The 144,179-nt window shown below is 46.1% G+C and overlaps 2 protein-coding genes across 2 annotated transcripts; both read right to left on the bottom strand.

Moving 5' to 3' along the window:
- Nucleotides 1–23,349: 23,349 nt before the first annotated feature.
- On the bottom strand, nucleotides 23,350–24,693 carry LOC141075909 (gastrula zinc finger protein XlCGF66.1-like). Its single transcript, XM_073563117.1, has 5 exons — nucleotides 24,343–24,693; nucleotides 24,034–24,213; nucleotides 23,828–23,951; nucleotides 23,647–23,744; nucleotides 23,350–23,448 (listed from the first exon to the last, which is right to left on the bottom strand). Exons 1-5 carry the CDS (start codon nucleotides 24,418–24,420, stop codon nucleotides 23,350–23,352), a joined length of 579 nt encoding a protein of 192 aa, XP_073419218.1. The 5' UTR covers nucleotides 24,421–24,693.
- A 12,042-nt stretch (nucleotides 24,694–36,735) lies between these two features.
- LOC141075937 (uncharacterized) lies at nucleotides 36,736–90,814 on the bottom strand. The gene is given in 12 exon segments (XM_073563137.1): nucleotides 36,736–38,087; nucleotides 38,090–38,216; nucleotides 38,218–39,833; nucleotides 70,537–70,627; nucleotides 70,826–70,923; nucleotides 71,007–71,130; nucleotides 71,213–71,392; nucleotides 71,522–71,671; nucleotides 79,296–79,393; nucleotides 79,477–79,600; nucleotides 90,284–90,463; nucleotides 90,593–90,814. Coding segments are annotated over 12 exon segments (2,994 nt in total). The 5' UTR covers nucleotides 90,671–90,814; the 3' UTR covers nucleotides 36,736–37,959.
- Nucleotides 90,815–144,179: the final 53,365 nt, after the last annotated feature.

Here is a 144,179-nt window from a genome sequence, read left to right as displayed (position 1 = left end):
GGCCTTAGACAATTGGTATTGTTTACAACCGGAGAAGATGTGGCGCCCGTGGGGCTTCAGTCGCCACAGAGGTACTGCACCTTCTCCTAAGGTGTAGTGCCCCACCATCCAGGTAAGGTGGGAGCTCCTGACCACACTCCACACCTGCATTCCACAACCACACTCCACACCTGCATTCCACACACAGGATAGTTCAGTGGGGCCACCTAACAGCTTCAGGCTGGGGGTTAGCAGAGCACCCCTCGTGGAACCCTGCTTCGTAACACGAGATGTGCTGGGAGGCGGGTGGAGTGAGATGATGCAAAAGAGTGGGAAGAGTGAGAGTTAGTGAGCAGTTGGTTAGAGGAGAGAGAAGATAGGTGTCTGAGGGACGTGCTGCAGCAGGTCCCAGTGATCTGGGCTGCTGGCACGAGAAAGACCAGAGAAAGAGACTAATAAGATTGATAACCTAACCTTCCATAAGAGAGATAGAACAGATCGGAACGAAGGAGAATAGAAGAACGGTGGGAAGCTGGTTGAAGAAAGACAGAGAACCATTCCTGTTATGAATGAGTCACCGTAGGAGGCAAAAGCAGAAATACAAGCTAAGTCCAGAAAACCAGAGAAGTTGGCAACTATCAGATTGCAGACCCCTGAACCTATCAACACAACTAGCAGTAGCCATGGGGGGTTCCTACGATGCCCTAGACCCCTCGATCACAGCCGGAGAAATACATAGGCCTAAAGAAAGAAAGGGGAAATCTAAACTGCCCCAGAGCAGACCCCAAAGCAATAGGCAGCCCCCAACATATAATGACGGTGAAGCAAGATGAAAATACTAACACAGACAGAAAGATAGACTGAGCAAAGACGGAGCCCAAAACTACCTAGATAGGAAAGGACAGGAAGGCTGCTGTCTGCAATCTGCCAAAACCCTATCAAAGACATAAGCCAACAAGCTGATATGAAAAAGGCCCTGAAGCAGCTAGGCTTCAAAAACTAAATCAGCACTCAGGTATTTTCAGAAGACAGAGCTAAATGAATTCAGCACACCCCAGCAGGGAATGGCAGAAATCCAGAAAAACAAAGCAAAACAAAGTCTAAGCACAAAAGCAAAAGGCCGAGCAGCAAACTTAGCTTTAGAGGAGCAGGAATTCAGACTGGTCTCCAAGGATCCCACAGAGAAAACACCCACAGGGCAGAAGGGCGTCGGCAGCCTTATATCCAGTCAGTAACTCCACTCAGCCAGTCATCAGCAGCCTGATGTGTTTGATAATCAGGCTCACTACCTTTCTTTACCAGAAGAGGGAGTTCCTCGGGCCTCAGTAATGAAGGGGAAAATGAACTCACAACAGTACCTCCCCCTTGAGGAGGGTTCACCGAACCCTCAACTACGCCACCAGGGCGATCAGGGTGAGCCCGATGAAAGGCACGCACCAATCTTTTGGCATGAATATCAGAGGCAGAGACCCAGGAATTATCCTCCTGACCATAACCCTTCCACTTAACCAAATACTGGAGTCTCCGTCTAGCCAGACGGGAATCCAGTACTTTCTCTACGTCATATTCCATGTTACCTTCAACCAATACAGGGTCTGGAGGTGCCACCCCCGGAACAACAGGTTCAACAAACCTATTCAACAAAGATTTATGGAACACATTATGGATTTTAAATGTGACAGGAAGAGCCAAACGAAAAGAGACCGGATTAATAATCTCCACAATCTTGTAAGGTCCAATAAATCTAGGCTTAAACTTAGGAGAAGCCACCTTCATAGCAATATTTTTTGATGATAACTACACCATATCACCAACCTTAAACTGGGGACCAATGGTCCTATGTCGGTTGGAAAACCGCTGGGCCTTTTCCTGGGAGAGAGATAACTTATCCACCACTTGGTCCCAGATCTGGTGCATTCTCTCCACCACAGTGTCAACACCTGGGCAGGCAGAGGGCTCCACCTGCCCTGAAGAAAATCGAGGATGAAACCCAAAGTTACAAAAAAAAGGTGACATCAAAGTGGCAGAACTAGCTCTATTATTTAAAGAAAATTCGGCCAAGGGCAAAAATGAAACCCAATCATCCTGATCAGCGGAAATAAAACATCTCAAATATGACTCCAAGGTCTGGTTTGTTCTCTCTGTCTGCCCATTGGTCTGAGGGTGAAAAGCAGAGGAGAAGGACAACTGAATTCCCAGCTTGGAACAGAAAGTCCTCCAAAATCTAGACACAAACTGAACTCTTCTGTCAGATACAATGTTCTCAGGAATCCCGTGCAAGCGAACGACCTGTTGTAAAAACAGGGGCACCAACTCAGAGGAAGACGGCAACTTAGGGAGTGGTACAAGATGAACCATCTTAGAGAACCTATCACAAATCACCCAAATAACAGTCATGCTTTGAGAGACAGGCATATCAGAGATGAAATCCATTGAAATATGGGTCCATGGCATCTTGGGGACAGGCAAAGGCATCAACAACCCACTAGAGCGAGAACACGATTTGGACCGGGAGCACGTCCCACAGGACTGCACAAAATTCCTGACATCACGAGACAAGGAGGGCCACCAAAAAGACTGACTCACCAAATCTCTAGTACCAAAAATACCTGGATGACCAGCCAAAGCAGAGCAATGAACTTCAGACATCACTCTCTTCTTCCACTGGTCAGGAACATACAACTTTCCACTGGGACAACGCTCAGGTTTGTCCTCCTGGAACTCTTCCAGAGCACGTCTCAAATCGGGCGAGATGGCAGAAAGAACTACCCCTTCGCCTAAGATGGTAGCAGGCTTGGTCACCACAGGAGAATCAGCAAAGAAGCTCCTAGAGAGGGCGTCTGCCTTGACATTCTTTGTTCCAGGAAGAAAAGAAACCACAAAATCAAAACGTGTAAAAAACAAGGCCCACCTAGCCTGTCTAGGGTTCAAGCGCTTAGCCGACTCTAGGTAAATCAAATTCTTGTGGTCAGTGAGGACCACGACTTGATGCTTAGCTCCCTCCAACCAATGTCTCCACTCCTCAAATGCCCATTTCATGGCCAACAGTTCCCTATTCCCCACATCATAGTTACGTTCAGGTGGAGAAAACTTTCGGGAAACAAAAGCACAGGGATTCATTTTAGATGTTACAGGATCCTTTTGGGACAAAACAGCTCCTGCACCAATCTCAGAAGCATCCACCTCTACCTGGAATGGAAGTGAGACATCAGGTTGCCGCAAAACCGGGGCGGAGGTGAATCTTCGCTTCAGCTCCTGAAAGGAAGAAACAGCTTCCGGAGACCATTTCAACACATCAGCACCCTTTTTAGTCAAATCAGTCAATGGCTTGGCAATACTAGAAAATTTAGCTATAAATTTCTGATAAAAATTAGCAAAACCCAAAAACTTCTGGAGGGCCTTCAAAGAAGTGGGCTGAACCCAATCGTGAATGGCATGTACCTTGGCCGGGTCCATTTCAATAGTTGACGGGGACAAAATAAATCCCAAAAAAGAAATCCTCTGTACTCCAAAAAGGCATTTAGATCCTTTGACATACAGGGAATTCTCCCTCAAGATCCGGAACACAGTCCGAATATGTTCCACATGAGAATCCCAATCCTTGGAGAAGATCAAAATATCATCCAGATAGATAATCAAAAATTTATCGACAAAATCTCAGAAAATATCGTTCATGAAGCACTGGAAGACAGAAGGGGCATTAGTGAGCCCAAAAGGCATCACCAGGTACTCAAAATGTCCCTCCGGAGTATTAAACGCCGTCTTCCATTCATCCCCATGCTTAATGCGAATAAGATTATACGCCCCCCTGAGGTCAAGCTTGGTAAACCAGCAAGCACCTTTAACTCTGGAGAATAGATCAGAAATCAGAGGTAACGGATACTGATATTTAACAGTAATTTTGTTGAGGGCACGATAATCAATACAAGGTCTTAATGATCCATCCTTTTTGGCTACAAAAAAAAAACCGGCACCTAAGGGTGACGAGGATGGTCTAATATGACCCTTCTCCAACGCCTCCTTAATATAGGATCGCATAGCCTCGTGCTCGGGTACAGATAAATTGAAGAGCCGACCCTTGGGAAATTTACACCCCAGGCTCAGTTCAATTGCACAGTCATAACTCCTATGAGGAGGCAGAGACGCAGACTCATTCTCACTAAATACATCATAAAAGTCCGCCAAATAATCAGGAACATCATGCGACTGAGGAGAGGTGGAAAACACCGGAGCCTCACTAAAGGCACACCGACAACCCCAACTCACCACAGACACAGATTTCCAATCCAAAACTGGATTATGAATCTGTAACCAGGGAAACCCCAGAACAATAGTATCATGCAGATTATGCAACACCAAAAATCTGCAATTTTCTTGATGGTCTGGGGCGACCCGCATTACCACCTGGGTCCAAAACTGGGGTTTATTTTTAGCCAAAGGAGTAGCATCAATCCCCCTCAAAGGGATAGGCGTCTGCAGAGGTGTCATCGGAAATCCACAACGTTTAGCAAAATCCAAGTCCATTAGGTTTAGGGCTGCTCCCGAATCCACAAAAGCCTTGGCGGAAAATGTGGACAGGGAGCAGATCAGAGTAATAGCCAGAAGAAACTTAGGTTGAACACCCCCAACAGAAAACGTGTGTGCAAAGCGTTTCTCTCGTTTAGGACAGACAGAAATAATATGCGAGGCATCTCCACAGAAAAAACACAACTTATTACGCCTTCTGAACTCCTGACGCTGCTCTCTGGAAAAAACTCTATCACATTGCATAGGTTCAGACATTTGTTCAACAGGTGTCAACACCTCTCGTGCAGCTTTGCGTTCGCGCAAACGCCGATCAACCTGAATGGCTAATGACATAGAATCGTCAAGACCAGAGGGAACAGGAAATCCCACCATAGTATCTTTTACGGCTTCTGACAACCCCTTCCGAAAGAGAGCAGCCAAGGCATTATCATTCCAGGTAGTAAGTACTGCCCACTTTCGGAATTTTTGACAGTACAATTCTGCAGAATCACGACCCTGGCTCAATGCCAGCAGGGTCTTTTCAGCCTGATCAATGGCATTAGGTTCGTCATACAACAACCCCAAAGCTTGAAAGAATGCGTTCACATTAGTCAGAATAGGATCATCTGGTTTCAAAGAAAACGCCCAATCCTGGGGATCGCCACGCAGCAAAGAGATGACAATTTTAACCTGCTGCGTGGAGCTCCCTGACGAGTTAGGCTTCAAGGCAAAAAATAATTTACAATTATTTTTGAAATTCAAAAATTTAGACCGATCCCCAAAAAATACATCAGGTTTAGGAATCTTAGGTTCAGCAGCATGTGAATGAGCAAGGTAGGCGGAAATTCCCCACACTTCCGCAGCGAGCTGCTCCACACGATCAGACAATTGATTTATCTCCATTGAGAGAAAAAAAAAAAAATTCCCCCTACGGCCTCAGAGATATAGAGGAAAAAATATACACTTTTTTTTTTTTTTTTTTAACAATTCTTTCCTGCTATTGAGTTCCCTAGAATCTGCGGTATGGCGGGTGATTCTGTTATGAATGAGTCACCATAGGAGGCAAAAGCAGAAATACAAGCTAAGTCCAGAAAACCAGAGAAGTTGGCAACTATCAGATTGCAGACCCCTGAACCTATCAACACAACTAGCAGCAGCCGTGGGGGGTTCCTACAATGCCCTAGACCCCTCGATCACAGCCGGAGAAATACATAGGCCTAAAGAAAGAAAGGGGAAATCTAAACTGCCCCAGAGCAGACCCCAAAGCAATAGGCAGCCCCCAACATATAATGACGGTGAAGCAAGATGAAAATACTAACACAGACAGAAAGATAGACTGAGCAAAGACGGGGCCCAAAACTACCTAGATAGGAAAGGACAGGAAGGCTGCTGTCTGCAATCTGCCAAAACCCTATCAAAGACATAAGCCAACAAGCTGATATGAAAAAGGCCCTGAAGCAGCTAGGCTTCAAAAACTAAATCAGCACTCAGGTATTTTCAGAAGACAGAGCTAAATGAATTCAGCACACCCCAGCAGGGAATGGCAGAAATCCAGAAAAACAAAGCAAAACAAAGTCTAAGCACAAAAGCAAAAGGCTGAGCAGCAAACTTAGCTTTAGAGCAGGAATTCAGACTGGTCTCCAAGGATCCCACAGAGAAATCACCCGCAGGGCAGAAGGGCGTCGGCAGCCTTATATCCAGTCAGTAACTCCACTCAGCCAGTCATCATCATCAGCCTCAGGTGTTTGATAATCAGGCTCACTACCTTTCTTTACCAGAAGAGGGAGTTCCTCGGGCCTCAGTAATGAAGGGGAAAATGAACTCACAACACCTTCCAGTCCAGAGAGCGCAAAGGCCGGGGCCCAGTCCCCGAGGTTGATTGGATCTTTATGTCCGGCAACAGACACCGGAGGAGTAGTGAGCCGCTAACGCCTTGCTCCCATCATAGACTTGGGACACAACAGCAACTGAATAGAGAGCTGGGATGCAGTGAGGAGTCCCCAAAGCAAGCTACAGCTGTCTGTCATACAAGTAAAGACTAGGAACACCTAGGGAGAGGCATTCCAGGGTAACTAAGTACTGGAGTGCTTCGCACCTAAAGGCGCATTGGAGGAGTCGTTCAGTGAAGGTACATATTGGCGGAGTGTGGAATGGAGAATCCTATCCTGCCTGGAGGTTGGCTGGAGTCCTGACCTGGAGAACACAGTACGGAGGCAGGCAGTTGTGTGAACTGCAAACAGTGAGTAAAGCTTTGGAACTGAATACTCTGGTGTCCTCCAGTTATTCCAGCACCGCTACACCTGAGTAACAACATCTATACCATTCTTCGCCTCTCCTCATCCATTGCACCTACACTGCCCTGGGACTACAGCTCCACCTGTGGAGAGCTATACCATCTCTGCTGCACCACACCATCAGTCCCAGTGGATCTGCATGCAGCGTTGGCTCAACACCTTACTTGCCAAACACCACGGGTGGCGTCACAAACTATTCTACCATTAACTACATCACCGCCATTGATATTGGGCACCCAGGGCCACGGACCGGGTCACCGCTGCTGTGACACATTCCCGCCTGACACCGGCCCGGTACCGAGTACCCCGCTGCCCTGGGTGTGCAAGGGCGACCCAATTTTGGTGTCACGAACAGGATGACGAGACCCGATGCCATCGGGTTCTGTGTGCCTTGGATTTACAACTTTTGAAAATGTGCAGAAGACCAAATTTAATAGACTCTAAAATGGACATTAGAAATGGCCGCTGGTGCGGAGAAGAAGGGCGTGAAGAGATGGGAGGTCCTAAGAAAAGACCGCGAAGAGTATTGGGCCGTCCCTGCCTGAATTACTATGTGACAGATGCATGGCCCACCCCCGAGGGGTTCGTATACTGGCTTGGTATGGAGGCGCTGGAAGAAGACGCCGCCCCGGAAGGAGGGGCAGAGGAAGCCAGTGGCGAGCAGAAGGGTGGAGCAAGGAGAAGAACGCCAGAACGCCATTTTGGAGAGTGAGGGAAAGAGGCCTGCGGAGCGCGGGCAAGTGCAAACCCTTGGCGCCATGGCTGATGGCTCCAACCCGAACTCCGGAATGAACCGCCAGCAATTAGAAGATGAAATCGCTGAACTGACTACCCGTCTGCAGCTACGAAGAGAAGCGCTGGAGAAACTGAGACGGCAGCGCGCCCCGGCGGGGCCTACACCAGCGGTACCACCCTCTCCATCGGTACCCGTGGCTACCTCACTGGACTGTCCCCAGGCGGCGCTGACCTACACATCTACTTTGACCGTGCGGTTGAGCACCACCGGCCCGGAGAAGTTACCGGAGGACCCGGGAGTGGAAGCAGAGCTCCCGCCTGGACCTGGCGCGGCTGCGCCGGTCCCCACAGAGACCCCTGCGGATCCAGAACCCGCAACTGCTCCTTCATCATCTGCACTGGAGCCGAGGCCGCACTGCCGGGAGACCTCAGGTATGTCTGATGTTCCTTCCCCTGAGAAGACCCGGGGTTGCCCCACCGTTGCAACGGCCGGCCAGGTTGTGTTAGACCTGGTCTGGGACCGGGAAGCCAGTCCCTGGGAGGAGATACCGGAACCCCCAACGGTGGCACTGCAGGCCCCAGTAGGCCAAAGCAGGCCCCGGGAGGAGCAGAATGAGGCCTATTGTCGAGCCACCATTAAAAAGCTGGCAGATGAGTACCGGGAGAGGGAGCAGAGGAGTTTGGCTGTACTGGGCCCGGATCTGAAGAGAAAAGTGAGGACCCGTGCTGGGCATTATGGTTCCCAGGATGCAGCTGGTTAGGGGCAGGTGCTTAATGTGAATAAGGAGAGGTTTTGGATTCATCACGGACCCCAAAGCATTGGTGACCTGTTCTTCAACCGGCGGGATGTGGAGCCCCATCTGAGGAGAGGGCATCCAGATGGAGACCTGCAGCCTGGGGAATATGTGACGTTTACCCTGCCTCATGACTCAGGGGATGGTACACCCTGAATGTACGACGTATCCCTGCAGAGTTCATCGAGAGGTACCTGCCATCAAGACCAGTCAATGCTCCATCCACCGGTACCCCACAGACTGCTCAGGTACCTGTTTCCAAGAACAAGGCTGCTATTGCATCACCTCCAGTTCGGCGGCCCAAACCAAAGATCTTTGGTTTGACACCGTGGGAAGAGGAGTACCTGCGGATTGCTAATGACTACTTGGAATCTGGTAGCCGTTAAAATAATTTACAAAATCTCGTTACCCAGGAGGGTTTTCTTTGCACCAGTTGTGCCTTGTTTGCTATCATGTTTTTACGGTAGCACTTTTGTTGCCTGCTTTTGATTGGCAGTGTTTTTCTACAAATGGAACTGTGGAGATCATGAACGCTGTGTGATCCAAAACTTTCTTGTAAATAGTTTGCACCCCTTTGGGTGCTCTCTCTTGGTTTTACATATAAAGACTTTAATAATAATAATAATAATAATAAATTTTATTTTTATAGCGCCGACATATTCCGCAGCACTTTACATTTCAGAGGGGATTTGTACAGACAATAGACATTACAGCATAACAATAATCACATACAGTAGATTATAACAAATACCAAGAGGAGTGAGGGCCCTGCTCGCAAGCTTACAGTCTATGAGGAAAGAGGTAGACACGAAAGGTGGGTGGTAACAGTTGCCCTGATTGTATGGACCAGCCATAATGTTAAGTGTGTAACAGTACAGACACAGAGGGCTAATGGATGCATAAAGCATGTGGGAACATGATGCTGGGAACCTGGTTATGGTAAAACTTTTGGCTCTGCCACACAGGGATAGGTTAGGTTAATGTGTTGAGGCGATAGGCCAGTCTGAATAAATGCGTTTTCAGGACACGCTTAAAATTGTGGGGATTGGGGACTAATCGTATTGACCTGGGAAGTGCATTCCAAAGAATTGGTGCGGCACGTGTAAAGTCTTGGAGACGGGAGTGGGAGGTTCTGACTATTGAGGATACTAACCTCAGGTCATCAGCAGAACGGAGGGCGCGGGTAGGGTGGTATACTGAAACAAGGGAGGAGATGTAGGGTGGTGCTGAGCCATGGAGGGCTTTGTGGGTGAGGGTAATAAGTTTATACTGAATTCTGGAGTGGATGGGTAGCCAGTGTAATGACTGGCACAAGGTAGAGGCATCGGTGTAACGATTGGTGAGGAATATGATCCTGGCTGCAGCATTCAAGACAGATTGGAGAGGGGAGAGTTTGGTAAGAGGGAGACCGATTAGAAGAGAGTTACAATAGTCGAGACTAGAATGAATAAGAGAAACAGTAAGAGTTTTTGCAGAGTCAAAAGTAAGAAAAGGTCGAATTCTAGAAATGTTTTTGAGGTGCAGATGACAAGAGCGAGCCAGTGATCGAATGTGGGGGGCAAAGGAAAGCTCGGAATCAAGTATGACCCCAAGACAGCGGGCATGTTGCTGGGGAGTAATAGTGGAACCACACACGGAAATGGCAATGTCGGGTGTAGGTACATTAGTAGCGGGAGGAAACACAAGGAGTTCAGTCTTTGACAGGTTCAGTTTCAGATATAGTGAGGACATGATATTAGACACAGCGTTTAGACAATCGCCAGTGTTTTCTAGAAAGGCTGGCGTGATGTCAGGAGAAGAAGCGTATAATTGGGTGTCATCAGCATAGAGATGGTACTGGAAACCAAATCTACTGGTTGTTTGACCAATAGGGGCAGTGTACAAGGAGAAGAGGAGGGGGCCTAGAACCGATCCTTGAGGAACCCCAACAGTAAGGGGAAGGTGAGAGGAGGAGGAACCGGCAAAAGAAACAGTAAAGGAGCGGTCGGAGAGATAGGAGGAGAACCAGGAGAGAACGGTGTCCTTGAGGCCAATGGAATGGAGCATAGTGAGGAGGAGCTGATGATCCACAGTGTCGAATGCTGCAGAGAGATCCAAGAGAATTAGCATGGAGTAATGACCATTTGATTTAGCTGTTAGCAGATCATTAGAGACTTTAGTGAGGGCAGTTTCAGTGGAGTGTAAAGAGCGGAAACCGGATTGGAGAGGGTCGAGAACAGAGTTTTCTGAGAGATAGCGGATAAGACGGGAGTGGACCAGGCGTTCCAGGAGTTTAGAGATGAAGGGAAGATTAGAGACAGGTCTATAGTTAGCTGCACAGTTTTGGTCGAGGGATGGTTTTTTAAGTAGTGGATGTATGATGGCATGCTTAAATGAGGAGGGAAAAATACCAGAAGAGAGAGAGAGGTTAAATATTTTAGTTAGGTGAGGGGTGACAGCAGGGGAAAGGGACTGGAGGAGATGTGACGGAAATGGGTCACTGGTGCAAGTAGTTGGGCGAGAAGATGCAAGGAGCCTGCTTACTTCTTCTTCTGTGACTGGTTCAAAATCAGAGAGTGAGTTAGATGCAGTGGGGGAGGGAGGACAGTGCATGGTATGAGGGGATTTGGAGATAATTTCCTGTCGAATCAGGTCAATTTTTTCTTTGAAGTAATTGGCCAGATCGTCAGCTCGGAGCTCCGTGGTTGGGGCCTGTACTCTTGGATTGAGTAGAGAATGAAAAGTGTCAAAGAGACGTTTCGGGTTATTGGACAGTGAGATGATGAGGGTGTTGAAATAGGTTTGTTTGGAGAGGTGAAGGGCAGTGTTGTATGTTCTAAGCATAAACTTAAAATGGATGAAATCTTCGTGTAGATTGGATTTTCTCCACAGACGTTCGGCGCACCTGGAGCACCGCTGCAGGAAACGTGTTTGCACCGTGTGCCAGGGTTGTCGCCGTCTGCGTTGTGGTGTTCTATTTATAGGGGGTGCAAATTCATCCAGGGCACTTTGAAGTGTTTCATTGTAATGCTTCAATGCAGAATCAGGACATGAGAGGGAGGAGATAGGGGCCAATGAAGACTGCAAGTTCTTCAGAAGTTTCTGGGTGTTAATGGCCTGTATGTTTCTATAAGTCTGGACAGTGGGGGTGACCTGAGCAGCCTGGCAGTTCTTTATAGAGAATGAAAGAAGATTGTGGTCAGAGAGCGGGAGAGGGGAGTTTGCAAAATCATCCACTGCACAAAGCCGAGAGAAGACCAAGTCGAGGGAGTTTCCGTCTTCATGCGTTGGAGAATTAGTAAGCTGCGAAAGGCCAAATGAGGAGGTTAGAGATAAAAGGTGAGTAGCAGATGGGGAGAGGGGAAGAGCAATGGGGATGTTGAAATCTCCCATGATGAGGGTAGGGATGTCACAGGAGAGAAAATGTGGAAGCCAAGTGGCAAAATGATCCAGGAACTGATGGGAGGGGCCGGGAGGACGATACACCACCGCCACTCGCATGGAGAAGGGGGTGTAGAGTCTGACTGCATGGACCTCAAAAGAAGGGAAGACAAGTGAGGGTACTTGAGGGATAACCTGAAAGGTACATTTTGGTGATAGGAGCAGTCCAACGCCTCCACCAGCTCTATTGTCTGATCTTGGGGTATGAGAGAAGTGTAGCCCCCCGTATGAAAGAGCAGCAGCAGCGGTAGTATCTGACTGCTGGATCCAGGTTTCAGTAAGAGCCAGGAGGTTAAGAGAATTAGAAAGGAAGAAGTCATGAATGAAGGAGAGTTTGTTACACACTGAGCGAGAATTCCAAAGTGCACAATTAAGAGAGACAGATGGCATGCAGGGAATATTAATAAGATTAGAGGGGTTTCTGAGTGTAGCAGTGGGGGGGTTTGACTTTCTATAACATGGGGGACCAGGGTTGGGAGCAATGTCTCCTGCAACTAGGAGAAGGAGGATAGAAAGAGTGAGCAGATGGTTAAGTGATTTGTGAGAGCGTCTCTGGTGTTGAATGGTGGGACTGGCTGGATCTGTGCAATTTAACAATGTGAAAAGAGCATGAGTGCTATACATAGGAGAGGAAAGAAGCGAGGGGCCAATATGGATGGAGTGTGGAGAGTTAATGCCAGGGCGGTGGATGTGTGTGAATGCAGCGGCCAGGATAAAAATTACACAAATGCATATGGTATATATTTGTTGTACTCCAAATGTACAGAGAGTAGATGTATATAAATGTCTTACCTGTCTCCTGCCCTGTCTAACTGCCATGTTATAACTGCCAGAAGTACTTTGATACATGTACTTAGATTACATGTGCATAAATGCCACCCCTGCATAAATGCTCCCCCTAGCTAGGTCTGAATATATAGGAGGTTAAGGCTAAGTTTTTTTTTTTTTTTTTTTTGTGGCTCTCTCTGCTCGTTAATCAATCACACTAAATTGAGACACCAGGACCCAATAAAATGTTGTGGTCAAATAAACACATGTCCAGCACTACATGGATCATAAAGCACTTTGAAAAGTTTGAAAAGACTTTGCGAAGATGATGTTTTTGAATGGACACTTTTCGAAGAATGATGTCTACCTCAAGGGACACTGAAAGAAATCCCGGCTGGGAGCAGTGTTCAGCACTTTGCAAGAATTTTGAATGTTTTATGATAACGTATTTGATAATGTTGTGTCTTATGAAAAGTAAATGTCTTTTATAGAGTTAGAAAAGTTTTGAGATAGAATGTGAGAATTGAATAAAGACTGAAGAATTGAAAGTGACAGGTGACAGGCCAAGAGTAGATGGTCAGTGTCTTGCGTCCAGTAGAGAAAGAGAAAAAGAGAATAATTGATAGCAAATGTAATAAAGAAAATGTGTTGAGTATAGCACTTTGAATTAAGAATTGCACTTAAGTAAATTTTTGATACTAAGATAGGAAGTTAGCCTGTTTGTAACGTTTAAGAAATGTGCCTCCTACATTAGGAAGATTAGATAATTATTGTTAAACAGCATTTACAAATTTTTGTGTGTTCCTGTATTGTACCTTTTGTTGTCTTGCAGCCCGCGGACATGCTGTGATTAACGGGGGGGTATGTGGCGCCCCTGAGGCTTCAGTTGCCACAGAGGTACTGCACCTTCTCCTAAGGTGTAGTTCCCCACCATCCAGGTAAGGTGGGAGCTCCTGACCACACTCCACACCTGCATTCCACACACAGGATAGTTCAGTGGGGCCACCTAACAGCTTCAGGCTGGGGGTTAGCAGAGCACCCCTCGTGGAACCCTGCTTCGTAACACGAGATGTGCTGGGAGGCGGGTGGAGTGAGATGATGCAAAAGAGTGGGAAGAGTGAGAGTTAGTGAGCAGTTGGTTAGAGAGAGAAGATAGGTGTCTGAGGGACGTGCTGCAGCAGGTCCCAGTGATCTGGGCTGCTGGCATGAGAAAGACCAGAGAAAGAGACTGATAAGATTGATAACCTAACCTTCCATAAGAGAGATAGAACAGATCGGAACGAAGGAGAATAGAAGGATGGTGGGAAGCTGGTTGAAGAAAGACAGAGAACCCTTCCAGTCCAGAGAACGCAAAGGCCGGGGCCCAGTCCCCGAGGTTGATTGGATCTTTATGTCCGGCAACAGACACCGGAGGAGTAGTGAGCCGCTAACGCCTTGCTCCCATCATAGACTTGGGACACAACAGCAACTGAATAGAGAGTCAGGACGCAGTGAGGAGTCCCCGAAGCAGGCTACAGCTGTCTGTCATACAAGTAAAGACTAGGAACACCTAGAGAGAGGTATTCCAGGGTAATTAAGTACTGGAGTGCTTCGCACCTAAAGGCGCATTGGAGTAGTCGTTCAGTGAAGGTACATATTGGCGGAGTGTGGAATGGAGAATCCTATCCTGCCTGGAGGTTGGCTGGAGCCCTGACCTGGAGAACACAGTACGGAGGCAGGCAGTTGTGTGAACTGCAAACAGTGAGTAAAGCTTTGGAACCGCATACTCTGGTGTCCTCCAGTTATTCCAGCACCACTACACCTGGGCACCAGCCTCAATATCATTCTGTGCCTCTCCTCATCCATTGCACCTACACTGCCCTGGGACTACAGCTCCACCTGTGGGGAGCTATACCATCTCTGCTGCACCACACCATCAGTCCCAGCAGATCTGTATGCAGCGTTGGCTCAACACCTTACTTGCCAAACACCACGGGTGGCGTCACAAACTATTCTACCATTAACTACATCACCACCACTGATATTGGGCGCCCAGGGCCACGGACCAGGTCACTGCTGCTGTGACACATTCCCGCCTGACATCGGCCCGGTACCGAGTACCCCGCTGCCCTGGGTGTGCGAGGGCGACCCAAAGACATGCCTACAGTTGATATTTTAGGGAATTTACAAACAAATATTTCCGATGATCCATTCTCTTTTTTGGTAAAATTTGAGCAGGCCTATAGAATGGTAATGGACCTTAGACCTCACGAAGAGGTCGGCCAGGTATCTATCACATAGATAGTATGTGAAAATACAGTATATACTGCTCAGGGAACACTTAACTTTCAGAGATAATTTCCAATTTGTCTGCACTATTAATTAACAGCTGTTACAATACCAAACTAGGGCAGTCCCTATAGGAGAAAAATCACAAGAATAAAACTGTATTTTCACATACTATCTATTCCTGACACTGGAGGGGCTTATAAACTTACACAGTATATAGTCTGAGGTCTGGGATCTGCCAATATGTGGCTAGTTTTCTGACTGTTTCGGATAACATGATACATGATTTTAGTTTTTTTTGTCTAGTCTCGCTTGAATATAAGTCAATATTAAATGGTCTCCTGATGAGTCGTCATTGGTGAGGATGATGAAACACATAGAAATTAGAGGCTTGGAGAGTGAGTGTGTATACGTCACCTCACCCTATATACTGAGATGTGGGATATATGTTTTTTCTATTAGTCACCTTCTGATTAACCTTCAGGGGGTGAATTATGGGTATAGATTTACATTTGGAAGTAATAAACTTTAGTTTTATCCTTTTGTCAGCAAACATGAGGAATGACAAGAGACAACCCCTTTAAGAAGATCCAATTTTGGTTAAAATGATTCCAACAAAGGCTTCTCCCCTATGTGTCGTCTCTGATGTTTATTAACAGTTGATTTCCAAGTAAAATATTTCCCACATTAAGAAAATGAAAAAGGCTTCTCCTCTGTGTGACTGCTCTGATGTCTAACAAGATGCTCTTTCCGGATAAAATATTTCCCTATTTCCCACATTCTGAACAGGAAAAAGGCTTCTTCTCTGTGTGGGTTCTCTGGAGCCTAACCAAACTTGAGTTAAGATTAAAACATTTCCCACATTCTGAACAGGAAAAAGGCTTTTCCCCTGTGTGAGTTCTCTCGTGCCTAACCAAATTTGAGTTAAGATTAAAACATTTCCCACATTCTGAACAAGAAAAAGGTTTCTCCCCTGTGTGAGTTCTCTGGTGCATAACACAATTTGATTTTTTGCTAAAACATTTCCTACATTCTGAACAGGAAAAAGGCTTCTCCCCTGTGTGAGTTCTCTGGTGAGTAATAAAATGTGATTTTTGTTTAAAACATTTCCCACATTCTGAACAGGAAAAAGGCTTCTCCCCTGTGTGAATTCTCCAGTGCCTTATCAAATGTTTGTTAATATTAAAACATTTCCCACATTCTGAACAGGAAAAAGGCTTCTCCCCAGTGTGACTCCTCTGGTGCCTAACCAATTTTGAGTTAAGATTAAAACATTTCCCACATTCTGAACATGAAAAACGCTTCTCCCCTGTGTGAATTCTCTGGTGGTTAACAAAATATGATTTCCGTGTAAAATATTTCCCACATTCTGAACTTGAAAATGACTTCTTTGCTTTAGGAGCAGTTTTTTTTTTATTGCCTCTTTTGTGACTTTGATTTTCCTTAGTAGTCAGTAATGAATCAGAAGATGGGACCTGTTTCATAGGATCAAATGACAGATCTTGGCTGTGAATGGATGATGGTATATCTGGAGTAATGGCAATCACTTCAGTTGTATCTTGTAGGATCTCAAGATCATCAGATTTAAAAGTTGAAGATGTCATCTGTCCCTCTGATCTCCTGATACAGTCCTCTGCTAAGATTAAAAACAATTATTTTAATAAAATATCCTTGAGTTTTATATTTTTGAATGTTTCTACTTAAACTGTAAATAAAAATGGCAAGCTATGTAAAAATCTTTAATTACCAAGACAATGACAGTTCACAGTCTAATAGAAAACCTTGTTGGATGAACCAGTAGTGTGCGGTGTTCAACTGTTTGTTCATTCTGCCTCCCAAATATTGAATAAAAAGAAACCAATCAATGTTATGTAGGCGAAAATAATACCAATTCTCATCTCACAAAAAACAAGTCCCCACTCAGGTCCATCATCTGTCAATGGAAAAACAGAGGTTCCCACACTATTAGTGGCTCAAAGGCTGTTGAAAAGCAACAGGGTTTCTATAACCCAATCTGGCAAAATCCGCTCTCCCTTCGGAGTCTTGCAGTGTGCGCAAACAACATTTAGGATCCCTGTATTTAGCAATATTATAGTGAGAAGAACCCACTTAATTTGCGGTGTCTCCTGGAGCACAATCTGGGCACTATGTGCTGGGTAAGAAAATGGCAAATGTGTAATTTTCACTCTCCAACATCCACTGCGTGTTAATTTCCAGAAAGTGGCTGTGGAGTCAAAATATTCACTCCTCCTAAGGATTATAACCCTCAGTGAATTAATTTATAAAATGGAATCACTTTATGGGGATTTCTACTTTTCTGGTTTTCTGTCATTTAGTTATATTAGGGCTTCTGCATATGGTGTGTCCAATCTCATCTGGGATCTGTTCCTGCTGTCCAGCTGGAGTAATCTGCTCCCTACTTCAGCCAATTGGAAAGTACCACACCCTACTAAAGCGCAAAGCACATGGCCGGAATCTGCCAGATACAGCGTTGTTCTCCTCTGGTTCAGTCCTCTGTGCTCAGCTTGCGGCTTGTGTATTTGTTTCCTGTTGTGACCGTGGCCCGTTTACGGACTACTCTTGTGTCTTCTGATTCTGTCCTTCTGGTTCTGACCCAGCTACCTGACTATTCTTCTTGCCATCTAACACCACAGAAGAGCAGGTAACACCATGGTCCAAGCCTAGGGGTCCCTGTGTAAGTCCAGATTCCATGTAATGGTGTTAAAGGGCGATGAGCAAGGCAATCCTTGGGATATGGAAAGCAGAGAAGATAGAGCCAAGCATGTTCATGGTGGACATCTTTTGAGCTGCCAGGTGACCATGAACAGTGCTCCCAATACATTGTGTCTGCAAACTATTCCAGCTAGATCTGCATTCATATAGCTAAATGGCGCTCCTTCCCTTCTGAACACTGCCATGTGCCCAGACAGTAGTGTACAACCGTATGTAGGGTATAGTGCGAAGCTGGAAAATAATTTGTAAGATCCATTTGTTTTCTATTATCCTCTGTGAATAATTTACCACCACATAAAGTGACACACGTCAGATATTAATAATGGGGCCTGATTAAGAACACAAAACTGGCTGCAGGAAGAGGTTAAATCAGAGGATTTTGGACACTACTGTAATCACACACTGTGACTATAGACAATAACATCTACTGAAATGATCAAACTCCACAGTCTCCATCAGTAATAAATGAGCAGCTAGTGGTGAAACCTCTCTGGGGTAATTAGAGTATGGGGCTCGGTGACGTCACAATCTAAACTATCGTAAGCTCCAATATTTTCTGTCAGATGAGTTTCATGGAGAAATATTACACATTTATAGAGAACTGTGTATAATAGTGCAGAGCTGAGATGTCTTAAAGGGAACCTGTCAGCCGGATTGTGCTCAGTAACCTACAGACAGTGTCAGGTCGGCGCCGTTATACTGATTACAGTGATACCTGGTGATGAAATCCGTCTTGTGGTTGTTGGTAATCTGTATTTGTAGTTTTCAGTAATGAGATTCTCGTGCTCTGGGGCGGGGCTGTGGGCGGGGCTTTATGTGGTGCTCTGATTACATATTCCTCTGTATTGGCCTATGACAGGTCGCTGATCCCTCACTGACCTGCCCCCCATTTTTATGTAATGCATATAATAGTGATGAAAACATAGCTAGAATCAAAGGTAGATATAACAATCATATTTCTTGATTAGAGATACTGTCCATGAATCATGAAAAGCAATAAAGAACCTTTGGGAGCTTAGATCCCTAGAATAGAGTCAAAAGAAGGTGTGTGTATAAGAAAAGTCACAACTTCCATCTTATCCCTGTTTATCAAAAAAAGTATGACAAAGCCTTTATTTAAATCCACCAAAACAGGGCATATAAATATACATATAAAATGCTCCACACCTTATGTACAAAAACTAATAAAATCAGGCGGACAGCAACACAACCATGGTGCGGCCACACAGGCATGAGGTAATTAAGACAGAGAGCAACACGATGTGATAGTAACCTAAGAGGAGTATTACATGTGCGAAGCTCCCTTAGGCTACTTTCACACATCAGTTTTTCGCCGTCAGGCGCAATCCGGCGTCGTGCCAGAGCGCCGGATCCGGCAAATGTTATGTAAAACCGGATGTGTGAAAGATGCCTTAATCACACATGAACATGAAAAGAGGCGTTTAGAAAGACAATCAAACCGCAAATGTACATTCAGCAAATAAACACTGGCAAATATAGGAATACGTATGCACACCACATAATGCCAAAGTGAAAGTATCGTTCCGTATTATATTACCATAGACACATGTATTGTGGAGACAAAAAAAACAGTAACAAAATATGAAAGCCACTGCTCACATGAGATTGAACCAAACCCTCTTACCCATGTTCAAAGATGCCTGTGCGCCACGCCAAGGCCCCGACGCACGTTTCGCTCTCGCTTCCTTATTTTTGATAATCTATAGATGACTATTGTGAGGGTTAGAAAAAGATTAGAGCCAGCAAAACGTCACCAGTGGTGGCGGCGCCTGCGCAGTAGCACCTATAATAAGTAAGAGATAGAAGCTACTGGACAAGCACCGCTGGTGTCATTTTGCTGGATGTAATTTTTTTCTAAGCCTCACAATAGCCACAATATTATAGGCATTATCACCAATAATATCAATGCTATTATATGCATTATGTAATAATGGGGGGCAGGTCAGTGAGGGGTCAGCGACCTGTCATAAGCCAATACAGATGAATATGTAATCAGACCACATAAAGCCCCGCCCACAGCCCCGCCACAGCCCCGCCCCAGAGCACGAGAATCTCGTTCACTGTTAATCTAATGTATAAAGCTCAAAGTGTGTATGTATGTGTGTATGTATGTGTGTGTGTATATGTGTGTATGTCCGGGATAGGCATCCGCACCGTCGCAGCTACAGCCACAAAATTTGGCACAGTCACATTTCTGGACTCCAAGAGCGTCCTAAGCTATGTTGTGAGGGGAAATTTTAACCCCGCACGTTCCAATTCACCAAACAATTTTGCCCCTATCTACATACTGGGGGAAAAAGTGTGTGTGCGTCAAGCCCCGCCCCTCATTATGATGTCATAATGCCCCTATTTGCATACTGGGGAAGCAGTGTGTGCGTATCAAGCCCCGCCCCTCATTATAATGTCACAATGGTTGCCATGGCGACGCTGATGTCATCATAGGTTGCAAGCCCCGCCGCCGCTCATTATGATGTCATAATAGTTGACTATGGGATGGAGGATGTGTGATGGGTATATGGGCACTGGACTATGGGATGGTGGATATGTGTGATGGGTATATGGGCACTGGACTATGGGATGGAGGATATGTATGATGGGTATATGGGCACGGGACTATGGGATGGTGGATATGTATGATGGGTATATGGGCACTGGACTATGGGATGGAGGATATGTATGACGGGTATATGGGCAAGGGACTATGGGATGGAGGATGTGTGATGGGTATATGGGCACTGGACTATGGGATGGAGGATATGTATGACGGGTATATGGGCAGGGGACTATGGGATGGAGGATATGTATGATGGATATATGGGCAAGGGACTATGGGATGGAGGATGTGTGATGGGTATATGGGCACTGGACTATGGGATGGAGGATATGTATGATGGGTATATGGGCACTGGACTATGGGATGGAGGATATGTATGATGGATATATGGGCAAGGGACTATGGGATGGAGGATGTGTGATGGGTATATGGGCATTGGACTATGGGATGGAGGATATGTATGACGGGTATATGGGAAGGGACTATGGGATGGAGGATGTGTGATGGGTATATGGGCACTGGACTATGGGATGGAGGATATGTATGGCGGGTATATGGGCAAGGGACTATGGGATGGAGGATATGTATGATGGGTATAAAGGCACAGGACTATGGGATGGAGGATGTATGATGGGTATATGGGCACTGGACTATGGGATGGAGGATATGTATGATGGATATATGGGCACGGGACTATGAGATGGTGGATATGTATGATGGGTATATGGGCATGGGACTATGGGATGGAGGATATGTATGATGGGTATATGGGCATGGGACTATGGGATGGAGGATGTGTGATGGGTATATGGGCACTCGACTATGGGATGGAGGATATGTATGATGGGTATATGGGCACGGGCCTATGGGATGGCAGATATGTATGATGGGTATACGGGCACTCGACTATGGGATGGCGAATATGTATGATGGGTATATGGGCATGGGACTATGGGATGGAGGATGTGTGATGGGTATATGGGCATGGGACTATGGGATGGAGGATGTGTGATGGGTATATGGGCACTTGACTATGGGATGGAGGATATGTATGATGGGTATATGGGCACGGAACTATGGGATGGAGGATGTGTGATGGGTATATGGGCATGGGACTATGGGATGGCGAATATGTATGATGGGTGTATGGGCACGGGACTATGGGATGGAGGATGTGTATGATGGGTATATGGGCACGGGACTATGGGATGGTGGATATGTATATGGGCACGGGACTATGGGATGGAGGATATGTATGATGGGTATATGGACACGGGACTATGGGATGGAGGATATGTATGATGGATATATGGGCATGGGACTATGAGATGAAGGATGTGTGATGGGTATATGGGCACTCGACTATGGGATGGCGAATATGTATGATGGGTATATGGGCATGGGACTATGGGATGGAAGATGTGTGATGGGTATATGGGCACTCGACTATGGGATGGAGGATATGTATGATGGGTATATGGGCACGGGCCTATGGGATCGTGGATATGTATGATGGGTATATGGGCATGGGACTATGGGATGGAGGATAATTATAATTTGCTATAACTAACCACAGTTAGTTACTGTGCCCGGGCAGCACCGGGGTCTTCAGCTAGTTACAAATAAAGATTAAACAACAACCACAAGACAGATTTCATCACCAGGTATCACTGTAATCAGTATAACGGCGCTGACCTGACAGTGTCTGTAGGTTACTGAGCACAATCCTGCTGACAGGTTCACCTTAAATTTAGATCTCAGACATTTGGAAGTGGCAATGGAGAGATTTTTTTCAAGACTATCAGGGAGTTACAGACTCACATAAGTGAGGCCGGCCGATCCCGCCACAATCAAACCATCATACAGAATAGAGAGTCAAGGGTTCAGTGCACACTCATAAGATGTATAATGCAGAATTTCATTTATTACAGTCCAAAATACTGGTCTTACAAATGAGCGGTAGTCATAAACATAGCAACCAAGGTTGTAAAAAGGGACAACAGCTACATCAGACATTTCGCCCCTCCCGGGTCTTACTCACTGAATCACTAACAGAAAAGAATAAAATGTAAATACAACGAAACAGACAAAACTGTAAGTACGAACAAAAGAATAAGTAACATAAAAGGTAAGACCCGCTCATTTGTAAGAGCAGCTTTTTTTGGACTGTAATAAATGAAAATCTGCATTATAAATGAGTGCGCGGTGAACCCTTGACTCTCTTTTATTTGGGACTTCTCAGTCCTTACACCAGCACCTCCCCTATTAGACTGTGTGCGCCCCAATACTATACCTCTATCATCATACAGAATGAACAGGTAAAAAAGACATAATTTATTACTCTATGTAACATCCCCAACAACAACGTAAATATGAAGGGAGAACTCCATCACTAAAACAGGGTTGCCCTCATTTATGGTGGATCATTGGAGCCACTGTGAGTCCTGACCAGAAGAGTAGAGAAAGTATTAGCGCCCCCATTTCAGGAGAGACCGTGCAGTAATCTGAATTCATTAGGATCAAAAACAATGTAATGTATGACGAGGAGTGAATCCATGACACCAGGGCTGGAGCCAACACATCTCCTGCAGGCGGGAATAAATGTATATTACAGCCCTCAGCCACGCACAGCTTAGAGATCTATCAGGGCACAGGTGGAATGTTTGTCCTGGAGATTATCACAATCCTCCTGGAAGTTAGTTGGTTTTAATACAAATTGAAAAGTCAGGATAAAGGGAAACTCTGCTGTTATTGTAGAGAAATTCACACTTGGCCTCACTGCACATTTACTGGTGTCACTCATAAAAGGGAAGTTTGGCCATAAAGACTGGACCTGGTCTTGTAGGGAACATGAGACATTCAGCAGCACAGAAGGGAGAGAAGATTCATCCGATAAGATCTCAGGGATCTAGGAAGCCAACAGCATCATTACCCTCCACTTTCTCTTACAGGCCCAGCATAATACTTTTTTACAAGTGATTTTCTATCTTGTCAGCACATTCTACGTACGCTGTCATTTGGCTTTATAGTTACAGATCTGGGCAGGTAACGGTCAGCGTCTCCAAATCCCAGGGGGTAGGTGGATCCTCCAGGTGGGAAGTTCTATAGAAAAGGGCTTTCAATGGCCAAAGTCATTTGAACAGTTTTGGGTGGAGGAGAATGTTGTGATCTAGAGGCAAAATGGTGATCATGGTAATACGGCCGGACTACACCACCGATAAAGCAGCCACAGCCGGTGACTGAGAGGAATCTGTGACTTCTCTGCATTCAGTGGTTACTACTCACCTGGGTAGTCATATGTGGGAATCTCCTCTTTACACCGCTCATCACCCCTCACATATGTCTCTGTAGTATTAATATGGGTCAGATCTTCACCCTGAAACAAATATTGTAAAAGTCACAGACAGATGGAGAAGTTCCATCTATGATCAGCTCTAATCCTGTCATCTCCACCGCTCTCATTACACAAGTATAAAACATATAATACTGGTGGATAAAACAAGACTGAGCACAAGACCTTCACAGCCGTCTACACATCATAGGGGAGATCTCCTGACACCTTCTCTCCATCTACCTGATGATCCTGAGGAGCACTGGGATCTTCTTGGTTACAGTCCTGTGGAAGAAGAGGACGGGGACATCTCTCTGGTGTTGTCCTCTTACTGGATAGATCTGGAGGAAACACATACAGGGACTGAATTCATTCTCTAAATACAGATAATTATAGGCCGTGTGTATTTAGTCCTGTCTATTACCTGGTGATGTGAGGGGCTGGGGAACCTCCATTATGACGTCCTTGTACAGATCTCTGTGTCCTTCTAAATACTCCCACTCCTCCATGGAGAAATAGACAGCGACATCCTGACACCTTATAGGAACCTGACACATACAATGATACCGTCATCCCCCGATCCCTTCATAGTGTTACTGTATAATGTCCCAGCATTCCCAGCAGTGTGACCTCTCCAGTCAGCAGATCAATCATCTTGTAGATGAGTTCTAGGATCTTCTGGTCATTGATGTCCTCATGGATCAGGGGGTGAGGTGGAGGCCCCGAGATTGGGCTCAGGGGTCTTCCCCCTCCCTCGGACACAGGGTCCTGACAGCGATCACTAGAGGTCTTCTTCACCACTGTGTAATCCTGGTTATGGAGAGACACATTAATAAATCTCACTCCAGACATTTCCAGAGTCCTCACCTCTCCAGTTCGGTCCATCTGTTATTCCCATAGATAAGAATGATGTAATGTGACGTCATCAGAATCTCTCACCTCTCCAGTGAGACGGAAGAGGATCTCTAGGGTGAGGTGTAACATCCTCTCCGCCATCTTGTCTCTGTCCATATCCATCCTTGATGGGTAAATCAGGAAAATTCTCTTCTGTAGAAGATCTTCACTGAGAGGATCCGATATTGTAGAGACCTGAATGAGAAGAAGATGAGCCGATGTAACATCATAAGAATCCTGTGTAATAATACAATTACTGGAGATAATAAGGGAAACATATGAGGAGATTTATTATCTTACAGGGTTTAGTTTTCTCCCCTGACATCTACTAATAAAACCTATATATTTAGGCCACAGACAACAAGCAGTTTCCTCCTCGGAGTCGGCAGCTGAACACGTTCCTCATAGACTCATCTTCCATAACGCTAATTCTCGTCTCATTACCGACACTGGAATCGGCATTAGCAATACTGCAGGAGATATTCATTACACGCGACATAAGAAATAACTCCTTCATGATGAGGACGACATCTTCATCTTCTACTGCGGCTCTAGAGACAGATTTGGCCAGAGTCGGTCACTGCCTCCATCCCCACCGGCCGTCTATATGAAGGTTTCCCGTCTTCCCCGCACTGGAATCTTCCATCACGTTAGATCTCAGCTCTGAGTCACACACAGAAGTTTGAGGCTTTTCTGGAAGAACAGGACAGGAGAGATCTGAGGCCGATGTCTCCATGTACAGGGTTTCCCCTCGGGATAAGAGGCTTTTCTATCCCTTTCCCCCAATTAGAGGGGACACCTGTGGATATCGGGGTCTTTACCGGCTGCAGTCCTGGGGGGATTTACTCGGTAACGTGGACGTTGGACAAACGTCACCATCAATTCCCATCAGAGTGAAGGAACATCGCTCCTCTATTCAGCTCTATGGATCCAGGATGAAATCCACTGCGGCCTCTGCAAGAAAAGAGCGAAGTCTGGTGAGACCCCCGAGGCCGGAGATTTCTACAGCTGCTCTGTGCGCACAGGACCTGTGATGAGGTCACAGGAGGGGAGGAGTCAGGGGTCACATGATCAGAGGCCTCAGTGTGTGCAGGACTCTGCTGTGCTGGTTGTCATGGTGCTGGATGAGGGGAAGTTTCTGTGTGGGGTCAGGAGGGGTTTACAGGGTGGATGTAGCAGAGCCGTGTGTGTACGAGGTGTACGGAGCGGAGCCGCGTGTGTACGAGGTGTACGGAGCGGAGCCGTGTGTGTGTACGGAGCGGAGCCGTGTGTGTATGAGGTGTACGGAGCGGAGCCGTGTGTGTACGAGGTGTACGGAGCGGAGCCGTGTGTGTACGAGGTGTACGGAGCGGAGCCGTGTGTGTACGAGGTGTACGGAGCGGAGCCGTGTGTGTACGAGGTGTACGGAGCGGAGCCGTGTGTGTACGAGGTGTACGGAGCGGAGCCGCATGTGTACAAGGTATACGGAGCGGAGCTATGTGTGTACAATATGTACGGAGCAGAGCCACGTGTGTACAGTTGTGGCCAAAAGTATTGACACCCCTGCAATTCTGTCAGATAATACTTAGTTTCTTCCTGAAAACGATTGCAAACACAAATTCTTTGGTGTTATTATCTTCATTTAATTTGTCTTAAATGAAAAAACACAACAGACAATGAAGCAAAAAGCAAAACATTGATCATTTCACATAAAACTCCAAAAATGGGCCAGACAAAAGTATTGGCACCCTCAGCCTAATACTTGGTTGCACAACCTTTAGCCAAAATAACTGCGACCAACCGCTTCCGGTAACCATCAGTGAGTTTCTTACAATGCTCTGCTGGAATTTTAGACCATTCTTCTTTGGCAAACTGCTCCAGGTCCCTGATATTAGAAGGGTGCCTTCTCCAAACTGCCATTTTTAGATCTCTCCACAGGTGTTCTATGGGATTCAGGTCTGGACTCATTGCTGGCCACCTTAGAAGTCTCGAGTGCTTTCTCTCAAACCATTTTCTAGTGCTTTTTGAAGTGTGTTTTGGGTCATTGTCCTGCTGGAAGACCCATGACCTCTGAGGGAGACCCAGCTTTCTCACACTGGGCCCTACATTATGCAGCAAAATTTGTTGGTAGTCTTCAGACTTTATAATGCCATGCACACGGTCAAGCAGTCCAGTGCCAGAGGCAGCAAAGCAACCCCAAAACATCAGGGAACCTCCACCATGTTTGACTGTAGGGACCGTGTTCTTTTCTTTGAATGCCTCTTTTTTCTCCTGTAAACTCTATGTTGATGATTTTGCCCAAAAAGCTCTACTTTTGTCTCATCTGACCAGAGAACATTCTTCCAAGACGTTTTAGGTTTTTTCAGGTAAGTTTGGGCAAACTCCAGCCTGGCTTTTTTATGTCTCGGGGTAAGAAGTGGGGTCTTCCTGGGTCTCCTACCATACAGTCCCTTTTCATTCAGACGCCGATGGATAGTACAGGTTGACACTGTTGTACCCTCGGACTGCAGGGCAGCTTGAACTTGTTTGGATGTTAGTCGAGGTTCTTTATCCAACATCCGCACAATCTTGCGTTGAAATCTCTTGTCAATTTTTCTTTTCCGTCCACATCTAGGGAGGTTAGCCACAGTGCCATGGGCTTTACACTTCTTGATGACACTGCGCACGGTAGACACAAGAACATTCAGGTCTTTGGAGATGGACTTGTAGCCTTGAGATTGCTCATGCTTCCTCACAATTTGGTTTCTCAAGTCCTCAGACAGTTTTTTGGTCTTCTTTCTTTTCTCCATGCTCAATGTGGTACACACAAGGACACAGGACAGAGGTTGAGTCAACTTTAATCCATGTCAACTGGCTGCAAGTGTGATTTAGTTATTGCCAACACCTGTTAGGTGCCACAGGTAAGTTACAGGTGCTGGTAATTACACAAATTAGAGAAGCATCACATGATTTTTCGAACAGTGCCAATACTTTTGTCCACCCTCTTTGTTATGTTTGGTGTGGAATTATATCCAATTTGGCTTTAGGACAATTCTTTTTGTGTTTTTTCATTTAAGACAAATTAAATGAAGATAATAATACCAAAGAATTTGTGTTTGCAATCAGTTTCAGGAAGAAACTGACTATTATCTGACAGAATTGCAGGGGTGTCAATACTTTTGGCCACAACTGTATCTGAGACTAGCAATTAGGCACACAAGTCTGTGGTACGTGCTTTTCACGCATTCATGGGTTCTGTTTCATACAAGGGATGAACTATTCCTCCTGCTCCTAATCCCTGTAACGTTTTCCCTGTCATGAATCGTTGTGGCATATCCTTTTCTTATATATTATAGTACGGCTCACCCCCTATCAATCAGGCATTTTAATTGTTTCCCAGGAGGAAGATTTAATTGTGTGATAGTGATTGGACCGTCCTGTGGGGGAACCGCTATTCTTGTTTCCACTTCTCTGGGTCTGTTCTCCCATCTTTCCTTTTCTTCTCTCCCCCTGTGATGTATACCTGCCGCCTGCACCACAGTTTTCACAGCATTAATAAATACATCCGGAGGTGTATTCACCATAACAGGAGTTGCCTTCTGCTGCTTCTTCACTTTCCTATTGGTAATCTGGTCCTCTATCCCCTAAACATGGGAAGGGATTGTATATACATTCTGGCCGTACTCTCATCACTTCTGTTCTCAGATCTTCCTTCAGTCCTATCAGTAACATATTTTTACAAATCTGGCCTCTCTGGGGTTTTACAAATCATAGTTATGAGGTGTAAGGGTTGTCTGCAAGTGTAATGTAAAATGTTTCCTCATTTCTCCCCTCCGTAGGAATTGCTTGGGGCTGCTCCTTACCGGAGTGGAGAGACTGTCTGTGAACCCCTGTGGCGACCCAAGGGTAATAAGCATAGAGGAGAAGCATCATATACAAGTCAGCTAGTTTGCATCTGCGGAGACATGGGGATCAGTCCTCCCCCGTGTTTGGCACCTATGGGACCCCTGGCTGATGGTATATCACCAGGGTCTACCAGAGATGGGGTGTATAGAATTATACAGATGTTAAGGCTGCAGACAGAAATCTCCTGTCAGCACATAACTTTGCTCTTTGGGCTGATTAAGGGGGGCCGGTCTCATCCCCTCCGCTACTACAGGGGTGGAGGGAGCTGTGGAAACACAGACTGATCTTGGGAAGGGGAGCAGCCTGTGTGTGGAGACGCTGCAGATTGCCTGACATACATTCTCTCATTCTAACTTCATCACACTTAGTAATAACTTCATCATTCATCATAACTTCTTAGTAATAACTTCATCATTCTTAGTAATAAAACACAACATATCATTCAGAGGTTCTGATCCACGCTGCAACTTGCACACCATAATCACATTTTCCAATCCATACAGCATGCTCCTTACTTAAACACTCATCGTATCTCTCAGCATCCAAACATCCATTCCTTGGCACTTCTGCCTTTTCAAGACTTGTCAGCGGTATTGTTAACTGCTCCATAATCCTGCAGGTCCTTTATCTTATATCTCGGATCCGTAGTCTGTCCTGACCTGGTGTGCCCAGCACCATAACAGCTGTCAAGGGTAGCGACCCCTGTCTTCAGCCCTGTTATGTAATAGTGGGATCCCACTGGTCTACCTACAATAGCCAGCAATCCCACTATCAAAGCAATAACCTGAACCGCAGCTCTCTGTTCTGTCCTAATGCTGATACATACTCTCCCAAATAATCAGACAGAATACTGTCAACAACACAGCTCCAAACACAAGCGCTGTATACTCCTCATACCTGGATCTGAGCCCTTACTAGACTCTGAATATGGAAGATCTATTCGTGAATCCGCTCCGGGTTCAATAAGATAATATTCGTGCGTGATATTATCTTGCCACCTTGGCATATACCCTCTAGAGTCCAATACATCTACCCAGCTTTTGAACAATGCATATGACAAGAATATACTCTGCACCTATACTGGTGAACTGAACACAGACCCTTATCACACAGCATATGGCACACACATGGTAAGCATCTGTCTGACACTTCAATCACATCCATACACGCAGTGCTTCTGTACTCTCCCGCTCCCCGCATCTTATCAAAAATGCTCTAGTGCCAATGGACGAAAACATGAATCGCATCTATTTGTAGAAACTCTTGCTTGGTTCACTATATCCTCTAATTAGCGTCCTATCTGAGTACCGGGTTACATACAAAAAACATTTACATTCCCATAGATTGTCTTCACGTGAGTTTCCCTCTTCACTACAAACTCCCACCCGGGACCTTCCTATAAGTTTTTTTTCCAAGTAGCAACTAACCAGAGAGTTTTATCTTACTCACTGCTTTGAGGAATGAAAAGGCTATTTATACACTGAGCACAAATCATTTAGTCTCCATACATCAACAGCGCAGCTTAGTGCCCCACAACACAGATATAACAAAATCAGGACCGCAGTATAATCAGAACAGTCCATCACAGCATTATCAGTACTACTTATCAATTAACATCTGACAAGGCATCAACAAACAAAAGAAGAATAAAAGTTAGAACAAACATAAACCAAGTATAGCAAAGCAGGATTAAGACAATCTGATTGCAATATTTTCAATATTAACAAACACTGACATCATTACAAACAGAAAGACAGGAACCTTTGTTATAGATACAGACAAAACAAATGGGAAATCAGCGCACTTCATCCTGAAACAAAACAATTGTTAACAGCACTTAAACAGACAATCAAGCAAGAGATAACAAATAATATATACCTTTTTACCCGAGGGCTTTTCCCGTTAGAAATCCAAAGACTGACTCCAGAAAGCCTCCTTTCCCGGAGAGAAAACTGTGTGAGTAACAATTCTACTCACTTACCCGGGATCTGGTTTTCTGTTCAGGATAGAGGCGGTCAATTGTTCAGTCTGAGATGAAAGTCAAAGGGGAATATTATATCTCGCTGGGGCCTCCAAGTTGTCGGAGAAGGGATTTCTATGTCTCCTCGGGTATAGCTCAGGTGGAGCTTTTGCCTAGGTACCTAGGATTGGGAGAAATAAAACGAGAGACACAGGTTGCTTGTCTATCAAGTAAATCTCCTTTATTAGGGGGGTCAGGCTGGATCTTTTATAGCCCACTAGAAGAGGAAATGAACAAATATGGACAATTCCGTAACATTGTGTAACAATTGGCAAAAATGGAGGAAAGATTTCACAATAATTGGTAAGAATGATAGTTATATAACGATATGTCAACTATATCATGAGTTATGAGATATTATTTAATTGGAGGTGACGGGTATGTGGGGGTTTTGGCTTTTCCCTTATGTCAATTTAACAATTCATGGAACCATATCCTGTTAGTACATTTTGCCCAGATAGATATTTGGCCTCAACATATTTAGACATTATTCAAGGAAGAAAAGGGGAATTTGGAACTGACCACTGGCAGAATTATCCAACCACATAGGCAGATGATAGCAATAAAAATAGTGTCACGGGTTACAAGTTGTTTTTCAGTTATTTTTCTAGATTTAAGGAAACTAAGATTAACCATTTCTTTGACAAAGTGTACATTCAAGTGGCCTCTCCTCTTCCTCCTCCTCCTACATCACACCCAGTACAGTCCATAGATGTGGCACCAAAATTCCATTTACTTCCAACCGCATCCCAACTATCCAACCGCTCAATTGACTGTACGGAACCACAGATGGGTGAGTCTGAAGAGTTGTTCACACATTCTATCCCGAATTCATCAGAAGTGTACTCAAAAGCTTCACAGAGTCAAGAGGAGGAAATCTGCACCGATGCCCAAAATTTATTTAGCTGGATCCGGGGCAGGACAAAGTAGGGTCTGAACAGCATCCTGACCCTCATCAGCAGACGCTTACCCCTGGGGGAGATGGTCCTGATGAGACTCAGATATCTGAGGCGCATGTGGATTGTACTGTGCTGTCAGGGCAAGAAGAGGAGGAGGGTGACTCCAATGGCGAGGAATGTGATAACATGGAGGATGATGATGAGGTGATAGATCCCAGTTGGTGTGAACATAGAGACACACAGCTGAGTAGGTCATCTGAGAAGGAAAACGAGGTTATGCTGCACTGTTCATCGCAAACACGCAGTGAGGCAGCCACGACGAGCGATGCATCCTCAGCCACAACTGTGCCTCTCACCAGCTTCGTCCATGGGTCTGCAGTTTGCAGAGGTGGCAAGGGTTGCGTAATCTGGGCCTTTTTTGACACTGCAAATTATGAGCCAACTCACATAATCTGTCAACTTTGCAAAAAAAAAACTGAGCTGAGGTAAAAAGTGCAATAATTTGACTACAACATGAACTTTCACATGCACAATCAACACAAGGGCTAGGCCAGTAAGTCTAACCTCTATTGTTGGTAAAATATTTGAAGGGTTTCTAAGGGATGTTATTCTGGATTATCTCAATGAGAATTACTGTGTAACGCCATATCAGCATGGGGTTTTGAGGAATCGCTCATGTCAAACCAATCTAATCAGTTTTATGAAGAGGTAAGCTATAGGCTGGACCAAGGTGAGTCATTGGACATAGTATAGCTTGATTTTTCCAAAGCGTTTGATACCGTGCCACCGTGCCACACAAGAGGTTGGCACACAAAATGAGAATGCTGGGTCTGGGGGAAAATGTGTGTGAATGGGTAAGTAACAGGCTTAGTGATAGAAAGCAGAGGGTAGTTATAAATGGTATATTCTCTAACTGGGTCGCTGTGACCAGTGGGGTACCACAGGGGTTGGTGTGGGACCTATTCTAATCAACATATTTAGTAACAATCTGGTAGAAGGTTTACACAGTAAAATATCGATATTTGCAGATGATGCAAAACTATGTAAAGCAGTCAATACAAGAGAAGATAGTATTCTGCTACAGATGCATCTGGATAGGTTGGAAAGCTGGGCCGAAAGGTGGCAGATGCAGTTTAGCAATGATACATATAAGGTTATACACATGGGAAGAAGGAGTCCATATCACCATTACACACTGAACGGGAAACCACTGTGTAAATCTGACATGGAGAAGGATTTGGGGATCCTAGTTAATGATAAACTTACCTGGAGCAGCCAGTGCTAGGCAGCGGCTTCCAAGGAAAACAGGATCATGGGGTGCATTAAAGAGGTCTGGATACACATGATGAGAGCATTATACTGCCTCTGTACAAATCCCTGGTTACACCACACATGGAGTACTGGTACAGTTTTGGACACCGGTGCTCAGGAAGGATATAATGGAACTAGAGCGAGTACAAAGGAGGGCAGCAAAATTAATAAAGGGGATGGGGGAACTACAATACCCAGAGAGATTAGCAAAATTAGGATTATTTAGTCTAGAAAAAAAACAACTGAGGGGCAATTTAATAACTATGTATAAGTATTTAAGGGGACAATACAATCACTCCGAGCATCTGTTTATACCAAGGAAGGTGACGGTCACAAGGGGGCATTCTCTGCGTCTGGAGGAGAGAAGGTTTTTCCACCAACAGAGAAAAGGATTCTTTACTGTTGGGGCAGGGAGAATTTGGAATTCCTTGCCTGAGGAGGTGGTAAAGGCGAACTCAGCCAAGTGGTTCAAGAGAGGCCTGGATGTCTTCCTGGAGCGCAACAATATTGTATCTTACAGTTATTAGGTTCTTTAGAAGGACGTAGATCTGGGGATTTATTCTGATGGAATATAGGCTGAACTAGATGGACAAATGTCTTCTTTTTAACTATGTTAACATGCTTTACTGTGGGAATTCCACTGCACAAAAATGCGGACCAGCGGACATCAACAACCATCAGCCGCCCCTTCAATCACATCTGCTGCTTCCTCCTCCTTGGTTACTGTATCAACTATTGAGATGCAGATCTTCAACCACAAAACCTCACGTTCTGTACTTGCGCAAATCACGCTGACTGAGATGCCGCCTTCAGCTGTAACGGAACCGGACAAGCCTAGTTTTTGACTGATCAGAGAGAACTATCACACCACAAGTTTCTCAAACCACAGTAACATCTCCGCCTGCAACTCTCACGGTCCAGCAGTTTGTCCGGTTCATCGTTCTCCGCCCTCTCTCAGCACTGCAGCCAGCCCATGGTTCCGCAGTTGTGGTCACGTAAAAGATAGCTTTGTCATGCGTAGGAGGAAGCAAAGAGGTTGAACTCCACCATCTCCAATTTGTTGGCCACGGAAATGCTGCCTTTCTGCCTGATACAGACAGTTTCCGAAATCTGATAGCCGTCACAGTCCCCCAGTACCAATTACCCAGTTGCTATTACTTTTCTAAGAAAGCTGTGCCTGTGCTACACCAGCATGTCGCAGAAATCACCCGTTCCATGACAAAATCGCTGTCTGCTGGAATGCATTTCATCACAGACACTTGGACGAGTAAGCATGGCCAAGGGGGTTACATCTCGCTGACTGGGCACTGGGTGACTCTACTGGCTGTGGGGACAGGTGCTGCTCCACAAGTCTTGGAATCCCCAAGGCTTGCAGGATAAAACTCTACATTTAACACTTCCTCCACTGCTTTTGCCTCCTCTATCACCTCTAGGGCCTCCACCTATGCCCTCAACCTCTGCCCTAATGAGACACGCATTCCAAGTGCGGAGCAGACCCCCACCACCTCCGTACTGCACAGTCAGGGCTCTCTGCAATCAGGCAGTCTTAAAATTGATATGTCTTTGAGATCGCAGTCATACAGCTGAAGAGTTGTGGACAGTTCTCCAGGCTCAGTTTGATCAATGGCTGTCTCCGCTGAACCTGCATGCAGGGAAGGTGTTAAGGGTGCAAACTTGGTGGCGGCCCTACGGCAAGGCAAGCCCACACATGTGCCTTGCATGGCTCATGTTCTCAAATTGGTGGTACAGCGTATTCTCCACCACTATTCTGGCCTGGGTGAACTGCTCAAGAAGGCACGTAAGCTGTGTGCTCATTTTTGCCGTTCACACCCCTCTCCTCATCGACTTGCAGTGGAATTCCACTCTGCACGTTGGAGCGACTGTGGCAGCAGCAACAAGCCCTGACGCAGTATGTCATGTCATATAGCCTGGGCCAATGCAGTATGGACCTGGCGCATGTCACATTTACAGAGTGCGCACAGATTAAGGACTTCTGCACCCTTCTGCACAGTTTCAAAATGGCTACGGAGATAGTTATCACTGATGCCGCCATCATCAGCATCACTATTCCGGTCATCTATATGCTGGAGAAGACATTGAATAGCCTGCAGGAAGAGATGGTGGTCCCAGAAGAAGAGGAGGAAGCAGAGGAGGATGCAGAAGGGATAATACTGTCTCTAAGTTCAAGACTGTCGCTACACAGGTGGGTACCAAGGGAGGGTGGATTACTGTGATCGAGGGGGGTGGTGATAGACAAGCTGTTATGGAAGGTGCAAGATCCGAGGAACAAATGGAGGAGAAAGAGGTGATGGGCGAGCAACTGTAAGATGAAGAGGATAATACTCCCCTCTCTGTTATGCGTGGTTGGAGGGTTGAGATGGAGGAAATGAGCCTCATTGTTACCCAGCCACCAACACAGCATGGGCTTGGACCTCATGGTAGAGCCCGACATATGAGTGCCTTCTTGCTGCACTATCTGCAACATGATCCCCGTATAGTTATGATGAGGAATAATGCTGACCACTGGGTTGCCACTTTATTAGATCCACGTTATAAAACCAAATTTTGCCAGATGATCCCCACCCTAGAAAAGAAACAGCGAATGCAGTAGTATTGAAACACGCTTTTACACAACCTTAAGGCCGGTTTCACATTTGCGTTTCAGGGCGCAGCGACGGCCTGTGCATGGCCGCCGCTAAGCCCCGCCCCCTGCCACGCCTCCTCCGGTAGCTCCACCTACCGGCGCATGACGCTGCATGTGTCCTGCATCCCCTATCTTTATCACTGGGGATGTAGGCCGTGCGCAGTATGCATTTGGCGGCGCATGCGTCCTTTTGACGATGCGCCGAGCGCAGCCAAACGCAACCTGTTGCAATTTGGTTGCGCTCGGCGCACCGTCAAAAGGACGCATGTGCCGCCAAACACATACTGCGCACGGCCTACATCCCCAGTGATAAAGATAGGGGACGCAGGACGCATGCAGCGTCATGCACCGGTAGGCGGAGCTACTGGAGGAGGCGCGGCAGGGGCGGGGCTTAGCGGTGGCCGTGCGCAGGCTGTCGCTGCGCCCTGAAACGCAAATGTGAAACCGGCCTAAGAGAGCTTTTCCCCAATACGGCAGTGAATCACACCGTTCACATCGCAGCTGTAGACTTCCAACCTCTGGACCGTCAATTCTTCAACGCCAAAACATTAGCAGCAGCAGCAGTGGTGGAGGTAGAAGCGATTTCTGTGAGTCCTTTGACACTTTTTTAGGCCAACGCATGACGTGGGTTACTTGCTTACGTTATTTGGCGAAAATATTTACTAATACCTCTCATATTTTTTATATGTGTTTTTTGCACTTTATTTTTCAGGGTGCAGTTGGGCCCATTCGGTCTTGTAAACTGTGGTGTCTGTTCACATGGGATGCATTTGGATAGCGCTAGGCAGCCCGCCTGATCTAATACTATGGGCGTAACTAATAGGCTGTTAGCCTGGATGATGTGCATTACCATTGTGTGAACAGCGGAGCATACAAGTCTTCATTGTGCATTAATATACCAAGCATCCGACCCCTCCATACACTGGTAGGTTGTGAGTGGTTGTCTCATCGGTATTCTTGCACCTGTGTTGCCCCCATCTTAACTATATGGGCCCACTCACCCTGACAGTGCATTTGTTTGGAGGTCTGGGCAGGTCAGCATCTCTGCTTTTTGCTGTGGTTTTGAACATTTGACATTTGCCTGAATTTTTATATTTACACATATATTTTTTGTCTTAACTCTATACTATTTCACATTAGAAGCTGTGTATTTTTGTAATTATTTGTATGTATACATGATTAAATACCACTTCTGTCTGTAAAAACAATCCCTTTTAATCCCTTTCTGACATCGGGTGTAAATGTACGCTGATGTCGGACTCCCTCCTTTTGATGTGGGCTCCAGCGCTGAGCCCACATCTTTTCTCACACATGATGGGCCAGAAATCCCGCACATCGGTGACCCTGTCACGTGATCGCGGTCACCAATAGGTTGGAATGACAACCAGAGGTCTCCAGCAGACCTCTATGGTTGTCACTTCCGGATCCTATGAGCTCTGCCCAGTGGTCGGCGCTCATAGCAAGTGAGCAACTCTGCTACATGCAGGTGATCTGATCATTGCCTGTATGTAGCAGAGCCGATCGGGTTTAGAAAGCTTCTAGCCTCCCATTGAGACTATTGAATCATGCCTGTGGAGACATGGGTTGTCAGCGCGCACCCCGGTCCGCTGGCCGAAACGACATGGATCAGGGATCATTCCACCGAACGCAGGCTCTCCCTTTAACATGGGCATAACGCTACTCAGACAACACACAGTGAGTGTAATGCAGTGTGGCAATGCTTTATTGTACCACAAAACAGGCAGATAACACATAGAACAGTCCCAGCAAAATACCCAACAGAGTGCACATTACAGAGTCTCAGCCTTCCGCTGATTTGCTCCTGGGGTCGCTACCCCACCTGTGGCACGCTCAGAGAGGAGGTAACGACAAGCGTAGGAAGATGACAATCCATTCAGTCCATACAAGCTAAAAAAAGGCCAGTTAATCCGAGGATCACAACCTGGCTTCTCCAAACGTATCCATGGTTCAGCGATGGTGAATGAAGCAGATCTGTATTCTTCCAACCAAGGCTGAAAACCCCTAGGTTGTTTCCTGTAGAATGATAGATCCATGTCCCTCGTGATGTAAAAACTATACGAAGTATAAAGTTTGAAGTCTGGGATCTGCCGATATGTGGCTAGTTTTCTGTTTCAGATAACATGATTTTAATTTTTTTTTGTCCAGTCTCGCTGGAATATAGATCAATATTAAATAGTCACCTGATGACGCCTTTGGTGAGGACAATGAAACCCGTAGAAATGTGAGGCTTGGAGAGTGAGTGTGTATACATCACCTCACCCTATATACTGAGATGTGGGGTACATGTTTTTTTCTATTAGTCACCTTCTGACTAACATTCAGGGGGTGAATTATGGGTATAGTTTTACATTTGGAATTAATAAAGTTTAGTTTTATCCTTTTTTCAGCATACAGGAGGAATGACAAGAGACAACCCATTTAAGAAAATTCAATTTTGGTTAAAACTATTCCAACATTATGAACATAAAAAAGGCTTCTCCCCTATGTGACGTTTCTGATGTTTATTAACAGCTGATTTCCAAGTAAAATATTGACAACATTAAGAAAATCAAAAAGGCTTCTCCCCTGTGTATGTTCTCTGTTGAGGTGGCTCAGTCGTTAGCACTGCAGCCTTGTAGTGCTGTAATCCTGGGTTCAACTCCCATCAAGGACAACATCTGCAAGGAGTTTGTATGTTCTCCCTGTGTTTGCATGGGTTTCCTCCCACATTTGAAAGACATACTGATAGGGAATTTACATTGTGAGCCCCATTGAGGACAGTGATGATAATGTGTGCAAACTGTAAAGGGCTGCGGAATAGGTTAGTGCTATATAAAAAGAAAGATTATTATTAGTAGTAAGATTCCATTTCTGTTAAAACATTTCCCACATTATGAACAGGAAAAATGGCTTCTCTGATGTGATCAAGATTTATTTTCGATTAAGCATGAAGGAAGTTTCTCCCCTGTGTGAGTTATTTGGTGTGGAACAAGACTCCATTTCTGGTTAAAAATTGTTCCACATTCTGAACATGAAAAAGGCTTCTCCCCTGGTGAGTTCTCTGGTGCCTAACACAATGTGATTTAGTGCAAAAACATTTCCCGCATTCTGAACATGAAAAAGGTTTCTCCCCTGTGTGTGTTCTCTGGTGATTAACAAAATGTGATTTATGTGCAGAAACATTTCCCACATTCTGAACAGGAAAAAGGCTTCTCCCCTGTGTGAGTTCTCTGGTGTCTAACAAAATGTGATTTATGTGCAAAACATTTCCCACATTCTGAACATGAAAAAGGCTTCTCCCCTGTGTGAGTTCTATGGTGATTAACCAAATGTGATTTCTGGTTAAAAGATTTCCCACATTCTGAACAGGAAAAACGCTTCTCCCCTGTGTGATTTCTCTGGTGATTAACCAAATCTGATTTCTGGTTAAAACATTTTCCACATTCTGAACATGAAAAAGGCTTCTCCCCTGTGTGAGTTCTATGATGATAAACCAAATGTGATTTCCGGTTAAAACATTTCCCACATTCTGAACAGGAAAAAGGCTTCACCCCTGTGTGAGTTCTCTGGTGAGTAACAAAATGTGATTTCTGTATAAAACATTTCCCACATTCTGAACAGGAAAAAGGCTTCTCCGCTGTGTGAGTTCTATGGTGATTAACCAAATCTGATTTCAGTGTAAAACATTTCCCACATTCTGAACAGGAAAAAGGCTTCTCCCCTGTGTGAGTTCTTTGGTGTGTAACAAAACGTGATTTCCATGTAAAACATTTCCCACATTCTGAACAGGAAAAAGGCTTCTCCCCTGTGTGAGATCGATGGTGCCTAACACATTCTGATTTAGTGCAGAAACATTTCCCACATTCTGAACATGAAAAAGGCTTCTCTCCTGTGTGAATTTTATGGTGATTAGCCAAATCTGATTTCTGGTTAAAACATTTCCCACATTCTGAACAGGAAAAAGGCTTCTCCCCTGTGTGAGTTCTCTGGTGTCTAACAAAATGTGATTTATGTGCAAAACATTTCCCACATTCTGAACATGAAAAAGGCTTCTCCCCTGTGTGAGTTCTATGGTGATTAACCAAATGTGATTTCTGGTTAAAAGATTTCCCACATTCTGAACAGGAAAAACGCTTCTCCCCTGTGTGATTTCTCTGGTGATTAACCAAATCTGATTTCTGGTTAAAACATTTCCCACATTCTGAACATGAAAAAGGCTTCTCCCCTGTGTGAGTTCTATGATGATTAACCAAATGTGATTTCCGGTTAAAACATTTCCCACATTCTGAACAGGAAAAAGGCTTCACCCCTGTGTGAGTTCTCTGGTGAGTAACAAAATGTGATTTCTGTATAAAACATTTCCCACATTCTGAACAGGAAAAAGGCTTCTCCGCTGTGTGAGTTCTATGGTGATTAACCAAATCTGATTTCAGTGTAAAACATTTCCCACATTCTGAACAGGAAAAAGGCTTCTCCCCTGTGTGAGTTCTTTGGTGTGTAACAAAACGTGATTTCCATGTAAAACATTTCCCACATTCTGAACATGAGAATGACTTCTTTGCTTTAGCAGCAGTTTGTTTTTTATTGCCTCTTTTGTGACTTTGATTTTCCTTAGTAGTCAGTAATGAATCAGAAGATGGGACCTGTTTCATAGGATCAGATGACAGATCTTTGCTGTGAATGGATGATGATATATCTGGAGTAATGGCATTCACTTCAATTGTATCTTGTAGGATCTCAAGATCAGATTTAAAAATTGAAGATGTCAGCTGTCCATCTGATCTCCTGGTACAGTCATCTGCTAAGATATAAAACAATTATTATTTATTAATAAAATATCCTTGAGTTTTATATTTTTGAACATTTCTACTTAAACTGTCCATAAAAATGGCAAGCTATGTAAAAAACTTTAATCATTTACTAAGACAATGACTGTTCACAGTCTAGTAGAAAACTTTGTTGGATGAACCAGTAGTGTTTGGTAGAGATGAGCGACACTTCCTTTTTTCGGGTCGAGTCTGGTTTCATGAAACACGACTTTCTTAAAAGTCGGGTCGAACGAAATCGGCCGACTATAGGGAAAAGTCGGGGTCCGACTGAAACACGGAACCCAATGCAAGTCAATAGGGCAGCAAAGTCGGTAGGGAGTGGAGGACAGTAAACACACCTACAGTGCCCATTTTAATGGCAACGACATCAATTCTTATTACTTAAGCTTGTAAACCTTAATTTACTTTATAATAATACTTACGCATTGAAAACTGGGGCTTATTTGGCTAAAGTTGTGGGGGGGGTAGGGCTGACGCCAGGTTTTCATGTGCCCTGGGCCAAAGAGTGTCAGTGCGCCCTTTTAACACATACCACAATTCATAATGCTCCGATACCGCACAGAAATATAGGTATAGTACAATGAAAAATATTTCACTGCTTACATGACATGACTGATATTATCTATTTTAAATTCTACAATAGCTCAAAAAGTACAGTATATTACTTCATACAGTATTATGGCCACCACCTAGTGCACCATACAGAATAATGAGCGCCATATATTTCTCCATACAGAATAATTGGTCCCATATAATGTTCCATACAGTATATGATGAGCTCCACATAATGCTATAGTATATGTTGGTCCCCATGGATGATGCTCCACTGTCTTATGAGCCCAAATAATGCTCTATATATAATGGGCCCCATTTCTAATGCTCCAGTGTATAATGGGCCCCATAAATGCTGCTCCAGTGTCTGATGTAACCCATTTGAAATGCTCCAGTATATGTTGGTCCCCATGGACGATGCTCCAGTGTTATGGGCCCAAATAATGCTCCATATATAATGGGCCCCATTTCTAATGCTCCAGTGTATAATGCTCCCCGTAAATGCTGCTCCAGTGTCTGATGTCCCCCATTTGGAATGCTCCAGTATATGTTGGTCTCCATGGACGATGCTCCAGTGTGTTATGGGCCCAAATAATGCTCCATATATAATGGGCCCTATTTCTAATGCTCCAGTGTATAATGGGCCCCATAAATGCTGCTCCAGTGTCTGATGTGCCCCATTTGGAATACTCCAGTATATGATGGGCCAAATGGATGATGCTCCAGTGTATGATGGGCCCCATATCTCATTCTCCAGTGTATATTGCTCCCCCAAAAATGCTCCCAACATTTAAAAAAATTAAATACCTCTCCTCGCTGGGCACTGCTGTACTCTGGACTCCTCAGCTTTGCCATCTTCAAGTTCTCTGCACTTGTACTGTTTCGGTAGAGGGCATACAGACGTAATGTCAACGCGCTCTCAAACCTGAATGTCACTGTCAGGAAACGCGGAAGATGTCACGGCGGTAGGGAGAGGTAAGTACTGCAAGTGCTGTGGCCCTGAGCAAGCATGGGTGGCCCACTCGTGGGTGATGGCACTGGCACAGGGCCCCTCATATTACGACGGTATGTCTGACGGCGAGTGGGCCCTCCCACCGGCAGAGACACTTTTGCGTGCTATGAGGGGCCCTGTGCCACTGCTGTTGCCCACGATTAGGACCCCCCCACCTGCTCAGGGAACCGGCACTTTTATCTGCACCTTCCTCTGTGTCACCGTGTAAGGTGGTATAGTATGCGGGAAGGGGCACCTGAGTTTCATCAGTGTCACATTCTGGCTCTTTAGAGTGCGAGAGGAATGTAGTGCTGTGGGTGAATGTACCAGCGGAATCATCTAGCAGTGGCTGTGCATCAGTGCACTCAATCTCCGATTCATGTTGGACTGGGGAATTCAGGATTTCACTTGATAAAACAGGCATGGCATGTGAAAAGGGCTCCATGGAGTAATCTGAATTGTGGGCTGCCGCATCCTGCACTTTGGGTGGGGGTGAAGGAGACAAGGAAAGGGGTGGTTCTTGACCAGAAGCCTGCACTGACAACTCAGTGCTTGCATTTTTGTAAACTTCTGAAGAGGAGGTGATAAAGATGGAGGCTGTTTTGGCAATGTAAGGCAGTTCCTGATGCTCTGGCTTTAAAAGCAGTTTACCTACTCCCATAAAAGAGAGCCTTGAAGGGCTTCTTGTGCCAGACGATGACGCAGGCTCAACACCTCCTGCCTTAGCTGCTATTGTGCTTTTGGCCCTACCAGCAGATGCACCACCACCATCAGTACCAGCTGGCCCCCCACACCCACGTCCGCGGCCTCTTCCACCATACTTAATAATTTTTGTGAAAATGAACTCAAAATACAAGCAGATATATGGTACTGTATCAGAAGCAGACAGCTCTATACCGTCTAGGGATAATTGTAAATCTCCGTATATACTTCATGGGTCAGACACAGACGGTCACAGGCTCAGTATGGATTAGACAATAATATAAAAATTTGCAAAAGGGTACAGTATCACTAGATACAAGGTATATATAGTATAGATTAAACATGCTGAATATCCATATACTTTTCAGGAGGCAAACACAGACGCTCTCAGGCCCAGTATGGATCCGACAACAATATAGAAAGTTGAGAAAGGGTACTATGGCGCCCCTTAGGGTATGGTCGCCACAGAGGTACTGCACCTCATCCAAAGGTGTGGTATCCCATCCTCAGGTAAGGAGGGATCACCATTCAGGACTCCTAAACCTGCACTCAACACACACACTAGTTAGTCAGGGCATCTGTGTGTACCCGGCGAGAGGATGGCCTCATCCCAGACTAACTAGGAAAGGGTGTTGGGGGTTAGTGTTGAAGGTAAGTACAGTGGGAGGAGCTTAGGTAGTGGAGTGATTATGGCCATCCAATGAGAGAGAGCAAGGTGACAGTTGGTGGGTGTAGCTAGTCTGAGGTAAATGGATCTTTCTAGAGAGTTGTCAGTTGGTGACAGGACAGAGTAAGAGCAGGATTGCTGTGAGAGGGCTGAGGGTCAGAGAAGATAGAAACACCTTGTCCAAGCTCCTAGACTGGAAGGAAGGCATCTTTGGGGCATGGGAAATGCAATAAGCCACCTGTGAGGCCTGTTTCTGGAGAAGGAAGAACCAGGCCTCGTTCGGGAAGGTGGCTCCTGAAGGTAGTGGAGAAATACAGGGCTCAGCTAGAAAGACGGAGGCTGAGATAACTTTAAGTGCCTCAGTCGCAGCCGCATTCAAAACTCAAAAAGGCAGCAGATGGAATAAAAGACCCCAGGGCCTGACCCACGTAGCCCAGTGTGATCCGTGGCTGCCCGCTTGGGATACTGTTTGCGAAGGCGCACAACAGGAAGGAAGGGAGAGGTCAGCGCAGAGACACGGCCTAGAAAGGATACACAAGGAGGAGTCTTGAACAGGTGTTCCTGATCTACCTTGGAGTTTGCCGGACCCCTCCCTCGGAGGACACAGTACCAAGTGGGTCATCTTGTGCACAAAACTTTTGAGGAAAAACTCAGAAACTGCACCCAACTGTGTCCTTGATGTCTTTTACAACTCGCCTGCTACACACGCTACACTCACCATCATCGTCAACGGCTCACAAGCACCATCTCAACTGCCCTGGGATATAGCTGTGCCCGTGGAGAGCTTCATCATCTTGGATGCTTTAACACCGTCCCAGAGGATATGTATTGCAGCGTTGGCTACCCAAGCTGAGTACCATGGGTGGCGTCACGATCCCCCTTTTTCAAATTAATTATCATACCATCTTCCCCCTCATCTGAACTGTCATGTTCTTTATTGGACACCCAGGGCCACGGACCGTGTAACAATCACCACCGTGACATACTTCCCCCTTAAAAGAGCCTGAAAGGCCCGGTACTGAGTAACCCCCAGCCCTGCGTGGCGTTTAATTTTAACACCAGATACCAGGGATATATAGTATAGTTTCAACATTCTAAATCTACGTTTATATTTTTGGAGGCAGACACAGACGCTGTCATGGCCAGTATGGATTCGACAACAATTAAAAAAGGAGAAAAAGGGTACAGTATCACCAGATACAAGGTATATATAGTATAGTTTAAACATTCAAAATCTCCGTAGACATTTCAGGAGGCAGACACAGACGCTCTCAGTCCCAGTATGCATTAGCCAAGAATATAAAAAGTAGAAAAAGGGTACTGTATCACCAGATACAAGGTAGATATACTGTAGCATTGTTTAAACATTGCAAATCTCCCTATTTATTTCAGGAGGCACACACAAACGCTCTTAGGGTCAGTATGGATTACACAATATAAAAATCAGTAAAAGGGTAAGGGATTAGGGATGGGCGAATCCTGAAATACTCGGAATCGCTAGACTGTAACGAGTCCGAGTCGGAAACTCGCTATTCGTTGCGAGTCTAGCGATTCCAATGTTAATGAATGGGGATGCGAGTATTGCAGCGATTCCAATGTTAATGAATGGGGAATGGCAATCCTAGTTTTTTCAGAGTTTAATACAAGCAATCCTAGTTTCTTAGCGATTTTGTGTCCCCCTGCTGACACAAAATCGCTAAGAAACTAGAATTGCTTGTATTAAACTCTGAAAAAAAAAAAAATAGGAGTCTTAGCGATTTTGTGTCCCCCTGTTGACTAGTGTTGAGCTTTCCGATTGGCTGCCGAAATGACGTCATCATGATGCGCTGTCTGTGCGCATTATGATGCGCCGTCAGTTCGGGCCTTCGGGGGGGCTGTGCCGACTGTCCGGGGGTCTTTACCGGCCTGCCGGTGGTCTGTGCCGGCCTGCCGGTGGTCTGTGCAGGCTCCGGTGGTCTGTGCCGGCCTGCCGGTGGTCTGTGCAGGCTCCGGTGGTCTGTGCCGGCCTGCCGGGGGGTCTGTGCCGGCCTGCCGGTGGTCTGTGCCGGCCTGCCGGTGGTCTGTGCCGGCTCCGGTGGTCTGTGCCGGCCTGCCGGGGGGCTGTGCCGGCCTGCCGGGGGGCTGTGCCGGCCTGCCGGTGGTCTGTGCAGGCTCCGGTGGTCTGTGCAGGCTCCGGTGGTCTGTGCAGGCATCGTCCGATGGGACTACAAGTCCCATCGGGCGATGTCTGCTACCATGACAGTGATTGACAAATTAGCCAATGATGGGACAGTAGTAGTCCCATCATCCGGCTAATGTGTTGAATGTAAAAAAAAAAATAAAAAAATTACATGCTACATACATGCAACATGCATACTACATATATACTACATGCAACATACATACTACATGCATACTACATGCATACTACATACATACTACATACATACTACATATATACTATATATACTACATGTAACATACACCATTGTAGGCATTTACTACAGGCCGCCTGTGCAAGCTGAAGATATGGATGAACTCTTTATGCATCAAATGGCCAAGTTCTCCAAAAAATATGACATAGTTGTCATGGGAGATTTCAACTATCCAGACATTTGTTGGGAATCTCTCTCAGGCAAAACTAACAGGTCAAGGAAATTCTTATCCTCTCTTGCTGACAACTTTATCTTCCAAAAGGTAAGGGAGAAAACAAGGGGAACTGCTACCTTGGATCTAATCCTTATAAACAGGGAGGAAATGGTTGAGGAGGTAAAAGTGGCTGGGACCCTAGGAGGTAGCGACCATGCTATTTTAGAATTTTGGATAACTAGAGGCGGAAGACCTGTGAAGACTCAGACGTCAAGGTTAGATTTCAGAAAGGCAGATTTTAAGGGATTCAGAAAGAGAATTGGAGGGATCCAATGGCTGGATATCCTTAAAGACAAAAATGTCCAGGAAGGATGGGAAATCTTGAAAAATGAAATTCTCAAAGCACAGTTGTTAACAATTCCGAAAAGAGGGAAGAATAGGAAGCAGTTAAGGAAACCAGGATGGATGAACACAGAACTTAAGCACATGCTAAAAAGGAAGAAAAAAATGTTTATAAAATGGAAAGAGGGAGGCATATCTAAAGAAGAATATAATGCTGTCTGCAGAACCTGCAGGGCACAAATCAGATTATCTAAAGCTGAAAATGAATTGAGGCTTGCAAGAGATGTCAAAAGCAATAATAAAGGATTTTGGGGATATGTCAAAAGTAAAAGAAAAGTCAAAGATGCTATAGGATTTTTACAGGATGAAAATGATGAAATGGTAAGACAGGATGTTGAGAAGGCTGAACTTTTAAATTCCTATTTTGCATCTGTTTTCTCTCAGAAAGGAAATGTAACATCAACTGTTATTCACTGTCCTATTAAGGGAATAGAAGAATCCAGGATATCTATAAACAGAAAGATAGTGAGGAAACACTTAGCTAGCCTAAATGAATTCAAGTCTCCAGGTCCAGATGAATTACACCCCAGAGTACTGAAGGAGATAGCAGAAGAAATTTTTGAACCCCTCTCTATAATCTTTGAAAATTCTTGGAGAACAGGAGAAGTGCCAGAAGACTGGAGAAGAGCAAATGTTGTTCCTATCTTCAAAAAGGGGAAGAAGGTGGACCCAGGTAACTATAGGCCGGTGAGTCTGACTTCTATACCAGGAAAGATCTTTGAACAAATTATTAAACAACATGTATGTCAATACCTGGATAAGAATGAAGTGATTAAACAGAGTCAGCATGGGTTTGTAACTAATAAGTCATGTCAGACTAACTTAATTTCCTTCTATGACGGTATCACTGATTGGGTGGATCAAGGAAATGCTGTAGATATAGTATATCTTGACTTCAGCAAAGCATTTGACAAAGTCTCTCATACAATCCTTATTGAAAAAATGATTAAGTATGGAATGGACAAGGCAACTGTTAGGTGGATTCATAACTGGCTTAGTGATCGGACCCAAAGAGTGGTCGTAAATGGCTGCACATCCAGTTGGAAGAATGTCTCAAGTGGGGTACCACAGGGCTCTGTCCTGGGCCCTGTATTGTTCAACATCTTTATCAACGATTTAGATGAAGGAATTGAGGGTAAACTGATTAAATTTGCTGATGACACAAAGCTAGGAGGGATAGCTAATACTAGAGAAGAGAGAGAGAGGATTCAAAAAGATTTAAATAAACTGGAGAAGTGGGCAGCAACTAACAGAATGGTTTTTAACAGGGAGAAATGCAAAGTACTACATCTGGGCAATAAAAATGGAAAAAGCATATATAGAATGGGAGGAATAGGGCTAAGTGACAGCACATGTGAAAAAGACTTGGGTATACTAATAGATCACAGACTGAATATGAGTCAACAGTGTGATGCAGCAGCAAAAAAGGCAAATGCAATTCTAGGATGTATTAACAGAAGCATACAGTCTAGATCACGTGAAGTCATTATTTCCCTCTACTCCTCTTTGGTCAGACCTCATCTGGAATATTGTGTCCAGTTTTGGGCACCACATTTTAAAAAAGACATCAACAAACTGGAGCAAGTTCAGAAAAGAGCGACCAGAATGGTGACCGGTCTGCAAACCCTGTCTTATGAAGAAAGGTTGCAGGATTTGGGAATGTTTAGTTTGCAAAAGAGAAGACTGAGAGGAGACTTAATAGCTGTCTACAAATATCTAAAGGGCTGTCACATTGTAGAAGGATCAACTTTATTCTCATTTGCACAAGGAAAGACTAGAAGCAATGGGATGAAACTGAATGGGAGGAGACACAGATTAGATATTAGAAAAAACTTTTTGACAGTTAGAGTGATCAATGAGTGGAACAGGCTGCCACGAGAAGTGGTGAGTTCTCCTTCAATGGAAGTCTTCAAACAGAGGCTGGACAGACATCTGACTGGGATGATTTAGCGAATCCTGCTTTGAGCAGGGGGTTGGACCAGATGGCCCAGGAGGTCCCTTCCAACTCTACAATTCTATGATTCTATGATTCTACTACATATATACTACATGCTACATACATGCAACATACATACTACATACATGCTACATACTACATACATACTACATACATACTACATACATACAACATATATACTATATATACTACATGTAACATACATACTACATATATGCTACATGCTACATACATGCAACATACATACTACATACATGCTACATGCATACTACATACATACACTACATGCATGCAACATGCATACTACATATATACTGCATATATACTACATGCATGCAACATACATATATACTACATACAATACATACATATAGACATACAGTACATATAACATAGAGTACATACTTACCGTCACTTGTCACTTTGATCCCCGAAGCCATTGTCGTCTGAGGAATAAATATCAAAATAAAAAAACACCAATATACTTACCCCGATCCGCAGAAGTCCACGAGGGTCCCACGTCCATCTTGCGTGGAGAACAGCAGCATCAGCTGATGCTACCGTTCTCTACCAGCTCCAGGAATACAATGACGGAAGGTAGGTATCCTTCCGCACTGTATTCCTCCACCACTTTAAAAAAAAAAAAAAAGTCCCTAGTCTCACTTTATGCCATTGCTGCATGGGAAATTCCCACGCAGCAATGGCATAAAGTGAGACTAGGGACTTTTTTTTTTTACAGTGGTGGAGGAATACAGTGCGGAAGGATACCTACCTTCCGTCATTGTATTCCTGGAGCTGGTAGAGAACGGTAGCATCAGCTGATGCTGCTGTTCTCCTCGCAAGATGGACGTGGGACCCTCGTGGACTTCTGCGGATCGGGGTAAGTATATTGGTGTTTTTTTATTTTGATATTTATCCCTCAGGTGACAATGGCTTCGGGGATCAAAGTGACAAGTGACGGTAAGTATGTACTCTATGTTATATGTACTGTATGTCTATATGTATGTATTGTATGTAGTATATATGTATGTTGCATGCATGCAGTATATATGCAGTATATATGTAGTATGCATGTTGCATGCATGTAGTGTATGTATGTAGTATGCATGTAGCATGTATGTAGTATGTATGTTGCATGTATGTAGCATGTAGTATATATGTAGTATGTATGTTACATGTAGTATATATAGTATATATGTTGTATGTATGTAGTATGTATGTAGTATGCATGTAGTATGTAGCATGTATGTAGTATGTATGTTGCATGTATGTAGCATGTAGTATATATGTAGTATGTATGTTACATGTAGTATATATAGTATATATGTAGTATATATGTTGTATGTATGTAGTATGTATGTAGTATGCATGTAGTATGTAGCATGTATGTAGTATGTATGTTGCATGTATGTAGCATGTAGTATATATGTAGTATGTATGTTACATATAGTATATATAGTATATATGTAGTATGTATGTAGTATGCATGTAGTATGTATGTAGTATGCATGTAGTATGTATGTTGCATGTAGTATATATGTAGTATGCATGTTGTATGTATGTAGCATGTAATTTTTTTTTTTTATTTTTTTTTTTTACATTCAACACATTAGCCGGATGATGGGACTACTACTGTCCCATCATTGGCTAATGTGTCAATCACTGTCATGGTAGCAGGCATCGCCCGATGGGACTTGTAGTCCCATCGGACGATGCCTGCACAGACCACCGGAGCCTGCACAGACCACCGGAGCCTGCACAGACCACCGGCAGGCCGGCACAGCCCCCCGGCAGGCCGGCACAGACCACCGGAGCCTGCACAGGCCACCGGCAGGCCGGCACAGACCACCGGCAGGCCGGTACAGACCCCCGGACAGTCAGCATAGCCCCCCCGAAGGCCCGAACTGACGGCGCATCATGATGACGTCATTTCGGCAGCCAATCGGAAAGCTCAACACTAGTCAGCAGGGGGACACAAAATCGCTAAGACTCCTATTTTTTTTTTCAGAGTTTAATACAAGCAATTCTAGTTTCTTATCGATTTTGTGTCAGCAGGGGGACACAAAATCGCTAAGAAACTAGGATTGCTTGTATTAAACTCTGAAAAAACTAGGATTGCCATTGATTTGTATTGGACTCGTTACTGTGCGAGTAATCGCTTGGAAACTCGCAGAGTACTGACTCCTGCGAGTCCCCTACTACTCGCAGAGTAACGAGTCCTAACGAGTAGATTCGCCCATCCCTATAAGGGATCTGAAGCGTACAGCTGTATACAGTGTAGGGGGCATTGTAAATCTCAGTATATATTTCCAGAGTCAGAAACAGACTGTCACTGGCTCAGTATGGATTAGACCACAATATAAAAAGCATTAAATGGGTAAGGTGTCACAAGCGTACAGCTGTATACAGTGTTGGGGTAATCTTAAATGTACAAATATATTTCTGGAGTTACAGACAGATGTTCACAGGCTCAGTATGGATTACACAAGAATATAAAAATGAGAAAAAGGGAAATGTATTCGAAACGTACACCATTATACAGTGTTGGGGTACTTTGAAATCTTCGTATATATTTCAGTCTCAATAAGCCAGTCCAGACTCTCCGCTACAAGAAGCTAGATGGATAAAAGTACAGATGGAAAGTCGAGTGATTTCAGAAAAGTTTGAATTACTACCGTATATACTCGAATATAAGTCGAGATTTTCAGCCCATTTTTTTGGCTGAAAGTCCCCCCTCTCGGCTTATATTCGAGTCATATACACCAGGGAGTCAGAGGGGGGCGGGGGTGTCAGGTCATACTTACCCATTCTGACGCTGTCTCTTGAGCCCCCAGCTTCTCCGCGCTCTCCCTTCCTGCCTTCAGCGGTCACGTGGTACCGCTCATTAAAAATATGCGCATATTCATGAGTCTTAATGAGCGGTACCACGTGACCACTGAAGGCAGGAAGGGAGAGCGCGGAGAAGCTGAGGGCTGAAGAGACAGCATCAGGACGGGTAAGTATAGCGATACTCACCTGTCCTGCATCCATGGCTGCTTGCTGCTGTCTGGCACATCATCTGTCAGTGACTTCAGACAGCAGAGGGCGCGGTGACGTGGTTAGTGCGCACCACACCCCCTGCAGTCTGAACGTCACTGACCGATGACGTACCAGACAGCAGCAAGCAGCCATGGACGCAGGACAGGTGAGTATCTCAGGTGCCAGCAGTGACACCGGCACCTGACACCCAGCGACGGAGAGGTGAGTATGTCTTTTTTTTATTTTTACATGCAGCAGCAGCAGCAGCAGCACATGGGGCCATAATCTATTTAGCATCTTATGGGGCAGCATATGGGGGAATAATCTATGGAGCTTCTTATGGGGGCAGCATATGGGGGAATAATATATGGAGCATCTTATGGGGGTAGCATTTGGGGGAACAATCTATGGAGCATCTTATGGGGGCAGCATATGGGGGAATAATCTATGGAGCTTCTTATGGGGGCAGCATATGGGAGAATAATCTATGGAGCTTCGTATGGGGGCAGCATATGGGAGAATAATCTATGGAGCTTCTTATGGGGGCAGCATATGGGGAATAATCTATGGAGCATTTTCCACCCTAGGCTTATACTCGAGTCAATACGTTTTCTGAGTTTTTGTGGCAAAATTTGGGGGATCGGCTTATACTCGGGTCGGCTTATACTCAAGTATATACGGTAATCGCGGGAAAACCTCCCGGGAGAATTAGCAGAGGCGATGGTGACCCTCAATTACTTTTACTGTGGATACAGCTAAAACAGAAATTAGTGAAGAAAGGGTTGCTGTATCGCAGCAGCGTCGATCCCATCACCGTTACTCACCTCCATCACATTGTGATCGCAGGGAGAGCTGTAGACATGGTCCTCACTGCCTATCATGATCTGTCTGGTCACTTTGGAGTGCAAAACACAGAAGCCACAGGCGTAGGGGATTCTGTTGGATTGCCATGAGAGGAGACATTGAAAAATAGTGGCAGGAAGGTCACACATCTATGACTATGAAAAATGTGAAAGGTGATCATAAAGCACCACTGCATCTGATTGTGAGTTGACGTCCATTACAAATGGTAGCCATTGATCATCTGAAGGTAGAGGCCAGCAGGACAGGCCATAGCTACATCTTAACCATCATCGATCAGTACACCAAATTTGTAGTGGCCGTCCCTGTGAAGGATTTAACTGGCCAGACTACACAGTGGTGGAGCAGGGAGAAGTAAGTATTGCAAGTGCTGTTTCCCTGAGCAAGCAGGGTGGTGCCAGTCGTGGGTGCCGGTACTGGCAAAGGGCCCTTCATCAGGCCTGGCGTCAGCACCCAGCGTACCCGGGCAAGTGCCGGGGCCCTGGCACGACGGAAGGGCCCACACACGCTGTCTGGCTGCTGGGGAATGCGACCTAATCTGATTCAGTGGCTCCGGCAGGAGACGCGCGCCTTAGCCAATCACAGTCCAGCAGCCCAGGAGTGTCTTCCTTTGATTGGTGGGAGAGCTCCCCTCCCCTGTCTCTTGTCACGTGTGCCGCGGCCCGCAGGGAGGAAGTGACGAGGCAGAAACAGGACAGGGCGGACGGAGGACGCAGGGCAGGAGCTCTGTGAAGCGCGCTGCGCGCCTCTCTCTGGAAATAGAGGGACCGGGCGGCGACCGGACACTGGCGACGGCAAGAGTCGAGACACATCTCCTGACCTGCCTACCACCCGCCAGGCTGCAGTGTGGTTCGGAGCCGCCGGTGTCAGGGAGGCACTGCAGGTATGTGACGGGCCCACCACAACAAGGGTGTCTCCCCCACGCCTCACAAATATCAGGCCCGAGCAGCCATGTTAGTGGTGGCAAACTCCTCAGAGTTCCCTGCATTCCTCACTTTCCCACTACCAGAGAACACACTGATGCTGTTCATGCTCTGTGGAGCCTTTATTTCAGCCTGGCAGCATGCCCGCCACACTAAGCTTGTGGGAGATTTGTTGGGACTGGCAGAGGATTTTCCACGACGTATCTGCAGTAAAATCCATTCCCAGTGTGTCACATGCGGATTTTATCAGGGATTTTCTCCTATATCCGCACAAATCTGCCTCACAGGTCAATTACCCTACAGTTTGAATATACACCATTAGACATTAGTCACAAGCACCTCACTGTGGTACGTGCAGTCGATGCCACGTTCACTGATGGAGACGCGCCTATGCTAGGAAGCTGCCGAAACAGATGTTATCAACCTTCCATACTGGCGGAAATATGATGAAAGCAAACCCGCTAAAGGTTAAGCAGAAAGTGGACACAATTGCAGAACCGTGTACACTGCCAATATTCAGCACAGAAACCCATAAGGGAAATCTGCACCAAGTGCGCATCGACTATAATAAAAATATTGCACGTGACCATTCCCATATTCCAGGGCAGCCCAGATGTGTGGTCACTGCTTTCTGGTAGTTGGCACCTGATGTGTGGTCACTGCTTTCTGGTAGTTGGCACCTGATGTGTGGTCACTGCTTTCTGGCAGTTGGCACCTGATGTGTGGTCACTGCTTTCTGGCAGTTGGCACCTGATGTGTGGTCACTGCTTTCTGGTAGTTGGCACCTGATGTGTGGTCACTGCTTTCTGGTAGTTGGCACCTGATGTGTGGTCACTGCTTTCTGGTAGTTGGCACCTGATGTGTGGTCATTGCTTTCTGGCAGTTGGCACCTGATGTGTAGCCACTGGCGGCTGACCTATATTTCTCTGCTGTATCTGTGCATCATGAATCGTGGTATGTGTTCAAGGGGGGGCCCACTGAGACTGTTTCGCCCGGGGCCCTCAAAAACCTGGAGCTGGCCCTGCCCCTCATAGCACGGCAGTGTGTCTGACGGCGAGTGGGCCCCCCCACCATCAGAGACACTTTACTGTACTATGAGAGGCCCTGTGCCAGTGCCGTCACCCAAGGGTGGGCACACACACCTGTTCAGGGCAACAGCACTTGCCCGGGGGCGGCAGGTGGTGACCCCGGTCCTGGGGGGGAGCACAGTTAGGGAGATTTAAAAAATTGCATATGTTTATGTGTAGGCTGGACTTTCAGCAGCTGCAAATGGAGGAATTGGAGAAGTCCGAGGAATAGGAGGACAAAAGCAAGCCATTTTTCTGCCAATCTATGTGCTATCAGGGGAAGGTGGGACAAAATCCTTGGAAACCCATGCGTGGTTCATTTTAATGAAGGTTAGATCATCCACATTTTGGGTTGACAGACGGGTCCTTTTTTCTGTCAGGATTGATCCAGCTGCACTGAAGACTCTTTCCGATAGCACACTTGCAGCTGGGCAAGCGAGCTCCTGTAAGGCATATTGGGCCAATTCAGGCCAGGTGTCCAGTTTAGCGGCCCAATAGTCAAAGGGGAATGACCTGTGTGGGAGAACATCGATATGGGAGGAGAAGTAGTTTGTAACCATAGTTGACAACTGCTGTCTCCTGTCACTTTCCATCGATTCTGTATTAGCTGTCGTCTGCACGGGACTTGAGAAAGAAACAAGAGAATGCTGGAGTCCAGATCTAAAGCAGTGCAAAATGTTATTGACAAACAACAGGCACATATAGAGTAACAGAACAATCATGATAGGATAATAAGAAGGCAATAAATGACTGCCCGGAGCCCACTGAGACAGACAAATCAGCAACAAGTAAATGTGTTATCATGTGAAAAGCACTCAGGCCCTTTGTAAGGGAAATGAATTAGTGCAGGTAAAAAGTGCTGGGGAGTCTGCACTGAAAAGAGTTAATCCACAGAAGTCTATGGCACTAGACCCTGGCAGTATGAATCTATAATGCTGCGGCAATGAGTATGACCCCCACTGATATCTAATTCGCTGTGGGCAATATAATCTGAAAATGCAGCATATCATAAGGGGGGCAGTAAGACATCACCACCGCACCAGTGTCCCCGCAGTAGCGAGTGCAGTACAATCCAGGCAGAAAAACGATCAGCACTGTGTATTATATCTATTGCACAGATGCCCAAACGAAGGGGAAGAAAAATATCATTGTATGGACATACCCATCATGTCCTGGTGCAAAGAGACCGCTGATCTGTGCACCCCAACACGTGTTTCGCGGTGAAAATACCGCTTCCTCGGGGGTAGTGCTGATCTTTTTTCTGCCTGGATTGTACTGCACTCGCTACTGCGGGGACGCTGGTCCACTGGTGATGTCTTACTGCCCCCCTTATGATATGCTGCATTTTCAGATTATATTGTCCACAGCGAATTAGATATCAGTGGGGGTCATACTCATTGCCACAGCACTATAGATTCATACTGCCAGGGTCTAGTGCCATAGACTTCTGTGGATTAACTCTTTTCAGTGCAGACTCCCCAGCACTTTTTACCTGCACTAATCCATTTCCCTTACAAAGGGCCTGAGTGCTTTTCACATGATAACAAATTTATTTGTTGCTGATTTGTCTGTCTCAGTGGGCTCCGGGCAGTCATTTATTGCCTTTTTATTATCCTATCATGATTGTTCTGTTACTCTATATGTGCCTGTTGTTTGTCAATAAAAGTTTGCACTGCTTTAGATAGATCTGGACTCCAGCATTCTCTTGTTTCTTTCCAATTTAGTGGGAGCCGTCTTTGTCGATTGAGACTACATGAGACACAATTCTTGTATTTACAGTAATGGACTAAAATGCTTCTTTGGAGAATTTTCTTTTTATACGGTACTTGAGAAATCAGACCACAACATGGTCTGGAACCCCGTCTCCAACGCCAGTTCGGCTGTGTGCACCACGAACACCTCTTCCATTTTGCCCACTACGGCTCGTGGGAGAACCATCACCGCTGCTGTGTGCTGGGAATGCCTCAAACAAATGGTTTACCAGAGTTGCTTGTTTATTAGCCAATATTAGCTCTAGGTTCTCCTGTGGCATGATGTTGTGTAGTTTGCATTTATAGCGTGGATCGAGGATGCTGGCCAACCTGTAGTCGTCATCCCTCATCATTTTGGCAATGCGGTGGTCCCTTTTTAGGATCCGCAAGGCATAATCTGACATGTGGGCCAATGTTCCAGGTGTCAATGCTGCACTGACAGTGATGTGTGGAGGAGCACTTTCTGGCAAATCCACATCCCTCCAGCCTTGTTGTGCCAGACGATGACGCAGGTTCAACACCTCCTGCCTTAGCTGCTATTGTGCTTTTCCCAGAACCAGCCGATGCACCACCACCACCATCAGTACCAGCTGCACCCCCCCCGCCCACGTCCGTGGCCTCTTCCATCATACTTCCTCATTTTTGGGAAAATGTACCAAAAAGACCAGCAGAGAAATGGTACTGTACGAGGAGCGTACAGCTATGTAAGGTGTGTGTAAAAAGTGAAATCTCCGTATATATTTTGTGAGTCACAGACGTTCACCCAGTATGTATTTCACAGTAATCTAACAAGCAGATATACAGTACTGTATCAGAAGTGTACAGCTGTATACGTTGTTGGTGAAAATGTCAATCTCCGTATATGTATTTACGGAGTATCACACACACACACGCTGACTCTGTGTAGATATGACCATAATAAGAACACCAGATATCCGATACTGTTTTATAATCAGACAGCAGTCAATACGGTGTATGGAGAAATGGAAATGTCCGTATATGTATTTACGGAGTGTCACACGCACACACGCTGACTCTGTAGATGTGCACTGACTGTAATAAGAACGCCAGATATCCGACACTGTTTGATAATCGGACAGCAGTCAATATGGTGTATGGAGAAATGGAAATGTCCGTATATGTATTTACGAAGTGTCACACACACGCTGACTCTGTGTAGATGTGACCGTAATAAGAACACCAGATATCCGATAGTGTTTGAATCGGACAGCAGTCAATACCGTGTATGGAGAAATGGAAATGTCCGTATATGTATTTACGGAATGTCACACACAAACGCTGACTCTGTGTAGATGTGACCGTAATAAGAACACCAGATATCCAATACTGTTTGAGAATCGGACACCTCTATACGGTGTATGTATGGAAAAATGTTAATCTCCGTGTATTTTTTTACGGAGTCACACACATATAGCATGTATTTGTCCGTGATACCAGCCAGTACACGGTGGTGTGTGAGGAGCGTACACCTCTATACGGTGTGTGAAAAAATTTACGCTCAGTATCTACTGTGCAGAAAAAAAGGAATAAAAGGATTTTTGCTTTTAAAAAATCAGTCTGCACAGCAGTGTGCAAACAGCAATGCAGCTATCAGGGAGCCTGTGGAGGAACGCACACATGGACCCGTTCCTCCCACGTCACCACGTGACGTAACTACACAGGCACAGCTCTCCGGCGCCCCCTTTGTCTCTCAGGTCAGTAAGGGAACTGCACCTAGAGCAAATGGTCGCCGGGGAGGAGGTCCTGTTACCCGCTGGGGGTTCTAAGATTCGTGATCAGAGTAAAAGCATCAGCCCAAGATTAAGTTTATAGTTTAATTGTCTTAAGAGCACACTAGATAATTACAGAAATATACAGTAAATTTGCAGTCAGAGAAAAGATATAACAATAAGGGTACAAGACTTAAGATATTAAGCTGGATGTCAATTTACCAGATTGTAGGGTCATGTGGGTGCTGGGGAGCTCTGCAGTCCACAGGTACAAGAATCTTAGTTGCCGGACAGACCCCCAAAGCATGGGCCGCTGCTCCCCTCGGCAGGTCTGTCCCCAGGTCCTTCTTAGATAGTCATTGTCCGGATCTTCTGTGTGAAGGAATGAATGTCTGCCAGGGGCTGCGAGTCCTTAAACATGCTAGGTTCCTCCCCCTGTGTCAGAGGGTGGGCTAATAATCCATGCTCCTAGGATGGAGCCAAAGCGTCTGGGACACACAAAGGACGTATATTCCTGCGTCTGCTAACAGGTACATTCTAATTGAAGCCCTAGGTTTTTTCCGGCCCCCTGCTGGCACGGCTCCGTACCTGAGCTTTGAAGCTCTGTTTTGGGCCTATTCTCATTATCACACCAATGGCCCTGCCTATTTAGCATTGGAACACCAAATCCTGCTTGTATTCACTAAGTACACAGCACCTGGGGGTATAGAAGCTGCCTGTAATTTCTGAACTTAGACCAAAATGCTTGCCGAGCTCAGACATGTGGCCCCATCTCTAAGATGGCGGCTGCTCCTTCATCACACCTCCCTGCTTTAGAGGGCGCTAGGGGGTATCACATTCCTGTGATCCCCATGCGCCCTTCCGCACCCTCTCCTTGCCGGGAAGGTTGCACACTGGGTGGGCACAAGCCTCCCGCTCATGATGGGCCTTCATCATGTTCACGTGGAAGGCCTTCCTCCTTCCACCGGCGTGGTCCAGGGTGACCAAATAGGTGACAGCGTTGAGCCGCTGGTGCACGAGGTATGGACGAAGCTTGTTTTGAGGTACGGGGACCAGTACCCACACCTTTTGACCCACCTCGTAGGTCCGCTCACAAGCATTCTGGTCGTACCACCGCTTCTGGTCAGCCTGGGCTTGGGCCATATTGTCATGCACCAGCCGTGTCAAGGCCGTCATTCTGTCTCGGAAGCGCACGACATACTCAATGACCGACACTCCAGGGTTAGCCAAATCCCCTTCCCATGCTTCCTTCACCAGAGCAAGGGGCCCCCGTACATGTCGCCCGTACAGGAGCTCAAAGGGGGAGAACCCTGTTGAGGCCTGTGGGACCTCTCGGTAGGCAAACAGCAGGTGTGGGAGATACCGCTCCCAGTCTCTCCCGTGGGAGTCGACCAACATCTTCAGCATCTGCTTTAAGGTGCCATTGAACTGCTCACACAGGCCATTAGTCTGTGGGTGGTACGGGCTGGCTACCAGATGTTGCACCTGTAACTGCTTACAGAGAGACTCCATCAGCTGCGACATGAACTGGGTCCCTCGGTCGGTGAGCATTTCCTGGGGAAACCCCACTCTGGAGAAAATCTCCAGTAAGGCAGTGGCCACTTTGTCGGCCCGAATGGACGACAAAGCTACCGCCTCCGGGTACCGGGTGGCATAGTCCACTACCGTTAGTATGAAGCATTTCCCGAAGCAGCTGGGAGTGGACAGAGGTCCAATGAGATCCACAGCCACCCTCGAGAAAGGCTCTTCGATGATGGGCAGAGTTACTAGTGGGGCTTTGGGGCGCCGCCCTGTTTTCCCCACCCTCTGACAGGTGTCACACGAACGGCAGTAGGCAATCACCTCGGTCCTCATTCCTGGCCAGTAGAAATGCTGAGCTAGCCTGCCCCTGGTTTTAGCAATCCCTAGGTGTCCAGCCATGGGAATCTCGTGTGCGATCCGCAACAATTCTGCCCTGAACGGATAGGGTACCACTAACTGTCGGTCCCTGGGCCACGCCTCCGGTGAACCCTGCTGGACCGTTACCCGGTACAGCCATCCCTGGTCCCAGACCACTCGCTCGCGGTGGGACTCCATGGGAGGCTGTGCCGCCTGCTCCTTGAGAGCTTTCAGGCTAGCGTCAGCTTCCAACGCTGCCTGAAATCCCTGACTCGATGTGGCAAGAATTGACGAAACTGCCACCTCCTCTGTCAGCTCCCCGGGACCTGTCTCCTGGCCGCTGTCTGACTCGGCAGCCACTTGGTCGGAGAGAGGGGAACCGTCGGACCTCCATGAGGCTCCTTGGGCTCCAGCGCTCCTACTCCTGGTAACAGCGGCCACGACCGCTGAGACCACAGGTAGCGCCTGCTTCCCCTCGGCCCCCGACCAAGTCGCTGGGTCAGGCAGACTTCCCTGGCCTCCTGACATCCCGGATGTGGGGAACTCCTGCTCTGGGGTCTTACCTGGTGGCTCCTCTCCCGGGACGCCCCCTCCCCCCATGGCCTGTTCCTCTTTCTGCAGAGGCCCTCGACTCAGCAGGCTGGATTCACTTAGGGGCCCTACACTGCCCATTGCAGCCCCTCCCTCCACCTCTGAGCTCTCCCCTGCAGGCTTCTCACCTGTCCTCACTGTGAGCCCTGTGTGTGTAGTGTCAGTGCATGGCTTACCATCAGGTTTCAGTCCCTCCCCCACTGTTGGAGGCACATTCAACACATTAACATTAGCATTCACAGTAGAGTCATGATATTCTTGGGGAGCCGGACTTGGGGGTTCAGTGGTTACCCACTGAGTCACTAGCCGCCCCAAATCGGTCCCAAGCAACACATTGGCAGGAAAATTTGGCATTACTCCCACCTCCATTGTTGGAGGCACATTCAATACATTAGCATTTGCAGTCACAGTAGGGTCATGACATTCTTGGGGAGCCGGACTTGGGGGTTCAGTGGCCACATACTGAGACACTAGCTGCCCCAAATCGGTCCCAAGCAACACATTGGCAGGAAGATTTGGCGTTACTCCCACCTCCCGCATTCCCCTCCCGGCACCCCAGTCCAAAAACACCTTGGCAACGGGCAGCGCCGGTTCAACACCTCCAATTCCGGAGATGGAAAGGGTTTTCCCAGGCACCAAGTCTTGAGGGGACACCACCTCAGGAAGTACCAGGGTCCGTTCAGCGCCTGTGTCTCGCAGTCCCATGACCGCTGAGCGGCCGATGGTGACGGGTTGGTAATTGTCCAGGGACCTCTCTCCACCCCCCCCACACACAAAACAGTGGACGGTTTCTGGGACAGGGATGGGGCCTTATGGCGCTGGGGACACGCAGCCTTAAAGTGTCCCGGCTGGTTGCAATGATGAAGTCTGGGTTCTGCTCCTGGCCTGGAGAGGGCAGCAGGGGGGTACACCCATTGCACTCTGGGGGCTGGGGGGACAGGGGCGGGACTGGGCTTACCCCCTCTCCAGGTGCTGCTGGCAGGCTTCTTCGGCTCAGGGGCCCTGTTGTTGGCATACTCGTCTGCCAGGGCGGCTGTAGCAGAAGCCCCCTTTGGTTCCCGGTCACGGAGGAACTGCTGGAGGTCCTCTGGGCAGTTCCACAAGAACTGCTCCGTGACAAACAGTTCCTGGACCTCCTGGCGGGTGGTGAGCTCTAGACGCGAGGTCAATTGCTCCGCAGCTCTCAGCAGTGCCCGCATGTGGTCGGTCCAGGTGTCCTTTGAGCCCCGCTGCAGGCTCCGGAACTTCCTGCGGTACGACTCCGGGGTGAGGTTGTAGTGCTGGATCAGGGCCCGCTTGATGCTGTTGTAGTTCTGCTCCTCCCCGGCAGGTAAGTCCCCCAAAACTTCCAGGGATTTACCCCTCAAACGGGGGGTCAGGTACCTTGCCCACTGATCCAGGGCCAGATGGTGTTGGAGGCAGGTTCTTTCAAAGGCCAGCAGAAAGGAATCCAGGTCTCCATCCTTTTCAAGCAAGGGGAAGTCCTCCGCCCGCACCTTGGAAGCCTTGGTCCCTGGTGGGGCTGGAGCGTCCAGCGGGAGCCCGTGCTGAGCCATCTCCAGTCGATGCCGGCGATCCGCCGCTTCACGGCGTTCAGTATACTCACGCTCCGCTGCTCTCGCGGCCGCTGCTTGCTCACGCTCCGCTGCTTTCTCTGCTGCCGCTAGGAGTCTGTCATGGGCGGCGTCATTACCAGCCTCGAGCTGTGCCATAGCCGCTTGGAAAAGGGCCTCCGATCTGGACAGGCTGGGGTGGGCATGTGGTGGGCAGTCCATTGCGGGACTGAGCACGGGGGTCTGGCTCCTTGGGGAGCCCTGGCTGAGCTCCCCCTCGCCTTCATTGGTATTGTCCTCCACCACCTCCACATAGACCATAGCATTGGCCTCCCCCTTTGTCCTACTCCTGGTGCCTTCCACCATCTTGGGAACCTTTGGTTACTGACACAGCTGCAACCCTGGCCTCGCACACAATTTATTATATTTGCCCTCTGACCGTCTAGTGCTGGGCTGACCTTAAGACCCCAGCAGTGAAAGTTACCGCTGGTAGTCTCTAGTGTCTGGGAGTAGGGGTCCCACGCACACTATTACTCTGATCCCACCGCTTGCCACCAAGTGTGGAGGAACGCACACACGGACCCGTTCCTCCCACGTCACCACGTGACGTAACTACACAGGCACAGCTCTCCGGCGCCCCCTTTGTCTCTCAGGTCAGTAAGGGAACTGCACCTAGAGAAAATGGTCGCCGGGGAGGAGGTCCTGTTACCCGCTGGGGGTTCTAAGATTCGTGATCAGAGTAAAAGCATCAGCCCAAGATTAAGTTTATAGTTTAATTGCCTTAAGGGCGCACTAGATAATTACAGAACTATACAGTAAATTTGGAGTCAGAGAAAAGATATAACAATAAGGGTACAAGACTTAAGATATTAAGCTGGACGTCAATTTACAAGATTGTAGGGTCATGTGGGTGCTGGGGAGCTCTGCAGTCCACAGGTACAAGAATCTTAGTTGCCGGACAGACCCCCAAAGCATGGGCCGCTGCTCCCCTCGGCAGGTCTGTCCCCAGGTCCTTCTTAGATCGTCATTGTCCGGATCTTCTGTGTGAAGGAATGAATGTCTGCCAGGGGCTGCGAGTCCTTAAACATGCTAGGTTCCTCCTCCTGTGTCAGAGGGTGGGCTAATAATCCATGCTCCTAGGATGGAGCCAAAGCGTCTGGGACACACAAAGGATGTACACTCACTGGCCACTTTATTAGGTACACCATGCTAGTAACGGGTTGGACCCCCTTTTGCCTTCAGAACTGCCTCAATTCTTCGTGGCAGAGATTCAACAAGGTGCTGGAAGCATTCCTCAGAGATTTTGGACCATATTGACATGATGGCATCACACAGTTGGCGCAGATTTGTCGGCTGCACATACCTGATGCGAATCTCCCGTTCCACCACATCCCAAAGATGCTCTATTGGATTGAGATCTGGTGACTGAGGAGGCCATTTGAGTACAGTGAACTCATTGTCATGTTCAAGAAACCAATCTGAGATGATTCGAGCTTTATGACATGGCGCATTATCCTGCTGAAAGTAGCCATCAGATGTTGGGTACATTGTGGTCATAAAGGGATGGACATGGTCAGCAACAATACTCAGGTAGGCTGTGGCGTTGCAACGATGCTCAATTGGTACCAAGGGGCCCAAAGAGTGCCAAGAAAAAATTCCCCACACCATGACACCACCACCACCAGCCTGAACCGTTGATACAAGGCAGGATGGATCCATGCTTTCATGTTGTTTACGCCAAATTCTGACCCTACCATCCGAATGTCGCAGCAGAAATCGAGACTCATCAGACCAGGCAACGTTTTTCCAATCTTCTACTGTCCAATTTCGATGAGCTTGTGCAAATTGTAGCCTCAGTTTCCTGTTCTTAGCTGAGAGGAGTGGTACCCAGTGTGGTCTTCTGCTGCTGTAGCCCATCTGCCTCAAAGTTCGACGCACTGTGCGTTCAGAGATGCTCTTCTGCCTACCTTGGTTGTAACGGGTGGCAATTTGAGTCACTGTTGCCTTTCTATCAGCTCGAACCAGTCTGCCCATTCTCCTCTGACCTCTGGCATCAACAAGGCATTTCCGGCCACAGAACTGCCGCTCACTGGATTTTTTTTCTTTTTCGGACCATTCTCTGTAAACCCTAGAGATGGTTGTGCGTGAAAATCCCAGTAGATCAGCAGTTTCTGAAATACTCAGACCAGCCCTTCTGGCACCAACAATCATGCCACGTTCAAAGGCACTCAAATCACCTTTCTTCCCCATACTGATGCTCGGTTTGAACTGCAGGAGATTGTCTTGACCATGTCTACATGCCTAAATGCACTGAGTTGCCGCCATGTGATTGGCTGATTAGAAATTAAGTCTTAACACACAGTTGGACAGGTGTACCTAATAAAGTGGCCAGTGAGTGTATATTCCTGTGTCTGCTAGCAGGTACATTCTAATTGAAGCCCTAGGCTTTTTTCCGGCCCCCTGCTGGCACGGCTCCGTACCTGAGCTTTGAAGCTCTGTTTTGGGCCTATTCTCATTATCACACCAATGGCCCTGCCTATTTAGCATTGGAACACTAAATCCTGCTTGTATTCACTAAGTACACAGCACCTGGGGGTATAGAAGCTGCCTGTAATTCCTGAACTTAGACCAAAATGGATGCCGAGCTCAGACATGTGGCCCCATCTCTAAGATGGCGGCTGCTCCTTCATCACAGAGCCTTATAAGGCAGTCTAATCACCAACAGAGCTGCTGCACACAAATATATCCTCCCCTGTCACTGCACACTGTACTGTTGTGTTTTACAGTGACATTCGCTATCAGCAGAAGGAACTTTTTTTGTTTTTGCCTGCCTAAACACTCTCCCTATTGAGAACGATCAGCAGCAACCTCTCCCTATGCTAAGATTGGCAGAAGTAAGATGGCGGTCGGCGGTCACGGCCTTTTATAGGCACTGTAACGTCACACAAAGCCAGACAATCACTTGAATGCCCTTCTGTAATATGGTGGGGGCCGCTGCCTACGTAATCCCGTTGCCCACAGTGTGCGTCCTTGATGATTGGCTGAGAAAAGGCGCTGGAAGGATTGTGGGAAATGCGACTTTGGCGCTCAAGTCGGTGACCTCACGCTATGGTCGGGTTTCGATCGGCGAAACCCGACTTTAAGCCAAAGTCGTCGGATTCTGAATTTGGCTGACCCGTTTCGCTCAACTCTAGTTTGTGGTGTTCATTCTGCCTCCCAAATATCGAATAAAAAGAAACCAATCAATGTTATGTATGCGAAAATAATACCAATTCTCATCTCACAAAAACAAGTCCCCACTCAGGTCCATCATCTGTCAATGGAAAAACAGAGGTTCCCACACTATTAGTGGCCCAAAGGCTGCTGAAAAGCAACAAGGTTTCTATAAACCAATCCAGCAAAATCCGCTCTCACTTCGGAGTCTTGCAGTGTGCGCAAACAACATTTAGGATCCCTGTATTGAGCAATATTATAGTGAGAAGAACCCACTTAATTTGCGGTGTGTGTCTCCTGGAGCACAATCTGGGCACTATGTGCTGGGGAATAAAATGGCAAATGTGTAATTTTCACTCTCCAACATCCACTGCGTGTTAATTTCAGGAAAGTGGCTGTGGAGTCAAAATATTCACTCCACCTACACACGTGGTCAAAATTGTTGGTGCCCCTCGTTTAATGACAGAAAAACCCACAATGGTCACAGAAATAACTTGAATCTCACAAAAGTAATAATAAATCAAAAATCTATAAAAATTAACAAATGAAAGTTAGACATTGCTTTTCAACCATGCTTCCACAGAATTTAAAAAAGTAAAACTCATGAAATAGGCCTGGACAGAAATGATGGTTCCCTTAACTAACATATTTTGTTGCACAACCTTTTGAGGCAATCACTACAATCAAACGATTCTTGTAACTGTCAATGAGACTTCTGCTCCTCTCGACAGATATTTTGGCCCACTCTTCAAGAGCAAACTGCTCCAGTTCTCGTGTTTGAAGGTTGCCTTTTCCAGACGGCATGTTTCAGCTCTTTCAAAAGATGCTCATTAGGATTTAGGTCAGGGCTCATAGAAGGCCACTTCAGAATAGTCCAATATTTTCCTCTTAGCCATTCTTGCGTGTTTTTAGCTGTGTATAGCGTCATTATCCTGCAAGACCCATGACCTGCGACTGAGACCAAGTTTTCTGACATTGGGCAGCACATTTCTCTCTAGAATCCCTTGATAGTCTTGAGATTTCATTGTACCCTGCACAGATTCTAGACACCCTGTGCCAGATGCAGCAAAGCAGCCCCAGAATGCAACAGAGTCTCCTCCATGTTTCACAGTAGGGACAGCATTCTTTTTGTGATATGCTTCATTTTTCCGTCTGAGAACATAGAGCTGATGTGCCTTGCCATAAAGTTCCATTTTTGTCTCATCTGTCCATAGGACATTCTTCCAGAAGCTTTGTAGCTTGTCAACATGTAGTTTGGCAAATTCCAGTCTGTTTTTTTGTTTTTTTTTCAACAATGGTGTCCTCCTTGGTCGTCTCCCATGAAGTCCACTTTGGCTCATACGACAGATGGTGGGATCTGACACTGATGTTCCTTGAGCTTGAAGTTCACCTTTAATATGTTTAGAAGTTTTTCTGGGCTCTGTTACCATTCATATTATCTGTCTCTTTGATTTGTCATCAATTTTCCTCATATGGTCATGTCCAGGGAGGTTGGCTACAGTCCCATGGATATTAAATTTCTCAATAATATGTGCAACTTTAGTCACAAGAACATGAAGCTGCTTGGAGATGGTCTTATAATTTTTACCTGTAACATGTTAGTCTATAATTTTCTTTCTAATTTCGTGAGACAACTCTTTCCTTCGCTTCCTCTGGTCCATGTTGAGTGTGATACACACCATGTCACCAAACAGCACAGTGAGGATCTGTAGCCTCTATACAGGCCACTCACTGATTCCAGGATTGTAGACACCGGTGATGCTAATTAGTGGACACACCGCAATTTCACATTCTGTGGAAGCATGGTTGAAAAGCAATGTCTGACTTTCATTTGTTTATTTTCATAGATTTTTTATTTATTATTACTTTTGTCAAATTTAAGTTATTTCTGTGACCATTGTGGATTTTTCTGTCATTAAACGATGGGTACCAACAATTTTGACCACGTGTGTATAGATTATAACCTTCAGTGAATTAATTAATAACATGGAATTACTTTATGGGGATTTCGACTATTCTGGTTTTCTGTCATTTAGTTATATTAGGGCTTCTGCATATGGTGTGTCCAATCTCATCTGGGATCTGTTCCTGCTGTCCAGCTGGAGTAATCTGCTCCCTACTTCAGCCAATTGGAAAGTACCACACCCTACTAAAGCGCAAAGCACATGGCCGGAATCTGCCAGATACAGCGCTGTTCTCCTCTGGTTCAGTCCTCTGTGCTCAGCTTGCGGCTTGTGTATTTGTTTGCGGTTGTGACCGTGGCCCATTTACTGACTACTCTTGTGTCTTCTGATTCTGTATTCTGTCCTTCTGGTTCTGACCCAGCTACCTGTCTATTCTTCTTGCCATCTAACACCACAGAATAGCAGGTAACACCATGGTACAAGCCTAGGGGTCCCTGTGTAAGGTCAGATCCATGTAAGGGTGTTAAAGGGCGATGAGCAAGGCAATCCTTGGGATATGGAAAGCAGAGAAGATAGAGCCAAGCATGTTCATGGTGGACATCTTTTGAGCTGCCAGGTGACCATGAACAGAGCTCCCAATACATTGTGTCTGCAAACTATTCCAGCTAGATCTGCATTCAAATAGCTAAATGGCGCTCCTTCCCTACTGAACACTGCCATGTGCCCAGACGGTAGTGTACAACCGTATATAGGGTATTTGTAAGATCCATTTGTTTTCTATTATCCTTTGTGAATAATTTACCACCACATAAAGTGACACACGTCAGATATTAATAATGGGGCCTGATTAGGAACACAAAACTGACTGCAGGAAGAGGTTAAATCAGAGGATTTTGGACACTACTGTAATCTAAAACTGTGACTATAGACAATAATATCTACTGAAATGATCAAACTCCACAGTCTCCATCAGTAAAAAATGAGTAGCTAGTGGTAAAACCTCTCTGGTGTAATTAGAGTATGGGGCTCGGTGACGTCACAATCTAAACTATCGTAAGGGCCAATATTTTCTGTCAGATAGAATCATAGAATCGTAGAGTTGGAAGGGACCTCCTGGGCCATCTGGTCCAACCCCCTGCTCAAAGCAGGATTTGCTAAATCATCCCTGTCAGATGTCTGTCCAGCCTCTGTTTGAAGACTTCCATTGAAGGAGAACTCACCACTTCTCGTGGCAGCATGTTCCACTCACTGATCACTCTAACTGTCAAAAAGTTTTTTCTAATATCTAATCTGTGTCTCCTCCCATTCAGTTTCATCCCATTGCTTCTAGTCTTTCCTTGTGCAAATGAGAATAAAGTTGATCCTTCTACAATGTGACAGCCCTTTAGATATTTGTAGACAGCTATTAAGTCTCCTCTCAGTCTTCTCTTTTGCAAACTAAACATTCCCAAATCCTGCAACCTTTCCTCATAAGACAGGGTTTGCAGACCGGTCACCATTCTGGTCGCTCTTTTCTGAACTTGCTCCAGTTTGTTGATGTCTTTTTTAAAATGTGGTGCCCAAAACTGGACACAATATTCCAGATGAGGTCTGACCAAAGAGGAGTAGAGGGAAATAATGACTTCACGTGATCTAGACTGTATGCTTCTGCTAATACATCCTAGAATTGCATTTGCCTTTTTGCTGCTGCATCACACTGTTGACTCATATTCAGTCTGTGATCTATTAGTATACCCAAGTCTATTTCACATGTGCTGTCACTTAGCCCTATTCCTCCCATTCTATATATGCTTTTTTCATTTTTATTGCCCAGATGTAGTACTTTGCATTTCTCCCTGTTAAAAACCATTCATGAAGAAATATTACACATTTATAGAGAACTGTGTATAAAAGTGCAGAGCTGAGAGGTCTTAAAGGGAACCTGTCAGCAGGATTGTGCTCAGTAACCTGCCTGCCCACCATGTACATACACACACACGTACTCACACACACATCTCCAGCACAGGCCACAAACCACCCTCTTTCCTGCCTGCTGTGACTGCACGGAGGTGGGTGCACAGGCAGCTGCGGGACACACACACACGTACACACACACATACACTTCCCTCTCGATGCGATAACGTCGGGCACACCTCTAGTCAACAATAATATCAATGCTATTATATGCATTATGTAAATATGGGGGGCAGGTCAGTGAGGGATCAGCGACCTGTCATAAGCCAGTACAGATGAATATGTAATCAGCGCACCACATAAAGCCCCGCCCACAGCCCCACCCACAGCCCCGCCCCAGAGTACGAGAATCTCATTAACTGAAAGCTACAAATACAGAATAAACAACAGTAAATCAGAGTCGCCCTCATTTATGGTGGACCATTGGAGCTACTATGGATCCTGAGCAGAAGATTAGAGAAAATAATATTGCTCCCCATTTCAGGAGAGATTGTGCAGTAATCTGAATTCCTTAGGATCAAAAACAATGTAATTTATGACGTGGAGGGAATCCATGACACCAGGGCTGGAGCCAACACATCTCCTGCAGGCGGGAATAAATGTATATTACAGCTATTAGCCACGCACAGCTTAGAGATCTATCATGGCACAGGTGGAATGTTTGTCCTGGAGATTATCACAATCCTCCTGGAAGTTAGTTGGTTTTAATACAAATTGAAAAGTCAGGATAAAGGGAAACTCTGCTGTTATTGTACAAAAATTCACACTTAGCCTAAATGTGCAGTGAGGTTATGTGCACACGTTGCGGAACTCCCGTGGAAGTTACCGAGAGAATTCCATTCCGTGGGAAAATCGCATTTTAAATTCCCGCGATTTTCCCGCGGAAAAACTAGCGTTTTGCAAGCGCAATTAGCTTGCAGAATGCTAGCGTTTTCCAAGCGATCTGTAGCATCGCTTGGAGAACTGATTGACAGGTTGGTCACACTCGTCAAACATAGTGTTTGACAAGTGTGACCAACGTTTTACTATTGAGGCTGCCTATGCGGCATCAATAGTAAAAGAGCTAATGTTAAAAATAGTAAAAAAATAAATAAAAAAATCGGGCCATATTCACCTTCCGGCGTCCCGCGCAGTGTCCCCAGGCCTCCACGATCCTCCGGCAGGTCCCGTTCCCAGTGATGCATTGCGGCAATGACCTTTGACGTCGCTACATGATCACGACACACGACGTCAGCAAATGCATCGCAATGCATTACTGGAAACGGTAGCTGCCGCTTGTATCGCTGAGGCCTGGGGACGCTACGCGGGACGCCGGAAGGTGAATATAACCTGATTTTTTAATTTTAATTCTATTTTTTACAGGGATATGGTACCCAGAGCCTGGAGGACAGTCTCCTCTCCTCCGGACCGTGGGTACCATCCGCAAATGTTCTGCTTACTTTTCGCATGGTGTGCACAGCCACATGCGGAAAGTAAGCAGAACAATGCATCCCTATGTGGGCGGATGTGAACGCAGCCTTACTGTTGTTAATTATAAAAGGAAAGTTTGGCCAGAAAGACTGGACCTGGTCTTGTAGGGACCATGAGACATTCAGCAGCACAGAAGGGAGAGAAGATTCATCCGATAACATCTCAGGGATCTAGGAAGCCAACAGAATCATTACCCTCCGCTTTCTCTTACATGCCCAGCAGAAGATTTTTCTTCAAAGTGATTTTCTATCTTGTCAGCACATTCTACGTACGCTGTCATTTGGCTTTATAGTTACAGATCTGGGAAGGTAACGGTCAGCGTCTCCTAATGTGAAGGAGAGAATGGCTAATTCCTGTCTCTTTGTCTTGAGAATAAACTTCAGTTGTGTGCAAGCCTTTACTGAGAAAGGAGTAGACATGTAAGGCCGGTATCACACTACTGTGTGTGATGCGAGAAACTCGCACGAGTCTGTCGCATCAACAGCCATGTATTTCTATGCAGCCGCAGCTCCGGTCCTGAGTACAGGCAGCAGCGCCGGATGTTGATGTGAGAGACTCATGTGTTTCTTGCATCACACACGGTAGTTTGATTCCGGCCTAACTCTGTATTCGGTGTGACTCTTTAAGCGCGCACTCGGCCTATATTGGGTCAGGTACAAGTAATCATATAGATCTCGCTTTAAGGGATCACCCTCACACTAATCCCAGGGGGTAGGTGGATCCTCCAGGTTGTAAGTTCTATAGAAAAGTCCTTTCAATGCCCAAAGTCATTTGAACAGTTTTGGGTGGAGGAGAATGTTGTGGTCTAGAGGCAAAATGGTGATCATGGTAATACGGCCGGACTACACCACCGATAAAGCAGCCACAGCCGGTGACTGAGAGGAATCTGTGACTTCTCTGCATTCAGTGGTTACTACTCACCTGGGTAGTCATATGTGGGAATCTCCTCTTTACACCGCTCATCATCTCTCACATCTGTCTCTGTAGTATTAATATGGGTCAGATCTTCACCCTGAAACAAATATTGTAAAAGTCACCGACAGATGGAGAAGTCCCATCTAGGATCAGCTCTAATCCTGCCATCTCCACCGTTCTCATTACACAAGTATAAAACATATAATACTGGGGGATAAAACAAGACTGAGCACAAGACCTTCACAGCCGTCTACACATCACAGGGGAGATCTCCTGACACCTTCTCTCCATCTACCTGATGATCCTGAGGAGCACTGGGATCTTCTTGGTTACAGTCCTGTGGAAGAAGAGGACGAGGACATCTCTCTGGTGTTGTCCTCTTACTGGATAGATCTGGAGGAAACACATACAGGGACTGAATTCATTCTCTACATACAGATAATTATAGGCCGTGTGTATTTAGTCCTGTCTATTACCTGGAGATGTGAGGGGCTGGGGAACCTCCATTATGACGTTCTTGTACAGATCTTTGTGTCCTTCTAAATACTCCCACTCCTCCATGGAGAAATAGACAGCGACATCCTGACACCTTATAGGAATCTGACACATACAATGATACCGTCATCCCCCGATCCCTTCATAGCGTTACAGTATAATGTCCCAGCATTCCCAGCAGTGTCACCTCTCCAGTCAGCAGCTCAATCATCTTGTAGATGAGTTCTAGGATCTTCTGGTCATTGATGTCCTCATGGGTCAGGGGGTGAGGTGGAGGCCCTGTGATTGGGCTCAGGGGTCTTCCCCATCCCTCAGACACAGGGTCCTGACAGCGATCACCAGAGGTCTTCTTCACCACTGTGTAATCCTGGTTATGGAGAGACACATTAATAAATCTCACTACAGACATTTCCAGAGTCCTCACCTCTCCAGTTCTGTCCATCTGTTATTCCCATAGATAAGAATGATGTAATGTGAGGTCATCAGAATCTCTCACCTCTCCAGTGAGACGGAAGAGGATCTCTAGGGTGAGGTGTAACATTCTCTCCGCCATCTTGTCTCTGTCCATATCCATCCTTGATGGGTAAATCAGGAAAATTCTCTTCTGTAGAAGATCTTCACTGAGAGGATCCGATATTGTAGAGACCTGAATGAGAAGAAGATGATCTGATGTAACATCATAAGAATCCTGTGTAATAATACAACGACAGCAGCAATCTGCAGAGTCGGGACATATGACTCTGCCAAATATATATATATATATATATATATATATATATATATATATATATATATATATACACTCACTGGCCACTTTATTAGGTACACCTGTCCAACTGTGTGTTAAGACTTAATTTCTAATCAGCCAATCACATGGCGGCAACTCAGTGCATTTAGGCATGTAGACATGGTCAAGACAATCTCCTGCAGTTCAAACCGAGCATCAGTATGGGGAAGAAAGGTGATTTGAGTGCCTTTGAACGTGGCATGATTGTTGGTGCCAGAAGGGCTGGTCTGAGTATTTCAGAAACTGCTGATCTACTGGGATTTTCACGCACAACCATCTCTAGGGTTTACAGAGAATGGTCCGAAAAAGAAAAAAAATCCAGTGAGCGGCAGTTCTGTGGCCGGAAATGCCTTGTTGATGCCAGAGGTCAGAGGAGAATGGGCAGACTGGTTCGAGCTGATAGAAAGGCAACAGTGACTCAAATTGCCACCCGTTACAACCAAGGTAGGCAGAAGAGCATCTCTGAACGCACAGTGCGTCGAACTTTGAGGCAGATGGGCTACAGCAGCAGAAGACCACACCGGGTACCACTCCTCTCAGCTAAGAACAGGAAACTGAGGCTACAATTTGCACAAGCTCATCGAAATTGGACAGTAGAAGATTGGAAAAACGTTGCCTGCTCTGATGAGTCTCGATTTCTGCTGCGACATTCGGATGGTAGGGTCAGAATTTGGCGTAAACAACATGAAAGCATGGATCCATCCTGCCTTGTATCAACGGTTCAGGCTGGTGGTGGTGGTGTCATGGTGTGGGGAATTTTTTCTTGGCACTCTTTGGGCCCCTTGGTACCAATTGAGCATCGTTGCAACGCCACAGCCTACCTGAGTATTGTTGCTGACCATGTCCATCCCTTTATGACCACAATGTACCCAACATCTGATGGCTACTTTCAGCAGGATAATGCGCCATGTCATAAAGCTCGAATCATCTCAGATTGGTTTCTTGAACATGACAATGAGTTCACTGTACTCAAATGGCCTCCTCAGTCACCAGATCTCAATCCAATAGAGCATCTTTGGGATGTGGTGGAACGGGAGATTCGCATCAGGGATGTGCAGCCGACAAATCTGCGCCAACTGTGTGATGCCATCATGTCAATATGGTCCAAAATCTCTGAGGAATGCTTCCAGCACCTTGTTGAATCTCTGCCACGAAGAATTGAGGCAGTTCTGAAGGCAAAAGGGGGTCCAACCCGTTACTAGCATGGTGTACCTAATAAAGTGGCCAGTGAGTGTATATATATATATACATACACATATCTATATATATATAATTTCACCAAAGAAAGTAAGGACTGCAGCACTCACTGATCCATATTGAAAGTCCGTAGTTTATTTGTAGCAAAAGTGTAAAACTTCATGGCCGGGAGGCTGAAGAAAGGAGTGAGCAAACTCTGACGACGGCCTAACAGCGCTTCCACGGGTCAGCTATACAGTGGGGAAAAAAAGTATTTAGTCAGTCAGGAATAGTGCAAGTTCCACCACTTAAAAAGATGAGAGGCGTCTGTAATTTACATCATAGGTAGACCTCAACTATGGGAGACAAACTGAGAAAAAAAAATCCAGAAAATCACATTGTCTGTTTTTTTTTCATTTTATTTGCATATTATGGTGGAAAATAAGTATTTGGTCAGAAACAAGCAATCAAGATTTCTGGCTCTCACAGACATGTAACTTCTTCTTTAAGAGTCTCCTCTTTCCTCCACTCATTACCTGTAGTAATGGCACCTGTTTAAACTTGTTATCAGTATAAAAAGACACCTGTGCACACCCTCAAACAGTCTGACTCCAAACTCCACTATGGTGAAGACCAAAGAGCTGTCAAAGGACACCAGAAACAAAATTGTAGCCCTGCACCAGGCTGGGAAGATTGAATCTGCAATAGCCAACCAGCTTGGAGTGAAGAAATCAACTGTGGGAGCAATAATTAGAAAATGGAAGACATACAAGACCACTGATAATCTCCCTCGATCTGGTGCTCCGCGCAAAATCCCACCCCGTGGGGTCAGAATGATCACAAGAACGGTGAGCAAAAATCCCAGAACCACGCGGTGGGACCTAGTGAATGAACTGCAGAGAGCTGGGACCAATGTAACAAGGCCTACCATAACACACTACGCCACCATGGACTCAGATCCTGCAGTGCCAGACGTGTCCCACTGCTTAAGCCTGTACATGTCCGGGCACGTCTGAAGTTTGCTAGAGAGCATTTGGATGATCCAGAGGAGTTTTGGGAGAATCTCCTATGGTCTGATGAAACCAAACTGGAACTGTTTGGTAGAAACACAACTTGTCGTGTTTGGAGGAAAAAGAATACTGAGTTGCATCCATCAAACACCATACCTACTGTAAAGCATGGTGGTGGAAACATCATGCTTTGGGGCTGTTTCTCTGCAAAGGGGCCAGGACAACTGATCCGGGTACTTGAAAGAATGAATGGGGCCATGTATCGTGAGATTGTGAGTGCAAACCTCCTTCTATCAGCAATGGCATTGAAGATGAAACGTGGCTGGGTCTTTCAACATGACAATGATCCAAAGCACACCGCCAGGGCAACGAAGGAGTGGCTTCGTAAGAAGCATTTCAAGGTCCTGGAGTGGCCTAGCCAGTCTCCAGATCTCAATCCTATAGAAAACCTTTGGAGGGAGTTGAAAGTCCGTGTTGCCAAGCGAAAAGCCAAAAACATCACTGCTCTAGAGGAGATCTGCATGGAGGAATGGGCCAACATACCAACAACAGTGTGTGGCAACCTTGTGAAGACTTACAGAAAACGTTTGACCTCTGTCATTGCCAACAAAGGATATATCACAAAGTATTGAGATGAAATTTTGTTTCTGACCAAATACTTATTTTCCACCATATGCAAATAAAATGAAAAAAAAAACAGACAATGTGATTTTCTGGATTTTTTTTTTCTCAGTTTGTCTCCCATAGTTGAGGTCTACCTATGATGTAAATTACAGACGCCTCTCATCTTTTTAAGTGGTGGAACTTGCACTATTGCTGACTGACTAAATACTTTTTTTCCCCACTGTATATAATCGTCCAATTCTGTCTGTCTGTAACGGAAATCCCACGTCGCTGATTGGTCGCGCCTGGGGACATCACTGAAGGTGGAGGAAGATGGCGCCCGCAGCAGTCCTCCATAGGAACTTACCAACGATGTGCCCTGCCTTAACTTGAGCAGAGGAGGGCGAAAACCTCCGGTCAGCAAGGGGCAAGCCTAAGGCAGGACGCAGATGCTGTTCAGAAGGAAATCTCCACACCGCCCAAACACCGGGTAGCAGTGATGTCACCACAGAGTAGGAAGATGGCGCGTGCAGCAGGAAGAGACGGAACTTTCACCAGCGGTGTGCCCATGGAAAACAAGGTCAGATGAGGGTCCAGCCCCCCCCCGGTCTGCAAGGGGCAATCCCAAAGTCGATCCCAGAAGCCTTTCCAAAGCAATTTTCTACACCGCCCGAACATACATATTTGGCAGAGTCATAACTCCCGACTCCGCAGATTGCATGCTGTCGTTGTAGGCCCAGACCAGATGTTATGGAGATGAATGAGGGAGACCAAAGTTGAAAAATAGACTTTCCTACACTTAACAAGACCTTGATGAGAAGTATATACATCAGATGGCAGGCACAACACTTTATGAATGCTTCTTCTGCATTATGCAGTCAGGAACTTTCCGGTGACATGCGGCAGTACATAACCTTTGTTATAAGCCACAATAGAGCAGCAAACCTGAGCTAATGACCTCTTCCTGCTCTTTGTCTCCGCTATGCCCCCTGCCTGGAATCCGAATTCTTACTGCCATTATATCTTTGCTTTCCTTCAGAACGTACTATCTGATGTCTCCCTCCTGGCACACAACACCATATCAATTCAGGAGGACGGCAATCAGATAGACCAAAGGCCTGGATTTCTCACTTTCTATCTGACTCATCACAAGGAAATTGTTCTCCTGTGTGGCCATGTAGCTCAGTATGAGGTCCCCACACAGTATGACGGCCCCACAGCACCTCACACAGAACTATGGCGAGAGTTGAGCGAATATTTCAATGCTCGGTTCACGATCGCCGAATTTGCAATATTTGCCGATTTAATCGCAGAATATAGCCGAACATTGCACAACACAAAAGCCGGTGTTTCCCAAGCTGTGTGACATTGTGGTAAACTCCGGTGTAGCACTTCTGATTGGCAGTAAAATCATCCCTGCCGGTCACAGAGCCGTGGTTCCCATGTTGTCAGAACACAGCATGACCGCTCAGCTGTGATCGGAAGTAAAAAGCTCATCTCCGGTCACTGGTGTCAGCTCTAATCCTGCCATCTCCACCGTTCTCATTACACAAGTATATCAATCAATCAATCAATCAAATTTATTATCGCCAAGTACATATTACATATACAAGGAATTCTTTGTGGCAAAGAGGCAACATAATATATAACAACAGATACAACAAGTAACATCTAACAAGACAGATACAGTATATAGTCTACACATGACGATTTAATTGTTGAACAGAGAGTGGATAGAAGCTGTTCATATGGCGGTTGGTGCTGCATTTGGGGACTCTGAAGCAACGTCCTGAAGGGAGTAGTTGGAATGAGGAGTGTCCCGGGTGAGAGGGATCGGATGAAATTTTCAATGCGTGGGATCGAATACTCTTATCATAAAGATCCTGGATTTTAGGCAGGGGGGAACCTATAATTCTCTCTGCTGTTCTGAAAGTCCTTTGTAAGCGGAGTTTGTCATGCGCAGTGGCTCCCACATACCAAACTATCAGAGAGGAACAAATCACAGATCTGATGACAGCATTAAAGAATAAGATCAGAGCAGATTCTTAGACAAACCATATCTTTTCAGCTGACGCAGGAAGAACATCCTCTGTTGTGCTTTTCTTATAACAGCATCCATGTTTTTCCCCCATTTAAGATCATGAGAGATGATAACACCAAGGAATTTGGTCTCTGTGACCCTAAGAACCACTTCGTCATGGATGTAGATTGGAAGTATCTCATGTTGATCTTTCCTAAAATCCACAACCATCTCAGCAGCTTTTTTAGTGTTGAGTACAAGATTATTGGCTTTACACCAGTCACATATTCTTTCCACCTCACTCCGATACAAGTCTTCAGCATTTCCCCTGATGAGACCAATCAGTGTTATATCATCGGCAAATTTCAAGATTTTTACGGAGTCTGCTGAAGAGATGCAATCATTCGTATAGAGAGAATACAGTAACGGGGACAAAACACACCCCTGAGGTGCCCTGATGTTTGTGACCAAGGTGTCCGAAGTGAATGGTCCAACTTTTACACTCTGTATCCTGGCTGTCAGGAAGTTATAAATCCACAAGCATAAGTTGAGAGGGATTCCAAGAGCTACCATTTTCTTATGAAGTAAATTCGGATCAATGGTATTGAACACTGAGCTAAAGTCCATGAAAAGAATCCGGACATATGAGTGCAGTTCATCTGTATGATCCAAAATGTACTTCAGTGCCAGATTGACAGTGTCGTTTGCCGAACGATTCTCCTTATAGGCAAACTGAAGCGGGTCCCATAGCTTCTGCGTGAATTTTATCAGGTGAGTAATGGGAAGCAGGGTGTGTTGCAGTCCGCGCTAGCCGAAATACACAAATCACCTGGGATGCAAGATGTAGTAGCAGTGTACTCCTTTATTTCCTCCTACGCGTTTTGGCGCCCTTCCTGGCACCTTCCTCAGGGATATCACTGAGGTACAACGCACTCTTTCAGTGACACATTGTATATATTTGTCAGTATAGGGGCAAGCTGGGTAGCACATACTTTCAGACACATTGGAGATACACCATCAGGGCCAGGTGCCTTTTTGACCTTAAGTCCCTTTAGGATGCGTATCACCTCTGCCTCGGAGATCACTACTTGGGTGTTGCACAATGAATGATCTTTATATGAACAGACTGAGGAGCTTAGAGATGAATAGCCACTGTGTGTAGAGCTTGCCTCAAATCTGCAGTAGAATTCATTTAACTCTGCTGCCAGACTTCTGGTGGCGTTCACTATAGTGGGGTGGCTTTTATAATTGGTAACCTCTCTTAATCCTCTCCATGCAGATCTAGTATCTTTTGGTGAGAACCTTTCCTCCAGAATCTTTGCATACTCGTGTTTGGCTAACTTGATCTCTTTAGATAGCGAGTTCCTAAGTTTCTTGAATTCAGTAATATCGCCTGCTTTATAAGCCTCCTCTTTTCTCTTACGGATCAACCTGACTTTATTTGTAAACCACGGCTTGTTGTTTCCCCGAAAGTGGACAGATTTGGATGGAATAAACGTGTCTTCACAAAAACGGATATATGAGGACACTGCATGTAGTTGCAATTTTGCCTCCTCAGACCATGTCTTCTTTGTATAAACTGTAGGTTTGGATGTTTTCAACCTTTGCCTGTAGGCTGGAATTAAATGAATTAGACAATGATCTGAAAAGCCCACTGCTGCTCTCCTCACTGCCCTGTAGGCCCCTTTTATAACTGTATAGCAGTGACAAGCGTATTGTTCTCTCTCGTGAAGCAGTTTATATGTTGAGTAAATTTGGGGAGATCCAGGTTGAGTTTTCCTTTGTTAAAGTCCCCCATTACGATCACAAATGCTTCTGGAGATCCTTTCTCCCATTCTGATATTTTGCAAGCTAATTCACCAATAGCAGCTTTAACAGATGCTTGAGGGGGAATATATACTGCAACCAGAACCATAGATGAAAACTCTCTTGGAGAGTAAAAAGGTCTAAAATGGAGTGCAAGGTACTCTAGATCTGGAGAGCAACTTTTTCCCAGTATGTTAACATCACAGCACCAGCTAGTGTTGATGTAGAGACATACCTCACCCCCCCTTTGTTTACCTGAAGCTACACAATCACGGTCAGCTCTGTAGATAACAAAACCAGGTAGATCCAGACTGCAATCAGGGATGGTCTCATTCAACCAGGTCTCAGTAAAACAAAGAGCAGCTGAATTGGCCATATCAGATCTCATGTTACAAAGTAAGCTCAGATCCTCCATTTTGTTAGATAAGGAACGGACATTAGCCAAGTGGAGTGAAGGAAGAGCTGTTCTGGACCCTCTCGTCCGAAGGCGTGCCAGGACGCCTCCTCTCCTACCTCTCTTGCAGTACACCTCCACAGGTTTCACAGAAGTAATGGATTTTATGTACTCAATTGTTGAATTAGCAATCATGCTCCAAGAAGGGGAGTCCATGAGAAATTGCGGATGATTCCAGAATAATAAATCGTCCCTTGAAATCATAAGAGTAGGTTTACAGAGTGCAGTGGCCATGATTACACTCAGCTTGCAGCTATAAAGACTGAACAGTCACAGCTTAGCAGAGTTAAATGTACAACTTTCTATAAAGTATAAAACATATAATACTGGTGGATAAAACAAGACTGAGCACAAGACCTTCACAGCCATCTACACATCATAGCGGAGATCTCCTGACACCTTCTCTCCATCTACCTGATGATCCTGAGGAGCACTGGGATCTTCTTGGTTACAGTCCTGTGGAAGAAGAGGACGGGGACATCTCTCTGATGTTGTCCTCTTACTGGATAGATCTGGAGGAAACACATACAGGGATTGAATTCATTCTCTACATACAGATAATTATAGGCCGTGTGTATTTAGTCCTGTCTATTACCTGGAGATGTGAGGGGCTGGGGAACCTCCATTATGACGTTCTTGTACTGATCTTTGTGGCCTTCTAAATACTCCCACTCCTCCATGGAGAAATAGACAGCGACATCCTGACACCTTATAGGAACCTGACACATACAATGATACCGTCATCCCCCAATCCTTTCATAGCATACTGTATAATGTCAGTCTGTCATTCCAAGGATGTCGTTCTAAGGATAACATCTGAAATATGCCTGAAAATGACTCCCTGCTATAGATGCTTCATTATTATTATTACTATGCTTCACTATTACTATCACTCTGACAATCGATCTGCTTCATGCACAGGTATGTGTTCTGGCTGCAATACCATCATCACCCATCTTTCCTGAACCCCAATCACCCTGTATCTGTCTGCTATCAATGGTATGTGTCCCGGCTGCAATACCATCATCACCCATCTTTCCGAAATCCCAATCACCCCAGTATCTGTCTGCTATCAATGGTATGTGTCCTGGCTGCAATATCATCATCACCCATCTTTCCTGAACCCCAATCACCCCTGTATCTGTCTGCTATCAATGGTATGTGTCCCGGCTGCAATACCATCATCACCCATCTTTCTTGAACCCCAATCACCCCTGTATCTGTCTGCTATCACTCGTATATGTTATGGCTGCAATACTATCTCCCTTTGCATTTCCTCTTGTGACTTTAATTAATCGTCTCCTGTGTCTGCATCCAGTCTCCCTTTCTGATCACACCTGGGCCCTTTCATATGCTGTTAAGTTAGTATAAATTCAGACTTAGAGGTCTGTCATTGCAAGGATGTTTTCTAAGGATAACATCTGAAATGAGCCTGAGGTGACCAGAAGGTACGACTAACCGCTGCATTTACATGTTCTAAATTTCTTTTGCCTTCTAAATTACTATCACCATGCTGACATATGCACTAACAATTTTGACTCTACTACTCCTTACTCGCCTTCGCTATCCTCAAACCCCAGCACCCGCTAACCAAATAATAATCTCTCCTTCCCTCTTGCCTCCCCACCTGACCTCAGAGCTCTCCTAATAAAATACAAAGCAAGCCACCCACCCTTCTTCTCCCATATGCTCTCCCTCTCTCTGCTTCTCCTCACTGCTGGTGACATATCTCCCAACCCTGGACCCCCACAGCCCATACCTCCCATCATTACCCCCTTCTATCGTTCCCAAACCAACACAAACACCAGAAATCTTTCCCACCTCAAATCCGTGCCCTTGACACCCACCACCCTGCTCCCACTCTTTGGATCACTCCGTCTGCAATAAACTCCATGTGATTCACGACCTCTTTACCTCTCGTAATTTTTCCTTCCTTGGCCTCACCGAAACATGGCTGACACCCTCCGACACAGCCTCTCCTGCTGTGCTAGGATACGGCGGCCTCCACTTCATCCATACTCCTCGCCCTGGCAACAGACATGGCGGAGGAGTGGGCCTTCTCCTTTCTTCCAACTGCACCTTCAACCCAATCCCACCTCTTCCCTGCCTTGTCCTCCCCTTTTTTGAAGTCCACTCTGTCCGCATCTACTCTCCCTCCAACCTCCAAGTGGCCGTCATATACCGACCTCCAGGCCCGACCACTGCCTTCATTGACCAATTCTCCACCTGGCTCCTTCACTTTCTCTCTGCTGACATTCCCACCATCATCATGGGTGGCTTCAACATCCCCATTGACACCCACCATTCAGCAGCCTCCAAACTCCTGTCCCTTACTTCATCTTTTGGACTTACTCAGTGGTCCTCCTCAGCCACCCACACAGACGGACATACATACATTAGACCTGGCCTTCACCCGTCTCTGCTCTCTTTCTAACTTCACCACCTCCCATCTCCTTTTATCTGACCACCATCTACTCACTTTCTCATCCCTGTCCTCCTCACCTGTCACCGATGTCCAGAAGCATGCGCACCCCCGCAGAAACCACACACATCTAGACACTCGCATACTCTCTGACTCTATTCTACCACTGTCCTCCATATCTTCACTCCACGACACTGCCACTACTTTCTACAATGCCACTCTTGCATAAGCCATCAACTTGGTCGCCTGTTGTGAATTCGTTTTCTGGCCTGGTTTTGAGTACCCTAAGATCTGCGGTTTAGGCTGGTGTTATGAATGAGTCACCATAGGAGGCAAAAACAGAAATGCTAGCTAAGTCCAGAAAACCAGAGAAGTTGGCAGCTATCGGATTGCAGACCCCTGAACCTATCAACAACAACTAGCAGTAGCCGTGGGGGGTTCCTACGATGCCCTAGACCCCTCGATCACAGCCGGAGAACTGCCTAGCCTAAAGACAGAAAGGGAAATCTAAACTGCCCCAGAGCAGACCCCAAAGCAATAGGCAGCCCCCAACATATAATGACGGTGAAGCAAGAAGAAAAAACACTAACACAGATAGAAAGATAGATTGAGCAAATGATGGGGCCCAAGCTAACTAGATAGGACAGGATAGGAAAGCTGCTGTCTGCAATCCGCGAAAAACCCTATCAAAATAAGAGCCAACAGACTGACAGGGAAAAAGGCCCTGAAGACGCTAGGCTTCAAAAAGACTATGTCAGTACTCAGGTATTTTCTGAAGACAGAGCAAAGCGACAAAAAGGAATTCAGCTCACCCCAGCAGGGAATGGCAGAATCCAGAAAAGCAAGGCAAACTAAAACCAAGACACAAATGCAAAAAGGCAAAGCAGAAAACTTAGCTTTTGAGGAGCAGGAATCAGACTGGTCTCCTAGAATTCCACAGAGAAGCCACCAGCGAAGCAGAAGGGCATCGGCTGCCTTATATCCAGTCAGAGATCCCCGTCGCCCAGTCATCCTCTCCCAGCTCAGGTGCTTGGTAATCAGCCTCACTACCTTCCTTCACCAGAAGAGGGAGTTCATCAGACCTCAATGGCGAAGGGGAAAACGAACTCATAACAGTACCTCCCCCTTGAGGAGGGGTCACCGAACCCTCATCCACGCCACCAGGGCGACCAGGGTGAGCCCGATGAAAGGCACGCACCAATCTTTTGGCATGAATATCAGAGGCAGAGACCCAGGAATTATCCTCCTGACCATAACCCTTCCACTTAACCAAATACTGGAGTCTCCGTCTAGCCAGACGGGAATCCAGTATCTTCTCTACCTCATATTCCATGTTACCTTCAACCAATACAGGGTCCGGAGGTGCCACCCCAGGAACTGCTGGTTCAACAAACCTCTTCAACAAGGACTTATGAAACACATTATGGATTTTAAATGTGACAGGAAGAGCCAACCGAAAAGAGACCAGATTAATGATCTCCAAAATCTTGTAAGGCCCAATAAATCTAGGCTTAAACTTAGGAGAAGCTACCTTCATAGCGATACTTTTTGATGATAACCAAACCATATCACCAACCTTAAACTGGGGACCAACGGTCCTATGTCGGTTGGAAAACCACTGGGCCTTTTCCTGGGAGAGAGATAACTTATCCACCACTTGGTACCCAGATCTGGTGCATTCTCTCCACCACAGTGTCAACACCTGGGCAGGCAGAAGGCTCCACCTGCCCTGAAGAAAATCGAGGATGAAACCCAAAGTTACAAAAAAAAGGTGACATCAAAGTGGCAGAACTAGCTCTATTATTTAAAGCAAATTCGGCCAAGGGCAAAAATGAAACCCAATCATCCTGATCAGCGGAAATAAAACATCTCAAATACGACTCCAAGGTCTGGTTTGTTCTCTCCGTCTGCCCATTGGTCTGAGGGTGAAACGCAGAGAAGGACAACTGAATTCCCAGCTTGGAACAGAACGTCCTCCAAAATCTAGACACAAACTGAACTCCTCTGTCAGATACAATGTTCTCAGGAATCCCGTGCAAGCGAACCACCTGTTGCAAAAACAGGGGCACCAACTCAGAAGAAGATGTCAACTTAGGGAGTGGTACAAGATGAACCATCTTAGAGAACCTATGACAAATCACCCAAATAACAGTCATTCTCTGAGAGACAGGCATATCAGAGATGAAATCCATTGAAATATGGGTCCATGGCCTCCTGGGGACTGGCAAAGGCATCAACAACCCACTAGAGCGAGAACAAGGTTTAGACCGGGTGCAAGTCCCACAGGACTGCACAAAATTCCTGACATCACGAGACAAGGCGGGCCACCAAAAAGACCGACTCACCAGATCTCTAGTACCAAAAATACCTGGATGACCAGCCAATGCAGAGCAATGAACTTCAGACATCACTCTCTTCTTCCACTGGTCAGGAACATACAACTTTCCACTGGGACAACGCTCAGGTTTGTCCTCCTGGAACTCTTCCAGAGCACGTCTCAAATCGGGCGAGATGGCAGAAAGAACTACCGCTTTGCCTAAGATGGTAGCAGGCCTGGTCACCACAGGAGAATCAGCAAAGAAGCTCCTAGAAAGAGCGTCAGCCTTGACATTCTTAGTGCCAGGAAGAAAAGAGACCACAAAATCAAAACGTGTAAAAAACAAGGCCCATCTAGCCTGTCTAGGGTTCAAGCGTTTGGCCGACTCCAGGTAAATCAAATTCTTGTGGTCAGTGAGGACCACGACTTGATGTTTAGCTCCCTCCAACCAATGTCTCCACTCCTCAAATGCCCATTTCATGGCTAACAGTTCCCGATTCCCCACATCATAGTTACGTTAAGATGGGGAGAATTTTCGGGAAAAGAAAGCACAGGGATTCATTTTAGATGTTACAGGATCCTTTTGGGACAAAACAGCTCCTGCACCAATCTCAGAAGCGTCCACCTCTACCTGGAACGGCAGTGAGACATCAGGTTGCCGCAAAACCGGGGCAGAAGTGAATCTTCGCTTCAGCTCCTGAAAGGAAGAAACAGCCTCCGGAGCCCAATTCAACACATCAGCACCCTTCTTAGTCAGATTAGTCAATGGCTTGGCAATACTAGAAAATTTTGCTATACATTTCCGATAAAAATTAGCAAAACCCAAAAACTTCTGAAGGGCCTTCAAAGAAGTGGGCTGAACCCAATCATAAATGGCCTGTACCTTGGCCGGATCCATTTCAATAGTTGACTGAGACAAAATAAATCCCAAAAATGAAATCCTCTGTACCCCAAAAAGGCATTTCGATCCTTTGACATACAGGGAATTCTCCCTCAAGATCCGGAACACCGTCCGAATATGTTCCACATGAGAATCCCAATCCTTGGAGAAGATCAAAATATCATCCAGATAGATAAGCAAAAATTTATCCACAAAGTCTCAGAAAATGTCATTCATGAAGCACTGGAAGACAGAAGGGGCATTAGTGAGCCCAAAAGGCATCACCAGGTACTCAAAATGTCCCTCTGGAGTATTAAACGCCATCTTCCATTCATCCCCATGCTTAATGCGGATAAGATTATACGCCCCCCTGAGGTCAAGCTTGGTAAACCAGCAAGCACCTTTAACTCTGGAGAATAGATCCGAAATCAGGGGTAACGGATACTGATATTTAATAGTAATTTTGTTGAGGGCACGATAATCAATACAAGGCCTTAATGAACCATCCTTTTTGGCCACGAAAAAAAACCCAGCACCTAATGGTGAAGAGGATGGTCTAATATGACCCTTCTCCAATGCCTCCTTAATATAGGATCGCATAGCCTCGTGCTCGGGTACAGATAAATTGAAGAGCCGACCCTTGGGAAATCTACACCCCGGGCTCAGTTCAATTGCACAGTCATAACTCCTATGAGGAGGCGAAGACGCAGACTCATTCTCACTAAATACATCATAAAAGTCCGCCAAATAGTCAGGAACATCATGCGACTGAGGAGAGGTGGAAAAAACCGGAGCCTCACTAAGGGCACACCGACAACCCCAACTCACCACAGACACAGATTTCCAGTCCAAAACTGGATTATGAATTTGCAACCAGGGAAACCCCAGAACAATGGTATCATGCAAATTATGCAACACCAAAAATCTGCAATTTTCTTGATGGTTTGGGGCGACCCGCATTACCACCTGGGTCCAAAACTGAGGTTTATTTTTTGCCAAAGGAGTAGCATCAATCCCTCTCAAAGGGATAAGCGTCCGCAGAGGCGTCATCGGAAATCCACAATGTTTAGCAAAATCCAAGTCCATTAGGTTCAGGGCTGCTCCCGAATCCACAAAAGCCTTGGCGGAAAATGTGGACAGGGAGCAGATCAGAGTAATTGCCAGAAGAAACTTAGGTTGAACACCACCCACAGAAAACGTGTGTGCAAAACATTTCTCTCCTTTAGGACAGACAGAAATAATATGTGAGGCATCTCCACAAAAAAAACACAGCTTATTACGCTTTCTGAACTCCTGACGTTGCTCCCTGGACAAAACTCTATCACATTGCATAGGTTCAGACACTTGTTCAACAGGTGGCAACACCTCTCGTGCAGTCCTGCGTTCACGTAAACGCCGATCAACCTGAATGGCTAATGACATAGAATCGTCCAGACCAGAGGGAACAGGAAATCCCACCATAGCATATTTTACGGCTTCTGACAAACCCTTCCGAAAGAGAGCTGCCAAGGCATTATCATTCCAGGCAGTAAGGACCGCCCACTTTCGGAATTTTTGACAGTACAATTCTGCAGAATCTCGACCCTGGCTCAATGCCAACAGGGTCTTTTCAGCCTGATCAATAGCATTAGGCTCGTCATACAACAACCCCAAGGCTTGAAAAAATGCGTTCACATTAGTCAGACTAGGATCATCAGGTTTCAAAGAAAACACCCAATCCTGAGGATCGCCACGCAGCAAAGAGATGACAATTTTAACCTGCTGCGCGGAGCTCCCTGATGAGTTAGGCTTCAAGGCAAAAAATAATTTACAATTATTTTTGAAATTCAAAAATTTAGACCGATCCCCAAAAAACACATCAGGAGTAGGGATCTTTGGTTCAGCAGCATGTGAATGAGCAAGGTAGGCGGAAATTCCCCGCACTTCAGCAGTGAGCTGCTCCACACGATCAGACAATTGCTTTATCTCCATTGAGAGAAAAAAAATTCCCCCTACGGCCTCAGAGATATAGAGGAAAAAAATATACACACTTTTTTTTTTTTCTTTTTTCAATTCTTTCCTGCTATTGAGTACCCTAGGATCTGCGGTATGGCTGGTGATTCTGTTATGAATGAGTCACCGTAGGAGGCAAAAACAGAAATGCTAGCTAAGTCCAGAAAACCAGAGAAGTTGGCAGCTATCGGATTGCAGACCCCTGAACCTATCAACAACGACTAGCAGTAGCCGTGGGGGGTTCCTACGATGCCCTAGATCCCTCGATCACAGCTGGAGAACTGTCTAGCCTAAAGACAGAAAGAGAAATCTAAACTGCCCCAGAGCAGACCCCAAAGCAATAGGCAGCCCCCAACTTATAATGACGGTGAAGCAAGAAGAAAAAACACTAACACAGATAGAAAGATAGACTTAGCAAATGATGGGGCCCAAGCTAACTAGATAGGACAGGATAGGAAAGCTGCTGTCTGCAATCCGCGAAAAACCCTATCAAAATCATAGCCAACAGACTGACAGGGAAAATGGCCCTGAAGACGCTAGGCTTCAAAAAGACTATGTCAGTACTCAGGTATTTTCTGAAGACAGAGCAAAGCGACAAAAAGGAATTCAGCTCACCCCAGCAGGGAATGGCAGAATCCAGAAAAGCAAGGCAAACTAAAACAAAGACACAAATGCAAAAAGGCAAAGCAGAAAACTTAGCTTTTGAGGAGCAGGATTCAGACTGGTCTCTTAGAATTCCACAGAGAAGCCACCAGCGAAGCAGAAGGGCGTCGGCTGCCTTATATCCAGTCAGAGATCCCCGTCGCCCAGTCATCCTCTCCCAGCTCAGGTGCTTGGTAATCAGCCTCACTACCTTCCTTCACCAGAAGAGGGAGTTCATCAGACCTCAATGGTGAAGGGGAAAATGAACTCATAACAGGCTGGTGAACTAAAACCTCAGGAGGCACCGCAGATCCTAGGGTACTCAAAAGCAGGCCAGAAAGCAAATTTACAACAGTTGTGGTCAGCCAGCCCCGGCGGGGGCTGTGCTGAATTTCCATCCCTATGTTACTTTGGCCTCTTTTTGCTCTGCTTTCAGAATATACCAGAGTGCTAATATAGTGGGCAAAGTCTAGTGACTTCAGTATTTTTCTATCAGACGTGTTGGGCATTTTTTGCAGTGTTTTTTGCGTGATTGCAGACAGTGTCTTTCCTTTCCTGTCCTGTCTAGTTAGTGTGGGCCCCATTGTTTGCTCAGTCTATTTTCCTACCTGCATTTGTGTTTTCATCTTGTCTCACCGACAATATATGTTTGGGGGCTATCTATTCCTTTGGGGTCTGCTCTGGGGCGGTTTAGATTTCCCCTTTCTTGCTTTAGGCTTATTTAGTTCTCCGGCTGTGTCGAGGCGTCTAGGATCATCGTAGGTACGCTCCACGGCTACTGCTAGTTGTGTGGATAGGATCAGGGGTCTGCAATCCAGTTAGTTACCAACCTCTCTGGTTTTCTGTGGCTTAGCTAGGGCCTGCTCTCCTCCTCGGTGGCCCAATCATAACAGTCGCCCCTGTCATGCCTAACAGAGTGCGACGAATCAACAGACAACCCTGGCACAATAATACCACCAAAAAGCTTCGGCAAGCATACAGAATTGCAGAACGGCAATGGAAGAAAACACATTCCCAAGACGACTTCACTGCACTCAAACAAGCAACACTTGCATTCAAATCAGCTCTCACCTCTGCTAAACAGGCCTACTTTACATTCCTTGTATCTTCCTTATCCCACAACCCCAAACAGTTGTTCAATACTTTTAACTCCCTCCTCTGCCCACCACTGCCCCCTCCAACCTCCCTCATCTCTGCCGAGGACTTTGCGCGCACTTTAAAAAACCAAGATAGACCAAACACAGCATGTCTTTATTGCTCAACCACCACAACCCCTTTGCACACCAGACCAATGCCCAAACCCCATAACCTCCCTATCTAACATCACTGAAGGGGAGCTTGCTCATCTTCTTTCCAAATCACACCTTACCACTTGTGCACTTGACCCTATGCCATCCCACCTCCTCCCAACCTCACCACCACACTTATCCCATCCTTAACCCACCTCTTCAACCTATCACTAACTTCTGGTACCTTTCCTTCTGCTTTCAAACATGCCACAATCACGCCTATCCTTAAAAAGCCAACCCTCGACCCAACAGCCACGTCCAGCTATCGCCCAATATCGCTGCTCCCATTCGCTTCTAAACTCCTTGAGCTGCATGTCCAAGATAAACTTTCCTCCCACCTCTCATTTAACTTGCTCTTTGACAATCTACAATGTGGTTTCCACCCCCATCAATCCAATGAGACAGCCCTGACCAAAATTACTAACGACTTACTTACAGCCAAAGCTAACGGACAATACTCTATACTCCTCCTTCTAGACCTGTCCTCTGCTTTCAACACAGTTGACCACTTCCTCCTACTACAGATCCTCTCCTCCTTCGGCATCAAAGACCTCGCCCTATCCTGGATCTCCTCATACCTCTCCAACCGCACATTCAGTGTCTCCCACTCCCACACTACCTCCTCATCCCACCCTCTCTCTGTTGGAGTCCCCCATGGCTCTGTTCTAGGACCCCTACTCTTCCCAATCTATACACTTGGCCTGAGGCAACTCATAAAGTCCCACAGATTCCAGTACCACCTTTATGCCGATGATACTCAGATCTACCTCTCTGGCCCAGATGTCACCTCTCTGCTCTCCAGAATCCCGGAGTGTCTATAAGCCATATTCTCCTTCTTCTCCTCTCGCTTCCTAAAACTCAATGTGGACAAATCTGAACTAATCATCTTTCCCCCATCTCACAGATCTTCCTTACCCGACCTTTCTATAAAAATTGACATCACGCTTTCCCCCCTACCGGAGGTCCGCTGCCTCGGAGTAACCCTTGACTCTGCCCTGTCCTTCAAACCGCACATCCAAGCTCTCTCCACCTCCTGCCGCCTCCAGCTCAAAAATATTTCCAGAATCCGTCCCTTCGTCAACCCTCAATCTACTAAACTACTTGTGCATGCCCTCATCATCTCCCGCCTCGACTTTTGCAACATCCTTTTCTGTGGCTTCCTTGCTAACACCCTTGCACCTCTGCAGTCCATCCTTAACTCTGCCGCCAGACTAATTCATCTCTCTCCTCACTACTCCTCCGCTTCTCCCCTCTGCGAATCTCTTCACTGGCTTCCATTCACTCAGCGTATCCAATTCAAATTACTTATACTGACCTACAAGGCCATCTATAACCTGTCTCCTCCATATATCTCTGAACTAATCTACCGATACCTTCCCTCACGTAATCTCTGGTCCTCCCAAGACCGCCTTCTCTCCTCCACTCCTCACCCAACCGCTTCTAAGACTTCTCCCGAATAGCCCCCATCCTCTAGAATTCCCTGCCCTAACACGTCCGGCTATCAACCACACTCGGATCCTTCAGACGGAACCTGAAAACCCACCTCTTCAAAAAAGCCTACAGCCTGCAATGATCCCCTCTGCCTCCTCACCACTACTAGAGCTACCGCCTAACCATCACTGGAGCTGCTGCCACCCCCCAAACCTACTGTCTCCTTCCCCACCATCCTGTAGCATGTAAGCCCGAAAGGGAAGGGTCCTCTCTCCCCTCTGTATCAGTCTGTCATTGTCAGTTTGCTTACTGTAAGTGATATCTGTAATTTGTATGTAACCCCTTCTCATGTACAGCACCATGGAATCAATGGTGCTCTATAAATAAATAATAATAATAATAATGTCCCAGCATTCCCAGCAGTGTCACCTCTCCAGACAGCAGCTCAAACATCTTGTAGATGAGGTCTAGGTTCTTCTGGTGATTGATGTCCTCATGGATCAGGGGGTGAGGTGGAGGCCCTGTGATTGGGCTCAGGGGTCTTCCCCATCCCTCAGGCACAGGGTCCTGACAGCGATCACTAGAGGTCTTCTTCACCACTGTGTAATCCTGGTTATAGAGAGACACATTAATAAATCTCACGACAGACATTTCCAGAGTCCTCACCTCTCCAGTTCTGTCCATCTGTTATTCCCATAGATAAGAATGATGTAATGTGATGTCATCAGAATCTCTCACCTCTCCAGTGAGACGGAAGAGGATCTCTAGGGTGAGGTGTAACATCCTCTCCGCCATCTTGTCTCTGTCCATATCCATCCTTGATGGGTAAATCAGGAAAATTCTCTTCTGTAGAAGATCTTCACTGAGAGGATCCGATATTGTAGAGACCTGAATGAGAAGAAGATGATCCGATGTAACATCATAAGAATCCTGTGTAATAATACAATTACTGGAGATAATAAGGGAAACATATGAGGAGATTTATTAATTTACAGGGTTTAGTTTTCTCCCCTGACATCTACTAATAAAACCTATATATTTAGGCCACAGGCAACAAGCAGTTTCCTCCTCGGAGTCGGCAGCTGAACACGTTCCTCATAGACTCATCTTCCATAACGCTAATTCTCGTCTCATTTACCGACCCTGGAATCGGCATTAGCAATACTGCAGGAGAGATTCATTACACGCGACATGAGAAATAACTCCTTCATGATGAGGACGACATTTTCATCTTATACTGCGGCTCTAGAAGCAGATTTGTCCAGAGTCGGTCACTGACTCCATCCCCACCGGCCGTCTATATGAAGGTTTCCCGTCTTCCCTGCACTGGAATCTTCAATCACGTTAGATCTCAGCTCTGAGTCACACACAGAAGTTTGAGGCTTTTAGAAAAGATTTTTTGTTTTCACAAACACAACGGACAGAAATGATCTGATCCCAAAGTCTCCATGTACAGTGATTTATGGGGTTTATTTCTGGCCTTAGGCTTTCCTATATTACAGGAAAAACTCCAGAAAAAGACGATATTAAAATGTTTCTAAAGAAAATTGCCTCCAACAATTCTTGTAAGAAGCAAAAAAATATGTAAAAAGCAGAAGACACATTTTATAAATTTTAACATGTTAAACATTTATTAAAAAGATATTAATCTTTTTGGGCCCCAGAACATAGATGTACACCGCAGGGACGACACAGATGAGGCATCAACAAAAACCCTGACAGTTTAACCACTTGCTGCTGTGAAAAGCAAACATGACATCTAAGAAGGTGTGACAGAGTTTGGCTGAATGCCCCCCCGTCTCCAAGTACTCGATAGTATGGGGCGGCCTAGTTACTCCGATACTTACATGCCTAATAATGAGGTCTGGGCTGCAATGTATGAAGGTCTATTAGGCCGGGCTAGAGGCAGCGTCCAATAAGTTACCTTATAACCCCCCATACACAGTAGACTAAAGTTCCATGAAAGCACTGATTTCGGGGGGTTTGGCCGACCATATAATGTATTTGGGGGCCTCCCGACAGATGATGTCAGGGCAGAGAAGGATCTGACATCCTGAATTTCAGAGGATAATCCGTTTGTTCTTCCTGTAGATAATCCTCCTCTAGAGGAGTCTGGAGGCGACTCTCTCATACAGACCACAGGAAAGCTGGAATATTTGTGTGTATGGGGGAGTGTTAAATATTAATAATCCGTTAATTTCGTATAAGACTCAGTTCTGTACGGGACATTGCCTTCCACTGACACTGCATGTGCTATTTTAGCAAGTGGTAAATGTCAAACTCCATATATACCGAGATCACGTGCTTCAAGAGACATATATAATTCATGGCTAACTGTAGAGGTCGCTCGCTCCTTCCCTCACCATCATGAGACACAGACGCAAGATGTCATCTCTGCACGGACATAACTGAACAGCTGGTATATAACTTTACTACGAAGAAGCCTAAGAGACACAGAGGCCATTTTACCATTTGCAATCCCAGAGAAAGAAGGTGACAAGCTTTTGCTATGAACTAATGGACAATCTCTCTTTCACCTATTTTTATGTTTTTCTGTAATAATCTTTTCTTTGATGGAAGAATCCAAATAAACCACTATATTTTTATCTGGTAACTAGTCCTAAGTATTTTACAAGACTCACATTATTTTACATTGGAGAGCCAGCCAGATCTGAATTTTTGTATTTTTTTTGCGGATTTCCCTCAACTTGCCAAAAGGGGGATTGAACTTTGCTAACATCAGTCATATGTGCAAGTTATCAGGAACTCCACTACTCACAAGAATCAGACAGAACCTAGAAGTGAGGACTAAGAAGTGCCAGATAGATTGAGAAGTACTACAAGTGCCAGACGTGCTGAAGCCAGACGTGTGAAGACAAGTGCCCAGCGTTGTCCATCAAAGGAACAAGCTGAGACATTGCAAGGTAAGAGAAATAAAATGGATGTCATTAATTCTCTTGCTAAGCAGAGTAAATTGAAATTTAAGTCTGTAGACAAGTCTAATCCAGAAGTATTATGGCTTAGCTTATATGCAGAGTGTGAACTGGAGAATCAGAAGTTAGATTCTAAGTTTTTCAATAGAGAAAGAGAGAGATTAAAAAATATTCTACTGATGGTAGATATATATCATAGATCTGTGTCAGAGAAATCTAAAAATGATTGTGTGAAGGAAAATAGTGATGTTCCCGAGATACATTGTAATGTAGAAAAGCAGTTTCATGATGAAAGGCAAATAGTAGCAGCAGCCATTCAAGGTGACCTTGCAGACGTGGAACAAGATGGAGGAGTAGGAGGAGACTTCAGAACTGACGTAGAGGACGTACAAGGGAAAGACGGACCACTAAAAATAGACGACTCACAGGCCCAAATCCGAAGTAAAGTAAGGAAAAATTTGCTAAAAATATGCAAAATCATTCCTGCATATGATAACAAAATCCATGTTTGTAGAAACTCTGGGGTTTTTGAAAGCTGTGCTGACAAATTTGATTTATCTAATGAGGAGAAGAATCAGTTGTTCAAAATGTGGATCCCTGCAAACTTTGCTAGGAGATTGACTTTAAAGTTATCTGGTGAAACTCATGAGAATTTAAATGATAAGGACAGGTTACAAAGTCTTATTTTTTGTTCATCAAATGAAAATTATCCAGATATTGATATTCTTCAAAAATTAAGGATTGGTCAGAAGGAATGTACTTTCACGTTTATGTCCATATATGAACGTCTGTACAAAATGCTGAGTGAGAATGTCAAAACACCGTCCCTCATAAGGAGTTTTGTAAGCAAATTTTGGTTTTTAAATCCTGCATCTCGTGTTATTGCGTCACAAAAAGATTCTTTATTGGAATGTGCGCAATCCCTTGATTTTGCCAGAAAACACGAGAATCGTGAAAGGACAGGACATCGTGCTAATTTTGTGAAGACAGGCAGAGAAAAATCTTATCAGAAGCCTGTATTAGCAAAGCCTTCTAAAATGAGTTTTCCCCAAAATCAAATCTATGAAGAGCGAAGAAAATCACATGTTTGTTTTAAGCCATATGGAATGATGCAAAATATCACTGAAAAGACACAGATTGAGTTAAGAAAAATGATGAGTTTTGATCTTCCTTCTGTAAAAAAGATGGCCGAATGTGACAGACAGAAGCAGGTGGTGAGTGACATCATTGACTTTGAGCTGAAGGGTCCATCGGAGCAGCTCAGAAAATCCGTTAACTTCAAAGTAGCAAGAATATTTAAAGACATCTTTTACAGGGAAAGAGTGGGTTTAGGAACTGGCTAAAAAAGTAATTATATGTTGTGTAACAGTGTTATACAATTAGTCAGTTATATGTAATTATTTTATAGAGTATAATCCTGTATTTCTATAGTTTTGTATATACATATTCATACAGTATATATAGAGTGTTTGTAGAAGTAGAGATTGTAGAACTGTATTTTTTAGTGAAAATTAAAATCTACTCCAGTAATAAAATTTAGAATTATGAATATGACATTAACCTTCTCTTTTATTTTTCCTTAGAATTTTCATTTCTAAGCAGGACTTAATCGGAAAAATTCTCTTACAAGGATTTATGCCTTTATTTACACAGGAAGTTGCAATAATTGCATGATTTCATATATTTAACACTTAAAAGGAAATAACTAACTGCATTTTAAAATGTGTTCTGTGTGTGTGCCTTTACTGCTGGCATGAATGACAACCACAGCATGTGAAATTTGAACCTTGTTCTAATAATAAGTATACCAGTATACTATGTCCCTGTTCTTTAGGAAAATAATTTTTAAGGGGGTCTCAACTTTTGCAAACCAATGGAATTTTTTGTCCAGGCCTAGATGTCAAGTATAGCTATACATATACATATATTTATGTCATGTGTATTTGGGGAATATTCAAAGAAATATTAAGACTAAATTTAAATAGTTTACAATGCATTGATAATTAGGATAATTTGGGTTAAAATATGTGTATTCATCACACCTCTGTATGTGAGATAATATGTGACACAGTCTGAGTGACAGTGACTGAGTGTAGGAGCAGCTGCTGAGCGAGTAATGTGATACGTTTGGTGTATGTGTGAGGCCTCAGGAATCTGAATGAGAGAGAAAAAAAAAAACTGTCTTTAGGAGAAATATGCAAATCAGTTAAATTATTAGAATATTAAGATATAATGAAATATTATCTACACAACATATATTTCTATATTTCTATAGTAATTATTATTTCTTGATTTAGTTAATTGTGAATAAGTGCAATCGCACATCAAAATGGTTTATGAAGAAAATCTACATTTAAATTAATTTTTCCAAAGGATAATTTTATGATATTCAAATTAATTTTAATGGTTACACATCTTCAGACAAATAATGGTATAAGCAAGTATAATATTTACACAATTTATAAATTAATTATTTTTCATTTTGGTTTTGATAAATGAATTATTTCATAGAACAATATTTTTTGGTATTAAGGGGGAAAATATGTTTTTGATCCTGACTACATCATCACATTTGATTAACCCCTTACCTACAATTGACGTAATATTCCGTCCATGTGACCATGGACCTAATTACCATGGACGGAATATTACGTCATCGCGATCAGCGGCGCCCACGTGGTGAGCGCCGCTGATCGCGGCCGAGTGTCAGCTAATTATCATAGCTGACACCCGGCACAATGTGTCAGGGGCGGTCACGGACCGCCCCCGACACGTTAACCCCTTGCACACCGCGATCAAACGTGATCGCGGTGTACCGGGGGTTAAAGGGAAGCATCGGCAGGGAGGGGGCTCCCTCCGTGCTTCCCTGAGCCCCCCACGGCAGCGCAATGTGCAGCGCTGCTGCGGGGGGCTCCTTTCCTCCAGGCCCCCGAATCCAAGATGGCGACGGGGGCCTTCGGGGGCCTGAGGAAGCTGGCTTCCTCAGTGCCTGCAAAGCGCAGGCATGAGGAAGTCTGCAGCAGTGCCTGTGACAGATCGCTGATCTGTCACAGTGATCTGTGATGTGACAGATCAGCGATCTGTCACAGGACAGTGATGTCCCACCTGGGACAAGGTAATAAAGTAAAAAAAAAAAAAAAAAAAAGTGTTAGAAATAATTAAAAAAAAAATCGCTAAATAAATTAGTAAAAAAAAAAAAAAATATTCCCCAATAAATCCATTTTTTCAAAATAAAAAAACCCAAAAACAATAAAAGTACACATATTTGGTATCGCCGCGTCCGTAATGACCTGCCCTATAAAACTGTCCCATTAGTTAACCCCTTTAGCGAACCCCTTAAAAAATAAAAATAAAAAACAAAGCAAAAAATAATGATTTATTATCATACCACCGAACAAAAAGTGCAATAACGCGCGAACAAAAAGACGCATAAAAATATCCATGGTAACGCTGAAAACGTCATCTTGTCCCACAAAAAACGAGCCGCCACACAGCATCATCCGCAAAAAAATAAAAAAGTTATAGCTCGCAGAATAAAGTGATACAAAAATAATTATTTTTTATATAAAATAGTTTTCATTGCAAAAAACCGACAAAACATAAAAAAACGACCTAAATGAGGTATCGCTGTAACCGTACTGACCCGAAGAATAAAACCACTTTATCAATTTTACCGCACGCGGAACTGTGTAAACGCACACCCCCAAAAGAAATTCATGAAACGCTGGTTTTTGTTCATTCTGCGTCCCAAAAATCGAAATAAAAAGCGATCAAAAAATGTCACGTGCCCGAAAATGGTACCAATAAAAACGTCAACTCGTCCCGCAAAAAATAAGACCTCACATGACTCGGTGAGTCAAAATACGGAAAAATTATAGCTCTCAATATGTGGTGATGCAAAAACTATTTTTACAATAAAAAGCGTCTTTTAGCGTGCGACAGCCACCAAACATAAAAACCGCCATAAATCGTAAATCAAACCCCCCGTTATCACCCCCTTAGTTAGGGAAAAATAATAAAACTAAAAGAAAATGTATTTATTTCCATTTTCCCGCTAGGGTTAGGGTTAGGGTAGGGTTAGGGCTAGGGTTAGGGCTAGGGTTAGGGTTAGGGTTAGGGCTAGGGTTAGGGCTAGGGTTCAGATTAGGGTTAGGGGTGTGTTGAGGTTAGGGTTGGAATTATAATTGGGGGGTTTCCACTGTTTGGGCACATCAGGTGCTCTCCAAAGGCAACATGGCGTCTGATCTCAATTCCAGCCAATTCTGCGTTGAAAAAGTCAAATGGTGCTCCTTCCCTTCCAAGCTCTGCCATGCGCCCAAACAGTGTTTTACCCCCACATGTAGGGTATCAGCCTACTCAGGACAAATTACAAAACAACTTTTGGGGTCCAATTTCTCCTGTTACCCTTAGGAAAATAAAAAATTGGGGGCAAAAATATAATTTTGCGGAAAAAAATGTTTTTTTTATTTTCACGCCCAGGCGTTATAAACTTCTGTGAAGCACTTGGGGGTTCAAAGTGCTCTCCACACATCTAGATAAGCTCCGTGGGGGGTCTAGTTTCCAAAATGGGGTCACTTGTGGGGAGTTTCAATAGTTTAGGTACATCAGGGGCTCTCCAAACGCACATGACACCCGCAGACCAATCCATCAAAGTCTGCATTCCAAAACGTCACTACTTCCCTTCCGAGCCCCGACGTGTGCCCATACAGTAGTTTTCTCCCACATATGAGGTATCAGCGTACTCAGGACAAATTGGACAACAACTTTTGGGGTCCAATTTCTCCTGTTACCCTTGGGAAAATAAAAAAATTGGGGACTAATTGATCATGTTTGTGGAAAAAATACGATTTTTTTATTTTCATGCCTGGGCATTACAAACTTCTGTGAAGCCCTTGGGGGTTCAAAGTGCTCACCACACATCTAGATAAGTTCCTCAGGGGGTCTAGTTTCCAAAATGGGATCATTTGTGGGGGGTTTCCACTGTTTAGGTACATTAGGGGCTCTCCAAACGCACATGACACCCGCAGACCAATCCATCAAAGTCTGCATTCCAAAACGTCACTACTTCCCTTCCGAGCCCCGACGTGTGCCCATACAGTAGTTATCTCCCACATATGGGGTGTCAGCGTACTCAGAACAAATTGGACAACAACTTTTGGGGTCCAATTTCTCCTGTTACCCTTGGGAAAATAAAAAAATGGGGACTAAAATATGATGTTTGTGGAAAAAATACGATTTTTTTATTTTCACGCCCGGACGTTATAAACTTCAGTGAAGCACTGGGGGGTTCAAAGTGCTCACCACACATCTAGATAAGTTCCTTGGGGGGTCTAGTTTCCAAAATGGTGTCATTTGTGGGGGGTTTCTACTGTTTTGGTACATCAGGGGCTCTCCTAACGCGACATGGTGTCCGATCTCAATTCCAGCCAAAAACGTCAAATGGCGCTGCTTCCCTTCCGAGCTCTGCCATGCGCCCAAATAGTGGTTTACCCCCACATGTGGGGTATCAGCGTACTCAGGATAAATTGCACAATATCTTTTAGGGTCCTGTTACTTTTGGAAAAATAAGAATTGAGGGTGAAAAGATCATTTTTGTGGAAAAAATATGATATTTTAATTGTACTGCTGTACGTTATAAACTTCTGTGAAGCCCTTGGGGGTTCAAAGTTCTCACCACACATCTAGATAAGTTCCTTGGGGGGTCTAGATTCCAAAATGGTGTCATTTGTGGGGGGTTTCCACTGTTTTGGTACATCAGGGGTTTTCCAATCGCGACATGGTGTCCGATCTCAAATCTAGCCAAAAACGTCAAATGGCGCTGCTTCCCTTCTGAGCTCTGCTATGCGCCCAAATAGTCATTTACACCCACATATGGGGTATCAGCGTACTCAGGACAAATTGCACAATAACTTTTAGGGTCCTATTACCCTTGGAAAAATAAAAATTGGGGGTGAAAAGATCATTTTTGTGGAAAAAATATGATTTTTTTAATTGTACCGCTGTACATTATAAACTTCTGTGAAGCCCTTGTGGGTTCAAAGTTCTCACCACATATCTAGATAAGTTCCTTGGGGGGTCTAGTTTCCAAAATGGGGTCACTTGGGGGGTTTCCACTGTTTAGGTACATCAGGGGCTCTCCAAACGCCACATGGCGTCCGATCTGAATTCCAGCCAATTTTGCATTGAAAAAGTCAAACTGCGCTCCTTCCCTACTGAGGTCTGCCATGCGCCGAAACAGTGGTTCCCCCCCACATATCAGGTATCAGCGTACTCAGGACAAATTGCACAATAACTTTTGCAGTCCAATTTCTCCTGTTACCCTTGGTAAAATAAAGAAAATTGAACCTGAAGTATTTTTTTTGTGAAAAAAAGTTAAATGTTCATTTTTTTTTAATATTCAAAAAATTCCTGTGACGCACCTAAAGGGTTAATAAACTTCTTGAATGTGGTTTTAAGCATCTTAAGGGGTGCAGTTTTTAGAATGGTGTCACTTTTGGGTATTTTCTATCATATAGACCCCTCAAAGTGGCTTCAAATGTGAAGTGGTCCCTAAAAATAAAATGGTGTTGCAAAAATGAGAAATCGCTGGTCAATTTTTAACCCTTATAACTTCCTAACAAAAAAAAATTTTGGTTCCAAAATTGTGCTGATGTAAAGTAAGCATGTGGGAAATGTTATGTATTAAGTTTTTTGTGTGCCGTATCGCTGTGATTTAAGGGCATAAAAATTCAAAGTTGGAAAATTGCGAAATTTTCAAAATTTTCGCCAAATTTCCGTTTTTTTCACAAATAAACGCAAGTTATTTGAATGCAATTTTACGACTAACATGAAGTACAATATGTCACGAGAAAACAATGTCAGAATCACCGGGATCCATGGAAGCGTTCCAGAGTTATGACCTCATAAAGGTACAGTGGTCAGAATTGTAAAAATTGGCCCGGTAGTTAACGTGCAAACCACCCTTGGTAGTGAAGGGGTTAATACCTCTTCTTCACACATTTTAATAGAAAAGAAATATTAATAAGGTACAAAGGTATAAGTATTGGGTATAATAACATTAGGTATTATAAAGAGTCATTTCTTTACACTAAGAGGAGTATTACATGCAAAGTTGCATAATTTGAATATTTTGGTAACACAAGTTTATGACAATTATGAAATAATCCAGATCATGGAAATATTAAGGGTATATGTTACTGAGGACATAACTACTCTGCATTAACATAAAGGCCTTATTCTTATTTTTATTTTTATTCTTATTCTTATTTTTAATTTTCAATTTTTTATTCTATTTTTATTTTAATTCTTAAATTTTTATTTTTTTCTGTCAATCAATATTTAATAAAGTAATATCTACTATAACTATAGAATATTGCTTCATTAAATATAGCAAGGATATGGTTCTATTACAAAGGAAAATGTTTCACTTCTGAGTTATATGCAACAATTCTTTTATTCATTCATTCGCTCACTCATATATTCTTATTTTGGTTCATGGCTATACATTCCTACATATTATTAGTATAATAAATATATTCCTTATTAATAAAGATGAAAACACTGGTTACATAAAACACAGTGACACCTATGGGTTGAAAAAGGTAATTACACCTATGACATAAAAAATGTTCTATCACATGAAAAAAAATGGATAATAATGTATTATCACTTATTATTGGTTTATTATTTCAAACATTGAAATCCATATACGGTACAAATTCTGATAATAATTATATGGATATATTACTGATTGCTATGATACGCTGTGATATTATAGGATAGGAAAATTACCAGATTTGGTATAGAATAGGGAATGAAGACTTCAAGCAAGATACTGAAATTACGTTAATAAAGACTTTTCATATTTCTAAACTTTATTGATTCTTATCAGTTGCAAGAAGAAGAATGCCGCGATCCAGAAGTCCCAGAAGGTAACAAAGCTATGATTTCTGAGAAATGAACTGTGTTAATTACAAGTGCAGTATCTACCACTGACAGTCACAAGTGCAGTATCCACCACTGACAGTCACAAGTGCAGAATCCACCACTGACAGTCACAAGTGCAGTATCCACCACTGACAGTTACAAGTGCAGTATCCACCACTGACAGTCACAAGTGCAGTATCCACCACTGACAGTCACAAGTGCAGTATCCACCACTGACAGCCACAACTAAAGTGTCTAACCTGACAACCAGAGGACGATGCTCCTATGATGCTGAGATGAACTGTATTATCACGTTCTTACCAAGTTCCAGAGGTTTCCAATCACCTGTAAAGCTTCGATGAAGGCTGGTGAACAATAAGATAATTGTCAGGAAGCTACAACCCTGACATATGTCCTGTGCATTAGGACTGTGGACTGGTAATGGTGCTATGTTTAGCAAGGAAGAGTCATTTTAACCCTTGCTTTGCTGACCAAAGACGTCACACCTGTTCAAAGACCAGTGCCGATGGAGGATTCCAGAATATCCAAGGCGAGCCAATGTAAGCCCAGGTTTTTAAAGGTGACACTGCACAGATATTAAAACTGCATTTCATCTATAGACTTTGTTTCTTATCAACATTTGAATTTATGGACTTTGATTTGATACACAACACGATTTCTACAACATCTATATGCTATAGAAAAACTGTGTTTTTAAAAGAACCAAGAAGAAGACAGAAGACATCAAAATGAAGACCAGATGACACCAGATGATGATGACTGGACCTGAGATGCTTCAATTTAGACTTAGGGAAGTATAATTATACATATTGTATATGAATATTGTTCACGGCTTACCATAACATGAATTCACATCATTAAGTGCGTATAACGATAATCTGATGTTATTGATATTAAATTATTTTGTCAAAGAAGAAGAAAAGAAGAAAAAAGATCTCATTATATTTTGAGGGTTCCAATTAATGTCTGTCTCCCTCAAAAGGGGGAATTGTTAATTATTAATAATCCGTTAATTTCGTATAAGACTCAGTTCTGTACGGGACATTGCCTTCCACTGACACTGCATGTGCTATTTTAGCAAGTGGTAAATGTCAAACTCCATATATACCGAGATCACGTGCTTCAAGAGATGTATATAAGTCATGGCTCACTCTAGAGGTCGCTCGCTCCTTCCCTCACCATCATGAGACACAGACGCAAGATGTCATCTCTGCACGGACATAACTGAACAGCTGGTATGTAACTTTACTACGAAGAAGCCTAAGAGACACAGAGGCCATTTTACCATTTGCAATCCCAGAGAAAGAAGGTGACAAGCTTTTGCTATGAACTAGTGGACAATCTCTCTTTCACCTATTTTTATGTTTTTCTGTAATAATTAGTGTTGAGCATTCCGATACCGCAAGTATCGGGTATCGGCCGATACTTGCTGTATCGGAATTCCGATACCGACTTCCGATATTTTTTCAATATCGGAAGTCGGCATCGGAATCGGAAGTTCAGTTGATTGACGGCCTGACGTCATCATGATGCGCGGTGTGTGCGCATCATGATGCGCCGTCATTTCGGGCCTTCCGGGGGTCTCTGCCGGCCTGCCGGGGGGCTGTGCCGGCCTGCCGGGGGGCTGTGTGGACTGCCCGGGGTCTGTACCGGCCTGCCGGGGGGCTGTGCCGGCCTGCCGGTGGTCTGTGCACCCTGTGGGGGTCTGTACCGGCCTGCCGGGGGGCTGTGCCGGCCTGCCGGGGGGCTGTGCTGATGTCCGGGGGTCTGTGCAAGCATCGTCCGATGGGACTACAAGTCCCATCGGGCGATGCCTGCTACCATGACAGTGATTGACACATTAGCCAATGATGGGACAGTAGTAGTCCCATCATCCGGCTAATGTGTTAAATGTTAAAAAAAAAAAAAAAATACTACATACATACTACATGCATGCTACATACATACTACATGCTACATACATACTACATACATGCTACATGCATGCTACATACATACTACATACATACTGCATGCTACATACATACTACATACATACTACATACATACTACATACATACTACATATATACTACATGCATGCTACATACATACTACATACATACTACATATATACTACATACATACTACATACATGCTACATACATACTGCATGCTACATACATACTACATACATACTACATACATACTACATGCATGCTACATACATACTACATGCATGCTACATACATACTACATGCTACATACATACCACATACATACTACATACATACTACATATATACTACATGCATGCTACATACATACTACATGCTACATACATACCACATACATGCTACATACATACTACATACATACTACATATATACTACATGCATGCTACATACATACTACATGCTACATATTTCCCACACAGCAATGACATAAAGTGAGACTAGGGACTTTTTTTTTTTTTAAGTGGCGGAGGAATACAGTGCGGAAGGATACCTACCTTCCGTCATTGGATTCCTGCAGCCCGTAGAGAACGGCAGCAACAGCTGATGCTGCAGTTCTCTACCCAAGATCGTCGTGGGACACACTCGTGGACTGCTTCGGATCGTGGGTGAGTATTTTTGTGGTTTGTTATGTTAATATTTATCCCGGAAAAGACAATGGCTTCGGGGAACAATGTGACAAGTATTGGTAAGTATGTTACTCTATGTTATATGTACTGTATGTCTATGTATGTATTGTATGAATGTATTGTATGTATGTAGTATATATGTGGTATGTATGTAGCATGTAGTATGTATGTAGTATGTATGTAGCATGTAGTATGTAGCATGCATGTAGTATATATGTAGTATGTATGTAGCATGTAGTATGTATGTAGCATGCATGTAGTATATATGTAGTATGTATGTAGCATGTAGTATGTATGTAGCATGCATGTAGTATGTATGTAGCATGCATGTAGTATGTATATGGTATGTATGTAGCATGTAGTATGTATGTAGCATGCATGTAGTATATATGTGTTATGTATGTGGTATGTATGTAGCATGCATGTAGTATGTATGTAGTATGTATGTAGCATGTAGTATATATGTAGTATGTATGTAGCATGTAGTATGTATGTAGCATGCTACATGCTACATGCATGCTACATACATACTGCATGCTACATGCAGTATGTATGTAGCATGCATGTAGCATGTAGTATGTAGCATGCATGTAGTATATATGTAGTATGTAGCATGTAGTATGTATGTAGCATGCATGTAGTATATATGTGTTATGTATGTAGCATGTAGCATGCATGTAGCATGCATGTAGTATATATGTAGTATATATGTGGTATGTATGTAGCATGCAGTATGTATGTAGCATGCAGTATGTATGTAGCATGCATGTAGTATATATGTAGTATGTATGTTGCATGTAGTATTTATGTAGTATGAATGTAGCATGTATGTAGTATGTAGTATGAATGTAGCATGTATGTAGTATGCATGTTGTATGTATGTAGCATGTAATTTTTTTTTTTTTTTTTACATTTAACACATTAGCCGGATGATGGGACTACTACTGTCCCATCATTGGCTAATGTGTCAATCACTGTCATGGTAGCAGGCATCGCCCGATGGGACTTGTAGTCCCATCGGACGATGCCTGCACAGACCCCCGGAGCCTGCACAGACCACCGGCAGGCCGGCACAGCCCCCCGGCAGGCCGGCACAGCCCCCCGGAGCCTGCACAGCCCCCCGGCAGGCCGGCACAGCCCCCCGGCAGGCCGGCACAGCCCCCCGGAGCCTGCACAGACCACCGGCAGGCCGGCACAGACCACCGGAGCCTGCACAGACCCCCTGGCAGGCCGGCACAGCCCCCCGAAAGGCCTGTACAGACCCCAGAGAGGCTGTACAAGGGCAGGAAAGGGTTTTTCTTATTCCGATACCGGAAGTCCCATAGACTTGAATGGGACTTCCGGTATCGGAATCGGCGATACCGATACTTTTTTTAAAGATCGGCCGATACCATCCGATACGATACTTTGAAGTATCGGACGGTATCGCTCAACTCTAGTAATAATCTTTTCTTTGATGGAAGAATCCAAATAAACCACTATATTTTTATCTGGTAACTAGTCCTAAGTATTTTACAAGACTCACATTATTTTACAGGGAGTCGGGAGAGATCGCCGTCTGCCAAAAGACCGATCAGCCAACTCTGATCTCATGTGTATGGGGCCGTTAGTATTACACTGACAGGCAGTGATGATACACGGCACTACAGTAGTACAGGGCATCACCGGAGCCATCAGAGGCTTGTATGTTGTATGATCGCACTGATCAGAGGGGTTTAAAAAAGGGTTAAAGTGAAAAAAATATGACAGTTTCAGCAACAAGAAATATCCATCACTATATGGAAAGCAGAGTCACTGCACAATGTTAGTTACGTCACGTCCATAACTACTTTATTATACTCTATTATCCTGTACACAGTGGAGTAGATAGAAATCACAGATCCCACAGCAATAGCTGGAATTGGACCCTCCAACGTAAAGAAAAGAAATCTCTCTATCTATATACACTGTTCAAAAAATAAAGGGAACACTTAAACAACAGAATATAACTCCAAGTAAATCAAACTTCTGTGAAATCAAACTGTCCACTTAGACCTGTTTCACACTTCAGTTTTTTGAAGTCAGTCAAAATCCACCAGTTTTAGAAAAAAACGGATCCGCCCTTTTTTTGGCGGATCCGTTTTTTTCCCCCATTGCATTAGCGGCGGATTTTGACTGACAGTCGCTCTCTCTCCTTTTTCAGACCGCGGTTCCTTTAAATTTCCTGCCCTTTGCAACTTCGGTGGATCTGTCCAAAAAACTGTCCGCTGACATCCGTTTGTTCCAAAACAGAAACGGATCCGTTTTTTTTCATCTTTGGTGGATTTCAACTGATCACAAAAAACTGTGTGAAAAAGGCCTTAGGAAGTAACACTGACTGACAATCAGTTTCACACGCTTTCGTGCAAATGGAATAGACAACAGATGGAAATTATTGGCAATTATCAAGACACCCTCAATAAAGGAGTGGTTCTGCAGGTGGGGACCACAGACCACATCTCAGTACCAATGCTTTCTGGCTGATGTTTTGGTCACTTTTGAATGTTAGTTGTGCTTTCATACTCGTGGTAACATGAGACGGACTCTACAACCCACACAAGTGGCTCAGATCCTGCAGCTCATGCAGGATGGCACATCAATGCGAGCTGTGGCAAGAAGGTTTGCTGTGTCTGTCAGCGTAGTGTCCAGAGGCTGGAGGTGCTACCAGGTGACAGACAAGTACACCAGGAGATGTGGAGGGGGCAGTATAAGGGCAACAACCCAGCAGCAGGACCACTACCTCCACCTTTATGCAAGGAGGAAAAGGAAGAGCACTACCAGAGACCTGCAAAATGATCTTCAGCAGGCCACAAATGTTCATGTGTCTGCACAAACGGTTAGAAACTGACTCCATTAGGATGGTCTGAGGTCTCGACATCCACAGATGTGGGTTGTGCTCACAGCCCAACACCGTACAGGACACTTGGCATTTGCCACAGAACACCAGGATTGGCAAATTCACCACTGGCGCCCTGTGCTCTTCACAGATGGAAGCAGGTTCACACTGAGCACATGTGACAGCCGTGACAGAGTCTGGAGACGCCGTGGAGAGCGATCTGCTGCCTGCAACATCCTTCAGCATGACCGGTTTGGCAGTGGGTCAGTAATGGTGCGGGGTGGCATTTCTTTGGCGGGCCGCACGATGTTGGGCTGTGAGCACAACCCCCATGGAGACACAATTGTGCCTTTACCTGGAGATAAATTCCCAGTGGGGGCAATTTCCAAAATGCAATAACTTAAGTGGGAAATTCAGCTCTTTTCACACTTAAGGGATCTGTATATGGAGTCTACAAACTACAGTGGGGAAATAAGGATTTGTTACGCTGCCAATTTTGGGGTAAAGTCACATTTTTGTGAGGGAAAAAGTAAAATTGTCATTTTTTCCTTCCACATTGCTTATATTCCTGTCACACTATCCGAATTCAGATATTGTCCTGTCAGAAAGGAGAATAGAGGGGGCGAAAGGGTTAATAGGACTCACAGGAGGAACCGGCCCAGAAAGCAGAAGATCCAGGAGTGTCTGCCACATATATGACTGCTCTGTGCACAGGACCTGTGATGAGGTCACAGGAGGGGAGGAGTCAGGGGTCACATGATCAGGGGCCTCAGTGTGTGCAGGACTCAGTGTGCTGGAGCGCTCCCGATAATCAGCTGCGTGTGTCGCGCTGTGTGATAGTCACAGCACCTGCATGGAGGGCGACACATGCAGCTGATTATCGGGAGCGCTCCAGGGATCCGGGGTCCCGATGCAGCTATTCGGTAAGTGATATTAGCCAATAACAACTTCTCCGACGATATTCGCTCATCTCTAGTAATAACAGCTCAAAGAAATTCACCGAACTTTTCATTAAGATTAATAGCGAGACCCTATTAAATATTGAGCACCAGCGGGATGAAGCATTGACAGCGGCATGTAAAAGTGTGGGCGCCCCTGGTCAAAATGACCGTTATTGTGAGCAGTAGTAAGATGAAGATGAAATGATCTGTAAAAGGCCGAACCTCTAAGATGACACATGGCCTTTGTATTTTAGGCAAAAATAATTGTTAAACGTCAGATTTCCGGCGCTGCACAGCGGGAATCCCGAGCCATGCCTCCGACGGTCTCCCATTCCTTCCCAGCCGCAGAGGAGCTTGCTCAGCAAACTCGTCGGTCCCGGCGCTCTGTCCAGACCAGCTCCGTGGGTTTTCTTGCTGCTGCCACCCCTGGTTCAGCTTTGGCAATGCATGCTGCTCAGCAGCAAGATCCTCCAGGGACTAAGTCCTCATGTCGGGCCACTGAGCATGCCTGTGGAGTGATCTCCCATTGGAGATCAAAGGTCATGTGCTCAGGTCCTGCTCGTGTTCGGATTGGCCCATCCGAGAAGCAAGGAGGATCACGGACGCCTGCGGCTATAAAAGGTTCGCATGGCCGCTCGGCCATGTGCTAAGATAGACTCAAATAGTTTGGTGTGTATGATGATGGATGCATGTATCTGGTGTCTGACTCATTATGAAACCCCTACCCTTTGATACGTCTGTTGTTAGGGTTTAGAGACTGAGTCAGCGCCTGCTAGTGGCTAGCCTGTAGGCCACAGTGCATACCGGCCGTCTGCACACTTGCACACGCCATTTATTTGATCCCTGTTGGTATCGCAGTCGCGGTGCCGGGCGCTAGCGGTCTAGAGGGACTTCAGTCCTGCTGTCTAAGGGCTGAGTTCTGTGACGTTACGCTAGCGCTTACTCTGCCGAGCTCTGTGAGCGAAAACAGGCTAAGTCATAAGAGTTCGCCTCGGTACACCTTGGGTGAGGTTAACCCCATGTGTGCCGTTATTACACTGCCACATCGCGTCCGCCATTACCGAGCAGCAGTTAACACCTCTGCACGGTGGACCTCGGGCTGCGAACGCACCTAAACACCATCTTATTATTTGGTGTGTTCCGCCAGCCCTTAACATAATAATAATAATAAATTTTATTTTTATAGCGCCGACATATTCCGCAGCACTTTACATTTCAGAGGGGATTTGTACAGACAATAGACATTACAGCATAACAATAATCACATACAGTAGATTATAACAAATACCAAGAGGAGTGAGGGCCCTGCTCGCAAGCTTACAGTCTATGAGGAAAGAGGTAGACACGAAAGGTGGGTGGTAACAGTTGCCCTGATTGTATGGACCAGCCATACATTAACATTATCTTAGCGCCAGGGTCTGGCCGATAATGGCGGATGAACAACGACTGCATAGGTACATCCAGCAGCTGGAGGGTAGGTTGGCAGCGCTAGAGCGTTCCACCTCAGCTGCGGATGTTACCTCGGTCGCCGTTCAGGCAGCTACAGAGGCTGTCGCTCGTGTCTCCACGGCCAGTCCTGCCCCAACCTTGTCCCGCCTCCCGCTGCCCGAGAAGTTCTCAGGGGATAGTGCTTCGTGTAGGGGTTTCGTGAGTCAGTGCTCCATTCACCTAGAGCTGCTGGCTACACGATTTCCCTCTGAGCGGGCCAAGGTGGGATTTATCATCTCCCTCCTGTCGGGCAGGGCCTTGGAATGGGCCACTCCACTGTGGGAGCGTGGGGATCCCCTGGTACAGAGTGCCACCCACTTCTTGGTCACTCTGAAACAGGTGTTCCTGGGACCTCAGGTCACACATGATACGGCACTCCAGTTGCTGGCGCTAGCCCAGGGTTCGTCTTTGGTCAGCCAGTATGCCATCCTCTTCAGAACTCTGGTCTCTGAGCTGGAGTGGCCAGATAAGGTGCTCATACCCATATTCTGGAGAGGCCTGGCCGATCATGTCAAGGACGCCCTGGCCACCAGGGAGGTGCCCACCACCCTAGAGGAGCTCATTACAGTCTCCACCCGGATTGACGTTCGCTTCACTGAGCGAGGGTTGGAGCGCTCCAGGTCCCGCCAACGCTATAAGTTGGCTCCAAATTTTGCCAGACCGCTGGAACCCCTCGGCCCACCGCCTGAGCCTCCAGAGGCCATGGAGGTGTCCCGCACAGGGTCCAGGGCCCGGTCCGTGCGGGTACCCCCAGTCTGCTTCCGTTGTCGGCAGACTGGGCACCACGCTAACCAGTGCCCACAGCGGCCGGGAAACGCCCCCGTCTAGTGGTTATCAGAGGGGGCCTACTAGACACAGCTAATTTCTCCTCCAAGCTCCTGTTTAAAGGGGCGTTAGAGTTTGAGTCTTCCACTCTGATGGTGGAGGTTTGCGTGGACTCTGGGGCGGAGGGCAACTTTATGTCATCTGCCTTCGCTCAACAACACGCAGTCCCTCTGGTCTTGCTACCTCAGCCAGTCACCATTAGGGTGGTGAATGGGGTGACACTCCCGTCCCTAATCACCCACCAAACGGCTCCACTGAGACTCTCACTGTCTCCGTCTCATCAGGAGATGCTGTCTCTCCTTGTGATGCCAGAAGGTATCGACCAGGTCCTCCTAGGGGTTCCCTGGTTACGGGCCCACTCTCCCCACATAGACTGGTCCTCGGGGAAAATCCTCGCTTGGAGTAAGTCCTGCGAGGGTAGGTGTCTGAGGGACTGCATTCAGGTCGCTACTTCTGAGGTTCCTGCAGATCTCTCCTCGCTTCCCAAGCCATATCGGCAGTATGCAGATGTTTTCTCCAAGAAGGCGGCGGAGACCCTTCCGCCGCACCACCCTTAAGACTGTCCTATTGACCTCTTGCCCGGCGCCGAGCCTCCCCGGGGTCGAGTATACCCCCTATCTCTCCCAGAGACAGAGGCCATGTCGCAGTATATCAGGGAGAATCTGGCAAGGGGATTCATTAGGAAGTCGGTGTCCCCGGCGGGAGCGGGATTCTTCTTTGTCCAAAAGAAGAATGGGGAATTACGTCCGTGCATCGATTACAGGGGACTTAACGCCATAACCGTTAAGAACAAGTATCCTCTTCCCCTGATATCGGAACTATTTGATAGGCTACGGGGAGCGAGAGTGTTTACTAAGCTTGATCTGCGGGGAGCCTATAACCTGATTCGCATCCGTGATGGGGACGAATGGAAGACGGCATTTAACACCAGAGATGGGCACTATGAATATCTGGTGATGCCCTTCGGGCTATGTAACGCCCCAGCCGTCTTCCAAGATTTTGTGAACGATATCTTCCGGGATATGCTTGCCACCTTGGTAGTAGTCTATCTGGATGATATTCTTATTTTTTCTCCAGATATTGACTCCCACCGGAGAGATGTTCGCAAAGTTTTCGATCTCCTGCGGGCCAACTCCCTCTATGCCAAATTGGAGAAATGTGTGTTTGAGCAGGAGTCCTTGCCTTTCCTGGGTTACATCATCTCAGCCCAGGGTTTGGCCATGGATCCTGCCAAGCTACAGGCGGTGATGGATTGGCAGGAACCCCATTCTCTCAAAGCGGTGCAGCGCTTTATGGGGTTCATAAATTACTATCGCCAATTCATTCCCCATTTCTCAACTTTGGTTGCACCCGTGGTAGCCCTCACCAAGAAGGGTGCGAACCCCAAACTGTGGTCGGAGACTGTCTCCAAGGCTTTCGCCTCCATTAAGTCCCATTTTGCTAGCGCTCCCATTCTACATCACCCTGATGTAGATAAGCCATTCATTCTAGAAGTGGATGCCTCCTCCGTCGGTGCTGGGGCGGTCCTTTTCCAGAAGGACTCGCAAGGTCGGAAGCACCCATGCTTCTTCTTCTCCAAGACCTTCACACCGGCGGAGAGGAATTATTCCATCGGGGACAGGGAGTTGCTAGCAATGAAGCTGGCCTTCTCAGAATGGAGACATCTCCTGGAGGGGGCTCGCCATCCTTTCCAGGTGTTCACCGATCACAAAAATTTGGTCTATTTGCAGACGGCTCAGCGGCTGAATTCTCGTCAGGCCAGATGGTCCTTGTTCTTCTCCCGGTTCCATTTCACCCTACATTTTCTCTCCGGGGAGAAGAACGTCCGAGCCGATGCTCTTTCTCGCTCTGTGGTGTCATCAGAGGAGGAGGAGGAGCCTCGACTGATAGTCCCATCGGAGAGCCTGAGGACCGTGGCCCCGGTTGCTCTTGAGTCTGTACCTCCGGGCAAGACTTTTGTCGCTGTCCATCTGTGACCAGAGGTCCTCTCGTGGGCTCATTCGTCCAGAGTGGGAGGTCATTTCGGGATCAAACGGACCACTGAACTACTGGCGAGGACGTACTGGTGGCCGCATATGGCCCGTGACGTCAAGGACTATATTCAGGCGTGCGTCTCTTGCGCCCAGAATCGGCCCTCTCGGCAGCGGCCCGCTGGGTTACTCTATCCTCTGCCGGTTGCGGACAGGCCCTGGGAGATGGTTGGTATGGACTTTGTGGTGGGTCTGCCCAAGTCCAGTGGCAGCACCGTCATCTGGGTGATCACCGATCATTTCTCCAAGATGGTGCACCTAGTACCACTCTCTCGGTTACCGTCGGCACGAGGCCTAGCGGCATTGTTCATTAAACATGTTTTCCGCCTACACGGCATGCCGGATAAGATTGTCAGCGACCGGGGTCCCCAGTTTGCTTCTCGGTTCTGGAGAGAGCTCTGTTCTCTGCTCAGCATTGAGCTAAATCTCTCTTCGGCCTATCATCCCGAGACGAATGGGTTGGTGGAGAGAGCCAACCAGACCCTGGTGACATATCTGCGACATTTTGTCTCGGCTAGGCAGGATGATTGGGCATCCTTACTGCCGTGGGCGGAGTTCGCCTTGAACAACGCGGTAGCCGATTCCACCGGTCAGACCCCATTTCTCTTAAATTACGGTCAGCATCCGCGCGTCCCCGTGCCCATGCCCGTGTCATCCACCGACTCCAGGGTGACAGACTGGGCGGTGAAAGAACGTGACATTTGGGACCGCACGCAGGATGCTATCCGGGCCTCCAAGGAGAGAATGAGGTCCTCTGCTGATACCCGCCGGCGCCCTGCTCTGACCTTTGCCCCTGGCGACTTAGTGTGGCTCTCTGCCCGTAACATCAGGCTGCGGGTGGAATCCGCTAAGTTCGCACCACGCTACATCGGTCCTTTCAAGGTCCTCGAGCAGATTAATCCTGTGGTCTACCGTCTAGCCCTTCCACCACACTTGGCTATTTCGGACACGTTTCATGTGTCTCTCCTCAAGCCAGTTCACATGTCCCGGTTTTCTGAGCCAGCTGCCAGAACATCAGATCTGTCGTCTGACGAGTTTGAGGTCAATGCCATCGTGGGATGCAAGGTAAAAAGTTTTACTTGGTGGATTGGAAGGGTCATGGACCAGAGGCCTGGACCTGGGAGCCGGTGGAGAATATCCACGCTCCTCTTGTCATTGCAGAGTTTGAGCGGAGCGAGGCTCAGAGAGGAGGGGGCCCTGGGAGGGGGGGTAATGTTAAACGTCGGATTTCCGGTGCTGCACAGCGGGAATCCAGAGCCTTGCCTCCGACGGTCTCCCATTCCTTCCCAGCCGCAGAGGAGCTTGCTCAGCAAACTCGTCGGTCCCGGCGCTCTGTCCAGACCAGCTCCGTGGGTTTGCTTGCTGCTGCCACCCCTGGTTCAGCTTTGGCAATGCATGCTGCTCAGCAGCAAGATCCTCCAGGGACTAAGTCCTCATGTCGGGCCACTGAGCATGCCTGTGGAGTGATCTCCCATTGGAGATCAAAGGTCATGTGCTCAGGTCCTGCTCGTGTTCGGATTGGCCCATCCGAGAAGCAAGGAGGATCACGGATGCCTGCGGCTATAAAAGGTTTGCATGGCCCCTCGGCCATGCGCTAAGATAGACTCAAATAGTTTGGTGTGTATGATGATGGATGCATGTATCTGGTGTCTGACTCATTATGAAACCCCTACCCTTTGATACGTCTGTTGTTAGGGTTTAGAGACTGAGTCAGCGCCTGCTAGTGGCTAGCCTGTAGGCCACAGTGCATACCGGCCGTCTGCACACTTGCACACGCCATTTATTTGATCCCTGTTGGTATCGCAGTCGTGGTGCCGGGCGCTAGCGGTCTAGAGGGACTTCAGTCCTGCTGTCTAAGGGCTGAGTTCTGTGACGTTACGCTAGCGCTTACTCTGCCGAGCTCTGTGAGCGAAAACAGGCTACGGCATCTATTATTTGCGGTAGTGCGGCTCTAAGTCATAAGAGTTCGCCTCGGTACTCCTTGGGTGAGGTTAACCCCGTGTGTGCCGTTATTACACTGCCATATCGCGTCCGCCATTACCGAGCAGCAGTTAACACCTCTGGACGGTGGACCTCGGGCTGCGAACGCACCTAAACACCATCTTATTATTTGGTGTGTTCCGCCAGCCCTTAACAATAATAATAATAAAAAAAAATATATATATATATAAAGACTTTTTTACAATTTCATAATTGCAAAAAGGAAAAAGGGGCGATGCAAAATTTTGGGCACCCTGGGAGATTTGTGTACTGAGATAATTTTGACCAAGATTTCACACCTTAATTAGCTTGTTAGGGTTTTGGTGAGATCACATGGTGACCAGGAGCTACAGTCTGAGGAAAGGGCTAAAAAGCCTTCACTAGACCCCTGTACAGCTGTATAATGAGGCCCAGGCTTTAATCATAGAATCATAGAGTTGGAAGGGACCTCCTGGGCCATTTGGTACAACCCCATGCTCAAAGCAGGATTCGCTAAATCATCCCAGTCAGATGTCTGTCCAGCCTCTGTTTGAAGACTTCCATTGAAGGAGAACTCACCACTTCTCGTGGCAGCCTGTTCCACTCATTGATCACTCTAACTGTCAAAAAGTTTTTTCTAATATCTAATCTGTGTCTCTTCCCATTCAGTTTCATCCCATTGCTTCTAGTCTTTCCTTGTGCAAATGAGAATAAAGTTGATCCTTCTACAATGTGACAGCCCTTTAGATATTTGTAGGCAGCTATTAAGTCTCCTCTCAGTCTTCTCTTTTGCAAACTAAACATTCCCAAATCCTGCAACCTTTCCTCATAAGACAGGGTTTGCAGACCGGTCACCATTCTGGTCGCTCTTTTCTGAACTTGCTCCAGTTTGTTGATGTCTTTTTTAAAATGTGGTGCCCAAAACTGGACACAATATTCCAGATGAGGTCTGACCAAAGAGGAGTAGAGGGAAATAATGACTTCACGTGATCTAGACTGTATGCTTCTGTTAATACATCCTAGAATTGCATTTGCCTTTTTTGCTGCTGCATCACACTGTTGACTCATATTCAGTCTGTGATCTATTAGTATACCCAAGTCTTTTTCACATGTGCTGTCACTTAGCCCTATTCCTCCTATTCTATATATGCTTTTTTCATTTTTATTGCCCAGATGTAGTACTTTGCATTTCTCCCTGTTAAAAACCATTCTGTTAGATGCTGCCCACTTCTCCAGTTTATTTAAATCTTTTTGAATCCTCTCTCTCTCTTCTCTAGTATTAGCTATCCCTCCTAGCTTTGTGTCATCAGCAAATTTAATCAGTTTACCCTCAATTCCTTCATCTAAATCGTTGATAAAGATGTTGAACAATACAGGGCCCAGGACAGAGCCCTGTGGTACCCCACTTGAGACATTCTTCCAACTGGATGTGCAGCCATTTACGACCACTCTTTGGGTCCGATCACTAAGCCAGTTATGAATCCACCTAACAGTTGCCTTGTCCATTCCATACTTAGTCATTTTTTCAATAAGGATTGTATGAGAGACTTTGTCAAATGCTTTGCTGAAGTCAAGATATACTATATCTACAGCATTTCCTTGATCCACCCAATCAGTGATACCGTCATAGAAGGAAATTAAGTTAGTCTGACATGACTTATTAGTTAGAAACCCATGCTGACTCTGTTTAATCACTTCATTCTTATCCAGGTATTGACATACATGTTGTTTAATAATTTGTTCAAAGATCTTTCCTGGTATAGAAGTCAGACTCACCGGCCTATAGTTGCCTGGGTCCACCTTCTTCCCCTTTTTGAAGATAGGAACAACATTTGCTCTTCTCCAGTCTTCTGGCACTTCTCCTGTTCTCCAAGAATTTTCAAAGATTATGGAGAGGGGTTTATAGTGAAGGGACAGGAGTGAGGGCATGTGCCAAGGAGCTACAGTCTAAGTAAAGAGCTAAAAAGCCTTCACTAGACCCCTGTACAGCTGTATAATGAGGCCAAGGCTTTATAGTGAAGGGACAGGAGTGAGGGCCTGTGCCCAGGAGCTACAGTCTGAGGAAAGGGCTAAAAAGCCTTCACTAGACCCCTGTACAGCTGTATAATGAGGTCCAGGCTTTATAGTGAAGGGACAGGAGAAAGGGCCTGTTCCCAGGAGCTACAGTCTGAGGAAAGGGCTAAAAAGCCTTCACTAGACCCCTGTACAGCTGTATAATGAGGCCCAGGATTTATAGTGAAGGGACAGGAGTGAGGGCCTGTTCCCAGGAGCTACAGTCTGAGGAAAGCGCTAAAAAGCCTTCACTAGACCCCTGTACAGCTGTATAATGAGGCCCAGGCTTTATAGTGAAGGGACAGGAGTGAGGGCCTGTTCCCAGGAGCTACAGTCTGAGGAAAGGGCTAAAAAGCCTTCATTAGACTCCTGTACAGCTGTATAATGAGGCCCAGGCTTTATAGTGAAGGGACAGGAGCGAGGGCCTGTGCCCAGGAGCTACAGTCTGAGGAAAGGGCTAAAAAGCCTTCACTAGACCCCTGTACAGCTGTATAATGAGGCCCAGGCTTTATAGTGAAGGGACAGGAGTGAGGGCCTGTGCCCAGGAGCTACAGTCTGAGGAAAGGGCTAAAAGGCCTTCACTAGACCCCTGCACAGCTGTATAATGAGGCCCAGGCTTTATAGTGAAGGGAAAGGAGTGATGGCCTGTGCCCAGGAGCTACAGTCTGAGGAAAGGGTTAAAAAGCCTTCACTAGACCCCTGTACAGCTGTATAATGAGGCCCAGGCTTTATAGTGAAGGGACAGGAGTGAGGGCCTGTTCCCAGGAGCTACAGTCTGAGGAAAGGGCTAAAAAGCCTTCACTAGACCTCTGTACAGCTGTATAATGAGGCCCAGGCTTTATAGTGAAGGGACAGGAGTGAGGGCCTGTTCCCAGGAGCTACAGTCTGAGGAAAGGGCTAAAAAGCCTTCACTAGACCCCTGTACAGCTGTATAATGAGGCCCAGGCTTTATAGTGAAGGGACAGGAGTGAGGGCCTGTGCCCAGGAGCTACAGTCTGAGTAAAGAGCTAAAAAGCCTTCACTAGACCCCTGTACAGCTGTATAATGAGGCCCAGGCTTTATAGTGAAGGGACAGGAGTGAGGGCCTGTTCCCAGGAGCTACAGTCTGAGGAAAGGGCTAAAAAGCCTTCACTAGACCCCTGTACAGCTATATAATGAGGTCCAGGCTTTATAGTGAAGGGACAGGAGAAAGGGCCTGTTCCCAGGAGCTACAGTCTGAGGAAAGGGCTAAAAAGCCTTCACTAGACCCCTGTACAGCTGTATAATGAGGCCCAGGCTTTATAGTGAAGGGACAGGAGTGAGGGCCTGTTCCCAGGAGCTACAGTCTGAGGAAAGCGCTAAAAAGCCTTCACTAGACCCCTGTACAGCTGTATAATGAGGCCCAGGCTTTATAGTGAAGGGACAGGAGTGAGGGCCTGTTCCCAGGAGCTACAGTCTGAGGAAAGGGCTAAAAAGCCTTCACTAGACTCCTGTACAGCTGTATAATGAGGCCCAGGCTTTATAGTGAAGGGACAGGAGCGAGGGCCTGTGCCCAGGAGCTACAGTCTGAGGAAAGGGCTAAAAAGCCTTCACTAGACTCCTGTACAGCTGTATAATGAGGCCCAGGCTTTATAGTGAAGGGACTGAGTGAGGGCCTGCTCCCAGGAGCTACAGACTGAGGAAAGGGCTAAAAAGCCTTCACTAGACCCCTGTACAGCTGTATAATGAGGCCCAGGCTTTATAGTGAAGGGACAGGAGTGAGGGCCTGTGCCCAGGAGCTACAGTCTGAGGAAAGGGCTAAAAGGCCTTCACTAGACCCCTGCACAGCTGTATAATGAGGCCCAGGCTTTATAGTGAAGGGAAAGGAGTGAGGGCCTGTTCCCAGGACCAGGAGCTACAACCTTCACCAGACCCCTGTACAGCTGTATAATGAAGTCCAGGCTTTATAGTGAAGGGACAGGAGAAAGGGCCTGTTCCCAGGAGCTACAGTCTGAGGAAAGGGCTAAAAAGCCTTCACTAGACCCCTGTACAGCTGTATAATGAGGGCCAGGCTTTATAGTGAAGGGACAGGAGTGAGGGCCTGTTCCCAGGAGCTACAGTCTGAGGAAAGCGCTAAAAAGCCTTCACTAGACCCCTGTACAGCTGTATAATGAGGCCCAGGCTTTATAGTGAAGGGACAGGAGTGAGGGCCTGTTCCCAGGAGCTACAGTCTGAGGAAAGGGCTAAAAAGCCTTCACTAGACTCCTGTACAGCTGTATAATGAGGCCCAGGCTTTATAGTGAAGGGACAGGAGCGAGGGCCTGTGCCCAGGAGCTACAGTCTGAGGAAAGGGCTAAAAAGCCTTCACTAGACTCCTGTACAGCTGTATAATGAGGCCCAGGCTTTATAGTGAAGGGACTGGAGTGAGGGCCTGCTCCCAGGAGCTACAGACTGAGGAAAGTGCTAAAAAGCCTTCACTAGACCCCTGTACAGCTGTATAATGAGGCCCAGGCTTTATAGTGAAGGGACAGGAGTGAGGGCCTGTGCCCAGGAGCTACAGTCTGAGGAAAGGGCTAAAAGGCCTTCACTAGACCCCTGCACAGCTGTATAATGAGGCCCAGGCTTTATAGTGAAGGGAAAGGAGTGATGGCCTGTGCCCAGGAGCTACAGTCTGAGGAAAGGGCTAAAAAGCCTTCACTAGACCCCTGTACAGCTGTATAATGAGGCCCAGGCTTTATAGTGAAGGGACAGGAGTGAGGGCCTGTGCCCAGGAGCTACAGTCTGAGGAAAGGGCTAAAAAGCCTTCACTAGACCCTTGTACAGCTGTATAATGAGGCCCAGGCTTTATAGTGAAGGGACAGGAGTGAGGGCCTGTGCCAAGGAGCTACAGTCTGAGGAAAGGGCTAAAAAGCCGTCACTAGACCCCTGTACAGCTGTATAATGAGGCCCAGGCTTTATAGTGAAGGGACAGGAGTGAGGGCCTGTTCCCAGGAGCTACAGTCTGAGGAAAGGGCTAAAAAGCCTTCACTAGACCCCTGTACAGCTGTATAATGAGGCCCAGGCTTTATAGTGAAGGGACAGGAGTGAGGGCCTGTTCCCAGGAGCTACAGTCTGAGGAAAGGGCTAAAAAGCCTTCACTAGACCCCTGTACAGCTGTATAATGAGGTCCAGGCTTTATAGTGAAGGGAAAGGAGTGAGGGCCTGTTCCCAGGAGCTACAGCCTTCACCAGACCCCTGTACAGCTGTATAATGAGGCCCAGGCTTTATATAGTGAAGGGACAGGAGTGAGGGCCTGTGCCCAGGAGCTGCAGTCTGAGGAAAGGGATAAAAAGCCTTCACTAGACCCCTGTACAGCTGTATAATGAGGCCCAGGCTTTATAGTGAAGGGACAGGAGTGAGGACCTGTTCCCAGGAGCTACAGTCTGAGGAAAGGGCTAAAAAGCCTTCAATAGACCCTTGTACAGCTGTATAATGAGGCCCAGGCTTTATAGTGAAGGGACAGGAGTGAGGGCCTGTTCCCAGGAGATACAGTCTGAGGAAAGGGCTAAAAAGCCTTCACTAGACCCCTGTACAGCTGTATAATGAGGCCCAGGCTTTATAGTGAAGGGACAGGAGTGAGGGCCTGTTCCCAGGAGCTACAGTCTGACGAAAGGACTAAAAAGCCGTCACTAGACCCCTGTACAGCTGTATAATGAGGCCCAGGCTTTATAGTGAAGGGACAGGAGTGAGGGCCTGTTCCCAGGAGCTACAGTCTGAGGAAAGGGCTAAAAAGCCTTCACTAGACCCCTGTACAGCTGTATAATGAGGCCCAGGCTTTATAGTGAAGGGACAGGAGTGAGGGCCTGTGCCCAGGAGCTACAGTCTGAGTAAAAAGCTAAAAAGCCTTCACTAGACCCCTGTACAGCTGTATAATGAGGCCCAGGCTTTATAGTGAAGGGACAGGAGTGAGGGCCTGTGCCCAGGAGCTACAGTCTGAGTAAAGAGCTAAAAAGCCTTCACTAGACCCCTGTACAGCTGTATAATGAGGCCCAGGCTTTATAGTGAAGGGACAGGAGTGAGGGCCTGTTCCCAGGAGCTACAGTCTGAGGAAAGGGCTAAAAAGCCTTCACTAGACCCCTGTACAGCTGTATAATGAGGCCCAGGCTTTATAGTGAAGGGACAGGAGTGAGGGCCTGATCCCCGGAGCTACAGACTGAGGAAAGTGCTAAAAAGCCTTCACTAGACCCCTGTAGAGCTGTTTAATGAGGCCCAGGCTTTATAGTGAAGGGACAGGAGTGAGGGCCTGTGCCCAGGAGCTACACACTGAGGAAAGGGCTAAAAAGCCTTCACTAGACCCCTGTACAGCTGTATAATGAAGCGCAGGCTTTATAGTGAAGGGACAGGAGTGAGGGCCTGTTCCCAGGAGCTACAGTCTGAGGAAAGGGCTAAAAAGCCTTCACTAGACTCCTGTACAGCTGTATAATGAGGCCCAGGCTTTATAGTGAAGGGACAGGAGCGAGGGCCTGTGCTCAGGAGCTACAGTCTGAGGAAAGGGCTAAAAAGCCTTCACTAGACTCCTGTACAGCTGTATAATGAGGCCCAGGCTTTATAGTGAAGGGACTGGAGTGAGGGCCTGCTCCCAGGAGCTACAGACTGAGTAAAGGGCTAAAAAGCCTTCACTAGACCCCTGTACAGCTGTATAATGAGGCCCAGGCTTTATAGTGAAGGGACAGGAGCGAGGGCCTGTGCTCAGGAGCTACAGTTTGAGGAAAGGGCTAAAAAGCCTTCACTAGACTCCTGTACAGCTGTATAATGAGGCCCAGGCTTTATAGTGAAGGGAAAGGAGTGAGGGCCTGTGCCCAGGAGCTACAGTCTGAGGAAATGGTTAAGAAGCCTTCACTAGACCCCTGTACAGCTGTATAATGAGGCCCAGGCTTTATAGTGAAGAGACCGGAGTGAGGGCCTGTGCCCAGGAGCTACACACTGAGGAAAGGGCTAAAAAGCCTTCACTAGACCCCTGTACAGCTGTATAATGAAGCGCAGGCTTTATAGTGAAGGGACAGGAGTGAGGGCCTGTTCCCAGGAGCTACAGTCTGAGGAAAGGGCTAAAAAGCCTTCACTAGACTCCTGTACAGCTGTATAATGAGGCCCAGGCTTTATAGTGAAGGGACAGGAGCGAGGGCCTGTGCTCAGGAGCTACAGTCTGAGGACAGGGCTAAAAAGCCTTCACTAGACTCCTGTACAGCTGTATAATGAGGCCCAGGCTTTATAGTGAAGGGACTGGAGTGAGGGCCTGCTCCCAGGAGCTACAGACTGAGTAAAGGGCTAAAAAGCCTTCACTAGACCCCTGTACAGCTGTATAATGAGGCCCAGGCTTTATAGTGAAGGGACAGGAGCGAGGGCCTGTGCTCAGGAGCTACAGTCTGAGAAAAGGGCTAAAAAGCCTTCACTAGACTCCTGTACAGCTGTATAATGAGGCCCAGGCTTTATAGTGAAGGGAAAGGAGTGAGGGCCTGTGCCCAGGAGCTACAGTCTGAGGAAATGGTTAAAAAGCCTTCACTAGACCCCTGTACAGCTGTATAATGAGGCCCAGGCTTTATAGTGAAGAGACAGGAGTGAGAGCCTGTCCCCAGGAGCTACAGTCTGAGGAAAGGGCTAAAAAGCCTTCACTAGACCCCTGTACAGCTGTATGATGAGGCCCAGGCTTTATAGTGAAGGGACAGGAGTGAGGGCCTGTGCCCAGGAGCTACAGTCTGAGGAAAGGGCTAAAAAGCCTTCACTAGACTCCTGTACAGCTGTATAATGAGGCCCAGGCTTTATAGTTAAGGGACAGAAGTGAGGGCCTGATCCCAGGAGCTACAGTCTGAGGAAAGGGCTAAAAAGCCTTCACTAGACCCCTTTACAGCTGTATGATGAGGCCCAGGCTTTATTGTGAAGGGACAGGAGTGAGGGCCTGATCCCAGGAGCTACAGACTGACGAAAGGGATAAAAAGCCTTCACTAGACCCCTGTACAGCTGTATAATGAGGCCCAGGCTTTATAGTGAAGGGACAGGAGTGAGGGCCTGTGCCCAGGAGCTATACACTGAGGAAAGGGTTAAAAAGCCTTCACTCGACTCCTGTACAGCTGTATAATGAGGCCCAGGCTCTATAGTGAAGGGACAGGAGTGAGGGCCTGCTCCCAGGAGCTACAGTCTGAGGAAAGGGCTAAAAAGCCTTCACTAGACCCCTGTACAGCTGTATAATGAGGCCCAGGCTTTATAGTGAAGGGACAGGAGTGAGGGCCTGTGCCCAGGAGCTACAGTCTGAGAAAAGGGCTAAAAAGCCTTCACTAGACCCCTGTACAGCTGTATAATGAGGCTCAGGCTTTATAGTGAAGGGACAGGAGTGAGGGCCTGTTCCCAGGAGCTACAGTCTGAGGAAAGGGCTAAAAAGCCTTCACTAGACCCCTGTACAGCCGTATAATGAGGCCCAGGCTTTATAGTGAAGGGACAGGAGGGAGGGCCTGTTCCCAGGAGCTACAGTCTGAGGAAAGAGCTAAAAAGCCATCACTAGACCCCTGTACAGCTGTATAATGAGGCCCAGGCTTTATAGTGAAGGGACAGGAGGGAGGGCCTGTGCCCAGGAGCTACAGTCTGAGGAAAGGGCTAAAAAGCCTTCACTAGACCCCTGTATAGCTGTATAATGAGGCCCAGGCTTTATAGTGAAGGGACAGGAGGGAGGGCCTGTGCCCAGGAGCTACAGTCTGAGGAAAGGGCTAAAAAGCCTTCACTGGACCCCTGTACAGCTGTATAATGAGGCCCAGGCTTTATAGTGAAGGGAAAGGAGTGAGGGCCTGTTCCCAGGAGCTACAGCCTTCACCAGACCCCTGTACAGCTGTATAATGAGGCCCAGGCTTTATAGTGAAGGGACAGGAGTGAGGGCCTGTGCCCAGGAGCTACAGTCTGAGGAAAGGGCTAAAAGGCCTTCACTAGACCCCTGCACAGCTGTATAATGAGGCCCAGGCTTTATAGTGAAGGGAAAGGAGTGATGGCCTGTGCCCAGGAGCTACCGTCTGAGGAAAGGGCTAAAAAGCCTTCACTAGACCCCTGTACAGCTGTATAATGAGGTCTAGGCTTTATAGTGAAGGGAAAGGAGTGAGGGCCTGTTCCCAGGACCAGGAGCTACAACCTTCACCAGACCCCTGTACAGCTGTATAATGAGGTCCAGGCTTTATAGTGAAGGGACAGGAGAAAGTGCCTGTTCCCAGGAGCTACAGTCTGAGGAAAGGGCTAAAAAGCCTTCACTAGACCCCTGTACAGCTGTATAATGAGGGCCAGGCTTTATAGTGAAGGGACAGGAGTGAGGGCCTGTTCCCAGGAGCTACAGTCTGAGGAAAGCGCTAAAAAGCCTTCACTAGACCCCTGTACAGCTGTATAATGAGGCCCAGGCTTTATAGTGAAGGGACAGGAGTGAGGGCCTGTTCCCAGGAGCTACAGTCTGAGGAAAGGGCTAAAAAGCCTTCAATAGACTCCTGTACAGCTGTATAATGAGGCCCAGGCTTTATAGTGAAGGGACAGGAGCGAGGGCCTGTGCCCAGGAGCTACAGTCTGAGGAAAGGGCTAAAAAGCCTTCACTAGACTCCTGTACAGCTGTATAATGAGGCCCAGGCTTTATAGTGAAGGGACTGGAGTGAGGGCCTGCTCCCAGGAGCTACAGACTGAGGAAAGTGCTAAAAAGCCTTCACTAGACCCCTGTACAGCTGTATAATGAGGCCCAGGCTTTATAGTGAAGGGACAGGAGTGAGGGCCTGTTCCCAGGAGCTACAGTCTGAGGAAAGGGCTAAAAGGCCTTCACTAGACCCCTGCACAGCTGTATAATGAGGCCCAGGCTTTATAGTGAAGGGAAAGGAGTGATGGCCTGTGCCCAGGAGCTACAGTCTGAGGAAAGGGTTAAAAAGCCTTCACTAGACCCCTGTACAGCTGTATAATGAGGCCCAGGCTTTATAGTGAAGGGACAGGAGTGAGGGCCTGTTCCCAGGAGCTACAGTCTGAGGAAAGGGCTAAAAAGCCTTCACTAGACCCCTGTAGAGCTGTTTAATGAGGCCCAGGCTTTATAGTGAAGGGACAGGAGTGAGGGCCTGTTCCCAGGAGCTACAGTCTGAGGAAAGGGCTAAAAAGCCTTCACTAGACCCCTGTACAGCTGTATAATGAGGTCCAGGCTTTATAGTGAAGGGAAATGAGTGAGGGCCTGTTCCCAGGAGCTACAGCCTTCACCAGACCCCTGTACAGCTGTATAATGAGGCCCAGGCTTTATATAGTGAAGGGACAGGAGTGAGGGCCTGTGCCCAGGAGCTGCAGTCTGAGGAAAGGGCTAAAAAGCCTTCACTAGACCCCTGTACAGCTGTATAATGAGGCCCAGGCTTTATAGTGAAGGGACAGGAGTGAGGACCTGTTCCCAGGAGCTACAGTCTGAGGAAAGGGCTAAAAAGCCTTCAATAGACCCTTGTACAGCTGTATAATGAGGCCCAGGCTTTATAGTGAAGGGACAGGAGTGAGGGCCTGTTCCCAGGAGATACAGTCTGAGGAAAGGGCTAAAAAGCCTTCACTAGACCCCTGTACAGCTGTATAATGAGGCCCAGGCTTTATAGTGAAGGGACAGGAGTGAGGGCCTGTTCCCAGGAGCTACAGTCTGACGAAAGGACTAAAAAGCCGTCACTAGACCCCTGTACAGCTGTATAATGAGGCCCAGGCTTTATAGTGAAGGGACAGGAGTGAGGGCCTGTTCCCAGGAGCTACAGTCTGAGGAAAGGGCTAAAAAGCCTTCACTAGACCCCTGTACAGCTGTATAATGAGGCCCAGGCTTTATAGTGAAGGGACAGGAGTGAGGGCCTGTGCCCAGGAGCTACAGTCTGAGTAAAAAGCTAAAAAGCCTTCACTAGACCCCTGTACAGCTGTATAATGAGGCCCAGGCTTTATAGTGAAGGGACAGGAGTGATGGCCTGTGCCCAGGAGCTACAGTCTGAGTAAAGAGCTAAAAAGCCTTCACTAGACCCCTGTACAGCTGTATAATGAGGCCCAGGCTTTATAGTGAAGGGACAGGAGTGAGGGCCTGTGCCCAGGAGCTACAGTCTGAGTAAAAAGCTAAAAAGCCTTCACTAGACCCCTGTACAGCTGTATAATGAGGCCCAGGCTTTATAGTGAAGGGACAGGAGTGAGGGCCTGTGCCCAGGAGCTACAGTCTGAGTAAAGAGCTAAAAAGCCTTCACTAGACCCCTGTACAGCTGTATAATGAGGCCCAGGCTTTATAGTGAAGGGACAGGAGTGAGGGCCTGTTCCCAGGAGCTACAGTCTGAGGAAAGGGCTAAAAAGCCTTCACTAGACCCCTGTACAGCTGTATAATGAGGCCCAGGCTTAATAGTGAAGGGACAGGAGTGAGGGCCTGATCCCCGGAGCTACAGACTGAGGAAAGTGCTAAAAAGCCTTCACTAGACCCCTGTAGAGCTGTTTAATGAGGCCCAGGCTATATAGTGAAGGGACAGGAGTGAGGGCCTGTGCCCAGGAGCTACACACTGAGGAAAGGGCTAAAAAGCCTTCACTAGACCCCTGTACATCTGTATAATGAAGCGCAGGCTTTATAGTGAAGGGACAGGAGTGAGGGCCTGTTCCCAGGAGCTACAGTCTGAGGAAAGGGCTAAAAAGCCTTCACTAGACTCCTGTACAGCTGTATAATGAGGCCCAGGCTTTATAGTGAAGGGACAGGAGCGAGGGCCTGTGCTCAGGAGCTACAGTCTGAGGAAAGGGCTAAAAAGCCTTCACTAGACTCCTGTACAGCTGTATAATGAGGCCCAGGCTTTATAGTGAAGGGACTGGAGTGAGGGCCTGCTCCCAGGAGCTACAGACTGAGTAAAGGGCTAAAAAGCCTTCACTAGACCCCTGTACAGCTGTATAATGAGGCCCAGGCTTTATAGTGAAGGGACAGGAGCGAGGGCCTGTGCTCAGGAGCTACAGTTTGAGGAAAGGGCTAAAAAGCCTTCACTAGACTCCTGTACAGCTGTATAATGAGGCCCAGGCTTTATAGTGAAGGGAAAGGAGTGAGGGCCTGTGCCCAGGAGCTACAGTCTGAGGAAATGGTTAAAAAGCCTTCACTAGACCCCTGTACAGCTGTATAATGAGGCCCAGGCTTTATAGTGAAGAGACAGGAGTGAGGGCCTGTGCCCAGGAGCTACACACTGAGGAAAGGGCTAAAAAGCCTTCACTAGACCCCTGTACAGCTGTATAATGAAGCGCAGGCTTTATAGTGAAGGGACAGGAGTGAGGGCCTGTTCCCAGGAGCTACAGTCTGAGGAAAGGGCTAAAAAGCCTTCACTAGACTCCTGTACAGCTGTATAATGAGGCCCAGGCTTTATAGTGAAGGGACAGGAGCGAGGGCCTGTGCTCAGGAGCTACAGTCTGAGGACAGGGCTAAAAAGCCTTCACTAGACTCCTGTACAGCTGTATAATGAGGCCCAGGCTTTATAGTGAAGGGACTGGAGTGAGGGCCTGCTCCCAGGAGCTACAGACTGAGTAAAGGGCTAAAAAGCCTTCACTAGACCCCTGTACAGCTGTATAATGAGGCCCAGGCTTTATAGTGAAGGGACAGGAGCGAGGGCCTGTGCTCAGGAGCTACAGTCTGAGAAAAGGGCTAAAAAGCCTTCACTAGACTCCTGTACAGCTGTATAATGAGGCCCAGGCTTTATAGTGAAGGGAAAGGAGTGAGGGCCTGTGCCCAGGAGCTACAGTCTGAGGAAATGGTTAAAAAGCCTTCACTAGACCCCTGTACAGCTGTATAATGAGGCCCAGGCTTTATAGTGAAGAGACAGGAGTGAGGGCCTGTCCCCAGGAGCTACAGTCTGAGGAAAGGGCTAAAAAGCCTTCACTAGACCCCTGTACAGCTGTATGATGAGGCCCAGGCTTTATAGTGAAGGGACAGGAGTGAGGGCCTGTGCCCAGGAGCTACAGTCTGAGGAAAGGGGTAAAAAGCCTTCACTAGACTCCTGTACAGCTGTATAATGAGGCCCAGGCTTTATAGTTAAGGGACAGAAGTGAGGGCCTGATCCCAGGAGCTACAGTCTGAGGAAAGGGCTAAAAAGCCTTCACTAGACCCCTTTACAGCTGTATAATGAGGCCCAGGCTTTATAGTGAAGGGACAGGAGTGAGGGCCTGATCCCAGGAGCTACAGACTGACGAAAGGGATAAAAAGCCTTCACTAGACCCCTGTACAGCTGTATAATGAGGCCCAGGCTTTATAGTGAAGGGACAGGAGTGAGGGCCTGTGCCCAGGAGCTATACACTGAGGAAAGGGCTAAAAAGCCTTCACTCGACTCCTGTACAGCTGTATAATGAGGCCCAGGCTCTATAGTGAAGGGACAGGAGTGAGGGCCTGCTCCCAGGAGCTACAGTCTGAGGAAAGGGCTAAAAAGCCTTCACTAGACCCCTGTACAGCTGTATAATGAGGCCCAGGCTTTATAGTGAAGGGACAGGAGTGAGGGCCTGTGCCCAGGAGCTACAGTCTGAGAAAAGGGCTAAAAAGCCTTCACTAGACCCCTGTACAGCTGTATAATGAGGCTCAGGCTTTATAGTGAAGGGACAGGAGTGAGGGCCTGTTCCCAGGAGCTACAGTCTGAGGAAAGGGCTAAAAAGCCTTCACTAGACCCCTGTACAGCCGTATAATGAGGCCCAGGCTTTATAGTGAAGGGACAGGAGGGAGGGCCTGTTCCCAGGAGCTACAGTCTGAGGAAAGAGCTAAAAAGCCATCACTAGACCCCTGTACAGCTGTATAATGAGGCCCAGGCTTTATAGTGAAGGGACAGGAGGGAGGGCCTGTGCCCAGGAGCTACAGTTTGAGGAAAGGGCTAAAAAGCCTTCACTAGACCCCTGTATAGCTGTATAATGAGGCCCAGGCTTTATAGTGAAGGGACAGGAGGGAGGGCCTGTGCCCAGGAGCTACAGTCTGAGGAAAGGGCTGAAAAGCCTTCACTAGACCCCTGTACAGCTGTATAATGAGGCCCAGGCTTTATAGTGAAGGGAAAGGAGTGAGGGCCTGTTCCCAGGAGCTACAGCCTTCACCAGACCCCTGTACAGCTGTATAATGAGGCCCAGGCTTTATAGTGAAGGGACAGGAGTGAGGGCCTGTGCCCAGGAGCTACAGTCTGAGGAAAGGGCTAAAAAGCCTTCACTAGACCCCTGTACAGCTGTATAATGAGGCCCAGGCTTTATAGTGAAGGGACAGGAGTGAGGGCCTGTGCCCAGGAGCTACAGTCTGAGGAAAGGGCTAAAAAGCCTTCACAAGACCCTTGTACAGCTGTATAATGAGGCCCAGGCTTTATAGTGAAGGGACAGGAGTGAGGGCCTGTGCCAAGGAGCTACAGTCTGAGGAAAGGGCTAAAAAGCCGTCACTAGACCCCTGTACAGCTGTATAATGAGGCCCAGGCTTTATAGTGAAGGGACAGGAGTGAGGGCCTGTTCCCAGGAGCTACAGTCTGAGGAAAGGGCTAAAAAGCCTTCACTAGACCCCTGTACAGCTGTATAATGAGGCCCAGGCTTTATAGTGAAGGGACAGGAGTGAGAAAAGTGGGGAAAGGAGGAAGAAGAGCCGGACTGCCCATCACTAACCTGCAGAGCCGCACTCCACATATATGGCTGCTCTGTGCACAGGACCTGTGATGAGGTCACAGGAGGGGAGGAGTCAGGGGTCACATGATCTCCGGAGTGCAGACCTCCATGGAGGCTTCTCCTCAGTCAGTGACATTCCCGCCATTATTCGCCCCTCACTACTGGCACAATTACCCCGCGCCGCCTTTTCTACACAGTGTTATGTGTGGAATGTAACGTGTGATTTCTCTGGAGGGAAATAGACCCCACACAGGAGGGAATTCTCACCAGTTACCCGCCGTCTACTACAGTGGGGAAAAAAAGTATTTAGTCAGTCAGCAATAGTGCAAGTTCCACCCCTTAAAAAGATGAGAGGCGTCTGTAATTTACATCATAGGTAGACCTCAACTATGGGAGACAAACTGAGAAAAAAAAATCCAGAAAATCACATTGTCTGTTTTTGTTTCATTTTATTTGCATATTATGGTGGAAAATAAGTATTTGGTCAGAAACAAAATTTCATCTCAATACTTTGTGATATATCCTTTGTTGGCAATGACAGAGGTCAAACGTTTTCTGTAAGTCTTCACAAGGTTGCCACACACTGTTGTTGGTATGTTGGCCCATTCCTCCATGCAGATCTCCTCTAGAGCAGTGATGTTTTTGGCTTTTCGCTTGGCAACACGGACTTTCAACTCCCTCCAAAGGTTTTCTATAGGGTTGAGATCTGGAGACTGGCTAGGCCACTCCAGGACCTTGAAATGCTTCTTACGAAGCCACTCCTTCGTTGCCCTGGCGGTGTGCTTTGGATCATTGTCATGTTGAAAGACCCAGCCACGATTCATCTTCAATGCCCTTGCTGATGGAAGGAGGTTTGCACTCAAAATCTCACGATACATGGCCCCATTCATTCTTTCATGTACCCGGATCAGTCGTCCTGGCCCCTTTGCAGAGAAACAGCCCCAAAGCATGATGTTTCTACCACCATGCTTTACAGTAGGTATGGTGTTTGATGGATGCAACTCAGTATTCTTTTTCCTCCAAACACGACAAGTTGTGTTTCTATCAAACAGTTCCAGTTTGGTTTCATCAGACCATAGGACATTCTCCCAAAACTCCTCTGGATCATCCAAATGCTCTCTAGCAAACTTCAGACGTGCCCGGACATGTACAGGCTTAAGCAGTGGGACACGTCTGGCACTGCAGGATCTGAGTCCATGGTGGCGTAGTGTGTTACTTATGGTAGGCCTTGTTACATTGGTCCCAGCTCTCTGCAGTTCATTCACTAGGTCCCCCCGCGTGGTTCTGGGATTTTTGCTCACCGTTCTTGTGATCATTCTGACCCCACGGGGTGGGATTTTGCGCGGAGCACCAGATCGAGGGAGATTATCAGTGGTCTTGTATGTCTTCCATTTTCTAATTATTGCTCCCACAGTTGATTTCTTCACTCCAAGCTGGTTGGCTATTGCAGATTCAGTCTTCCCAGCCTGGTGCAGGGCTACAGTTTTGTTTCTGGTGTCCTTTGACAGCTCTTTGGTCTTCACATAGTGGAGTTTGGAGTCAGACTGTTTGAGGGTGTGCACAGGTGTCTTTTTATACTGATAACAAGTTTAAACAGGTGCCATTACTACAGGTAATGAGTGGAGGAAAGAGGAGACTCTTAAAGAAGAAGTTACAGGTCTGTGAGAGCCAGAAATCTTGATTGCTTGTTTCTGACCAAATACTTATTTTCCACCATAATATGCAAATAAAATGAAACAAAAACAGACAATGTGATTTTCTGGATTTTTTTTTCTCAGTTTGTCTCCCATAGTTGAGGTCTACCTATGATGTAAATTACAGACGCCTCTCATCTTTTTAAGTGGTGGAACTTGCACTATTGCTGACTGACTAAATATTTTTTTTCCCCACTGTATATGGCGGCATATGATTGTGCTATCGACTCCACACCAGGCGCTAAAATGCCCAAATCTCGGTTATTTCCCCCTTCCAGAGTCCGTCTGAAGCCGGGGTCACACTTGGGAGAAACTCGCCCGAGTCTCGCACCTCAGTGCCCTTGTGGATTAGCCTCTGTAGGGGAAACGACACCGGCTGTCAGGGACAGGGGGCCCCAACATAAATCCAATATTCATTGTAAGAAAACCCAACCTGATGCCGCCATTCGGGGTAACCAATGCTCCCGCAGTCTGTGACAATGTCAGTAATTGTATTTTTCCTCACTGATTGGTAGATTTGTGGTAATTTTCCAGGATGATATATTGATAGTGTTGATCGATACCATCCGATATTCAGAAATATCGGATCGGCCCGATATCCCAAAAAGTATCGGTAACGCCAATTCCGATACCGGAAGTCCCATTCAAGCCAATGGGACAGAAATATCGGAATTAAAAAAAACCCTTTCTTGCCTTGTACATCCTGTTCGGGAGGGGGGAAGAGTGTGGGCGGTGCATGGACGGACACTGTGCGTGTCTGTGTGTGCGGGCGGGGTCTGTGTGGGCCTCTCGGGGGTCTGAGCCGACTGTCGGGGGCCTGTGCCAGCTGCCGGTGGTCTGTATGGGCCTCTCGGGGGTCTGTGCCGAGTGTCGGGGGCCTGTGCCGGCTACTGGTGGTCTGTACGGGCCTCTTGGGGGCCTGTGCTGGCTGTTGGTGGTCTGTGCGGGTCTGCCGGGGGTCTTGTGTGTGTGCAGGCATCGTCCGATGCCTGCTACAATGACAGTGATTGACACATTAGCCAATGATGGGACAGTAGTAGTCCCATCATCCGGCTAATGTGTTGAATGTAAAAAAAACAAAAACATACTACATACATACTACATACTACATACATACTACATATATACTACATTCATACAACATACATAGTACATACTACATACATACTACATACATACAACATGCTACAGACATACAACATACATACAACATACTACATACTGCATACATACTGCATACAATACATTCATACAATACATACATATAGACATACATTACATACAACATAGAGTACATACTCACCATCACTTGTCACTTTGATCCCCAAAGCCAGTGTCATCTATAAAAAATTAGAAAATAACAAACAAGCGATATACTTCCTGATCAGCAGAAATCCACGAGGGTCCCACTCCGATTTCCCGTGGGGAACAGCAGCATCAGCTGATGCGACCGCTCTCTAGGGGCTTCAATAATCCAATGATGGGAGGTAGGTATCCTTCCGCACTGTATTCCTCCGCCACTGCAAAAAAGTATTCCTTAGTCTCACATTTGGCATTGCTGTGTGAGAAAGTTCCCACACAGCTTTTGCCATAAAGTGAGACTAGGGACTATTTTTTTGCAGTGGCGGAGGAATACAGTGCGGAAGGATACCTACCTCCCATCATTGGATTATTGAAGCCCCTAGAGAGCGGTCGCATCAGCTGATGCTGCTGTTCTCCACGGGAAATCAGCGTGGGACCCTCGTGGATTTCTGCCGATCAGGAAGTATATCGCTTGTTTGTTATTTTCTAATTTTTTATAGATGACACTGGCTTCGGGGATCAAAGTGAAAAGTGATGGTGAGTATGTACTCTATGTTATATGTACTGTATGTCTATGTATGTATTGTATGAATGTATGAATGTATTGTATGCAGTATGTATGTAGTATGTCTGTAGCATGTTGTATGTATGTAGTATGTATGTAGTATGTACTATGTATGTATGTTGTATGAATGTTGTATATATGTAGCATGTATGTAGTATGTATGTATGTTGTATGAATGTAGTATATATGTAGCATGTATGTAGTATGTATGTATGTTGTATGACTGTAGTATATATGTAGCATGTATGTAGTATGTATGCATGTTGTATGAATGTAGTATGTATGTATGTTGTATGTATGTTGTATGTATGTAGTATGTATGTAGTATGTACTATGTATGTATGTTGTATGAATGTTGTATATATGTAGCATGTATGTAGTATGTATGTATGTTGTATGAATGTAGTATATATGTAGCATGTATGTAGTATGTATGTATGTTGTATGACTGTAGTATATATGAAGTATGTATGTAGTATATATGTATGTAGTATGAATGTAGTATATATGTAGCATGTATGTAGCATGTAGTATGTATGTATGTTGTATGAATGTAGTATATATGTAGTATGTATGTAGTATATATGTATGTTGTATGAATGTCATATATATGTAGTATGTATGTAGTATGTATGTTGTATGAATGTAGTATATATGAAGTATGTACAGTATGTAGTATATATATATATGTTGTATGAATGTAGTATATATGTAGCATGTATGTAGTATGTAGTATGTATGTTGTATGAATGTAGCATGTATGTAGTATGTATGTATGTTGTATGAATGTAGTATATATGTAGCATGTATGTAGTATGTATGTATGTTGTATGAATGTAGTATATATGTAGCATGTATGTAGTATGTATGTATGTTGTATGAATGTAGTATATATGTAGTATGTATGTAGTATATATGAATGTAGTATATATGTAGCATGTATGTAGTATGTATGTATGTTGTATGAATGTAGTATATATGTAGCATGTATGTAGTATGTATGTATGTTGTATGACTGTAGTATATATGAAGTATGTATGTAGTATATATGTATGTAGTATGAATGTAGTATATATGTGGCATGTATGTAGCATGTAGTATGTATGTTGTATGAATGTAGTATATATGTAGCATGTATGTAGTATATATGTATGTTGTATGAATGTCGTATATATGTAGTATGTATGTAGTATGTATGTTGTATGAATGTAGTATATATGAAGTATGTATGTAGTATATATATATATGATGTATGAATGTAGTATATATGTAGCATGTATGTAGTATGTAGTATGTATGTTGTATGAATGTAGCATGTATGAATGTAGTATATATGTAGCATGTATGTAGTATGTATGTATGTATGTTGTATGAATGTAGTATATATGTAGCATGTATGTAGTATGTATGTATGTTGTATGAATATAGTATATCTGTAGCATGTATGTAGTATGTATGTATGTTGTATGAATCTAGTATATATGTAGTTTGTATGTAGTATGTATGTATGTTGTATGAATGTAGTATATATGAAGTATGTATGTAGTATATATGTATGTTGTATGAATGTAGTATACATGTAGTATGTATGTATGTTGTATGAATGTAGTATATATGTAGCATGTATGTAGTATGTATGTATGTATGTTGTATGAATGTAGTATATATGTAGCATGTATGTAGTATGTATGTATGTATGTTGTATGAATGTAGTATATATGTAGCATGTATGTAGTATATAGTATGTATGTATGTTGTATGAATGTAGTATATATGTAGTATGTATGTATGTTGTATGAATGTAGTATACATGTAGTATGTATGTAGTATGTATGTATGTTGTATGAATGTAGTATATATGTAGTATGTATGTATGTTGTATGAATGTAGTATATATGTAGCATGTATGTAGTATGTATGTATGTTGTATGAATGTAGCACATATGAAGTATGTATGTAGTATATATGTATGTTCTATGAATGTAGTATATATGTAGCATGTATGTAGTATGTAGTATGTATGTATGTTGTATGAATGTAGTATATATGTAGTATGTATGTATTATGTAGTATGTATGTTGTATGAATGTAGTATATATGTAGCATGTATGTAGTATGTATGTCTGTTGTATGAATGTAGCATATATGTAGTATGTATGTAGTATGTAGTATATATGTATGTTGTATGAATGTAGTATATATGTAGTATGTATGTAGTATGTTGTATGAATGTAGTATATATGTAGTATGTAGTATGTATGTAGTATGTATGTATGTTGTATGAATGTAGTATATATGTAGTATGTATGTATGTTGTATGAATGTAGTATATATGTAGCATGTATGTAGTATGTATGTATGTTGTATGAATGTAGTATATATGTAGCATGTATGTAGTATGTAGTATGTATGTATGTTGTATGAATGTAGTATATATGTAGTATGTATGTATTATGTAGTATGTATGTTGTATGAATGTAGTATATATGTAGCATGTATGTAGTATGTATGTTGTATGAATGCAGCATATATGTAGTATGTATGTAGTATGTATGTATGTTGTATGAATGTAGTATGTATGTATGTTGTATGAATATAGTATATATGTAGTATGTATGTAGTATGTTGTATGATTGTAGTATATATGTAGTATATATGTATGTTGTATGAATGCAGTATATATGTAGTATGTAGTATGTATGTAGTATGTTTTTTTTTTTTTACATTCAACACATTAGCCGGCTGATGAGACTACTACTGTCCCATCATTGGCTAATGTGTCAATCACTGTCATTGTAGCAGGCATCACCCGATGGGACTTGTAGTCCCATCGGATGATGCCTGCACACACACAAGACTCCCGGCAGGCCCGCACAGACCACCGGCAGCCGGCACAGGCCCCCGGCAGCTGGCACAGACCATCGACAGCCAGCACAGGCCCCCGAGAGGCCCGTACAGACTACCGGCAGCCGGCACAGGCCCCCGGCAGCCGGCACAGACCACCGACAGCCGGCACAGGCCCCCGAGAGGCCTGTACAGACCACCGGCAGCCGGCACAGGCCCCCGAGAGGCCCATACAGACCACCGGCAGCCAGCACAGGCCCCGACAGGCCTGTACAGACCCCCGAGAGGCCCATACAGACCACCGGCAGCCGGCACAGACCCCCCCGCAGTCGGCACAGACCCCCCGCAGTCGGCACAGACCACGCATCATGATGCGCACAGACCGCGCATCATGATGACATCATTTCAGCAGCCAATCACAGCCACAACAGTGGCTCATTGCATTATGGGGACTTCCGATACCGGTATCCGATATTGAAAAAATATCGGTACTCGGTATCGGAATTCCGATACAGCGAATATTGGCCGATACCCGATATTTGCAGTATCGGAATGCTCAACACTATATATTGAGTTACTCCCATCCTCTGGAGGAGCATGCTGAGCATGTCAGACAGGTTCTCCAGGTTCTACGTGACAACTCTTTATTTGGTAACCTGGAGAAATGACAATTTGTGGTCCAGCAGGTCCAGCTCTCAGGACATTTGGTTTCTGCATTGAGGGTTCAGATGGACCCCGTTACGGTCCAAGCAGTCCCTTCATTGGTTTGGACTATAAGCCGCACTGGACCATAAGACGCACCCCAAATTTTCAGAAGGATAATAGGGCAAAAGTTGATGCGTCAAATGGGGGTCTGTCCCACAGTCCGAAATCAGTAACCCCTGGGGCGGGGATCGGCAGCAGTGGTGGAGCTGGGTCACAGAAGGTGTTCGGTGATCCGGAAATGATCTGACTTATCCCAGGCTGGTGCAGCAGGAGCCTCTGTAACATCTGTAATCTCACTGAGGCCATTTGGAGTAAGGGGGTTTAGTTTATAAATCCAGAAGATTTCTTTCCGATGAAGTTGTCCAATGCGATTCTGACCCTGTGGGGGAATCTCCTCTGTGGGGAATATTCTCAGTTGTGTGGAATCTTTCTTGTGTTTGATGGTGCAGTGACGTGAAAGCCCATGTTGGAGAAAACCCTATGGAGTATTGGAGCGGTGTGAGTTCAGCCTTTTGTGGAGGGGTTGGGTCGTCCTTCCCACATATAATTTCTGGTATGAGCATATAATCACGTATGTAACACAACTGGTGGAACATGACATGGGAGTTTTGATCGGGAAAATTTCACCAGTAGAAATAAGGGTGAATTCAGAGAGACCAAGGCAGATAATATTTACACCTAACAAATCTAAGTTATTCTGTGCAAATTGTGAATAATTCTCATATTAACCTTATTCTCCTCGTTCAAATATTTCATGAAATCATTAACCCCTTTCTGTCCCAGCCCACACCAGAAACACATCATCCACATACCGGTGGTCCGCACGGAGGTGTCAGGTGGGGGTTTTACACTATAAATATATTTATTTTCAAAGTCTGACAAGAACAAATTAGTGAAACTGCAGCATCTGGCGCCCTCATCGCTGTCCCCGTCATCTGGGTGGACCAGCTGCCCCCAAAAGAGAAGGCCTTATGGGACAATATAACATTCAGGCTTTCCAGGATGATATAGTCATCTGTTTCAGCAGTTTTTTCCATAGATTTTTTATTGCTTCCAGTCCTGTGATTTGTGGAATTTGTGCGTACAAGCTCCCGACGTCGATCAAAGCCAATTTATAACCCTCCTGCCAATCTATACCGGACACAATTCTCTATAAATCTCCGGTGTCCTTGATGTGAGCAGGTGCTATTCTCAGTAATGGTCTCAGACACCGGTCTATAAATGTAGATAAAGATTCTGTTACTGATCCGACCCCGCACACTATCGGGCGGCCTGGTGGGGGCGCTGCGTCTTTGTGGACTTTAGGAATATAACACCAATGCGGCTTGTGTGGAAATTCAGGGAAGAGTTTCTCTGATATTTCTTAGACAATCGTCCCTTCTCTATGTGAAATCTCAGAGAAGATCTTAGTTGTTCCTTCTCGTTATTTGTGGGATCAGCGCTTGTTTTTCTCTGTGCTGCTCTCTGATCGCTGTCTTTCTGCTCCTTACTATATTGTCCATTGCTACTAACACTACATTATTGCCTTTATCGGCTTCTCTAATAACAGGATCTTGGCAGTTTTTATCTCCTTCAGTGCTCGCTGTTCTTTTTTGTTACATTATCTGTTGTTTTTGTACAGCACTGCCTGTGTGTCTTTTACCGCTCTGTAAAAAACATAAAAACAATTAACCCGATCAGTAAACACCGGAAATAGAAAAAATGTGAGAATGACAAAATTACGTATTTATGGATGTCACAATTCCACAAAAAATGCTGTAACGAGCGATCACAATTGTACTAATAAAAACGTTATCTCGTTCTGCAGAAAATAATCCATCATACAGCTCCACCGGAGGGAAATAACAATGTTACGGGGCTCGGGAAATGGAGAAACTGCTCCAAAAATGTTTCTTTCCAAACCTCAGATTTTTTTTCTCCATTAAAAGAATAATAAAAACTGGACATGTTCGGTGTTGCCGTAATCATAGTGATGAGGAGAATCATATTACACGGTCAATTATACCACAAAATGTACAAAAACAATTCACAATAAACAATGTCAGAATTGTTTTTTTCACAATTTCACCGCACTTGGAATTTTTTCCTCATTTTCGAGTACAATATGTGGTAAAATTAAGGGAGTCATTGAAAAGTACAACTCGCCCCGCAAACATCAAGCCTCATATGTCTATGTGGCCAGAGAGATAAAGAGTTATGGCTCTGGGAAGAAGGGAAGGGAAAAACAGAAACAAAAAAACGAAAATGGGCCGCAGCATGAAGGGGTTAATTGCGCCTTTCTGCCACTTACAGGGAAAGTTAGAAATTAGTTTTGTCAGTTCAGCGTTATGTTCATGGCTTCTGATTTAGAGTAGTTGACTATAAAATTCCTTCCATGGCCGAATTCTCCGAATTCCTTTATTACAGAGGGAGATGAGATCATTGGGGTGAAACATAGAGCCACAAGTCACCTGTGTATAGAGCGAGTGTATAGAGCTGTGAGCCTATAGTAACCCACTAATATCGGGATTTATACGTAATGCCACCACTAACTGCTCAATCACCGGTGTGTATAGGAGAAGTGATGAGGGGCGCCCTCGCCCCGTCGCATTATTAATAGAGAATGTGTCATATAGAAGGCCGTCTCCCCTAATTATCAGTTTAGGGTCAGTGTATAAGGAGAGAATGATAGATGATATCAATATGTCGTAGGGTGACCTTCAAGAAAGTCCGGGCTCTGTGTCCAACGCTTCTTCAGTGTCGGCAGAAACAAGGCACATTGGGATCCCCGGGGTTTCCGCATGTGACATTAATAACAATGTTTCTCACGAGCTTCTCTGTCCTTAATAAAGCCAACCTGATGGTTGGTAACAATTGGGGGCAGGTAGTGGGAGAGCCGGGCTGTAATCACTTTAGAGAGTATTTTCACATCTACAGTAATTAGTGATATTGGATGAAAATTAGGGCAGACATTTGTTTCTTCTCCAGGCTTTCAGTAACAATGTTATGTCAGCCTCAAGTAATTAAGGGGCAGAGAGGGAGTCTTCTGAGATATTACTGAACACTTCTCCTAAAATGGTAATAACTGGGGTGCAAACATCTTATAAAATCTATTATTGCCTCCATCCGGCCCAGGGCTCTTCCCGATAGGGAATGATTTAATGGCCTCTCCGATCTCTTCCTCAGTGACAGCTTTGTCTAGTTCCTCCTGCTCAGGGGTCTGTAAGGAAGGAAGAGCAGCGTCCATAATATATTTGTCAATTTGTCTTTCCAGAATATTAGGTGGCATGTCGTGGTATTGTCCATGGATATTATAGAGCGAGCTATAATAGCAACAACATGCCTCAGCTGTGTCAGAGGGGTTATGCTTTTCTGGCCCGGGTGCCCCTTCTATTTTGGATATGTATGTCCCTTGCATGCATGGATATAACCTCCTTGCCAATGAGCGACCACATTTATCTGTGAATTCATACGAGCACCTTCTCATGTGATCTTGGTATTTTCTATACGTTTCATCTATTAGCAACTTTATCGCCTTTCTTTTTTCAATCAGATCATTTTTATTGAACAAAACAAAGAATTACTAACATTTTGTTTTTCTTGTACAAACATTGTGAGAAAAACAATAAAAAATAAAAACCAGTAAACAATACAACAACTGGTTACAATGATATAAATCCCAATTTTGCTCTATAGTAGAGGGTGTACAGCAGTGAATAAGGCTGTGCATCCTCTGTAGTCCCGGAGCGTCTCTCCCAAACCCCCCTCCAGCCCCCCTTCTCTCTCTCTTTCTCCCTACAGTCAGGTTAGAAGTTGAGAGTGAGTGGGAAGGTGACGATTGTGAGGAAGCAATTTGAATGTTCCTGTGTCTACCGTGTGCAGTGTCATCAAGAAGTTTAAAGCCCATGGCACTGTGGCTAACCTCCCTAGATGTGGACGGAAAAGAAAAATTGACAAGAGATTTCAACGCAAGATTGTGCAGATGTTGGATAAAGAACCTCGACTAACATCCAAACAAGTTCAATCTGCCCTGCAGTTCGATGGTACAATAGTGTCAAGCCGTACTATCCGTCGGCATCTGAATGAAAAGGGACTGTATGGTAGGAGACCCAGGAAGACCCCACGTCTTACCCCGAGACATAAAAAAGCCAGGCTGGAGTTTGCCAAAACTTACCTGAAAAAGCCTAAAACGTTTTGGAAGAATGTTCTCTGGTCAAATGAGACAAACGTAGAGCTTTTTGGGCAAAGGCATCAACATAGAGTTTACAGAAGAAAAAAAGAGGCATTCAAAGAAAAAAACACGGTCCCTACAGTCAAACATGGCGGAGGTTCCCTGATGTTTTGGGGTTGCTTTGCTGTCTCTGGCACTGGACTGCTTTGACCATGTGCATGGCATTATGAAGTATGAAGACTACCAACAAATTTTGCAGCATAATGTAGGGCCCAGAGTGAGAAAGCTGGGTCTCCCTCAGAGGTCATGGGTCTTCCAGCAGGACAATGACCCAAAGCACACTTCAAAAAGCACTAGAAAATGGTTTGAGAGAAAGCACTGGAGACTTCTATGTTGGTCAGCAATGAGTCCAGACCTGATTCCCATAGAAGACCTGTGGTGAGATCTAAAAATGGCAGTTTGGAGAAGGCACCCTTCTAATATCAGGGACCTGTAGCAGTTTGCCAAAGAAGAATGGTCTAAAATTCCAGCAGAGCATTGTAAGAAACTCATTGAAGGTTACCGGAAGCGGTTAGTCGCAGTTATTTTGGCTAAAGGTTGTGCAACCAAGTATTAGGCTGAGGGTGCCAATACTTTTGTCTGGCCCATTTTTGGAGTTTTGTGTGAAATGATCAATGTTTTGCTTTTTGCTTCATTCTCTTTTGTGTTTTTTCATTTAAGACAAATTAAATGAAGATAATACCAAAGATTTTGTGTTTGCAATCATTTTCAGGAAGAAACTGAGTATTATCTGACAGAATTGCAGGGGTGTCAATACTTTTGGCCACAACTGTATAGTTCTGTAATTGTAGTGTCGCCATAATAGGTGTAGTGTCGCTGCAGGTGTACGGTGCTGCGGGGGCTCTGCCGACATTTTGTGAAAGGCCAGAACCCCCGCAGTTTATATATTTATATTTACTCATTTATATAGCGCTACTAATTCCACAGCGCTTTACAGACATTAGTGGCATTGTCCCCAATGAGGCTCACAATCTACATTCCCTATCCTTAGAGACGGACATGCGGCGGCGTCTTTCCAGATCACAACATGTCTATTTATCTTGCAGAGACGCAATAAACCTCACCCGTACAATGTATTGTATGCGGAGAATCCACACGGTTCAGGGATCACATGTGGAGTCACCTGTGTTCAGTAGCCGGCAGCGGACGTGTGCTGCGTCCAAAGCGCTGCCAATTCCTGATCGTGTGCACCGGCCTAAGGAAATAAATCATTCAATTACAGAAAAAAAGCAAATTCCTTTGACCTCTGCTGGTGTCAGTGCCGTCTGTGGCCCCAACAGGGATTTATGTGAATCCTATTTTAGATGGATTCAGGCAGAGCCCCCGGATGCACTGCAGAAGCGCAGTGTGAACAGGGCTTAATATCCTATTGTGTGGAATAATGCCGTCTACTATACTATTCCGCACTGTCCCAGTGCAGCGGCCAGACACGGACACGGACAGCAGGCAGACACGGACAGCGGCCAAACACGGACAGCATCCAGACATGGACAGCATCCAGACACGGACCCCGGGCAAACACGGACACCGGCCAGACATGGACAGCATCCAGACACGGACCCCGGGCAAACACGGACACCGGCCAGACATGGACAGCATCCAGACACGGACAGCATCCAGACACGGACACCGGGCAGACACGGACACCGGCCAGACATGGACAGCATCCAGACACGGACCCCGGGCAAACACGGACACCGGCCAGACATGGACAGCATCCAGACACGGACAGCATCCAGACACGGACACCGGCCAGATACGGACACCGGGCAGACACAGACAGTGGGCAGACACGGACAGCGGGCAGACATGGACACCGGCCAGACACAGACACTGGGTAGACACGGACAGCGGCCAGACACAGACACCGGCCAGAAGATACTTTTTTTATAAATCCGTTGCACATCATCATTCAGCATTTCTGCAGCGTTTTTTTCCCTGTTCAAATGAATGGGACACAAAAATGCAAGTGAAAAGGCTGCAAAAAAGCAGAATATTTCCTGCCAACACTGTAGATCAATCCACAGCAAAAATGGCGGGTGTGAACAGACACTACAGGGGATTTCTAAGAATGTATAAATAATTAGCATGAACTGATACATTCCCTGTGTCTCCAGCACCGATGCTCCGGGGTTCTCTGCTACTCTCAGCACTGGTCTGCAGTGTTCTTGTGGCTCTGGGGGTCTCAGCCAGTCTCAGCACTGGGCTGCAGTGGTCTTGTGGCTCCAGGGGTCTCTGCCAGTCTCAGCACTAGGCTGCAGGGGTCTTGTGGCTCCAGGGGTCTCTGCCAGTCTCAGCACTGGGCTGCAGTGGTCTTGTGTCTCTGGGGGTCTCTGCCAGTCTCAGCACTGGGCTGTAGGGGTCTTGTGGCTCCGGGGGTCTCTGCCAGTCTCAGCACTGGGCTGCAGTGGTCTTGTGGGTCCGGGGGGTCTCTGCCAGTCTCAGCACTGGGCTGCAGTGGTCTTGTGGCTCAAGGGGTCTCCGTCAGTCTCAGCACTGGGCTGCAGTCGTCTTTTGGCTCCGGGGGTCTCTGTCAGTCTCAGCACTGGGCTGCAGTGGTCTTGTGGCTCGGTGGGTCTCCGTCTGTCTCAGCACTGGGCTGCAGAGGTCTTGTGTCTCCAGGGGTCCCTGCCAGTCTTATCACTGGGCTGCAGTGGTCTTGTGGCTCGGTGGGTCTCCGTCTGTCTCAGCACTGGGCTGCAGTGGTCTTTTGGCTCCGGGGGTCTCTGCCAGTCTCAGCACTGGGCTGCAGTGGTCTTGTGGCTCGGTGGGTCTCCGTCTGTCTCAGCACTGGGCTGCAGAGGTCTTGTGTCTCCGGGGGTCTCTGCCAGTCTTATAACTGGGCTGCAGTGGTCTTGTGGCTCTGGGGGGTCTCTGTCAGTCTTATCACTAGGCTGCCAGGGTGTTGTGGCTCCTGGGGTCTCTGTTATTCTCAGCACTGGACTGCAGTGATCTTGTGGCTCCGGAGGTTTCTGCCAGTCTGAGCACTAGACTGCAATGGTCTTATGTCTCCCGGGGGTCTCCGTCAGTCTCAGTACTGGGCGCCAGTGGTCTTGTGGGTCCGGGGGGGTCTCTGCCAGTCTCAGCACTGGGCTGCAGGGGTCTTGTGGCTCCTGGGGTCTCCCTCAGTCTCAGCACTGGGCTGCAGTGGTCTTGTGGCTCCAGGGGTCTCTGCCAGTCTTTGCGCTGGACTGCAAAGGTCTTGTGGCTCCAGGCTTCTCTGTCAGACTCAGCGCTAGGTTGCAGTGATCTTGTGGCTCAAGGGGTCTCCGTCAGTCTCAGCACTGGGCTGCAGTGGTCTTTTGGCTCCGGGGGTCTCTGCCAGTCTCAGCACTGGGCTGCAGTGGTCTTGTGGCTCGGTGGGTCTCCGTCTGTCTCAGCACTGGGCTGCAGAGGTCTTGTGTCTCCGGGGGTCTCTGCCAGTCTTCTCACTGGGCTGCAGTGGTCTTGTGGCTCCGGGGGGTCTCTTTCAGTCTTAGCACTAGGCTGCTGGGGTCTTGTGGCTCCTGGGGTCTCTCTCAATCTCAGCACTGGACTGCAGTGGTCTTGTGGCTCCGGAGGTTTCTGCCAGTCTGAGCACTAGACTGCAATGGTCTTATGTCTCCCGGGGGTCTCCGTCAGTCTCAGCACTGGGCTCTAGTGGTCTTGTGGCTCTGGGGGTCTCTGCCTGTCTCAGCACTTGGCTTCAGTGGTCTTGTGGCTCCTGGGGGTGTCTGCCAGTCTCAGCACTGGGCTGCAGAGGTCTTGTGGCTCCGGGGGTCTCTGCCAGTCTCAGCACTGGGCTGCAATGGTCTTGTGGCTCCGGGGGTCTCTGCCAGTCTCAGCACTGGGCTGCAGTGGTCTTGTGGCTCCGGGGGTCTCTGCCAGTCTCAGCACTGGGCTGCAATGGTCTTGTGGCTCTGGGCATCTCTGCCAGTCTCAGCACTGGGCTGCAGTGGTCTTGTGGCTCCGGGGATCTCTGCCAGTCTCAGCACTGGGCTGTAGGGGTCTTGTGGCTCCGGGGGTCTCTGCCAGTCTCAGCACTGGGCTGCTGTGGTCTTGTGGGTCCTGGGGGGTCTCTGCCAGTCTCAGCACTGGGCTGCAGGGGTCTTGTGGCTCCTGGGGTCTCCCTCAGTCTCAGCACTGGGCTGCAGTGGTCTTTTGGCTCCAGGGGTCTCTGCCAGTCTTTGCACTGGACTGCAATGGTCTTGTGGCTCCAGGCTTCTCTGTCAGACTCAGCGCTAGGTTTCAGTGGTCTTGTGGCTCAAGGGGTCTCTGTCAGTCTCAGCACTGGGCTGCAGTGGTCTTTTGGCTCCGGGGGTCTCTGCCAGTCTCAGCACTGGGCTGCAGTGTTCTTGTTGCTCGGTGGATCTCCATCTGTCTTAGCACTGGGCTGCAGAGGTCTTGTGTCTCTGGGGGTCTCTGCCAGTCTTATCACTGGGCTGCAGTGGTCTTGTGGCTCCGGGGGGTCTCTGTCAGTCTTAGCACTAGGCTGCCGAGGTCTTGTGGCTCCTGGGGTCTCTGTTATTCTCAGCACTGGACTGCAGTGGTCTTGTGGCTCTGGGGGTCTCTGCCAGTCTGAGCACTAGACTGCAATAGTCTTAGGTCTCCCGGGGTCTCCGTCAGTCTCAGCACTGGGCTCCAGTGGTCTTGTGGCTCTGGGAGTCTCTGCCAGTCTTAGCACTGGGCTGCAGTGGTCTTGTGGCTCTGGGGGGGTCTCTGTCAGTCTCAGCACTGGGCTGCAGAGGTCTTGTGTCTCTGGTTGTCTCTGCCAGTCTTATCACTGGGCTGCAGTGGTCTTGTGGCTCT

Source organism: Dendrobates tinctorius, unplaced genomic scaffold (assembly GCF_039654945.1).
Source record: "Dendrobates tinctorius isolate UK_male_01 unplaced genomic scaffold, ASM3965494v1 ptg000380l, whole genome shotgun sequence".
NCBI lineage: Eukaryota > Metazoa > Chordata > Amphibia > Anura > Dendrobatidae > Dendrobates > Dendrobates tinctorius.
The sequence above is the reverse complement of the archived record's forward strand: the minus strand, read 5'-3'. Positions and strand labels throughout refer to the sequence as shown.

What these genes read in the sequence shown, in the direction of transcription:
- LOC141075909 (XM_073563117.1), bottom strand. Translation starts at nt 24,420, where the DNA reads ATGGATATGGACAGAGACAAGATGGCGGAGAGGATGTTACACCTCACC. An exon ending in TTGATCTGCTGACTGGAGAG is followed by an intron (nt 23,952 to 24,033) that starts GTCACACTGCTG and finishes TGTATGTGTCAG; the next exon opens with GTTCCTATAAGGTGTCAGGA. An exon ending in CCAGCCCCTCACATCACCAG is followed by an intron (nt 23,745 to 23,827) that starts GTAATAGACAGG and finishes TGTTTCCTCCAG; the next exon opens with ATCTATCCAGTAAGAGGACA.